The sequence below is a fragment of the Oncorhynchus mykiss genome, chromosome 6, assembly GCF_057628025.1.
Source record: "Oncorhynchus mykiss isolate SJ-2025 chromosome 6, ASM5762802v1, whole genome shotgun sequence".
Lineage (NCBI taxonomy): Eukaryota > Metazoa > Chordata > Actinopteri > Salmoniformes > Salmonidae > Oncorhynchus > Oncorhynchus mykiss.
The window spans coordinates 32,628,790-32,772,968 of NC_143027.1; the positions used below are offsets into that span (position 1 = coordinate 32,628,790).

The 144,179-nt window shown below is 43.2% G+C and overlaps 6 protein-coding genes across 12 annotated transcripts; 4 read left to right on the plus strand and 2 right to left on the minus strand.

Annotated features, from left to right (window-relative positions):
* The first annotated feature begins 3,937 nt into the window (after positions 1–3,937).
* On the plus strand, positions 3,938–10,337 carry cdk7 (cyclin dependent kinase 7). Its single transcript, XM_021606202.3, has 12 exons — positions 3,938–4,061; positions 4,472–4,531; positions 5,737–5,770; positions 6,017–6,084; positions 6,372–6,440; positions 7,198–7,308; positions 7,821–7,939; positions 8,051–8,150; positions 8,511–8,597; positions 8,752–8,901; positions 9,171–9,315; positions 9,927–10,337. Exons 1-12 carry the CDS (start codon positions 3,996–3,998, stop codon positions 9,953–9,955), a joined length of 1,038 nt encoding a protein of 345 aa, XP_021461877.1. The 5' UTR covers positions 3,938–3,995; the 3' UTR covers positions 9,956–10,337.
* Positions 10,338–14,891: 4,554 nt separating this feature from the next.
* serinc5 (serine incorporator 5) lies at positions 14,892–69,752 on the plus strand. 4 transcript variants are annotated; one of them, XM_036979923.2, is made up of 12 exons: positions 14,892–15,213; positions 38,615–38,782; positions 50,571–50,749; positions 50,925–51,007; positions 51,989–52,082; positions 57,699–57,910; positions 58,018–58,110; positions 58,322–58,448; positions 59,692–59,761; positions 61,929–61,965; positions 63,776–63,920; positions 67,058–69,752. In XM_036979923.2, exons 1-12 carry the CDS (start codon positions 15,187–15,189, stop codon positions 67,200–67,202), a joined length of 1,380 nt encoding a protein of 459 aa, XP_036835818.1. In that variant the 5' UTR covers positions 14,892–15,186; the 3' UTR covers positions 67,203–69,752. The 4 variants fall into 4 exon arrangements, with proteins under 4 accessions (XP_036835818.1, XP_036835820.1, XP_036835819.1 ...); XM_036979925.2 differs by lacking the exon at positions 61,929–61,965 and having other exon boundaries at positions 14,960–15,213; XM_036979924.2 differs by lacking the exon at positions 38,615–38,782 and having other exon boundaries at positions 14,983–15,213.
* A 149-nt stretch (positions 69,753–69,901) lies between these two features.
* thbs4a (thrombospondin 4a) lies at positions 69,902–84,089 on the minus strand. The gene is made up of 22 exons (XM_021606203.3): positions 83,235–84,089; positions 81,752–81,949; positions 81,379–81,626; positions 81,187–81,298; positions 80,890–80,975; positions 80,723–80,774; positions 78,700–78,881; positions 78,458–78,595; positions 76,903–76,983; positions 76,658–76,810; positions 76,473–76,577; positions 76,276–76,383; positions 76,013–76,172; positions 75,056–75,174; positions 74,734–74,786; positions 74,458–74,639; positions 74,011–74,189; positions 73,730–73,778; positions 72,150–72,346; positions 71,333–71,505; positions 70,708–70,847; positions 69,902–70,558 (listed from the first exon to the last, which is right to left on the minus strand). Exons 1-22 carry the CDS (start codon positions 83,311–83,313, stop codon positions 70,509–70,511), a joined length of 2,844 nt encoding a protein of 947 aa, XP_021461878.3. The 5' UTR covers positions 83,314–84,089; the 3' UTR covers positions 69,902–70,508.
* Positions 84,090–86,388: 2,299 nt separating this feature from the next.
* On the plus strand, positions 86,389–102,481 carry mtx3 (metaxin 3). 4 transcript variants are annotated; one of them, XM_090237697.1, is made up of 9 exons: positions 86,389–86,594; positions 90,491–90,560; positions 92,307–92,383; positions 92,621–92,713; positions 92,909–93,091; positions 95,978–96,054; positions 96,152–96,306; positions 96,739–96,827; positions 99,263–102,481. In XM_090237697.1, exons 1-9 carry the CDS (start codon positions 86,514–86,516, stop codon positions 99,356–99,358), a joined length of 921 nt encoding a protein of 306 aa, XP_090093823.1. In that variant the 5' UTR covers positions 86,389–86,513; the 3' UTR covers positions 99,359–102,481. The 4 variants fall into 4 exon arrangements, with proteins under 4 accessions (XP_090093823.1, XP_090093824.1, XP_090093822.1 ...); XM_090237698.1 differs by having other exon boundaries at positions 86,411–86,594; positions 92,618–92,713; positions 96,739–96,847; XM_090237696.1 differs by having other exon boundaries at positions 86,411–86,594; positions 92,618–92,713.
* Positions 102,482–105,229: 2,748 nt separating this feature from the next.
* LOC110526888 (ras-related protein Rab-3C) lies at positions 105,230–117,315 on the minus strand. The gene is made up of 5 exons (XM_036979929.2): positions 117,071–117,315; positions 115,866–116,090; positions 112,783–112,901; positions 108,383–108,507; positions 105,230–108,091 (listed from the first exon to the last, which is right to left on the minus strand). Exons 2-5 carry the CDS (start codon positions 116,088–116,090, stop codon positions 107,901–107,903), a joined length of 660 nt encoding a protein of 219 aa, XP_036835824.1. The 5' UTR covers positions 117,071–117,315; the 3' UTR covers positions 105,230–107,900.
* Positions 117,316–127,357: 10,042 nt separating this feature from the next.
* Positions 127,358–134,042, plus strand: LOC110525781 (serine/threonine-protein kinase PLK2). The gene is made up of 13 exons (XM_021606206.3): positions 127,358–129,385; positions 129,542–129,649; positions 129,755–129,871; positions 130,040–130,169; positions 130,355–130,538; positions 130,667–130,865; positions 131,043–131,190; positions 131,455–131,546; positions 131,668–131,881; positions 132,094–132,253; positions 132,503–132,632; positions 132,889–132,999; positions 133,271–134,042. The coding sequence occupies exons 1-13, from the start codon at positions 129,194–129,196 to the stop codon at positions 133,460–133,462; spliced, it is 1,977 nt and encodes a 658-aa protein (XP_021461881.3). The 5' UTR covers positions 127,358–129,193; the 3' UTR covers positions 133,463–134,042.
* Positions 134,043–144,179: the final 10,137 nt, after the last annotated feature.

Consider the following 144,179-nt stretch of genomic DNA (forward strand, 5'->3'; position numbering starts at 1 on the left):
CCCCATGTCTAATCCTCTGGGATGGGAGGGTTTATGTCGGAGAGGGAAGTTTGAGACTGGAGATGTGTTCACTGATGCATATACATCACTAAGCTGAAAGAAGCCATGGAGCTCTGTGTGTGTGTGTGTGTGTGTGTGTGTGTGTGTGTGTGTGTGTGTGTGTGTGTGTGTGTGTGTGTATGTGTGTGTGTGTGTGTGTGTGTGTGTATGTGTGTGTGTGTGTGTGTGTGTGTGTGTGTGTGTGTGTGTGTGTGTGTGTGTGTGTGTGTGTGTGTGTGTGTGTATGTGTGTGTGTGTGTGTGTATGTGTGTGTGTGTGTGTGTGTGTGTGTGTGTGTTCACTGGTGCATATATCACGCAGGCTTCCATACTGAAGGAGACAGGTCTCGGGGGATCCCTGTCAAAGATTTTGAAAGAAAAGAAACTGTCCGGGTCAGATACTGTCTTTTTTTTTTTTAAGTAATAAAGCTTTGGTTGATAACGGTGACTGGCACCAACTGTTTTAAGTCATGTACGAAATAAATAGATGAAGAAATGATCATCATAATTTGTAGTCTTCAACATAGTAATTTTGTCATAAAGCAGTATTTAGAAAATATTAATAAAACAAGGCAACTGTAAACATGTTGTCCCCCACAAATGATGCAGCAACGCCCTTGGGCCGATTAGTGACAACAATTCAAGCTCAAATGGGACAGCAGATACAGGGCCTTCAGAAAGTATTCATACAGCCTGAAAAAATGTATTCAATTCATTTATTTTCTCACCCATCTACACACAATACCCCATAATGACAAAGTGAAAACATGTTTTTTGGAATAAATGGAAATACAGAAATATCACATTTACATACACTACTGTTCAAAAGTTTGGAGTCACTTGGAAATATTTTTGAAAGAAAATCACATTTTTTTGTCCATTAAAATAACATCAAATTGATCGGAAATACAGTGTAGACATTGTTAATGTTGTAAATGACCATTGTAGCTGGAAACACAGAGGCCACACATATCCACAGAGGCCCATTATCAGCAACCATCACTCCTGTGTTCCAATGGCATGTTGTGTTAGCTAATCCAAGTTTATCATTTTAAAAGGCTAATTGATCATTAGAAAACCCTTTTGCAATTATGTTAGCACAGCTGAAAACTGTTGTGCTGATTAAGGAAGCAATAAAACTGGCCTTCTTTAGACTAGTTGAGTATCTGGAGCATCGGCATTTGTGGGTTAGATTACAGGCTCAAAATGGCCAAAAACAAAGAACTTTCTTCTGAAACTCGTCAGTCTATTCTTGTTCTGAGAAATGAAGGCTATTCCATGCGAGAAATCGCCAAGAAACTGAAGATCTCTTACAATGCCTGTGCTGTGGCTCTAACCAGAATAGAAAGAGGGGTGGGAGGCCCCGGTGCACAACTGAGCAAGAGGACAAGTACATTCATGAAGGGGCGTGACCTTTCAAAGGTTTTGTACATGCCGGATCTCTATGGCAAGATGCATCATACACCCAAGCTTTGTCAAAATCGGACCATTGATGTCTGAGGTATTGAGTGTGACTAAATAACATACAAATGACATTATGGACAGAGATGCGTGGCCTGAACATTAACACACATCGTATGTGGTATGGTTTAAGAAGCATAAGGACCTTATCTTTCACATCTGCAATAATATTTTTTCTAAAAACAAAAGGTTAAATTGATGCATTAAATTTATTGCGTTAACCCCTTATTTTTGGCACTAAACAATCTAAGCCCTGCCTAAGCCGGGGAGGGCGAATTGGCTCTGGAAGACAAAACAGCCAAATACTGAATCGAAACGTGAATCGATTCTCAATTGCGGTATGGTTCTGGAAACATAAATCCCTTTACTTTCATATCACATAAAAATATTTCCACAACAGCAAAATACATCGTTTTTAAAACAGCAGACCACTATAGTCCCTGTGCCCAAGAACACTAAGGTAACCTGCCTGAATGACTACCGAACCATAGCACTCACGTCTTTTAGCCATGAATTGCTTTGAACGGCTGGTCATGGCTCACATCAACACCATTATCCCAGAAACCCTAGACCCAATCCAATCTGCATACCGCCCTAACAGATCCACAGATGATGGAATCTCTATTGCACTCCACACTGCCCTTTCACACCTGGACAAAAGTAACACCTATGTGAGAATGCTGTTCATTAACTACAGCTCAGCATTCAACACCATAGTGCCCTCAAAGCTCATCACTAAGCTAAGGAGCCTGGGACTAAACACTTCCCTCTGCAACTGGATCCTGGACTTCCTGACGGGCCGCCCCCAAGTGGTAAGGTTAGGTAGCAACACATCCGCCACTCTGATCCTCAACACGGGGGCCCCTCAGGGGTGCATGCTCAGTCTCCTCCTGTACTCCCTGTTCATTCATGACTGCACGGCCAGGCACGACTCCAACTCCATCACCGACAACGATTAGATAGCCTATAGGGAGGAGGTCAGAGGGAGAGGACAACAACCTCTCCCTCAACGTGATCAAGACAAAGGAGATGATTGTGGACTACAGGAAAATATTCCTATTATCATCGACAGGGCTGTAGTGGAGCAGGTTGAGAGCTTTTGTTCCTTGGCGTCCACATCACCAACAAACTAATATGATCCAAGCACACCAAGACAATCGTGAAGAGGGCACGACAAAACCTATTCCGCCTCAGGAGACTGAAAAGATTTGGCATGGGTCCTCAGATCCTCAAAAGGTTCTACAGCTGCACCATCGAGAGCATCCTGGAGGGTGGCATCACTACCTGTTATGGCAACTGCTCGGCCTCAGACCGCAAGACACCACAGAGGGTAGTGCATATGGCCCAGTACATCACCGGGGCCAAGTTTCCTGCCATCCAGGACCTCTATACCAGGCGGTGTCAGATGAAGGCCCTAAAAATTGTCAGACTCCAGCCACCCTAGTCATAGACTGTTCTCTCTGCTACCGCACGGCAAGAGTACCGGAGCGACAAGTCTAGGTCCAAGAGGCTTCTAATCAGCGTCTACCCCCAAGCCATAAGACTACTGAACAGCCAATCAAATGGCTACCCAGACTATTTGCATTTCACTGTAAGGTCTACACCTGTTGTATTTGGCGCATGTGACCAATAAAATTTGATTTGAATTAAATTTTTCATTGACAACTAGTTTGTGGTGTCGGTCTTCCATTTACACACAGTTGTTCTGAGATGCAGATAGGTAATTACCACAGGTAGTCCACTCTGTCTTCCATCGGTTTTCTGTAAACAAGCGCAGTAATATGTAAATATGGCTTTGTGGGAACCTTAAATACATGTAAAAAAAAAAAAATACAAATGTATCCTGATCTTTCTTATGTGTCTCAGATATAGGACAGACACTTCAGAACAAACTTTATTTAAACACATTTGGGGCGACTATTTGTTGCTCCATGTAGTGAAACTATTACTTAATGTGTTTGTGTGGGCTAATAGCAGTAAGGCCAAATACAATGTTTAATCAAATATTTTTTGTATAGATTTTTTTGCCATACTTTAAGGGGTCTTAAAATTCAAAATCAAATAGCTAAATTATCCTTGGTGTGACCTTAAAACAATTATATATAGCTCCCCCAGCTTAGACAGGGTTTAGAACATTTCAAGTTCTTGGACTAAGTAGTAACGTTAGGCTTCATTAGTCCAATAATGGGCTAGGACAGATCCAGATCCACAGTCCCCTCCCTGATTTCATCCTGGGTGACAATAATTTGCCATATTACAAGTGCGTTTCTCTTTTTGACAAAAGGAGATAGAATATCTACACACCTATCGTTACTATTTGTTTTGTGGGTTAGATCATATAATCACGTCGATATCAGTCTTCGGGTTAATAGTAACCAACAGATGACGCTGTTGGTCAAAAATTAACACTCAAAACGATGTTCGTTTCACCCGGAAATACTTATGGACCTTTAACAAAGCCGGAAGTTGGAGAAATTGCAGTTTGAAATTGTGATCATGGCGCTTGATGTAAAGTCCCGAGCAAAAAGATATGAAAAACTAGATTTTCTGGGAGAGGGTCAGGTAATGAGAAACAGTATTCTCTTGCCAAAGTAGTGTTTTGCTTATGAGCCGCTTTGTTTAGATTAACGTCATCGCTTTATAGGTTCAGAGAAAACTAAAGCTCGATTGCTAGCTGCTACCTAATACTATCCTAGCTAGCAAGCAGCACAGTGAGCTAGCCATGGCATGAGTTGTGATACGTTGCCGATTTCTGCAAAGGCAACAGCTTCAAAATTACAGTAATTAAAAAACCGTCTGATGATAACCTGAATTAACTAGCTAGCAGTAATTCATTAGCTAACTACACTAACGTCAGCTGTGTTTGAGTAGCTAGCTACATTTATCTGCTTGTCACTTTTGAAGTTGATGGTAACGTTAGTTTCACTCTGTTTTACTTATCAACGAATGTTGTTATTCCTGCCTTCCCACAGTTTGCCACTGTTTACAAAGCCAGGGACAAGACCAACGACACAATAGTTGCCATCAAGAAGGTAAAGTCCCTAAGATCTGGGATGAATGGTTCAGGATCAACAAAATGCACCACTAAAGAATGGAAAATTAGATTTGGTTTTGTCTAACAGGATGGTCTCAATGGTGTATCTGTAGCATTTCGTGAGAGTCTTAGGGGCCTAACCAACTTACTTTATCCTCCTAAGGTTGAAGAGGTGCTGTTGCGCTTTCTTCACCACACTGTCTGTGAAAGGACCATTTCACGTCGTCAGTGATGTGCATGCCGAGGAATTTGAAGCTTTTCACCCTCTCCACTATGGCCCTGTGGATGGGGGCGTACTCTCTCTGCTGTCTCCTGAAGTCCACGTTCTGCTTCTTAGTTTTGTTGAGGGAGAGGTTATTTTCCTGGCATTTCTCCACTATGGCTCTCACCACCTCCCTGTAGGCTGTCTCGTCGTTGTTGGTACTCAGGCCTAACACTGTTGTGTCATCAGCAAACTTGATGATTGAGTTGGAGATGTGCGTTGCCATGCAACCATGGGTGAACAGGGAGTACAGGAGGGGACTGAGCATGTAGCCCTGTGGGATCCACATGTTGCGGATCAGCGTGGCAGAGGTGTTGTGCCTATCTTCACCACCTGGGGGCGGCCTGTCAGGAAGTCCAGGACCTAGTTGCACAGGGCGGGGTTCAGATCCAGGGCACCATACGGTAATCGCCCTCTCTGCCACCATGATCATAACATTTTTCAACTGGTTGTTCAGTACCGTTTCCGTTAAATTCAACGTTGCACACCGTTCTGTCGTACTGAACACACCCCTGATTCAAAGGGTGTGACATTTCAAAACATTTCCCCGATAGGATACACTTGTGCTTCCTCGGCAGGAGGAGATGGTCGAGGAGAGGAGGACACTTCTCTGTTCGGTTATCAACAAATTGACACTCCTACATAAGGCTTCCATTTTCCCGGTCGTGGAGGAGGAGAGGACTGACTTTTGCCCGGTTGAGAATCTTCCAAAGTACATTGCCAGCGGCAGCAATTTTTCTGCGTAAGGTTGTTGTGTAGGCCTTGTAGGGTATAATCTGGGGGCCGGGGAGAACAGGATGCTAAGGACAGACAATATGGAAAGGATTACACCATGCCATTCAATTCATCATGAAACTGTTGATTTCATATCCACACTTTAAAGCTATGGTGGTTTGATTATAATGTACACTATTAATAGTGTGTGCTGTTTCTCCTGACAGATCAAAGTTGGACACAGAACAGAGGCTAAAGATGGTGAGTGTGTGTCCACGCACCCCAGTACAGGAGCTTCAGAGTGGTTTAGATTCAAACTTATGTATGGGTTGGATTCCTTGATACAGATTGACTTACTCCTGGACTAAAAAGCAAACTCAGTGGAGAATCTCCATTAAAATGTTTTATTTTTTTAAAGTCAATGATTAGGCTCTTTGTCTGGGAAGCCACCCCATGAAGTATGATTCAGAATATTTGTCTCATGTTTGTTGATCATGTATCTCTCAGGCATCAACAGGACAGCCCTACGAGAGATTAAACTACTGCAGGAGTTAAGTCACCCAAACATTATTGGGGTAAGAATCAAACTAAACCACTGTTGTAATGGAAACTGTCAGTAGTAATATTAATGCTTTCCTGGTAGAGCCCTGAATCAGTTTCCTCATCAGTTGCATTTATGATCATTTAGAGCTCATTTGGATATGAATCCATAACCAAAGCATCCTTTCTAAACTATCTTCATTATCTTGCTCACCATCACCTTTACTGTGAAATGGTGTAATGTTCTCAAAGTAAGCACAATATCATGTATCAGTATATCCCTACATTTACATCACCGTGTGTCCATATCTCTGTTTCTCAGCTGCTTGATGCATTCGGGCACAAATCTAACATCAGCTTGGTGTTTGACTACATGGAGACAGATCTGGAGGTAAGACTGAGCTTTATGTTTTGTTCATATTGGGATGGTATTCTAGAAGTGGCTTTGGACACTAGAGGCAACTACAGGGATACTCCATTTCTTTCCAGAGAGAGAAGGCACTACTTGGGACTCATGGGTTAATATCCTTTTGAATATGCGAGAGGCTACCTTCACAGACTAGTACTCTGTTCATTCTGAGAGCTCTCTGGTATGTCCTCCCTGAGGCACAGATGGGTTCAGTCAAACTGAACATCAAAGACTGCCCAGAGAGAGAGCAGCCTGAGAGCTATGGTATTAGTTGGTTGCTATCTCTCTCTGAGGAGCTCTGTAGGGCCAGCTCTGGCCCTGGGGAACAAATCTCTCTCTCTCAGCCCATCCCCATTTCTCTCGCCATCTCTCCTATTAAATCTGTATTTATGGGAGTCTGTGGCTGCCCGATGGCTTCAGATGAATCTCCAGTTTCACCGCCAGTTAAACTCAGGTAGAGAGCAGGAAAACAGACCCCCTAAGAGCCGCCATACCCCGCTCTCAAGATGATCTAATGACCATTATCAGATCATTGACAGAGAAAGTGCACAGAGGTCTGACATATGAGGATTTGATAGCCTTTCTATGTATAGAGATGTTGAGCTGAAAATCTGTCAGATCAGCTTGTGCTTTCCTGAGAGGTGTTTTGTTGTCTGTGAACCTGAACCTGTAGAGTTAAAGGGGGTTGTAGACTATTGAGACTGACATCCCTGGTCTAACTCCCTTTCCTGTGTTCTAGGTGATCATCAAAGATACCAGTCTGGTTTTGACTCCAGCCAACATCAAAGCCTTCATAGTGATGACTCTACAGGGCCTGGAGTACATGCACCACCACTGGGTTCTGCACAGGGTAGGTTAACACACACCTTCTCAAAGCATGCTCATACAATACACACCTTCTGATAGGTGCCTGTGTGAGGTAATGTTAGGGGCAGTAGACTGATCTTCAGAATCTGTTTGTAACTGTAAAACTCCAAAATATATACATATACTGAACAGAAATATGGGGTGGTGTGGTTACACATGGGTTGCGGTTGTGAGGTCGGTTGGACGTACTGATAAATTCTCTGAAATGACGTTGGAGTGGACTTATGGTAGAGAAATTAACATGAAATTCTCAGGCAACAGCTCTGGTGGGCATTCCTGCAGTCAGCATGCCAATCACACGCTCCCTCAAAACTAGAGACATCAGTGGCATTGTGTTGTGACAAAACTGCACATTTTAGTGGCCTTTTATTGCCCCAGCACAAGGTGCACCTGTGTAATGTTCATGTTGCTTAATCAGCTTCTTGATATGCCACACCTGTCAGGTGGATTATCTTGGCAAAAGAGAAATTAGTAAAATACTGTGTCTGTGTGTAGGATCTGAAGCCCAATAACCTGCTGCTGGATGAGAATGGTGTGTTGAAGCTGGCTGATTTTGGTTTAGCTAAAGCCTTCGGCAGCCCTAACAGAGTCTACACTCACCAGGTAGTCACCAGGTAGGTGTCACTCTCAAACTCCTTTTCAAAGCCTTTGTCCATTTCGTTTTTAAAAAATGCATTTAATTTATGTTTCATTGTGTTTGTGATGCAATCTTTGCGCTCTCTCAGGTGGTATCGTTCTCCAGAGTTGTTGTTCGGTGCCAGGATGTATGGGGTGGGCGTCGACATGTGGGCTGTGGGCTGCATCCTTGCAGAGCTCCTCTTAAGGGTATACACACTCACACACCACATAAGCTCAGTCCAATTTAAGCATTGAGACAAGACAAAACGACTCAATTTGTCTGTATAATGGTACAAAAATGCTGCGAAACTAGACAGCTCAGATTCATCGAAATTCCAAAATTGTCTTGTCTCATGGTGACTTTTTGATCTAGACTGAGCATTAAGGTTCCAGAACTGTATTGTCAGACACATATTTCTGTACACACGAAGGCTGTGTCACTAATAGAACCCTATTCCCTATATAGTGCACTACTTTTGTCCAGGGCCCGTAGGAATATGTTGCCATTTGGGACTGAGCCCATGCTCACTGCATGTTTGTGGTGTAACACCCTCTGTCTCTCTCCAGTTACCCTTCCTAGCTGGAGACTCAGATCTGGACCAGCTAAGTAAGATCTTTGAAGCTCTGGGGACTCCTACAGATGACACCTGGCCTGTGAGTACTCGTCTGTGTTTTCTGCGTCTGCAGGTGTGGTTATTTTAAAACAAAGCATCTGCTTTAAAATACCTGGTTCCTTAATTCTAAATTGTGGATTTAAATCATGCCTTCATGTTTCCGTCTCTCTCTTTATCTCTCTCTCCATCTCTAGGGGATGAGTAGTCTACCTGACTATGTGTCGTTTAAGTTGTTTCCTGGTACTCCTCTGGAACACATCTTCAGTGCTGCAGGAGACGACCTCTTAGAGCTACTTCAGGGTCTATTCACCTTCAACCCTTCCACACGCCTTACAGCTACACAGGTATGTTGGTGTGCTGTGGCACTGCGTATCTTTCACAAGTTACTTCATTTTTTACATGGTTGTATTACCCTGCAGATTATATGCACCTCCTAATGGCATCCTGTTCCCTATATAGTGTACTACTTTTGTTTTTGACCAGAGCCCTATGGGGAATAGGGTGCCACTTGTGATGCAGCCTTAGTTCAGCTTCTCTCTGTGTATATTCATTGCTGTTTCTCCTAGCTCTAAAGCCCCCCCCCCCCCCCCCCCCCTCCACCCCCTGTCGCCAGGCTCTAAAGATGAGGTACTTCAGTAACAGACCAGGTCCGACCCCCGGGCACCAGCTGCCCCGGCCCAACTCATCAGCAGAGGCTCTCAAAGAGAAGGAGAACCTCACCATCGGAATCAAGAGGAAACGAGACGGACTGGAGACGAGTAAATAACACCCCCCCCCCTCCCCCCCTCACCACAATAGCACAGGCATCATTATTCCATCATACATGGTTGTGTTTGACCATGGTATTAATGATATTGGGAAATATTATTCTACTTGCTTATTTAAACTGACAGTTTGGCTTGTACAACGGAGTCGAGGACTGGTTTCCAGATTTGGTGGGGCCAGAAAGCGGCCATTCCAAGAATGCATACATATTTTTGTACTGTGACCAATTAAATTCAATGAAAAACACGTAATCTCACAGTCTGAGCAACGTGTTGTTACTTGCATAGAGCTGGAATCCCATTTAGATTCCAAGCCCAGTTATTAAAAGGGTGTCAGTGGTAAAAATGACTGCTAGAGCAACCCAGGACTAGAACACACACAGTTGAAAGGGTGGTGGCAGTACATTTTACTGCAACAGAAACCGTGTTACTGGGAGGTTCCAAGCAGTGGTTTGGGAACTATTATGGTCGACTGGGCTGTATATTATAATACCCTGAGCGAAGCTTTATTTTTAAGAGGCTCTGGGTGCCGAAATCTGAATTGAGTTGTTAGCAGATGGTGAGTCTATATGTTCATTAAATCAATGGTTGTTTTTCCTTTTCAGGCACCATAAAGAAGAAACTGATACTGTGAGGGGGGATTTGATTCAGTGGAGCAACATGACCACTCCTGCTGTTGAACTTGGTTCATTGGACTCGATAGAAGTTGCCCCTAACCAGTGGTCCAGGGTCATTTTTCTTTCTTTCTACATTTGGTGTTAACCACTGATCTAGGATCAGATTATTTAAGGGGCAAGTACTTCTACCTCCGGTGTGGTCTAGAACAGTGGTTCTGGATATTCTTCATTGCAACAATGATTTCTGAGCTCTGTTAGAGCATGCTAGAGTAGAACTATTTATGTGGTCGAGGAAAAAAACAGCAAGACGTGCTTTTCGTTATAATTCATTTCATAGATTTAGTTTTTTTTTTTTTGTGTGTGTGTAAGTGATTTAGGATAATAAATGATTCTGTCTGAGTTGATGCTCTTGTTCATTTGGTTGACACCTCTGAAATAACGTGACACCTCAACTCTTAGCCAACTCGCGCCACAATGAAGTATCACATTTGATACTGTTTTTTTTCATGAATTTTATGAAAATTGTTAGTGGGACATTTTTGTGGAATATAAAATATGGAACTTGTGTTTGGGAATCCTCATGTCACCTTTCCCACTCTCTGGTTTGTGTTGGCATTCACCCCACATGGAGGGCAGTGCCCTTCCTGCTCTGAATGATTACACTACTTAAACAGTGACTCTGAAACCTGATAAATGTATAAAGAATAAACCTTCTCTTGCTGTGTGAGAGGTGAGGAAAGCAAAGAAACACTAAAGCATATAACACTATATGTGGACAGCCCTCCAAATGAGTGGATTTGGATATTTCAGCCAAACTTGAGACGGGTGTATAAAATTGAGCACACAAACAAACATTGGCAGTAGAAGGGCCTTACTGAAGAGCTCAGGGACTTTCAACTTGGCAACGTCATAGGATGCCACCTTTCCAACAAGTCAGTTCGTCACATTTCTGCTCTGATCAACTGTAAGTGCTGTTATTGTGAAGTGGAAACGCCTAGAAGCTCAGAACAACAGCTCAGCTGTGAAGTGGTAGGCCACACAAGCTAACAGAACGGGATGGCCGATTGCTGAAGCGCGTATAAATCGTCTGCCCTCGATTGCAACACTACAGAGTTTCAAATTGCCTCTGGAAGCAATGTCAGCACAAGACCTGATCGTCAGGAGCTTCATGAAATAAGTTTCCATGGCCAGGCAGCCGCACACAAGCCTAAGATCACCATGCGCAATGCCAAGCGTCGGCTGAAATGGTGTAAAGTCATGCTTCATTGGACTCTGGAGCAGTGGAAACACGTTCTTTGGAGTGGTGAGTCACGCTTCACCATCTGACAGACTAATCTGGGTTTTGTGGATGCCAGGAGAACGCTACCATAGTGCCAACTGAAAAGTTTGGTGGAAAAGGAAAAATGGTTTGGGGCTGTTTTTTATGGTTTGGGATCCTTAGTTCTAAGGAAGGGAAATCTTAACACTACAGCCTACAATGACATTATAGACAGTTCTGTGCTTCTAACTTTGTGGCAACAGTTTGGGGAAGGCCCTTTCCAGTCTCAGCATGACAATGCCCCTGTGCACAAAGCAAAGTATATACAGAAGTGGTTTGTTGGGATCGATGTGGAAGAATTTGATTGGCCTGCACAGAGCCCTGACCTCAACCCAATCTAACACCTTTGGGATGAATTGGAATGCCGACTGCGAGCCAGGCCTAAACGCCCAACATCAGTGCCCGACCTCACTAATGCTCTTGTGGCTGAATGGAAGCAAGTCCCTGCAGCAATGTTCCAACATCTAGTGAAAAGCCTTCCAGAACAGTGGAGGCTGTTATAGCAGCAAAGAGGGGACCAACTCCATATTAATGCACATGATTTTGGAATGAGATGTTTGATGAGCAGGTCATGTAGTGTGTATATAATAGAAAACTAACTAAAAATACACATAGTTTAGTCTGCAATGAAAATCCAAGAAGGAAAATCTCGCAAAATAATGTGTGTGGACAGAAATATGGATACCGGCGACAGGGTTTGATTAGATTTTGAGTGTGCAAGTTCATTTTGCATGGTCCGGTTCCCCGAGTTGATAGAGATTTCACTTCAGGACCAATAGAATGGCATGAAATGAGCAGGCCCTGCCCACCCTGGGGCACCGAGCCATGCCAAACAAACTTGCCCATTGTGTTTGTGGGAGGGAGGGAGAATGTGTGCGACAAGGAGACATAATGCCTCCAGGGCAGACGGTGGCACAGTTCAGCTCCAGTATGACACCAGTGTGCCACCAGCAGTGCTGTATGTCAACAGTCTAAAGTGACCTCCTGTCCCCTAGGGCTGGGAAATTCCACGGACTTCCCAATACGATATTACGACAATACTTACAGTACCACTCAAAAGTTTGGACACACTTATTAATTCAAGGGTTTTTCTTTATTTGTACTACATTCTACATACAAAACTATGAAATTACAAATATGGAATCATGTAGTAACCTAAAAAGTATTAAATCAAAATACATTTTATATTTTATATTCTTCAAAGTAGCCATCCTTTGCCTTGATGACTGCTTTGCACACGCTTGGCATTCTCTCAACCAGTTTCACCTGGAATGCTTTTCCAACAGTCTTGAAGGACTTCCCACATATGCTGAGCACTTGTTGGCTCCTTTTCCTCAACTCTGCGGTCCAACTCATCCCAAACCATCTCAATTAGGTTAAGATCGGGTTATTGTGGAGGCCAAGTAATCTGGTGCAGCACTCCACCACTCTCCTTGGTCAAATAGCCCTTACACAGCCTGGAGGTGTGTTTTGGGTCATTGTCCAGTTGAAAAACAAATGACAGTCCCACTAAGCACAAACCGGATGGGATGGTGTATCGCTGCAGAATGCTGTGGTAGCTATTACAGTGTCACCAGCAGAGCGGCAGGTAGCCTAGTGGTTAGAGCGTTGCTGGATCGAATCCCCAAGCTGTCAAGGTATGAATCTGTCATTCTGCCCCTGAACAAGGCAGTTAACCCACTGTTCCCTGGTAGGCCATAATTGTAAATAAGAATTTGTTCTTAACTGACTTGCCTAGTTAAATAAAGGTTAAATGTAAAAAAATATATACAAAAAACCCCAAAAAACACCCCCACACCATCTCCTCCATGCTTCACGGTGGGAACCACACATGCGGAGATCATCCATTCACCTACTCTGCGTCTCACAAAGACACAGCGGTTGGAACCAAAAATCTCAAATTTGGACTCATCAGACCAAAGGGCAGATTTCCACTGGTCTAATGTCCATTGCTTGTGTTTCTTGGTCCAAGTAAGTCTCTTCTTATTATTGGTGTCCTTTAGTAGTGGTTTCTTTGAAGAAATTCGACCATGAAGGCCTGATTCACGCAGTCATCTCTTTGTCATTCCTATGGTATACAGTCTGATATACCACGGCTGTCAGCCAATCAGCATTCAGGGCTCGAACCACCCAGTTTATAATCAAAAATAATATTGTGATACTCTACTGTATATACTTTCCCCCAATCACTACTGTCCCCTCTGTCCAGACTGATCTAACACAACCTGACAAGTGAGAGCAGATCTCATGACAGACTTAGTCTCTCGCCAAACTCAGGGCAGTCAGCACTCCGTAGAGGTTGAGAGAGGAGACTACCTTTTAGCTCTTCCCTGTCCAGTTGTGTCAGAACAGAGCATGTCAAAAGCTGCCGTCCTCTACACCTGTACTGTAGTGAGGCCCTTATTGACTTTCACCCATCAAATGCTGTTGGATCAGTGATTGTTATCTCAATGAAAAGGAAGGAAGGACATCTTATTGGAGTATTGGAGCAGGACTCAGTCCAGACAGACCTCTGTCATTTGGATCATGGGGCTCAGGGTTGAGGTGAGGGCAATGATGCCCCACAATACAATACAGCACTGGAACAGCAGAGCAGGGACACAATGGCCTTGTGTGGCGGCCGAGCCTGGAGAAATGACAGGGTCCAGTGTGTGTGTGAATGGATGGTGTGTGTGTGACGGCGGCGTCAGATGACACACACAGCAGTTGTACACAAGAGGCCAGTTATCAGCTCACACTGTGATAGCAGAATCACTCCAAGAATAGTTATGAGCGCCATTGTTAAGCCCTACATCGCTCATTCTGTGAGAAAATGCGAGACAGAATGAGAGAATGCACGTTTGACTCAAGATCAAATGCCAGCTCCCTTATCTGACTTTGACTTCAATATCACATGATATTGGTTCTCGGCATCACATGATATGAAAATAAATATTAATATTATGTTAAATTAAATAAACGCCCAGGCTTCCCTGTCCCATATTACTCACAAGGACAGAGTAGGAAAAGGCTGCCTGTGTGAGTGGGCTCCGATAAGCCATTCTGTATCCATGTGAAGGTCATTTTAGTCCACACAAACACATAGACAAACACACCCACACTGAGTGAAAAAAAACAGCCCCTCTAAACATTCCTCCCTGTATCTTGTTTGCGTTTCTCTGTGGAAATGAAAGAGAGAAAAGAGAAAAGTTTGAGAAGATGAGGTCAGTGTCATCACCCAGGTTCCGGTTAATAGACAAGTTGTTGAAGCTGAGAACTGAGATTTCGTTGTCTGTCACTATGGTGACTACAGTGATAGTCCCACTATGGAACATTATGAAAAGCCAACGCCAGAATCAGTAACACTTCTGTAACAAAAACACACAACGTGACAGATACATTAATAACAGACGCGCACGCGCACACACACACGGTTTATTCAAAAGGATTTCACTGTGACTGTAGGACATTTCTAATCCCTAATATAAGAGTTTATTGACCAACTGTTATGAACGGAATCTATATGAACCTAGAACAATGTGACTAAAACGGAAGTGAGAAATAAATTAAATGAGAAAAGACAATATTATAAATGAAATGTGTCATTGTCACAGTATCTTCTTTTGTCGTATTAACTGTTTATAACGCTTCATAGTGATTTATTACACAGTGCCTCTACATCTTACTTGCTTTGAGTCACGCTCTAGTGACTCAAAGGTTAAATAGTGGCTTTTGTCTGTGCAATGAGTGGTTCAGCAGCTGCCTGTAGCAAGTAACGCCATCACGGTAAAAACAGTGGGAGGAGAGAGGGGGAGAGAACGAGAGAGACGGGGAAGACTGGGTCACACGTACTGTCCCCACGGTCTTTTTAAGTAGATCTCTACAAGAGAACGTCCGGAACTGGAAAAGTGGGCTACATTCTGAAAGGGTATTTTTGACCACCGTAACAAGATGTGTACCCCGCGCTGTATAGGGCAGGTGAGTAATAATAAGCAAGTGTGTTCACTGATGTCGGAATATTAGTTGGCACGTTTATGTAAAAATCTCCGGCACCAGCTAATATTATAGCTAGCTATCCCTGTTTTGCTAATATTTTAAACTCCAGCATAATGTGTAGTTTACATTTGATGGACAATGTCGACATGTGGTGGTTTTTGTTTTATTCTTAATTTCAATGTGTATTGAAGGTTGAAATTAATTTCTGTATTTTATTAAATGTGTGTGTGCATATGTGTCTTCCAACGGTTGGCTAAAAGCTAATTTAGCTAGCTATTCCTTGCTGATGACAACTCGAAGATAATTTAGCCACACAGCTTCCAAAAATGTATACAAAGTAACGTTAGCGCACAATGCATCTACAAAGCTCTTGTGATTCGTATCAGAAGCGAGGCTGTAACATTTGTGTAAACTGGCAAAAATGTTACTGGTGTTAGCAATGTCAGTTCGACTGTAAACAATGTACTCTAATATCGTTGCACTGTTTATCATGCGGTGACACAATTTTGGGTTCAGTGCCTAAATTTGCCGCTCAGGCTACCTCTACAAACATAGTCTAGCCTTTGTGTTCGGCTTGGTCCAATTCGTTTTTTGAATTGATCTCACAGTTTTCCAGTGACGTAATGCTGTGTGGTTCTGATGGCTTTGGCAGATCTCTTCTTTCCCATTTTAATGATATGTGTCCGCTTGACTAGCAGTACTGAGTTTAATTCAATATACAATGCGATCTTCGTATTCTGATAGCAGAAGTCGCGTCTAAGTGTCAAGTGTAGACATGACCACTGGGACGTCCCTACCCCAAATCCTAACCTTAACCCCTAACCTTAACCCTACATTTAACCGTTACCTTAACCACCATAGGAGTTACGGTTAGGGTTGGGATTTAGGGTAGAGATGTCCCAAGAATCGTGTCTACACTTGACACATACATGCAACTTCTGCTATCAGAATAAAATTCGACATACCAATTAGGATCTAAAAATACTTGAAACAGTTATTGAACCCATTGCCCTTTATGGTTGTGAGGCCTGGGGTCCGCTCACAAACCAAGAATTCACAAAATGGAACAAACACCAAATTGAGACTGGATGCAGAATTCTTCAAAAATATCCTCTGTGTACAATGTAAAACACCAAGTAATGCATGCAGAGCGGAATTAGGCCGATACACGCTAATTATGAAAATTCAGAAAAGAGACGTTAAACTCTACAACCAGCTAAAAGGAAGCGATTCCCAAACCTTCCATAACAAAGCCATCACCTACAGAGAAATTAACCTGGAGAAGAGCCCCATAAGCTAGCTGGTCCTGGGGCTCTGTTCACAAACACAAACAGACCCAGCCCCAGGACAGCAACACTTAGACCCAACCAAATCATGAGAAAAGAAAAAGATAATTACTTGACACATTGGAAATAATTTACAAAATAAACAGAGCAAACCAGAATGCTATTTGGCCCTAAACAGAGAGTACACAGTGGCAGAATACCTGACCACCGTGACTGATCCAAAATTAAGGAAATCGTTGACTATGTACAGACTCAGTGAGCATAGCCTTGCTATTGAGAAAGGCCCCCAAAGGCAGACCTGGCATGGAAAAGGAGACAGGCTATGTGCACACTGCCCACAAAATGAGATGGAAACTGAGCTGCACTTCCTAACTTCCGGCCAAATGTATGACCATATTAGAGACACATAGTTCCCTCAGATTACACAGACCCACAAAGAATTTGAAACAAATCCAATTTTGATAAACTCCCATATCTATTCGGTGAAATATCACAGTGTGCAATATTTATGACCTGTTGCCACAAGAGGAGGTCAACCAGTGAAGAACAAACAGCATTATGTTTATTTGTTATTATGTTTATTTTTTTCCCCCTTTTGTACTTTAACTATTTGCACATCATTACAACACTGTATATAGACATAATATGACATTTTAAATGTCTTTATTCATTTGGAACTTTTGTAAGTGTAATGTTTACTGTTTATTTTTTTAGCGCTTGTTTCACTTTTGTTTATGATCTATTTCACTTTCTTTGGCAATGTAAACATGTTTCCCATTCCAATTAAGGCCCTTAAATTGTAATAGAAAATTGAATTGTGTTCAGATCTGGCTGACCCCTTCAGGAGGTGGTCAGGGATGCATTGTGTGCGGGTTTCTCCTCAGTCTGGACTCTATCAGGCTACTGAAAGCACATACAGCGGGCGACGCCATCCTCACTTCGCCCACAAGTCTTCATAAAATATGTGTTTTGGGAGCGAGAGGCACCTTTTTTTCATTAAACATTGGAGGAAATGCGTTCCTAGCCGGTGAGGAACGTGTTTGCTGGCTACATAAATGCTAGCCAGCTAGCTTATTAGGAAAACTATTTTTTGTTTGGCTAGAGTTATGCTAACCTTTTTGCAATCCCTTCAGTTGGCTAGTTACAGAAGCTAGCTGGCTAGTTAGCTACAGCAGTTGGCTACTGCCATCAAGTTGTTGTTTTGTTATTATCAGATTTATACTCACATACTGGCATTTAAATATAGCGCGGGAAAAGGGAATCCAGACACTCCATGATCAGAATACAAAAGTTGCATGAGCTGCCAAGTCTAGACACGATACCCTTGAACTGCACTGTTGGTTAACGGCTTGTACCTAAGCATTTCACGGTAAAGTCTACACTTGTTGTTTTTGGCGCATGTGGCAAATAAAGTTTGATTTGATTATCCTAGGTGTAGACGCATGACGTGATCAGAATACAAAAGCTGCATGAACTGTCAAGTCTAGAGACGGCTACTTGGGGATGATATGGCCAAGCCATTAGGTGACGAGCAGAGCTTCTATGGCTGAAAAGACTACGGGGTAGTTTACTCATAGGTTTCTAGTGTCAAACCAACCAATCAAAAGTCCACTAACACATAGTTAAACATGAGTTCATGTTGAGATATTTCAGGAAAATATATCATCCAAGCAGGGATACAGAAAACGTATATTTCCCATGGAATAGACCTAGTTCTTGGCATTGTTCCATTAAGGATGAGTGGATCATGGGCCAGGGCTGATCCTAACTGCCTGCTAGTCTAACCACACGGAATAGTTTCTCCTCCAGATGAATTTAATTACAGGGACACATCCCTTATCCAGTGCAGTCAGGGCCATGCCTTCAGCCCATTCAATAGAGAAAGGAATCAAAGGAAATGAGGGGTGGTGTGTGTGTGGCTTAGATTTGCAGTAAATTAAGCACAAACACTTTAGTCAAAATTGTCCTGCTGTACAGGCCATATGCTAATCTGGTCACAGACCCCTATTAGCTTTGTCCCTGTCAACGTGTGTGTGTATTTGTGTTTGTTTTGACAGTGTGTGTATACGTTTGTGTGTGTCTGTGTGTGTGGTCTGCGGGTGGTCTGTTCATTTCCTCCTTGGTTGAATGTGGGGGGGCTGGCTGTTTTGGCTTAGATTAGTATTGGAGAGAAATGGGCCAGAGCTTGACAGAATAGGGACAGAAACGGTGGTGTAGATGGACGCGGAGAGAAGTAGTCTGGGACAGGAGAGTCTGGACCAGGGAGGTGTCTCTGATAGATGCAGCCGTAACTCTGACCTACGTTGGAAACATAACGTTATGGTGACAAACACAGCAGTGAGAGGTAGGGACACACTGTAGTCACACACTGACTCAGCATACACCTGCCTTGCAGTACTAGTCTGGCAGACACACACACCTGCAGCTGACTAACATAAACATCCAGTAGATGTCTGTCACTCCGGGCCTGCCACAGTGCCACATGGCCCCACTCTACATTCAGACACAGATCCCAGGCCTGCTGAGTAGTTTAGCCCATAATAGTAGAGGTCAGGCCTTGGGCAAAGAGATCTGACCCTGGAACAGTGACAGAAGGTTTCCTTCTGAACCAACGTGGCTAAGTAAACAAAGCCATAGTGTAGATATGCATAGTCAGTCTCATAGACTGACTGTCTTCATGTTTAGGAAACAACACGTGTAGTGATTATGATGAAGTGTCCTTTCAAAACCCCTCTGCCTGTGAGCACAGACGAATACAGGCATCCATAGGAGGAGGGGACTTGAGCTGAGCCCTCAATCAAAACCCAGGATAATGTGGTCTTTGATTGGCTTGGCCTGTACCAGGTATAGCCATTAGAAGACTAGAGTTTGGCTCAGGCTACGATGAGAGCATAGTTGTGGTTGGGAGTAGGACTATGTCTGGAGCTAGTTGCTCTGCTTTAGTTTAGTGTGTGTTTATGTTTGGATGTTTATTTAGCATGTACCCGGATGTGCTGAGGGTCTGCATGTAGAGAGGGTAGTATGATGAAACCCAGTGAAATGCCCGTCTGCTTGGTGCTAATGGAAGCGAGAGAGAAAGAAAGATGTAGACACCTGAGCTGAGCCATAAGGGAGACTAGGCATCTACCACCCCACTATCAGATCAGGGGGGTGGGGTGGGGGGGCAATGTAGCAGATTGTTTTTGTCTCCCCACTTTGGTTCTGAAATCACCATCACCCACCAATTCACTTGTCATTTTTGCAGATTAAGTATTTGAGCTGGTAATGTATCAATATTTATTGCAAAGGAATATATAGAACAACTTTGGATTTCACCCCCATCTCAAAAACGAATGGTCTTCTCCTCTTGCTTCTGACATCCTGTAAGCCTCTCTAAAAGTGACCATATACAGTACACTGATTGTTTAAAGCAAAACTACCAAAACTATTGCTGATGGTGAACCTGAACAATCTAAATAATATCTATTGTAAGCCCCGTTCAGCAGGTAGCTTACTTTTCACTTTCAACAGTGCATAGATATCAATAACCTAGCAAGTTACAAGTGACATGTAACTAGAGGTATTCCATTGTCTATAACACAGTTATTAGCTAGATGCTTTATCTGTGTGGTTGTGTCGGAGGTAAAGATAAATATGGCTGTGTAGCAGTGTGTTATGACTGGACCACATTCTTCCTCTGTGTACTGTCTGTCTGTCCGCCTGTGCCTCTGTGTACTGTCTGTCTGTCCGCCTGTGCCTCTGTGGGTCTCTTTTCTTCAGTTTGTTTCTGTCATGGATGCCTCTTGGGTTGCTCAACATTCCCTTTGTCCCTTTCTCTCTCGCTTTCTCTCTCGCTTTCTCACTTCCTTTATACGCCTGTCTTTGTTTAGCGTAACCAGGGGCTGTATTTACCCCGTTAAGGAGTTGGTAAACCTGTGTGTGTGATTGTGTGATTGTGTGTCCGTGTCAGTGTATAGGAAACAGTTCAGCGTAGAGGTCGACCGATTAATCGGAATGGCCGATTAATTAGGGCCGATTTCAAGTTTTCATAACAACCGGAAATCTGTATTTTTGGACACCGATTTGGCCAATTTTTTAAAAATGTATTATTATTATTTTTTACACCTTTATTTAATCTTTATTTAACTAGGCAAGTCAGTTCAGAACACATTCTTATTTTCAATGACGGCCTAGGAACGGTAGGTTAACTGCCTTGTTCAGGGGCAGAATGACAGATTTTTACCTTGTCAGCTCAGGGATTCAATCTTGCAACCTTACAGTTAACTAGTCCAACGCTCCAACCACCTGATTACATTGCACTCCACGAGGAGACTGCCTGTTACGTGAATGCAGTAAGCCAAGGTAAGTTGCTAGCTAGCACTAAACTTATCTTATAAAAAACAATCAATCAATCATAATCACTAGTTAACTACACATGGTTGATGATATTACTAGTTTATTTAGCGTGTGGTTATATGCATATAATCGATGCGGTGCGTATTCGCGAAAAAGGACTGTCTTTACTCCAATGTGTACCTAACCATAAACATCAATGCCTTTCTTAAAATCAATACACAAGTATATATTTTTAAACCTGCATATTTAGTTAATATTGCCTGCTAACATGACTCGTTGCGAACTGTGAAGACTATTTCTTCCTAACAAAGACAGCCAACTTCGCCAAACGGGTGATGATTTAACAGAAGTGCATTTGCGAAAAAAGCACAATCGTTGCACGAATGTACCTAACCATAAACATCAATGCCTTTCTTAAAATCAATACACAGAAGTATATATTTTTTAAACCTGCATATTGTGCTAAAAGAAATCCAGGTTAGCAGGCAATATTAACCAGGTGAAATTGTGTCACTTCTTTTGCATTCATTGCACGCAGAGTCAGTGTATATGCAACAGTATGGGCCACCTAATTTGCCAGAATTTTACGTAACTATGACATAACATTGAAGGTTGTGCAATGTAACAGGAATATTTTGACTTAGGGATGCCACCCGTTAGATCAAATAAGGAACGGTTCCGTATTTCACTGAAAGAATATACGTCTTGTTTTCGAGATGATAATTTCCGGATTCGACCATATTAATGACCTAGGCTCGTATTTCTGTGTGTTATTATGTTATAATTAAGTCTATGATTTGCTAGAGCAGACTGACTGAGCGATGGTAGGCACCAGCAGGCTTGTAAGCATTCATTCAAACAGCACTTTCATGCGTTTTGCCAGCAGCTCTTCGCTGTGCTTCAAGCATTGAGCTGTTTATGACTTCAAGCCTATCAACTCCCGAGATTAGGCTGGTGTAACCGATGTGAAATGGCTAGCTAGTTAGCAGGGTGCGCGCTAATAGCGTTTCAGACTTGGAGTGGTTGTTCCTTGCTCTGCATGGGTAACGCTGCTTCAAGGGTGGCTGTTGTCGATGTGTTCCTGGTTCGAGCCCAGGTAGAGGCGAGGAGAGGGACGGAAGCTATACTGTTACACTGGCAATACTAAAGTGCCTATAAGAACATCCAATAGTCAAAAGTATATGAAATACAAATCGTATAGAGAGAAATTGTCATGTACTGTCATGTTGTCTTGTCTCTGTCCTTTCCCTTCACCCTGTCTCCCTCTGCTGGTCGTGTTAGGTTACCTTTTCTCCCCCGCTTTCCCCCAGCTGTCCCTTGTCTCCTCTAACTACCCATTCACCCCGTTCCCCACCTGTTCCCTTTTTCCCTCTGATTAGGTCCCTATATCTCTCTCTGTTTCTGCTCCTGTCCTTGTCGGATTCTTGTTTGTTTGTGTCATTCATGCCTGAACCAGACTGTCGTCATGTTTGCTGTAACCTTGTCCTGTCCTGTCGGAATCTGCCGGTCCATCTGAGCCTACCTATGTTTGGTAATTAAAGAAGCTCTGTTTAAGTTGATTCGCTTTTGGGTCCTCATTCACGCACCATAACAGAAGAATCCGACCTAGAATGGACCCAGCGACTTCGGATCCTCTCCACTCAGCCGTCGAGATCCAGGGAGCGATGCTAGGCAGACACAAGCAGGAATTGTCTGCTGCTCGACATGCCGTTGAGACCCTGGCCACCCAAGTCTCCAACCTCACAGAACAGGTTCACCATCTCCGCCTCGATCCACCGGCCACTTCCAGGGCTTTCGAATCTCCGGAGCCCAGAATCAATAACCCGCCGTGTTACTCTGGGGAGCCCACTGAATGCCGCTCGTTCCTCACCCAGTGTGATATTGTGTTTTCTCTCCAGCCCAACACTTACTCCAGGAGCACTGCTCGTGTCGCCTACGTCATATCTCTCCTTATTGGACGGGCTCGTGAGTGGGGCACGGCAATCTGGGAGGCAAGGGCTGAGTGTACTAACCAGTATCAAGACTTTAAGGAGGAGATGATACGGGTTTTTGATCGATCTGTTTTTGGGGAGGAGGCTTCCAGGGCCCTGTCTTCCCTATGTCAAGGCAATCGATCCATAACAGACTACTCTATTGAGTTTCGCACTCTTGCTGTCTCCAGTGGCTGGAACGAGCCGGCCTTGCTCGCTCGTCTTCTGGAGGGTTTCCGCGCAGAGGTAAAGGATGAGATTCTCTCCCGGGAGGTTCCTTCCAGCGTGGATTCCTTGATTGAACTCGCTATTCGCATTGAGCGACGGGTTGATCTTCGTCACCGAGCTCGTGGAAAGGAGCTCGCGCTCTCCGTCGCCTCCCTCTCCGCATCACTACCATCTTCCTCTGCCGGCTCGGGTGCTGAGTCCATGCAGCTGGGAGGTATCCGCATCTCGACTGAGGAGAGGGAACGGAGAATCACCAACCGCCTCTGTCTCTATTGCGGTTCCGCTGGTCATTTTGTCACTTCATGTCCAGTAAAAGGCCAGAGCTCGTCAGTAAGCGGAGGGCTACTGGTGAGCGCTACTACTCCTGTCTCTCCTTCAAGATCCTGCACTACCTTGTCGGTCCATCTACGCTGGACCGGTTCGTCAGCTTCCTGCAGTGCCTTAATAGACTCTGGGGCGGAGGGCTGTTTTATGGACGAGACCTGGGCTCGGGAACATGACATTCCTCTCAGACAGTTAAAGGAGCCCACGGCCTTGTTCGCCCTGGATGGTAGTCCTCTCCCCAGGATTCAGCGTGAGACGCTACATTTAATCCTCACTGCCTCTGGTAATCATAGTGAAACCATTTCTTTTTTAATTTTTCGTTCACCTTTTACACCTGTTGTTTTGGGCCATCCCTGGCTAGTTTGTCATAATCCTTCCATTAATTGGTCTAGTAATTCTATCCTCTCCTGGAACGTCTCTTGTCATGTGAAATGTTTAATGTCTGCTATCCCTCCTGTTTCCTCTGTCTCTTCTTCACAGGAGGAGCCTGGTGATTTGACAGGGGTGCCGGAGGAATATCACGATCTGCGCACGGTGTTCAGTCGGTCCAGGGCCACCTCTCTTCCTCCACACCGGTCGTATGATTGTAGTATTGATCTCCTTCCGGGAACCACCCCCCCCCGGGGTAGACTATACTCTCTGTCGGCTCCCGAACGTAAGGCTCTCGAAGATTATTTGTCTGTAGCTCTTGACGCCGGTACCATAGTCCCCTCCTCCTCTCCCGCCGGAGCGGGGTTTTTTTTTGTCAAGAAGAAGGACGGGTCTCTGCGCCCCTGCATAGATTATCGAGGGCTGAATGACATAACAGTGAAGAATCGTTATCCGCTTCCTCTTATGTCTTCAGCCTTCGAGATCCTGCAGGGAGCCAGGTTTTTCACTAAGTTGGACCTTCGTAACGCTTACCATCTCGTGCGCATCAGGGAGGGGGACGAGTGGAAGACGGCGTTTAACACTCCGTTAGGGCACTTTGAATACCGGGTTCTTCCTTTCGGCCTCGCTAACGCTCCAGCTGTCTTTCAGGCATTAGTCAATGATGTCCTGAGAGACATGCTGAACATCTTTGTTTTCGTTTACCTTGACGATATCCTGATTTTTTCACCGTCACTCCAGATTCATGTTCAGCACGTTCGACGTGTCCTCCAGCGCCTTTTAGAGAATTGTCTTTTTGTGAAGGCTGAGAAGTGCACTTTTCATGCCTCCTCCGTCACATTTCTCGGTTCTGTTATTTCCGCTGAAGGCATTAAGATGGATCCCGCTAAGGTCCAAGCTGTCATTGATTGGCCCGTCCCTAAGTCACGCGTCGAGCTGCAGCGCTTTCTCGGCTTCGCGAACTTCTATCGTCGTTTCATCCGTAATTTCGGTCAGGTGGCAGCTCCTCTCACAGCCCTTACTTCTGTCAAGACGTGCTTTAAGTGGTCCGTTTCCGCCCAGGGAGCTTTTGATCTCCTCAAGAATCGTTTTACATCCGCTCCTATCCTTGTTACACCTGACGTCTCTAGACAGTTCGTTGTCGAGGTTGACGCGTCAGAGGTGGGAGTGGGAGCCATCCTTTCTCAGCGCTCCCTCTCTGACGACAAGGTCCACCCATGCGCGTATTTTTCTCATCGCCTGTCGCCGTCGGAACGTAACTATGATGTGGGTAACCGCGAACTGCTCGCCATCCGGTTAGCCCTAGGCGAATGGCGACAGTGGTTGGAGGGGGCGACCGTTCCTTTTGTCGTTTGGACTGACCATAGGAACCTTGAGTACATCCGTTCTGCCAAACGACTTAATGCGCGTCAGGCGCGTTGGGCGCTGTTTTTCGCTCGTTTCGAGTTTGTGATTTCTTATCGTCCGGGCTCTAAGAACACCAAGCCTGATGCTTTGTCTCGTCTCTTCAGTTCTTCAGTAGCCTCCACTGACCCCGAGGGGATTCTCCCTGAGGGGCGTGTTGTCGGGTTGACTGTCTGGGGAATTGAGAGGCAGGTAAAGCAAGCACTCACTCAAACTCCGTCGCCGCGCGCTTGTCCTAGGAACCTTCTTTTCGTTCCCGTTCCTACTCGTCTGGCCGTTCTTCAGTGGGCTCACTCTGCCAAGTTAGCCGGCCACCCTGGCGTTCGGGGTACGCTTGCTTCCATTCGCCAGCGTTTCTGGTGGCCCACCCGGGAGCATGACACGCGTCGTTTCGTGGCTGCTTGTTCGGTCTGCGCGCAGACTAAGTCCGGTAACTCTCCTCCTGCCGGCCGTCTCAGGCCGCTTCCTATTCCCTCTCGACCGTGGTCTCACATCGCCTTAGATTTTGTCACCGGACTGCCTTCGTCAGCGGGGAAGACTGTTATTCTTACGGTTGTCGATAGGTTCTCTAAGGCGGCTCATTTCATTCCCCTTGCTAAGCTTCCTTCTGCTAAAGAGACGGCACAAATCATCATCGAGAATGTTTTCAGAATTCATGGCCTTCCGTCAGACGTCGTTTCGGACAGAGGTCCGCAATTCACGTCTCAATTTTGGAGGGAGTTTTGCCGTTTGATTGGGGCTTCCGTCAGTCTCTCTTCCGGCTTTCACCCCCAGTCTAACGGTCAAGCAGAACGGGCCAATCAGACTATTGGTCGCATCTTACGCAGTCTTTCTTTTCGCAACCCTGCGTCTTGGTCAGAACAGCTCCCCTGGGCAGAATACGCCCACAACTCGCTTCCTTCGTCTGCGACCGGGCTATCTCCTTTTCAGAGTAGCCTCGGGTACCAGCCTCCGTTGTTCTCATCTCAGTTCGCCGAGTCCAGCGTCCCCTCCGCTCAGGCTTTTGTCCAACGTTGCGAGCGCACCTGGAAGAGGGTCAGGTCTGCACTTTGCCGTTATAGGGCGCAGACTGTGAGAGCTGCTAATAAGCGTAGAACTAAGAGCCCTAGATATTGTCGCGGTCAGAGAGTTTGGCTCTCCACTCAGAACCTTCCCCTTAAGACGGCTTCTCGCAAGTTGACCCCGCGGTTCATTGGTCCATTCCGTATCTCTCAGGTCATTAATCCTGTCGCAGTGCGACTTCTTCTTCCGCGATATCTTCGTCGCGTCCACCCGGTCTTCCATGTCTCCTGTGTTAAGCCCGTTCTTCGCGCCCCCGCTCGTCTCCCCCCCCCCCCCCCCATCCTTGTCGAGGGCGCACCTATCTACAGGGTCCGTAAAATCTTGGACATGCGTCCTCGGGGCCGTGGTCATCAGTACCTAGTTGACTGGGAGGGGTACGGTCCTGAGGAGAGGAGTTGGGTTCCCTCTCGGGACGTGCTGGACCGTGCGCTGATTGATGATTTCCTCCGTTGCCGCCAGGTTTCCTCCTCGAGTGCGCCAGGAGGCGCTCGGTGAGTGGGGGGGTACTGTCATGTACTGTCATGTTGTCTTGTCTCTGTCCTTTCCCTTCACCCTGTCTCCCTCTGCTGGTCGTGTTAGGTTACCTTTTCTCCCCCGCTTTCCCCCAGCTGTCCCTTGTCTCCTCTAACTACCCATTCACCCCGTTCCCCACCTGTTCCCTTTTTCCCTCTGATTAGGTCCCTATATCTCTCTCTGTTTCTGCTCCTGTCCTTGTCGGATTCTTGTTTGTTTGTGTCATTCATGCCTGAACCAGACTGTCGTCATGTTTGCTGTAACCTTGTCCTGTCCTGTCGGAATCTGCCGGTCCATCTGAGCCTACCTATGTTTGGTAATTAAAGAAGCTCTGTTTAAGTTGATTCGCTTTTGGGTCCTCATTCACGCACCATAACAGAAATAGTCCTATAATTCCTATAACAACTTCAACCTAAAACTTCTTACCTGGGAATATTGAAGACTCATGTTTAAAGGAACCACCAGCTTTCATATGTTCTCATGTTCTGAGCAAGGAACTTAAACGTTAGCTTTTTTACATGGCACATATTGCACTTTTACTTTATTTTACAACACTTTGTTTTTGCATTATTTAAACCAAATTGAACATGTTTCATTATTTATTTGAGGCTAAATTGAATTTATTGATGTATTATATTAAGTTTAAATAAGTGTTCATTCAGTAGTGTTGTAATTGTCATTATTACAAATACATTTTTTTTTAATCGTCCGATTAATCGGTATCGGCTTTTTTTTTGGTCCTCCAATAATCGGTATTGGTATTGGCGTTGAAAAATCATTATCGGTCGACCTCTAGTTCAGTGATACATTTCTGCACTGTGCATGTAGCTGCCTAGCTATAGAGAAAATGGAGCTGCTGTCAGTCAGGGGAGAAAGTGGCACAGGTCAACTCTACTCTATACTACCCCTAGCCCTGGCTCATAACTCTGTCGGCCCGTGTGTGTGTGTGTGTGTGTGTGTGTGTGTGTCTCAGCCTTCTGTCTTTGTCTTCCTGGGTTTCTGTATGTGGTCACACTGTCATGTACTGTCATGTTGTGTCTTGTTTCTGTCCTTTCCCTTCACCCTGTCTCCCTCTGCTGGTCGTTGTTAGGTTACCTTTTCTCCCCCTCTTTCCCCCAGCTGTGCCTTGTCTCCTCCTAACTACCTCGTCACCCCTTTTCCCACCTGTTCCCTTTTTCCCTCTGATTAGTCCTCTATATCTCTCTCTGTTTCTGCTCCTGTCTTTGTCGGATTCTTGTTTGTGTTGTTCATGCCTGAACCAGACTATCGTCATGTTTGCTGCAACCTTGTCCTGTCCTGTCGGAACCTGCCGGTCCATCTGAGCCTAAGTTTTGTTTTGTTATTAAAGAAGCTCTGTTTACGTTAATTCGCTTTTGGGTCCTCATTCACGCACCGTAACAGAAGAATCCGACCAAGAATGGACCCAGCGACTTCGGATCCTCTCCACTCAGCCGTCGAGATCCAGGGAGCGATGCTAGGCAGACACAAGCAGGAATTGTCTGCTGCTCGACATGCCGTTGAGACCCTGGCCACCCAAGTCTCCAACCTCACAGAACAGGTTCACCATCTCCGCCTCGATCCACCGGCCACTTCCAGGGCTTTCGAATCTCCGGAGCCCAGAATCAATAACCCGCCGTGTTACTCTGGGGAGCCCACTGAATGCCGCTCGTTCCTCACCCAGTGTGATATTGTGTTTTCTCTCCAGCCCAACACTTACTCCAGGAGCACTGCTCGTGTCGCCTACGTCATATCTCTCCTTACTGGACGGGCTCGTGAGTGGGGCACGGCAATCTGGGAGGCAAGGGCTGAGTGTACTAACCAGTATCAGGACTTTAAGGAGGAGATGATACGGGTTTTTGATCGATCTGTTTTTGGGGAGGAGGCTTCCAGGGCCCTGTCTTCCCTATGTCAGGGTAATCGATCCATAACAGACTACTCTATTGAGTTTCGCACTCTTGCTGCCTCCAGTGGCTGGAACGAGCCGGCTTTGCTCGCTCGTTTTCTGGAGGGTCTCTGCGCAGAGGTAAAGGATGAGATTCTCTCCCGGGAGGTTCCTTCCAGCGTGGATTCCTTGATTGAACTCGCTATTCGCATTGAGCGACGGGTTGATCTTCGTCACCGAGCTCGTGGAAAGGAGCTCGCGTTCTCCGTTGCCCCCCTCTCCGCATCACTACCATCTTCCTCTGCCGGCTCGGGTGCTGAGCCTATGCAGCTGGGAGGTATCCGCATCTCGACTAAGGAGAGGGAACGGAGAATCACCAACCGCCTCTGTCTCTATTGCGGTTCTGCTGGTCATTTTGTCACTTCATGTCCAGTAAAAGCCAGAGCTCATCAGTAAGCGGAGGGCTACTGGTGAGCGCTACTACTCCTGTCTCTCCTTCAAGATCCTGCACTACCTTGTCGGTCCATCTACGCTGGACCGGTTCGTCAGCTTCCTGCAGTGCCTTAATAGACTCTGGGGCGGAGGGCTGTTTTATGGACGAGACCTGGGCTCGGGAACATGACATTCCTCTCAGACAGTTAAAGGAGTCCACGGCCTTGTTCGCCCTGGATGGTAGTCCTCTCCCCAGGATTCAGCGTGAGACGCTACCTTTAACCCTCACTGTTTCTGGTAATCATAGCGAAACCATTTCTTTTTTAATTTTTCGTTCACCTTTTACACCTGTTGTTTTGGGCCATCCCTGGCTAGTTTGTCATAATCCTTCCATTAATTGGTCTAGTAATTCTATCCTCTCCTGGAACGTCTCTTGTCATGTGAAATGTTTAATGTCTGCTATCCCTCCTGTTTCCTCTGTCTCTTCTTCACAGGAGGAGCCTGGTGATTGTTTTGTTATTAAAGAAGCTCTGTTTACGTTAATTCGCTTTTGGGTCCTCATTCACGCACCGTAACACACATCCTCTCTCGTTCTCTGCAGACACAAAGCGAGGGAGGGAGAGGGTCATAGCCATGGGAAGTAGTTTAAGGGTGGGGTTGCTGCAAATGTTTTCGTAAAACGGGGATGCTGGCTGGCTTGATGTAACCATAGCATGACTTTACATGTAACTGTTGTGTTCAGATACAGTCCTATCCTGATTTGCCGGTGTTGTGTTCTGCTTATTGTTTCACGGTCTGGGTTTGACCTTTGTTTGTGTGTGTGTGTGTGTGTGTGTGTGTGCTATTTTGTTGCTATCTCAGTCCTGTAGTGGTATCTCATAGTGTTAGAGATATCCCTCGACCTGGGAACAGCTGTGGGTTTCACACACTCATCTGTCTGTTGTTGTTGTGTCAACCTGCTGATTCATTCTTTTTCAAGCCCTCAATTTTGTAATGATGTCTAAATGCAGTGTGTACACTGAGCATGCAAAACATTATGAATGCCTGCTCTTTCCAAGACACTGACTGATCAGTTGAAACCTGGTGAAAGCTATGATCCCCTATTGATGTCACTTGTTATATATATACAAAAGTATGTGGACACCACGTCAAATTAGTGGATTCGGCTATTTCAGCCACACCCATTGCCGACAAGTGTATAAAATCGAGTGCACAGCCATGCAATCTCCACAGTCAAACATTGGCAGTAGAACGACCTTACTGAAGAGCTTAGTGACTTTCAATGTGGCACCGTCATAGGATGACATCTTTCCAACAAGTCAGTTCGTCAAGTTTCTGCCCTGGTCAACTGTAAGTGCAGTTGTATATGGAAACGTCAAGGAGCAACAACGGCTCAGTTGCGAAGGGGTAGGCCACACAAGCTCACAGAACTGGACCACTGATTGCTGAAGTGTGTAGCGTGTAAAAATTGTCTGTCCTGGGTTGCAACACTCACTACCGAGTTCCAAACTGCCTCTTGAAGCAATGTCAGTGAAATAGGTTTCCATGGACAAGTAGTCGCACACAAGCCTAAGGTCACCATGCGCAATGCCAAGTGTCGGCTGAGGGACCAAACTGAACGATAATAGTGAATGTTATCTGGCTAAGGGATACTCCTTTCTCAAGAAAAAGTATTTCTTTGTGAACAGTTCCTCAGATCTGTGGTTCGTCATGTAAGTTAAGAGGGGTGTATTTTGGCTATAACAGATCTTTGTACTTTTCTGGTGGGACTTTTCAATGGTTCATTAGAGATAGCGCATCATTGAAAGTCAAAAAGGACTATTGCAAAGCTCTTAATAAACAAATATGTAGTTTAAGTGTAACTCCGACTGGTGTGTAGTTTGTAACTCTCCTCATTTGGTAAAGCAGAAAAAGGCCACCACACAAGGCACACCTGTTAATTGAAATGGATTCCAGGTGACTACCTCAAGAAGCTGGTTGAGAGAATGTGCAAGAGTGTGCAAAGCTGTCACCAAGGCAAAGGGTTGATACTTTGAAAAATCTCAAATATAAAATAAATGTCGATTTGTTTAACACTTTTTTGGTTACTACATGATTCCATATGTGTTATCTCATAGTTTGTCTTCACTATTATTCTACAATGTAAAAAATAGTAAAAATAAATAAAAACATTGAATGAGTAGGTGTTTCCAAATGTTTCACTGGTACTGTATGTTTTTAATTAATATTTTTTTTACAGTATTGAAAATCATACAGTCAGTATTTTGAAATACCCCGGTATACGGAATAAACGGTTTATCGCCCAAGCCTAGTTTTGATGTATTTTTAATACCTTTGAAGATTTTGTCTGCTAGATGTTTTTTAAGACCATCTGTTTGACCAGAAATCAAAGCATTCATCTATTCCCATTTTTTTTAACATAAAATTTGGAAAAAAATGATATATGCCTTAATTTCTAAAACATATAGACTCTTAGCTTTCATTTTACACCAAGTTTGATGTGCTTCTATGAACTTCACGTTAGTGCTCATGGGACTTTTTACATGGAATGCACTGAATGAAGTAAATCCAAGGCCAAGCATCCCATTATACTAAAGCTCTGAGTGGCCCACTGGTTTTACACAGAGGAAAATGGGAGACGGTGTGTGTGGGTTTGTGCGTGGACGTATGTATTCACGCATGTGTGGGACTGTGTGCGTCTTTGTGTGAGAACAACAGGGCAGGGTCTCTAGTTTACCGACCCCTTTAGGGAAGGGGCTATCCCATTCCACCCCTAACTCCTGGGACAGCTGAAGGATGGGAGAGGGAGTAAGAGAGGGAGAGTATAACAGAAAGGGAGAGAGAGAGTTGTCATTGTCCCTAGGGTCCAGCGATGGTTGAGTCACAGTGGGGGTTGGTGTGGTGTCATTGGAAGAGGAGTGTGGTTGTGTAGGCTTTTTGTAGAACTGGTAGCCTTGCCATGTAACCCTTTGTGGGTGTAGTGTGTGTGATTGCGTGTGAGTGTGTGGAGGGGGGTATGAGGGTGGTGTGGTTGGGATGAGGGGTGGATGGCTACAGATTGAGGGGTAATAGTTTGGCAGGCTGGCTGCTAATATTGTCTGAACGGGGGCTTCCAAACATACAGGCAGACCACCTGAAGGGCGGGGAGGGTCAGAGTTGGTTGTCATGGCATCTCCATTGTCTCTGTGTGCTGTGGAATGCCTCGGTACGGTAGCTAGCTATTCACTCAGCCCCACTTAGCTCCTCTAGCCCCCTCATTGTCTGTTCGTACCACTGTGTTAGTGTTAGAGCGTCCCCATACACTGGCTCTATTAGATTAGCTAAACGGCTAAATACACACTCACTAAAGACAGCCAACACCCACTCAACCCTTTTTCTACTCCACTTCTTGAGTCTGTGTTGCCTAATTAATTATTATCAAAGAGAGGAACTAATCCCATTTAGTCCTGTGTAGTGTAGTAGAGGATTTAGGCCCAAAATCAACTCCCTACCTCTACACAATATCCTGCACATTACCTCCAGCCCCCACTCGTTGACACTTCCTGTAATACCCCATACACTGGTAGATCTGAAAGAATTTGGTCACGTACACAGTTTAGCAGATGTTATAGCGGGTGCAGCAGTAAAATGTCAAACAGGTACACACATAATCAACTAAAAAGTAGAAAGAACAACAAGGAACGAATCCAATTAACAGTCCAAATAGCACTGTAACAGTAATCCAAATGCAATCTTTACGTATCTACACCGGATGAATTTGCACTATATGTCCTAGGAATCATATGTACAGCAGTAGATACTGTATATTAGAGTGAGCTACACAATACTGTACATATAAAGTGGGTCAACAGTATGTCAACTTTAAAGTGACCAGTGACTGTTAGGGTTGCACATTTTGGGGAATATTCAGAGGTGGAAACTTTCCGTGGGAATTAGCAAAAATATATGGAAATTTAACGGAAATATATGCAAATTAATATTACCACTATTTAAATGTTTTTTTGCATTGGATATATTTACCATATCATATGGAGACAAATATAAACCTTTTAACCTTTTAACTTATCATAAGTAGACATAATTGCAAATTATTAAAATCTTCCAATAGAAAAATTTAAATAATAATTTAGTTACGAATTGAACTTTAATTAAATGAGTTGACTCTTCACATGGGAGGATTTCACTGAACAACAAAAGAAAGGGAAGATTGACTGATCCCCAATGATCCTTCGCATCTCCCAAAAATGTTTTCAACATACATCTGTAAAATTATAGTCTAGAAACTAAAGCTTTGGTTGTTATCCTCTCAGGCTTCCATGTCTTCTCCCTGGACCTTCTCAATGTCCACCTCTTGAACATTAAATTTCACCTCGAGAGGTGTCAGAGTCAGCCTCTGAGGCCTCATCTTCACTGTCACTTTCCAACCTTGTTGAGGATGGCTCGTTGTCAGGCTCAAAGAGCCTAAAATTTGTCTGGATTGCCACCAATTTTTCAATCCTTGTATTGGTCAACCTGTTGCATGCTTTGGTGTGTGTTTTCCCAAAAAAGCACCAGTTGCGCTCTGAGGCATCTGATGTTGGTGGGATTTGGAGGATGATGGAGGCAACAGGGGAAAGAGCCTCAGATCCACAAAGTCCCTTCCACCAGGTGGCTGATGAGATATGTTTTGACGATAGATGCCATATTACATCTCCATCCCAAAGCCCTTGCTGGGAAGTGTACTTCACCAGACTGCCAAGAACCAGGCCAAGGTGGCGAGACACGGTAGTGATGACACCATAGGCCTTGTTGATCTCTGCACCAGACAGGATGCTCTTGCCAGCATGCTTGGGGTCCAACATGTACGTTGCGGCGTGTATGGGATTCAGGCAGAAGTATTCACGCTTTTTGATGTATTTCAGAAGTGCAGTTTCCTCTGCTTGGACCAACAGTGAAGTGGGCAGGGCCGAACGGATTTCTTCTCTTACATCTGCAAGCAGAGTGAACATCAGACAGGATGGCATTGTCTCCCTCAATCCGTGCAATGGCTACTGCTACAGGTTTCAGGAGTTTCAGGCTGCTTACCACTCTCTCCTAAAATACATTATACAGGAGGATCCTCTTGATGGGGCTGTCCATATCAGCAGACTGTGATATGGCCATTTCTTGGAGAGACTCTTTCTCCTCCAGGAGGCTGTGAAACCACCCCAACGGATGTTGCTGGACAGTTTCAATGTGATGCTCTTATTCTTCTCACTTTGCTTGGTGAGGTAGATTGCTGCTATAACTTGATGACCCTTCACATACCTAACCATTTCTTTGGCTCTCTTGTAGAGTGTATCCATTGTTGTGAACTCTGCATCCAGCAAATTAGTAAATATATAATGTCTGCTTGAAGGGGTGTATGCTGGGCGAAGAAAATTAAGAAATCTCTTCCAATACACATTGCCTGTGCGCATCAGAGGTGAACCAGTTGCATACACAGCTCGAGCAAGACATTCATCAGCATTTCTCTTACTACCTTCCTCCAAAACCTTCTGATTCCAGGAAGAACATGAGCTGTTGCTATCGATAAGGTATCTGATTCATCATTTTCACCTTGAATAGAAGTAGAAGTACTTTTGTCAGAGGTTGCTTGTTGTGAGCGCAGAGGGGACTTTATGCACTTGGCCAGATGATTCTGCAACTTGTTACATTCTTCACATATGATCTGGCACAGTATTTGCAAATGTACACAGCTTTTCCTTCTACATTAGCTGCAGTTAAATGTCTCCACACATCAGATAGTGCCCGTGGAATTTTCCTGTAAAGATTAGAAAGAAATTACTAAAACAAATAAAAAATACAATTCCATGTACAGATAAATAGTTAAACAGTTAGATTAAACAACTCCTTTGTAAGATACATGTTTTAAAATGAAATGTGTATGGAAACAGGTGAATTAACACTCCTCAGTTAGAAGGCTCAAGCAAGCTAAAACCCACATGGTAGCAAAACCTAACTAGCAGAAGTTGTTAACAAGTTTGAAATTATTTAAACACACTTTGCTGTAGGCTACTATTTACTAGTTAACAAACAATCATGCATGTCATATAAAATATATTCACCCCACCCAGTATTGTAATCAAAACTGGCCAGAAAGCATGTAGTCCTTGGCTCAGACAGTGTAGTAGTGTGGGCTCAATAGCATCTTATTAGTGTGCAAGATCTTGAAAATCAGCTGTACATGTGATGGAAGAATGCATTGTGCATGCAGAGGGTTGCAACTCCATTGAATTGAGGATAGTTTAACAAAATATGCCACAAGACCTAGAGTTGCCTTATGTGTATCCCACAAAAAAGGTTCACTGTTATAAGCTAACTTTTTTTGAGGAATTTAGGAAAAATTCCCCAAATTCCTGGGCTTACCTTCCCATGGAAAGTTTCCGAAAATTTCCCGGAAAGTTTCCGACCCTTTGCAAACCTAATGACTGTAGGGTATGTACTGTACATAGGGCAGCGGTCACTAAGGTACAGGGTAGACGTAGTAGCCGGCTAGTGACAGTGTCTGAAGTTCAGGTCAGGGTACTGGGCAGAGGCCGACTAGTGGTGGAAGATAGAAGCTGTTTACCAGTCTCTTGGTCCTAACTTTGATGCACCTGTACCGTCTCTGCCTTCTAGATGGTAGCGTGTGAACAGGCTGTGGCTGGGGTCCTTGATGATCATCTTGGCCTTCCTGTGACACTGAGTGCTGTAGATGTCCTGGTGGACAGGCAGTGTGCCCCTGATATTGTGTTGAGCTAACCACACCACCCTCTGGAGAGCCCTGTGGTTGCGGTGGGTGCAATTGCCGTACCAGGCGGTGATACAGCCCGACAGGATGCTCTCTGTAGAAGTTTGTGAGGGTCTTATGGCCCGGGGCCAAGCCAAATTCTTTCAGCCTCCTGATGTTGAAGAGGTTCTGTTGCGCCTTCTTCACCACACTGTCTGTGTGAAGGAACCATTTCAGGTTGTCGAACTTGACGTTTTTGACCCTCTCCTCTGCTCCCCCATCGATGTGGATGTCTCCTGAAGTCCCCGATCAGCTCGTTTTAAATTTAAGGGAGAGGTTATTTTCCTGGCACCACTCTGTGAGGGCTCTCCTCGTTGTTGGTAATCAGGCGTACATACCACTGTTGTATCGTCGGAAAACTTGAAAATTGAGTTGGAGACGTGTGGCAATGCAGTCATAGGTGAATAGGGTGTACAGGAGGGGGCTGATTCTCCTACCCATCAAACCCGTGCTGTTGAAACTGAAGCCTCTGAAGCTACCAATCACCACACAGAGATGGGCCTGTTCTGTCTAACTGCTCTCATAAAGCAGAGGCCTTGTCTTCTTTTCTGAAGGAGGGAGCTGGATAATTATACACCATACTGAGATACTCTCCTTTATTCCTCTAGTTAGAGCCCCACCCTCTTGCTGTTCCGTTCTCTAGCCTAAAGATTTCCAATAGATCCTACAGAATACACACAGATGTGATGAGGAAGTTAGGGTGGGTTTGCACTGAGCTTCAGTACTGGGGGACAAAAACAGTGTGCACAAGATCCTTTTCTGATCCCATGCCTGTCTTTTCCTCTCATGTCTCTCTTACAGAAGCCTACAGAGTTTGTGACATAGTCTATTATATGGGAGTAAACTATCCTACCATCTGAGATGCCTCTGTCTGTTGCATAATCTGTTTGTAATACAAAAGGGACACAAGCCAGTCTATCTAACCCTACGCAGTAAAACGCATGTGTTTGTAACGGTCTGATGTGTTCTGTTCCAGTGCTAATGACCAACTGGTAGATGCTTATTTATAAAACCGTCTTAGTTCCTCACTCCACCCTATCTGAGATATCAACTGCAGCAATGTCTGATTTTCAAGGTAGGCTATTCCATGATGACTGAATTGCACATTGTAAATATTCAACCAGGCCTGGCATTATGGGCAGGCCTTAGGGGCCTTGGCCCGCCTTACGGTACCTCATTGCCTTTCCAAATAAAATATTGGTCATTTATTTGACAGAGGCGCGTCCGACAGAAAAACGCATCAATCTCAGCGCCTGTCTGTCTCAGTATGTGTTGACCATGTATCTGATGCTGTCTGGACCAAAAGAATATGGCTTGTCATGCTATTCCTGGCCAGACAGCATCAGATACATTGGGCGCTGTTTTCGCTCGTTTGGATGCTTTCTCCGGTGATATAGTGTCAGCAGAGAGGAAGAGGCAAAGCGAGAGGGCTCACTTTCCACAAAATCTGTCCAATGTAAGCCCAACTAGTTTATATGGGAATAATGTGCAGACTTAAGCTTGTCACCTGCCTTCCCGCCTTTAGGACAAAGACTGCCATTGTTAGGGCGGAGACATGATGATCTCATCATTATATATAGACCCATTATATATAGATTCACTGGGTATGGTGGGGACATGCCCCCCAATTCTGAAATTGCATTTTAGAATTGGAATGTGAAGCAAAACGGTGTGTGCTTTAGGACCATGGGGACGTCTCCAAGCGATCGGGTAGGCTGTTTGCAGTGTAAAATAATAATCATAAAATGAAGAAAACAAAGTCCTCCCCACCAAAGTTGTGCCCCTGTACAGCTCTCTGGTTTCAGCCTCTTGCGAATTGGAAAGGAAAGTTGGCAGGTGCACAGTGCACCGTTAGGATGGTGGATTGCCCTAAAGTAAATTGATGTTTCATCAAAATTATCTAAATAATATCATTCAAAATACTTCACCAGCCTCTAAAATATGTGTGAAGATAATGTTTCTTGAGTATAATTTAAAACGTTGCATCAAGAAGAAGGGGAGGGGGGTTTGGCGAAGATATGGTGCGTCTCTCTCGACATAGCAAGCAAACAGCTTCGGGAATCCATCTGTTTTTGAATCAATTATATAGCCTAGATTAAAAATGACATTATTACAGTATATTCCTTCACTGGCCCAAGCTGCACACTGACGGGGATGATAGACCGGGCCAGAGGGTTTCAAATCCTCCCTATATGTCGAGCCCTTACACACACAGACAGGAGCATCCCTCTGCCTTTGTTGCCTTTTCAGAAAGTTGGTTTAATTTTGGTTAATTGCACATTACCGGTTGAATAAATCAGGAATAAAATTTTAAAAAACGGTATTTTTTTTCACTGGGACCCTCGAACCAATTTAAAATGTGTGTCGCACTGCCAAGCCAAACAGTCACAAATGCGACTGCAGTATCGAACCCTGTCGTGCTCTGTACTCTACCAGCCAGGGTTCTGCTGAAGCTGCTACTGCTCTAAACCCTGTTGCCAGGCTCAACCACTTAGCTGCATCAAGGCCCCCCTCCTCCCTCTCTCTGTGCAGTGCATTTCCCCTCCTTGAGTTGTAAGCAGAAGTTACTGGGTCTGATTACATTGTTATAGGGATGGATTCCCCCTTCACAGATGAAGCCTAGTGCTGGACATAACTTATTTTTTTTATCTCAATGGAGAATCTCCTTTGAAAATGCTTTTTAATCCAGGACGAGGTATAATCTGTGTCGGGGATACCGCCCCATAATGGTATTGAGCATAATGACATTCTACTGTATCGGTGCCTCTCCTCCTCTCTCCTGGTGTAGCTGGCGTGCTGCTGTGGCTCGGCAGGCTGCTCCTGTTGTTGTGGCTGCTGTCCTAAAATCAAGCAGTCCACATCGACACGCTTCATGTATGCCCTCTACTTCCTCCTCGTCACCGTCATCTGTGTCGTCATGATGTCACCCACCGTGGAGCAGGAGATGAGGGACCACGTGAGTATGCGGACGATCGCATGTAGACAGTCACACCCGCACGCACACACACACACACACACACCCACACACACACACACACACACACACACACACACACACACACACACACACACACACACCCGCACGCACACACACACACACACCCGCGCGCACACACACACACACACACACACACACACCCGCGCGCACACACACACACGCACGCACGCACACACACACACACACTCTGCTCTACACGCACGCACGCACACACACACACACACACACACACACACACACCCGCACACACACACACACACACACACACACACACACACACACACACACTCTGCTCTACACGCACGCACGCACACACACACACACACACACACACACACACACACACACACACACACACACACACACACACACCCGCACACACACACACACACACACATACTCTGCTCTACATGCATGCTCACACACATGAAACATGCTCACACCACCTAAATGTCTGGTCTTGTCTCGTATCCGGCCTTGATGTTGTTTTAGGCACAGAGACCCAGTAAATCTCTAGAATAGTTTTGGACGCTCTAAACTCCACATCAACCCTGTAATAAAGCCTTCCCTGGAAGAGTGGAGCGGTTCTATGGAAAAGGCTGCTGTGTGTCATTTCCTGTGTGTGTAATTGTACGGTAGTTAGGATGGCCTAGTTTAGTGCAGGCTGCCACGGGGGCTAACACAGAGTTACAGCCTCCCTCAGTGTGCTCTGTCCTGCTGCCAGTTCACTCCTGACTACAAGAGGAACGTGGCATGTACAGTAAACCCCACAGGTCAGTTACTACACCCTAGCTCAGTTATTCCAAATATATGTCCATGTACTGTAGGCTACATCTATTTATCAGGATACTCTACCAAGTTAATGCTTCATTCTCTGTCGGCCCCAGCTCAGTTAGTACAGAGGGCTCCAGTCTCCACATGGGCAGGTGAAGGCCACAGGTGTGAGGCTGCGAGGTGGTTATTATTCACAGAGGGAGGGTAGGGACTAGGGAGCTGAGTGAAAGAGGGAACGCCACGGTGCTATTCAGCGTTTCCTGGGTGTGTGCTTCTCTTTCTTCAGTATTATGGTGTTCTGTCTTTGCTGTGAGAAAGCTGCCACTTTCCGAATGGCTTTACTGCCCCAGACTGATCCTCTCTGTGGACTCTTAGCCAGTTGTTATTATGGAGAAAAGTCTTAGCAGCGCTCTGTTTGTTTGATCCACGGGAGCTGGGTCAGGAGCTTGGTCGGGAGCTGGGTCAGGAGCTGGGTCGGGAGCTGGGTCGGGAGCTAGCTCAGGAGCTGGGTCAGGAGCTGGGTCAGGAGCTTGGTCAGGAGCTGGGTCAGGAGCTGGGTCAGGAGCTGGGTCGGGAGCTGGAGATGGGCCAGGAGCTGCAGTAGGGGGTTTCCCTTCTGGATGAGATTCCCTCTAAAATGAGCCTAGCCCTTCATGAGCTAATTATGTTATCTTTCTCTGTCTCTCCGATGGGGATGTTATTATGCCTCATTGTAACAAAATACTATTACAACACTTTTCTACGTGTCATCTGGCTTGGTAAATAGGAGAGCGTGTCACTCTTCTTGACATGGTCTGTAGAGAGTGCAGCAGTGACACACAAGATCAACATGGTTTTGGATGAAAACTATAACCAGCTTTAGTTCTAGGAAATAACACTAATTGTTTATCATATTAACTATTCAATTGTATTGGGATCCCCATTAGCCGACGCCAACATTTAAAAACATGAACATAGACATTACAGACTTACATTACTACATATCTGTACATAGGCCAGACAGGCATTGTTTTGTGAGGTGTTGTTGTATTGTTTTTTTAAAGATAATTTTGCTGTTTGCTTGAGTCATTTGAGATGGAAGGGAATTCGGGTGATCAATGGCTCTATACAACACTGGCTATATAATAACTATCATATTATAAGACCAAAGTAGGGCAGAGTGAGCGTCAGTGAGATCTCTTTTCCTCTCCCTATTGTATTTCCAAGTTGACCACCACTCAGACCAATCAGACTGTTTTACTATGGCACTGATTGGGACTACTCTACCACTGATAGAGCTGTCAAAGACTCTCTCGCTCTCGCTCTCTCTATGTCTGTCTGTGTCTCTCTTTCTGGGTCTCTTTCTCTCTCTATGTCTCTCTATATGTCTCTCTCTCTCTATGTTTCTCTATATGTCTCTCTCTCTAGGTCTCTCTCTAGGTCTCTCTCTAGGTCTCTCTCTCTCTATATGTCTCTCTCTCTAGGTCTCTCTCTAGGTCTCTCTCTCTCTATATGTCTCTCTCTCTCTATGTCTCTCTCTCTCTCTGTATAGAGCATACCCCTTGCTTTGTATCTCCATATGAAACAGATGTTTCACACACACACACACACACACACACACACACTTGCACACACGAACACACCATTGGCGATTTTAGCATGTAAATCTTGGTGGGGCAAACATGCATGTCAGCAAAACCACTACACAATTATTAGGGTGAGGCACACGGGCTACTTACAGCTTACTACACAACATAGTGAACATCCTACCCTTCTGTGTCCTACTACTCTGTATCCTACTATGTATCCTACTACTCTCTATCCTATTACTCTGTATCCTACTACTCTGTATCGTACTACTCTGTATCGTACTATTCTGTATCCTACTACACTGTATCCTACTACACTGTATCCTACTACTCTGTATCCTACCACTCTGTATCCTACTACACTAAATCCTACTACGCTGTATCCTACTACTCTGTATCTTACTACTCTGTGTCCTACTACTCTGTATCCTACTATGTATCCTACTACTCTCTATCCTATTACTCTGTATCCTACTCTGTATCGTACTACTCTGTATCGTACTACTCTGTATCGTACTACTCTGTATCCTACTACACTGTATCCTACTACACTGTATCCTACTACTCTGTGTCCTACTACTCTGTATCTTACTACTCTGTATCCTACTACTCTGTATCCTACTACTCTGTATCCTCCTACTCTGTATCCTACTAGTCTGTATGCTACTCTGTATCCTACTACTCTGTATCCTACTGCTCCTGTATCCTACTACGCTTTGTCTGCAGTGGCTGTGGTGCTGCACTTTAACTTCTTAATGTATAGGGGGCAGCATTTTCACTTTTGGATAAATAGCGTGCCCAATTCCAACTTCCTGCTACTCATGCCAAGAATATAAGATATGCATATTATTAGTATATTTGGATAGAAAACACTCTGAAGTTTCTAAAACTGTTTGAATCATGTCTGTGAGTATAACAGAACTTATGTAGCAGGCAAAACCCAGAGGACTAACCGTTCAGATTCTTTTTTTTGTGGTCTCTGTCTGTTCAGTTTTTTTTCTGGATCAAACGCGCCAAATAAATTGACATTTTGGGTATATATGGACGGAATTAATTGAACAAAAGGACCAATTGTGATGTTTATGGGACATATTGGAGTGCCATCAAAAGAAGCTTGTCAAAGGTAATGCATGTTTTATATTTTATTTCTGCGTTTTGTGTAGCGCCTGCAGGGTTGAAATATGCTACCCTCTTTACTGTTGTGCGATCATCAGATAATAGCTTTTTAAAATCTGACATGTTGGCTGGATTCACAATGAGTGTAGCTTTAATTTAGTATCTTACATGTGTGATTTAATGAATGTTTGATTTTTATATCATTTTATTTGAATTTGCCGCGCTGCATTTTCCCTGGCTTTTGGCCAAGTGGGACGCAAGCGTCCCCTATACCATCAGAAGTTAACAGCTCTATCCAGTGACTGCTTGACGATATTACAGTCATGCTGGGGGTTTCAGACTCAACCAATTATCTGCCAAGATGAACAGTTAGGTGCCCTGATTGACGTAGACTGAAGGACATTTTAAGGTTTTTGTTAGTTTGTTTTGATAGAGCAGTAGTACGTAGTACTTGTGTACCAGTACGCTGCTACAGAGGTTTAACCACGCTGGTTTAAAATATTTTCTAGAGTCTCCCTCCTCCCAGCGTTGAAGCAGCTCTTTTGGTTTCCCGTAGACATTACTCAAGTGACTATTGTTCTGGCTTTCTAACTCTCATTCACTTTCTATAGGCATACTCCTTCTCTCTCGCTTTCTCTCTCTCTTTCTCGCTATCTCTCTCTCTAGCTCTCTCATTAGCTCTCTCTCTCGCGCGCGCTCTCTCAATATCTCTCGCTTTCTCTCTCTCTAGTTCTCACTCTCTCTCTAGCTCTCGCTCTCTCGCTCTAGTTCTCGCTCTCGCTCTCTCTCTCTCTCTCTCTCTCTCTCTTTCTCTCTCTCTCTCTCTCTCTCTCTCTCTCTCGCTCTCTCTCTCTCGCTCTCTCTCTCTCTCTCTCTCTCTCTCTCTCTCTCTCTCTCTCTCTCTCTCTCTCTCTCTCTCTCTCTCTCTCTCTCTCTCTCTCTCTCTCTCTCTCTCTCTCTCTCTCTCTCTCTCTCTCTCTCTCCTGCTCTTTCTGTTTCATTTGTTGTCTCTGCTGAGAGCAGGCTGGTAATTTATTCCTCTATGTCTTTGTTTGTTGTGGCTGACAGCCTCAGTAACAGGTCGGAAAGAAAGAGGGGTTGGTGTCGCTGCATGTTCCATTAGAAGTGTGACACTCAGAATGTAACCTATTAGGTCGACACTGTCTGAAGCCTGAGGGCGTCCTGCTTCCTCTAGAGCAGGGGAGTCAAAACATCTCAGTCAACATTAAAATGACTAAAACCAAACTGAAACAGTGTAGAAATGGACCTACATCTATAGTCTCTTTACTCTGTCCAGCTTGATAACAGTCATTATAGTCTCTTTACTCTGTCCAGCTTGATAACAGTCATTATAGTCTCTTTACTCTGTCCAGCTCGATAACAGTCATTATAGTATCTTTACTCTGTCCAGCTTGATAACAGTCATTATAGTCTCTTTACTCTGTCCAGCTTGTTAACAGTCATTATAGTCTCTTTACTCTGTCCAGCTTGATAACAGTCATTATAGTCTCTTTACTCTGTCCAGCTTGATAACAGTCATTATAGTCTCTTTACTCTGTCCAGCTTGATAACAGTCATTATAGTATCTTTACTCTGTCCAGCTTGATAACAGTCATTATAGTATCTTTACTCTGTCCAGCTTGATAACAGTCATTATAGTCTCTTTACTCTGTCCAGCTTGATAACAGTCATTGTAGTCTCTTTACTCTGTCCAGCTTGATAACAGTAATTATAGTCTCTTTACTCTGTCCAGCTTGATAACAGTCATTATAGTATCTTTACTCTGTCCAGCTTGATAACAGTCATTATAGTCTCTTTACTCTGTCCAGCTTGATAACAGTCATTATAGTCTCTTTACTCTGTCCAGCTTGATAACAGTCATTATAGTATCTTTACTCTGTCCAGCTTGTTAACAGTCATTATAGTCTCTTTACTCTGTCCAGCTTGTTAACAGTCATTATAGTAGCTTTACTCTGTCCAGCTTGCTAACAGTCATTATAGTCTCTTTACTCTGTCCAGCTTGCTAACAGTCATTATAGTATCTTTACTCTGTCCAGCTTGTTAACAGTCATTATAGTATCTTTACTCTGTCCAGCTTGTTAACAGTCATTATAGTCTCTTTACTCTGTCCAGCTTGTTAACAGTCATTATAGTATCTTTACTCTGTCCAGCTTGATAACAGTAATTATAGTATCTTTACTCTGTCCAGCTTGATAACAGTCATTATAGTATCTTTACTCTGTCCAGCTTGATAACAGTCATTATAGTATCTTTACTCTGTCCAGCTTCATAACAGTCATTATAGTATCTTTACTCTGTCCAGCTTGATAACAGTCATTATATTCTCTTTACTCTGTCCAGCTTGATAACAGTCATTATAGTCTCTTTACTCTGTCCAGCTTGATAACAGTCATTATAGTCTCTTTACTCTGTCCAGCTTGATAACAGTCATTATAGTATCTTTACTCTGTCCAGCTTGTTAACAGTCATTATAGTCTCTTTACTCTGTCCAGCTTGATAACAGTCATTATAGTCTCTTTACTCTGTCCAGCTTGATAACAGTCATTATAGTATCTTTACTCTGTCCAGCTTGATAACAGTCATTATAGTCTCTTTACTCTGTCCAGCTTGATAACAGTCATTATAGTCTCTTTACTCTGTCCAGCTTGATAACAGTCATTATAGTATCTTTACTCTGTCCAGCTTGATAACAGTCATTATAGTATCTTTACTCTGTCCAGCTTGATAAGTCATTATAGTCTCTTTACTCTGTCCAGCTTGATAACAGTCATTATAGTCTCTTTACTCTGTCCAGCTTGATAACAGTCATTATAGTATCTTTACTCTGTCCAGCTTGATAACAGTCATTATAGTCTCTTTACTCTGTCCAGCTTGATAACAGTAATTATAGTATCTTTACTCTGTCCAGCTTGTTAACAGTCATTATAGTCTCTTTACTCTGTCCAGCTTGTTAACAGTCATTATAGTATCTTTACTCTGTCCAGCTTGTTAACAGTCATTATAGTATCTTTACTCTGTCCAGCTTGTTAACAGTCATTATAGTATCTTTACTCTGTCCAGCTTGTTAACAGTCATTATAGTATCTTTACTTTGTCCAGCTTGTTAACAGTCATTATAGTATCTTTACTCTGTCCAGCTTGCTAACAGTCATTATAGTATCTTTACTCTGTCCAGCTTGTTAACAGTCATTATAGTATCTTTACTCTGTCCAGCTTGTTAACAGTCATTATAGTATCTTTACTCTGTCCAGCTTGTTAACAGTCATTATAGTTTCTTTACTCTGTCCAGCTTGTTAACAGTCATTATAGTATCTTTACTCTGTCCAGCTTGTTAACAGTCATTATAGTATCTTTACTCTGTCCAGCTTGTTAACAGTCATTATAGTATCTTTACTCTGTCCAGCTTGATAACAGTCATTATAGTCTCTTTACTCTGTCCAGCTTGATAACAGTCATTATAGTCTCTTTACTCTGTCCAGCTTGATAACAGTCATTATAGTCTATTTACTCTGTCCAGCTTGATAACAGTCATTATAGTCTCTTTACTCTGTCCAGCTTGATAACAGTCATTATAGTCTCTTTACTCTGTCCAGCTTGTTAACAGTCATTATAGTCTCTTTACTCTGTCCAGCTTGATAACAGTCATTATAGTATCTTTACTCTGTCCAGCTAACAGTCATTATAGTCTCTTTACTCTGTCCAGCTTGTTAACAGTCATTATAGTATCTTTACTCTGTCCAGCTTGATAACAGTCATTATAGTATCTTTACTCTGTCCAGCTTGTTAACAGTCATTATAGTATCTTTACTCTGTCCAGCTTGATAACAGTCATTATAGTATCTTTACTCTGTCCAGCTTGTTAACAGTCATTATAGTATCTTTACTCTGTCCAGCTTGTTAACAGTCATTATAGTCTCTTTACTCCGTCCAGCTTGATAACAGTCATTATAGTATCTTTACTCTGTCCAGCTTGATAACAGTCATTATAGTATCTTTACTCTGTCCAGCTTGTTAACAGTCATTATAGTATCTTTACTCTGTCCAGCTTGATAACAGTCAGTATAGTATCTTTACTCTGTCCAGCTTGTTAACAGTCATTATAGTATCTTTACTCTGTCCAGCTTGTTAACAGTCATTATAGTATCTTTACTCTGTCCAGCTTGTTAACAGTCATTATAGTATCTTTACTCTGTCCAGCTTGTTAACAGTCATTATACTATCTTTACTCTGTCCAGCTTGATAAGTCATTATAGTCTCTTTACTCTGTCCAGCTTGATAACAGTCATTATAGTCTCTTTACTCTGTCCAGCTTGATAACAGTCATTATAGTCTATTTACTCTGTCCAGCTTGATAACAGTCATTATAGTCTCTTTACTCTGTCCAGCTTGATAACAGTCATTATACTCTCTTTACTCTGTCCAGCTTGTTAACAGTCATTATAGTCTCTTTACTCTGTCCAGCTTGATAACAGTCATTATAGTCTCTTTACTCTGTCCAGCTTGATAACAGTCATTATAGTATCTTTACTCTGTCCAGCTTGATAACAGTCATTATAGTCTATTTACTCTGTCCAGCTTGATAACAGTCATTATAGTCTCTTTACTCTGTCCAGCTTGATAACAGTCATTATAGTCTCTTTACTCTGTCCAGCTTGTTAACAGTCATTATAGTCTCTTTACTCTGTCCAGCTTGTTAACAGTCATTATAGTATCTTTACTCTGTCCAGCTTGATAACAGTCATTATAGTATCTTTACTCTGTCCAGCTTGTTAACAGTCATTATAGTATCTTTACTCTGTCCAGCTTGTTAACAGTCATTATAGTATCTTTACTCTGCCCAGCTTGTTAACAGTCATTATAGTATCTTTACTCTGTCCAGCTTGTTAACAGTCATTATAGTCTCTTTACTCTGTCCAGCTTGATAACAGTCATTATTGTATCTTTACTCTGTCCAGCTTGATAACAGTCATTATAGTATCTTTACTCTGTCCAGCTTGTTAACAGTCATTATAGTATCTTTACTCTGTCCAGCTTGATAACAGTCAGTATAGTATCTTTACTCTGTCCAGCTTGATAACAGTCATTATAGTATCTTTACTCTGTCCAGCTAACAGTCATTATAGTCTCTTTACTCTGTCCAGCTTGTTAACAGTCATTATAGTATCTTTACTCTGTCCAGCTTGTTAACAGTCATTATAGTATCTTTACTCTGTCCAGCTTGTTAACAGTCATTATAGTTTCTTTACTCTGTCCAGCTTGTTAACAGTCATTATAGTATCTTTACTCTGTCCAGCTTGTTAACAGTCATTATAGTATCTTTACTCTGTCCAGCTTGTTAACAGTCATTATAGTATCTTTACTCTGTCCAGCTTGATAACAGTCATTATAGTCTCTTTACTCTGTCCAGCTTGATAACAGTCATTATAGTCTCTTTACTCTGTCCAGCTTGATAACAGTCATTATAGTCTATTTACTCTGTCCAGCTTGATAACAGTCATTATAGTCTCTTTACTCTGTCCAGCTTGATAACAGTCATTATAGTCTCTTTACTCTGTCCAGCTTGTTAACAGTCATTATAGTCTCTTTACTCTGTCCAGCTTGATAACAGTCATTATAGTATCTTTACTCTGTCCAGCTAACAGTCATTATAGTCTCTTTACTCTGTCCAGCTTGTTAACAGTCATTATAGTATCTTTACTCTGTCCAGCTTGATAACAGTCATTATAGTATCTTTACTCTGTCCAGCTTGTTAACAGTCATTATAGTATCTTTACTCTGTCCAGCTTGATAACAGTCATTATAGTATCTTTACTCTGTCCAGCTTGTTAACAGTCATTATAGTATCTTTACTCTGTCCAGCTTGTTAACAGTCATTATAGTCTCTTTACTCCGTCCAGCTTGATAACAGTCATTATAGTATCTTTACTCTGTCCAGCTTGATAACAGTCATTATAGTATCTTTACTCTGTCCAGCTTGTTAACAGTCATTATAGTATCTTTACTCTGTCCAGCTTGATAACAGTCAGTATAGTATCTTTACTCTGTCCAGCTTGTTAACAGTCATTATAGTATCTTTACTCTGTCCAGCTTGTTAACAGTCATTATAGTATCTTTACTCTGTCCAGCTTGTTAACAGTCATTATAGTATCTTTACTCTGTCCAGCTTGTTAACAGTCATTATACTATCTTTACTCTGTCCAGCTTGATAACAGTCATTATAGTCTCTTTACTCTGTCCAGCTTGATAACAGTCATTATAGTCTCTTTACTCTGTCCAGCTTGATAACAGTCATTATAGTCTATTTACTCTGTCCAGCTTGATAACAGTCATTATAGTCTCTTTACTCTGTCCAGCTTGATAACAGTCATTATACTCTCTTTACTCTGTCCAGCTTGTTAACAGTCATTATAGTCTCTTTACTCTGTCCAGCTTGATAACAGTCATTATAGTCTCTTTACTCTGTCCAGCTTGATAACAGTCATTATAGTATCTTTACTCTGTCCAGCTTGATAACAGTCATTATAGTCTATTTACTCTGTCCAGCTTGATAACAGTCATTATAGTCTCTTTACTCTGTCCAGCTTGATAACAGTCATTATAGTCTCTTTACTCTGTCCAGCTTGTTAACAGTCATTATAGTATCTTTACTCTGTCCAGCTTGTTAACAGTCATTATAGTATCTTTACTCTGCCCAGCTTGTTAACAGTCATTATAGTATCTTTACTCTGTCCAGCTTGTTAACAGTCATTATAGTCTCTTTACTCTGTCCAGCTTGATAACAGTCATTATTGTATCTTTACTCTGTCCAGCTTGATAACAGTCATTATAGTATCTTTACTCTGTCCAGCTTGTTAACAGTCATTATAGTATCTTTACTCTGTCCAGCTTGATAACAGTCAGTATAGTATCTTTACTCTGTCCAGCTTGTTAACAGTCATTATAGTATCTTTACTCTGTCCAGCTTGTTAACAGTCATTATAGTATCTTTACTCTGTCCAGCTTGTTAACAGTCATTATAGTATCTTTACTCTGTCCAGCTTGTTAACAGTCATTATAGTATCTTTACTCTGTCCAGCTTGATAACAGTCATTATAGTCTCTTTACTCTGTCCAGCTTGATAACAGTCATTATAGTCTCTTTACTCTGTCCAGCTTGATAACAGTCATTATAGTCTATTTACTCTGTCCAGCTTGATAACAGTCATTATAGTCTCTTTACTCTGTCCAGCTTGATAACAGTCATTATAGTCTCTTTACTCTGTCCAGCTTGTTAACAGTCATTATAGTCTCTTTACTTTGTCCAGCTTGATAACAGTCATTATAGTCTCTTTACTCTGTCCAGCTTGATAACAGTCATTATAGTCTCTTTACTCTGTCCAGCTTGATAACAGTCATTATAGTCTATTTACTCTGTCCAGCTTGATAACAGTCATTATAGTCTCTTTACTCTGTCCAGCTTGATAACAGTCATTATAGTCTCTTTACTCTGTCCAGCTTGTTAACAGTCATTATAGTCTCTTTACTCTGTCCAGCTTGATAACAGTCATTATAGTATCTTTACTCTGTCCAGCTAACAGTCATTATAGTCTCTTTACTCTGTCCAGCTTGTTAACAGTCATTATAGTATCTTTACTCTGTCCAGCTTGATAACAGTCATTATAGTATCTTTACTCTGTCCAGCTTGTTAACAGTCATTATAGTATCTTTACTCTGTCCAGCTTGATAACAGTCATTATAGTATCTTTACTCTGTCTAGCTTGATAACAGTCATCAAAACAAAAGCTAGTGTTACGTCCGTTATTAGAAGGAGACCAAGGGGCAGCGTGGTAGGCGTACATTATACTTTCATTTTAAATGACACCAAAAAACAACGAAATGCAAAATGAACGTAAAGCTATATGCAGTGCAGAAAGAAACTAGAAACAAACAAGATCCCACAACTGAAGGTGGGAAAATATGTATGATCCCCAATCAGAGACAACGATAGACAGCTGCCTCTGATTGGGAACCATACCCGGCCAACAAAGAAATAGACAAACTAGAATGCCCACCCAAATCACACCCTGACTGTACCAAATAGAGAAATAAAAAGGCTCTCTAAGGTCAGGGATTGGCAGCTAGACAGTCAGGGAAAATATAACACATGTTAAATGAAGCCCTCCGGATCTCTCTCTCTCTCTCTCTCTCTCTCTCTCTCTCTCTCTCTCTCTCTCTCTCTCTCTCTCTCTCTCTCTCTCTCTCTCTCTCTCTCTCTCTCTCTCTGTTGTAGATCCCATTCTACAGTGACCTGTGTGAGAAGCTGAATGCTGGTGAGAACTGCTCTATCTTGGTGGGTTACTCTGCTGTGTACAAGGTCTGCTTCGGCATGGCCTGCTTCTTCTTCTTCTTCTGTATCTTCACCCTACGAGTCAACTCTGCCACCGGCTGCCGCGCCGCCATACACAATGGGTAAGTGTGTGTGTGTGTGTGTGTGTGTGTGTGTGTGTGTGTGTGTGTGTGTGTGTGTGTGTGTGTGTGTGTGTGTGTGTGTGTGTGTGTGTGTGTGTGTGTGTGTGTGTGTGTGTGTGTGTGTGTAGTGACGTTTATGTCTCTCTCTCTCTCTCTCTCTCTCTCTCTCTGACAGGTTTTGGTTCCCGAAGTTCATAGTGTTGTTGGCCTGCTGTGTTGGAGGATTCTTCCTGCCAGAGCAGGACACCTTTCTGGAAGGTATGGACCCTTATATCCTTCTCCTGTCTATAGTCTTTGTTCTCTCAGAGGGGACAGAGACCGTAGCCCTGCTCTGCTCTATCACACTGTGGAGTCTCAAATCTCTGTCACCTATACTTACCTGTAGAGGTCAGCGTGACTGTCCTTGACTTGTAATGCCTTTCCTTAACCAGCTTTGAGAGAAGAGAGAATGGAAATAAAGAGAGAGAAAGAGAGGAGAGGGAGCCTGTTATCTGCTCCCTTCAGAGGAGAGGACCGGTGCAGCTGCAGGCTTTAGTTACCGTGTGCATGTGTGCCTGAGAATCTAGTCCCTGTGGTTGTCTATGCGATGACAACACACGAGGAGTTATGCAGCAGCTAAGTGTGCACATCCTGCAGAACATATGGAACAAGAGATTAGATATTTGATGGTTAGCTTTGCAATACTTTAAATGTGCGATCACCCTCCCTCCCTCTGTCTCTCTCCCCTGCCTCTCTCTCTCTCTACTCCTCTCTCTCTCCTGCCTCTCTCTCTCTACTCCTCTCTCTCTCCTGCCTCTCTCTCTCTACTCCTCTGTCTCTCTCCCCTGCCTCTCTCTCTCTCTACTCCTCTGTCTCTCTCCCCTGCCTCTCTCTCTCTCTACTCCTCTGTCTCTCTCCCCTGCCTCTCTCTCTCTCTACTCCTCTGTCTCTCTCCCCTGCCTCTCTCTCTACTCCTCTCTCTCTCCTGCCTCTCTCTCTCTACTCCTCTGTCTCTCTCCCCTGCCTCTCTCTCTCTCTACTCCTCTGTCTCTCTCTCCCCTGCCTCTTTCTCTCTCCTCCTCTGTCTCTCTCCCCTCTTTACCCCTGACTCTGTCTCTCTTCCCTCCTCTCTCTCTCTCTCTCTCTCTCTTTCTCTCTCTCTCATTCTCTATCAACCTCTCTCCCCCTCCTCTCTCCCTCTGTCTCCCTTCCCTCCACTCTATCTCTCTCCCTGGCCCCTCCTCTCTCTCCTCCCCTCAGTGTGGAGGTATGTGGGAGCTGTAGGGGGGTTTCTCTTCCTGCTGATCCAGCTCATGCTGCTGGTGGAGTTTGCCCACAGATGGAACACTAACTGGTGAGAACAGCAACACTTCTAATAAAGCTCTCTTTCTCCTACAGCCTTTCTTTCTGTCCTCAGCCAAAACAGTCACATGTGAATGCATGAAGACAGAGAGAGAGAAACAGGGAGGAAGAAAGAGAAACAGAGGGAGAGACAAAGAGATAGTGGGATAGAGAGAGAGAGACACAGGGAGAGGGAGAGAAACAGGGAGAGAGAGAGAGAAAGAGAGTGAGAGAGAGAAAGAGAGTGAGAGAGCGACATAGAGGGAGAGAGAGCGACACAGAGGGAGAGAGAGAGACACAGAGGGAGAGAGAGAGAAACAGAGGGAGGGAGAGAGAGAAACACCCGCCCAAACGCCATCCTGCGACCAAAGAGGTATGTATCAGATGCTCAACATGCTCTGCTCACACCTACTGTGACAATATGGAACACAACGCTTTTACTATCTCATCCTGGAATATACAAGGTCTGAGGTCATCTGCCTTTGGCGTAAAGACCCGGAACCCAGACTTCATTAAAGAAATTGGAAATATAGACATTGTCATCTTACAAGAAACATGGTATAAAGGAGATGGACCCACTAGTTGCCCTCTTGGTTACAGAGAGCTGGTAGTCCCACCCACCAAACTACCAGGTGGTAGTTTACCAGACTACCAGACTCAGGGGTTATGCTAATTTGGGGGGTATGCTAATACTAGTCTGTGGCGACCTAAATGCCAGAACTGGGCAAGAACCCTAAGCACACAGGGGGACAAACACCTACCTGGAGGTGACAGCATTCCCTCCCCCATATGCCCACCTAAACACAACTATGACAACATAACACAGCAAAATCACACTCTACTTGAGCTATGCTCAAACATGAGGCATCAAAGCCAAAGGAACTGAATAAAATTAAGAAATGTTATAGATGTGAGGATGTGTGGAAATCTAGCAAAAAACAATTAGGCAACAACAAATTCAAACCTTTCTAGACAATTTCACTGTAATAGTGAAGTTGTGAACTTGGCAGTAGAAAACATAAACACTATATTTGACCTTTCAGCTTCCCTAACAAATCTAAAAATGTCAAGCAGACAACCTAAGAAAATTAACAATGACAAATGATTTGATGAAGAATGCAAAAACCTAAGAAAGAAATTGAGAAACCTGTCCAACCTAAAACATAGAGACCCAGAAAACCTGAGCCTACACCTTCACTATGGTGAATCACTAAAACAATACAGAAATACACTATGGAAAAAGAAGAAACAGCATCTCAGAACTCAGCTCAATATATTTGAAGAATCCATAGAATCTAACCACTTCTGGGAAAATTGTAAAACTAAACAAACAACACGCAGAGTTATCTGTCCAAAACAGAGATGTGTGGAAAAACACTTCTACAATCTTTTTGGCTTTATAACAAAGAACAGCAAAAACCTATACAGTTGAAGTCAGAAGTGTACATACACCTTAGCCAAATACATTTAAACTCAGTTTTTCACAATTCCTGACATTTAATCCTGGTAAAAATTCCCTGTTTTAGGTCAGTTAGGATCACCACTTTATTTTAAGAATGTGAAATGTCAGAATAATAGTAGAGAGAATTATTTATTTCAGCTTTTATTTCTTTCATCACATTCCCAGTGGGTCAGAAGTTTACATACACTCAATTAGTATTTGGTAGCATTGCCTTTAAATGATTTAACTTTGGTTAAATGTTTCGGGTAGCCTTCCACAAGCTTCCCACAATAAGTTGAGTGAATTTTGGCCCATTCCTCCTGACAAAGCTGGTGTAACGGAGTCAGGTTTGTAGGTCTCCTTGCTCTCACACGCTTTTTCAGATCTGCCAACACATTTTCTATAGGCTGGAGGTCAGCGCTTTGTGATGGCCACTCCAATACCTTGATTTTGTTTTCCTTAAGCCATTTTGCCTCAACTTTGGAAGTATGCTTGGGGTCATTGTCCTTTTGGAAGACCCATTTGCGACCAAGCTTTAAGTTCCTGATGTCTTGAGATGTTGCTTCAATATATCCACATAATTTTCCTCCCTCATGACGCCATCTATTTTGTGAAGTGCACCAGTCCCTCCTGCAGCAAAGCACCCCCACAACATGATGCTGCCACCCCCGTGCTTCACGGTTGGGATGGTGTTCTTCGGCTTGAAAGCCTCCCCATTTTTCCTCCAAACATAACGGTGGCCATTATGGCCAAACAGTTATATTTTTGTTTCATCAGACCAGAGGACATTTCTCCAAAAAGTACGATCTTTGTCCCCATGTGCAGTTGCAAACTGCAGTCTGTCTTTTTTTATGGCGTTTTTGGAGCAGTGGCTTCTTCCTTACTGAGCGGCCTTTCATGTTATGTCGATATAGGACTTGTTTTACTGTGGATATAGATACTTTTGTACCTGTTTTCTCCAGCATCTTCACAAGGTCCTTTGCTGTTGTTCTGGGATTGATTGGCACTTTTCGCGACAAAGTACATTCATCTCTAGGAGGCAGAACGCGTCTCCTTCCTGAGCGGTATGATGGCTGCATGGTCCCATGGTGTTTATACTTGCATACTATTGTTTGTACAGATGAACGTGGTACCTTCGGGTATTTGGAAATTGCTCCCAAGGATGAACCAGACTTGTGGAGGTCTACAATTTGTTTTCTGAGGTCTTGGCTGATTTCTTCTGATTTTCCCATGATGTCATGCAAAGAGGCACTGAGTTTGAAGGTAGGCCTTGAAATACATCCACAGGTACACCTCCAATTGACTCAAATTATGCCAATTAGCTTATCAGAAGATTCTAACGTCATGACATCATTTTCTGGAATTTTCCAAGCTGTTTGAAGGCACAGTCAACTTAGCCTATCTTAGCTTAGCTGATCTTCTGACCCACTGGAATTGTGATACAGTGATTTATAAGTGAAATAATCTGTCTGTAAACAATTGTTGGGAAAATCATTTGTGTCATGCACAAAGTAGATGTCCTAACCGACTTGCCAAAACTATAGTTTGTTAACAAGAAATTTGTGGAGTGGTTGCAAAATGAGTTTTAATGACCCCAACCTAATTGTATGTTAACTTCCGACTTCAACTGTACATGATCAAATACAAATCTTAGAAACAACTATTCAAGACTACCAGAACCCACTGGATTGTCCAATTACATTGAATGAACTACAGGACAAAATACAAGCCCTCCAACCCAAAAAGGCCTGTGGTGTTGATGGTATCCTAAATTAAATTATAAAATATACAGACCACAAATTCCAATTGGCTGTACTTAAACTCTTTAACATCATCCTCAGCTCTGGCATCTTCCCCAATATTTGGAACCAAGGACTGATCACCCCAAATTTGACCCCATTAACTACCAGGGGATATGCGTCAACCGCAACCTTGGGGAAATCCTCTGCATTATCATTAACAGCAGACTTGTCACGCCCTGACCATAGAGAGTCCTCGGCGTTCTCTGTGGTGTTTTAGGTCAGGGCGTGACTCGGGGGTGTTCTAGTTGTTATATTTCTGTGTTGGTGTTTTGGTATGGTTCCCAATTAGAGGCAGCTGATTATCGTTGTCTCTAGTTAGGGATCATACTTAAGTTTATTCCCACCTGTTTTGTGGGATATTGTTTGTGTTAGTGTTTTGAGCACTACGGCTTTCACGGTCGTGTTATGTTTATTGTTTTTGTAGTTTCACTGTGTAATAAAGTATGTGGAACTCAACTCAAGCTGCGCCTTGGTCCGTTCCTATCGACAATCTTGACAAGACTGGTACATTTTCTCAGCGAAAACGATGTACTGAGCAAATGTCAAATTGGCCTTTTACGAAATTACCATACGACGCAAGCTGGTCCTGGGGCTCTGTTCACAAACACAAACAGACCCCACAGAGCCCCAGGGCAGCAACACTAGACCCAACCAAATCATAAGAAAGCAAAAAGATAATTACTTGACAGATTGGAAAGAATTTACAAAAAAACTGAGCAAACTAGAATGTTATTTGGCCCTAAACAGAGAGTACACAGTGGCAGAGTACCTGACCACTGTGACTGACCCAAAATTACGGAAATATTTGACTACGTAGACCGCCAAAGGCAGACCTGATTCTCAAGAGAAGACAGGCTATGTGCACACTGCCCACAAAATGAGATGGAAACTGAGCTGCTCTTCCTAACCTCCTGCCAAATGTATGACCATATTAGAGACACATATTTCCCTCAGATTGCGCAGACCCACAAAGATTTCGAAAACAAATCCAATTTGTGTGCAAACACAGCAGCAAGATTTGTGACCTGTTGCCACAAGAAAAGGACAACCAGTGAAGAACAAACACCATTGTAAATACAACCCATATTTGTGTTTATTTATTTCTCCTTTTGTGCTTGAACTATTTGCACATCGTTACAACACTTGACAGTATATGGATATAATATGACATTTGAAATGTCTTTATTCTTTTGGAACTTTTGTAAGTGTAATATTTACTGTTCACTTTTTATTGTTTATTTCACTTTTGTTAATTATCTATTTCACTTGCTTTGGCATATGTAAACATATGTTTCCCATGGCAATAAATTGAAATTGAATTGAGAGAAACAAAGGGAGAGAGAAACAGAGGGATAGAGAGAGGAACAGAGGGAGAGAGAGAGTCTTGTGGTATACGGGACAAGGGAGGGGTTGGTCAGTGTCCAGTTTTCAGACAGGATGCACATGGCAGAGGAGGGTATGCTCACAGTTTCCTCTCCCCTCTGAGACACGCACACACACACACACACACACAGTAGCAATTAGCATGAAAGGGGACCATTTTAAAGGTTGTTTTTATATTTTCACTAACTGGGAATGTATTTTTGTGTGTGTGCCTGGGTGGAGGGGACGCTCTGGTCGGCTTGCCTGAGTAAAAGTACTACGAATGTGGAAAATCTGCCAGCAACCCTACACCTGTCTTTTAGTATCCTCAGGAATAAAATATAGCAATCTCCTCTCTCTCTTCCTCTCATTTCCTTACCCTACCTCCCCCTCTCTCTTCCTCTATTTTCCTTACCCTACCTCCCCCTCTCTCTTCCTCTATTTTCCTTACCCTACCACCCCCTCTCTCTTCCTCTATTTTTCTTACCCTACCTCCCCCTCTCTCTTCCTCCCATCCTTCCCTCCCCCTCTCTTCCTCCCATCCTTCCCTCCCCCTCTTCCTCCAATCCTTCCCTCCTCTCTCTTCCTCCCATCCTTCCCTCCCCCTCTGTTCCTCCCATCCTTCCCTCCCCCTCTCTTCCTCCCATCCTTCCCTCCTCTCTCTTCCTCCCATCCTTCCCTCCACCTCTCTTCCTCCCATCCTTCCCTCCTCTCTCTTCCTCCCATCCTTCCCTCCTCTCTCTTCCTCCCATCGTTCCCTCCCCCTATCTTCCTCCCATCCTTCCCTCATCGCTCTTCCTCCCATCCTTCCCTCCTCTCTCTTCCTCCCATCCTTCCCTCACCCTCTCACCCTCCCTCCTCTCTCTTCCTCCCATCCTTCCCTCCCCCTCTCTTCCTCCCATCCTTCCCTCCTCTCTCTTCCTCCCATCCTTCCCTCCCCCTTTCTTCCTCCCATCCTTTCCTCCTCTCTCTTCCTCCTATCCTTCCCTCCTCGCTCTTCCTCCTATTCGTCCCCCCTCTTTAGGAGTTCAGGTGTGAAGGACAACCGTCTGTGGTATGGGGCGCTGGCTCTGGCCACCTTGGTGTTGTTCAGTGTCGCCGTAGGAGCTGTGGTGTTCATGGCTCTGTTTTACACACACTCTCAGGCCTGTCTGCTCAACAAGGTGTTCCTGGGGGTCAACGGCAGCCTCTGTTTCATAGTCACTATGCTGGCTATATCTCCCTTCATACAGAGACGTGAGTACACACACACACACACACACACACACACACACACACACACACACACACACACAAACAGGGACACACACACATACAGTAACAGTCCATCTGTTCTCCTCCAGTCCAGCCTAAGTCTGGCCTGCTCCAGCCAGGAGTGATCAGTGTGTACGTCATGTACCTCACCTTCTCAGCCTTCTCCAGCAAGCCCAAAGAGAGTAAGTATACCGGAGGCTCAGCCCATAGCGTTCTAGTGTTTCATTGCCTATATGAATTGCCTATTAACAGGTTTCATGTGTTTGCATTTTGTTAATTTACACTTTAAATGCCTCCATGAATGCTATGCTCTGTTTGGCCCAATGTGCCTCTTACAGTATTAACATCATCCTCTTATTACTCTTCTTTCTCTCTCCCTCTTTCTCTGTATAGTGTTGGAGGTTAATGGGGTGAATACGACAGTGTGTGTGTTCCCTTTCAACTCTGGTTCAGAGAGCGACAAGAGGATCGTAACAGGAGTGGGAACTGTCATCCTGTTCGGCTGTGTGCTCTACTCCTGGTAAGACACACACCCCGTGTTGCTTTCACCTATCCCCTGTTTTTAGATCTGTCCAGAGAGGAGAGGGGGCTGTGTTTTTAGACTTTTTGCAGTGAGGTAATTTGTTATTGACTGGAGGAAAAGTGAGATTGTTTCTGATTGGCTGGGGCTGTTGAGAGGGTTCTTGTGATTGGCTGAATCTGTTGAGAGGGTGTGTGTGATAGCCTGGATTTGTAGTGAGGGTGTCCACATGTGTTTCACATTAAGCTCAGGCATACAGCTTATCCTGTGTTCATCTCTATGAAAGACTTCAGCTATTCTAAACCAGAAATTTATGGAAAAATGTAGGCTTGGGCGGTATCCAGATTGTCATGCCTTCATACCGACCGTGTGCCATTCCTGGGATATTCTGTAATACCAGCACTGAACACAAGGGGCGCTGCTTTCAAACCCCACTGATACTCTGTAATCCTAAGGTTAGCGATGCTAACAAGTACATATAAAATCCCATAGAGAATGCTAAGTAAATGCAATGATAACGAGTGGATTGCAAACATTTTGTACAGTTTCTAACCTATACAAGTCACTCAAAAATGCTACTCACGGTTTGCTGCACACACAAAACAAATATTAGCCAGCAAGGCTCTTGATCCAAGAGGGGATTCTCTGCTGTTACCAAGCAAATGCTTGAATTTGGAAGAAGCTAACCACTTAGCTAGATAGCTAACAAGCTACTAAATTTGCAAACCAATACACAACTGCAGAGCATTTAGCACATTTTAGACAGTTAACTTAATAGTTGTGAGATATCTAGCTGGCAATTTAGTTGTGAAATCCATACTGTAATTAGATCACCTGACACATGTTGCACAACAGTGAGTGACTCACAAGGCTCCGGTCTCTCGTTGTTGTGTGCTTGTAAACAAACACCACGTGACATGTGACTGGGGACTACTGTAAGCTTCATAATAATGTGACAGGTGATATGAAAAAACACAATGTTATTTTTTTATAAAGTTTACAAAAGTTGACTGCAGGTATTTACTTTAAAGGTAGAATTCAAATGGAATTCAACACTTCAAAGAAATTGTTTCCATGGTATTGATGGTATTACAAAACCATTCCGTGGCTTTTTCCAAATACCTCAGTATGTGGTATATACGGTATATCGCCCAAGCCTAGAAAATGTCTTCTGACAGATTTGTAATCGGTGTGTGTGTGTGTGTGTGTGTGTGTGTGTGTGTGTGTGTGTGTGTGTGTGTAGTTTGACGTCCACCACCAGACGGAGCTCTGCAGCGATGCGTGTGATTAGGAACAGCGTGCCTGAGACTGAAGTAAGACCATCCACGAACACACACACACACACACATTACAGATCTGTCAGGATACATTTTTCCAGTTATTTGTGGTACAGCCAATCACACACATCCTTTCAACAGCTGTGTGTGTGTCTGCACCAGAGTATGTGGGCAGAGTTGAGCGGTCGGAATCCCCCTCCTCACTCACAGGGAAAAAAAATGCGGCTCCAAATTCAAATTCACTAAAATCACCATTTAACCAACACCATCTATTATTGTGACTACCTGGACCTACCATTTGGTTTTGAAGTATTGGAACCAAACCATATGATTTGAATGAAAAATATTTTAATAAACAACAAACTGTGACTGTCAGAAGTGCTCATCATTTCAAATAGGCTACATGTCTTAGCATATACAGCATATATAAGCAAGGCTCTTGATAAGCATATACAGTGCCTTTGGATAGTATTCAGACCCATTAACGTTTTCCACGTTTTGTTACTTTACAGACTTAATTTAAAATGGATTAAATAAAAAATGTTCCTCATCAATTTACACACAATAACCCATAATGACAAAGCAAACACAGGTTTTTATAAATATTTGCAAATGTATAAAAAATAAAAACAGAAAGACCTTATTTACATAAGTATTCAGACTCTTTGCTATGAGACTTGAAATTGAGCTCAGGTGCATTCTGTTTCCATTGATCATCCTTGAGATGTTTCTACAACTTGATTAGAGTCCAACTGTGGTAAATTAAATTGATTGGACATGATTTGGAAAGGCACACACCTGTCTATATAAGGTCCCACAGTTGACAGTGCATGTCAGAGCAAAAACCAAGCCTTGAGGTCAAAGCAATTGTTCGTAGAGCTCCGAGACAGGATTGTGTCAAGGCACAGATCTGGGGAACTGTATCAAAACATTTCTGCAGTGTTGAAGGTCCCCAAGAACACAGTGGCCTCCATCATTCTTAAATGGAAGAAGTTTGGAACCACCAAGACTCTTCCGAGAGCTGGCTGCCTGGCCAAACTGAGCAATTGAGGGAGAAGGGCCTTGGTCAGGGAGGTTACCAAGAACTCTATCGTCACTCTGACAGAGCTCTAGAGTTCCTATGTGGAGATGGGAGAACATTCCAGAAGGTCAACCATCTCTGCAGCACTCCACCAATCAGGCTTTTATGGTAGAGTGGCCAGAGACGGAAGCCACTCCTCAATAAAAGCACATGACAGCTCGCTTGGAGTTTGCCAAAAGGCACCTAAAGACTCTCAGACCATGAGAAACAAGATTCTCTGGTCTGATGAAACCAAGATTAAACTCTTTGGCCTGAATGCCAAGTGTCACATCTGGAGGAAACCTGGCACCATCCCTACGGTGAAGCATGATGGTGGCAGCATCATGCTGTGGGGAAGTTTTTCAGCGGCAGGGACTTGGAGACTAGTCAGGATCGAGGCAAAGATGAATGGAGCAAAGTAGGGAGAGATCCTTGATGAAAACCTGCTCCAGAGCACCGGTTCACCTTCCAACAGGACAACCACCCTAAGCACACAGCCAAGACAACGCAGGAGTGGCCTCGTGACAAGTCTCTGAATGCCCTTGAGAGGCCCAGCCAGAGCCTGGACTTGAAGCTGATCGAACATCTCTGTGTGTTTTATCAGTTTCTTTATGAAAATATTTAGTGAACTCCATGACAGTAGCTAAAGAAAGGGGCTATAGCAGCACACAAGTGGACTAGAAATGCATGCTGGGCCAGGATTATTATTATTTTTTACCTTTATTTAACTAGGCAAGTCAGTTAAGAACAATTTCTTATTTTCAATGACGGCCTAGGAACAGTGGGTTAACTGCCTGTTCAGGGGCAGAACGACAGATTTGTACCATGTCAGCTCGGGGATTTCAACTTGCGACCTTTCGGTTATTAGTCCAACACTCTAACCACTTGGCTACCCTGCCGCCCCGGAATGCCCTGAGCTCGTGAAGTGAAATGAGTGCTACTGGAGCGGGCGAAAAGGCAGACCCTCCAGCCTTTGGGAAACTCACTCTGGGCTCCAGTCGAATTTGGCACACTCCACTCCTCGCTCCGCTCCAGCTCGGCTCACATGCTCTGGTGTGCACGTGTGCGTTTAGTGTAAGGGCTATGTATAGTTGATTAGTTGATACATTCCTGTACAAGTACTAACTCACCTCAATCCGGCAGAGAGCGCGCTGCTGTTTCTGCTTTGGAGATGACACAGGTAAACACAAACATATTCGTTCTCTCCCTCTCTTTCTCCTTCTCTCACTGCTTTCTGTATATTCTCTCAGTATTCTACTGTACTACTGTAACACCACCAGAAACAGGCAGTGTTCTTGTATATTCTCTCATACACATAGTAACAGTAAAGATGCAGGAACAGCATTGGTCAGTAAACAGAAATGATGTCAGTGTTACCAGGAGGAGACTATGACTGGTTGGAGATAGACTAGTCAGATAGTAGTAGTAGTAGAACTGAGGGAAGGCTGCAGCTGCTCTCTGGTGGGGTAAAGCAGCACTGCAGCCAGGGAAATAACAGCGCAGAGCATGTCACTTCATTTATGAATGTATTATACAGATATTTGGGGGGGGGAGAATAACAAGTGTACAGTTAAGAACAATACATTTGATTTAAAAAAAAACTTAAGCCCTTCTCAGTAGACATAGTAATTTTCAGAGAGTTTCCTGTCCTGCAAAGCGGAGAGAGAGAAATATAGAGGTTAGAGACCAGGAAAAAGGAAGGAAAACAGGAATATTAGTGAGAGTTTTATTGGATAGAGCTGAGTTTATCGTGATGATAATAATGATTTTAACAACGGTTTTCTTTTCATCATAAGTGTTATATGTAATGTTTCTGTGAAGTTGTGTTTGTGTTGATTGATGTAAGGTCGTAATTAAGTTGCTGTGATCAATCAGTCAAATGCATTTATAAAGCCCTTTTAACATCAGCACTCGTCACAAAGTGCTGATACAGAAACCCAGCCTAAAACCCCAAAGAGCAAGCAATGCAGATGAAAAATTCCCTAGACAGGCATGAACCTAGGAAGAAACCTAGAGAGGAACCAGACTCTGTGTGGTGGCCAGTCCTCTTTTGGCTGTGCCGGGTGAAGATGATAAGAGTACATTGTCATTAAGGCCAGATCGTTCTTCAAGATGTACAAACGTTCCTAGATGACCAGCAGGGTCAAATAATAATCACAGTGGTTATAGAGGGTGCAACAGGTCAGTACCTCAGGAGTAAATCTCAGTTGGCTTTTCATAGCCGAGCATTCAGAAGTCGAGACAGCAGGTGCGGTATAGAGAGAGGGAGAGAGAGAGAAGGTCAAAACAGCAGGTCCGGGACAAGGTAGCACGACCGGTGAACAGGTCAGGGTTCCATAGCCACAGGCAGAACAGCAGAAATTGAATCAGCAGCACGACCAGGGGGACTGGGGACAGAGTCAGCCAGGAGTTGTCAGGCCAGGTAGTCCTGAGGCATGGTCCTAGGGCTCAGGTACTCCAGGAGGGGAGAGAGAGAAAGAGAGAGGGATGGGATGGGGAGAATTAGAGGGAGCATACCTAAGGTCACGCAGGACACCAGATTAAACAGGAGAATTACACCAGATAGGACAGACTGACCCTAGCCCCCTGGGACATATACTATTGCCACATAGAAACTGGACACCGAGACCAGGGGTGGGGTGGTTGTGATTGTGTTGTGACTATGATGTAAGGTCGTAATAACGTTGCTGTGATTTTGTGGTTGTGGTTATGATGTAAGGTCGTAATAACGTTGCTGTGATGTTGTGGTTGTGACTATGATGTAAGGTCATAATAACGTTGCTGTGATGTTGTGGTTATGAATATGATGTAAGGTTGTAATAATGACGCTGTGAAGTTGTGGTTATGATGTAAGATTGTAATAACTTCGCTGTGATGTTGTGGTTGTGACTATGATGTAAGGTTGTAATAACGTTGCTGTGTTGTTGTGGTTGTGACTATGATGTAAGGTCGTAATAACGTTGCTGTGTTGTTGTGGTTGTGTTGTCCAGATGACTATGATGAGGAGCAGACTGGAGGAGGACAAAATGTTTTATATGATGAGAGACAGGGAACCATCTACAGCTACCCCTACTTCCACTTTGTCTTCTTCCTGGGTTCACTCTACGTCATGATGACTGTCACAAACTGGTTCCAGTAAGTAGCAGAGTTACTGTGGAAACCCTTACTACTAGTAGAGTTACTGTGGAAATCCTTACTACTAGTAGAGTTACTGTGGAAACCCTTACTACTAGTAGAGTTACTGTGGAAACCCTTACTACTAGTAGAGTTACTGGGGAAACTCTTACTACTAGTAGAGTTACTGTGGAAACCCTTACTACTAGTAGAGTTACTGTGGAAACTCTTACTACTAGTAGAGTTACTGTGGAAACCCTTACTACTAGTAGAGTTACTGTGGAAACCCTTACTACTAGTAGAGTTACTGGGGAAACTCTTACTACTAGTATAGATACTGGGGAAACTCTTACTGCTAGTAGAGTTACTGTGGAAACCCTTACTACTAGTAGAGTTACTGGGGACACTCTTACTACTAGTAGAGTTACTGTGGAAACCCTTACTACTAGTAGAGTTACTGGGGAAACTCTTACTACTAGTAGAGTTACTGTGGAAACCCTTACTACTAGTAGAGTTACTGTGGAAACTCTTACTACTAGTAGAGTTACTGTGGAAACCCTTACTACTAGTAGAGTTACTGTGGAAACCCTTACTACTAGTAGAGTTACTGTGGAAACCCTTACTACTAGTAGAGTTACTGGGGAAACTCTTACTGCTAGTAGAGTTACTGTGGAAACCCTTACTACTAGTAGAGTTACTGGTGAAACTCTTACTACTAGTAGAGTTACTGTGGAAACCCTTACTACTAGTAGAGTTACTGTGGAAACCCTTACTACTAGTAGAGTTACTGTGGAAACTCTTGCTGCTAGTAGAGTTACTGTGGAAACCCTTACTACTAGTAGAGTTACTGTGGAAACCCTTACTACTAGTAGAGTTACTGTGGAAACCCTTACTACTAGTAGAGTTACTGTGGAAACCCTTACTACTAGTAGAGTTACTGGGGAAACTCTTACTGCTAGTAGAGTTACTGTGGAAACCCTTACTACTAGCGCAGTCACTGTGGAAACCCTTACTACTAGTAGAGTTACTGTGGAAACCCTTACTACTAGTAGAGTTACTGTGGAAACCCTTACTACTAGTAGAGTTACTGTGGAAACTCTTACTGCTAGTAGAGTTACTGGGGAAACTCTTGCTGCTAGTGGAGTTACTGTGGAAACCCTTACTACTAGTAGAGTTACTGTGGAAACCCTTACTACTAGTAGAGTTACTGTGGAAACTCTTACTACTAGTAGAGTTACTGGGGAAACTCTTGCTGCTAGTAGAGTTACTGTGGAAACCCTTACTACTAGTAGAGTTACTGTGGAAACCCTTACTACTAGTAGAGTTACTGTGAAAACCCTTACTACTAGTAGAGTTACTGGGGAAACTCTTACTGCTAGTAGAGTTACTGTGGAAACCCTTACTACTAGTAGAGTTACTGGGGAAACTCTTGCTGCTAGTAGAGTTACTGTGGAAACTCTTACTACTAGTAGAGTTACTGTGGAAACCCTTACTACTAGTAGAGTTACTGTGGAAACCCTTACTACTAGTAGAGTTACTGTGGAAACCCTTACTACTAGTAGAGTTACTGGGGAAACTCTTACTGCTAGTAGAGTTACTGTGGAAACCCTTACTACTAGCGCAGTCACTGTGGAAACCCTTACTACTAGTAGAGTTACTGTGGAAACCCTTACTACTAGTAGAGTTACTGTGGAAACCCTTACTACTAGTAGAGTTACTGTGGAAACTCTTACTGCTAGTAGAGTTACTGGGGAAACTCTTGCTGCTAGTAGAGTTACTGTGGAAACCCTTACTACTAGTAGAGTTACTGTGGAAACCCTTACTACTAGTAGAGTTACTGTGGAAACTCTTACTACTAGTAGAGTTACTGGGGAAACTCTTGCTGCTAGTAGAGTTACTGTGGAAACCCTTACTACTAGTAGAGTTACTGGGGAAACTCTTACTGCTAGTAGAGTTACTGTGGAAACTCGTACTACTAGTAGAGTTACTGGTGAAACTCTTACTACTAGTAGAGTTACTGTGGAAACTCTTACTACTAGTAGAGTGACTGTGGAAACTCTTGCTGCAAGTAGAGTTACTGTGGAAACTCTTACTACTAGTAGAGTTACTGTGGAAACTCTTACTACTAGTAGAGTGACTGTGGAAACTCTTGCTGCAAGTAGAGTTACTGGTAAACTCTAATTATAGCTTCAGTTCGTAGAAGAGTCACTGGAGAACTTTAATTATAGCTTCAGTTCGTAGAAGAGTCACTGGAGAACTTTAATTATAGCTTCAGTTAGTAGAATAGTCACTGGAGAACTTTAATTATAGCTTCAGTTAGTAGAATAGTCACTGGAGAACTTTAATTATAGCTTCAGTTAGTAGAATAGTCACTGGAGAACTTTAATTATAGCTTCAGTTCGTAGAAGAGTCACTGGAGAACTTTAATTATAGCTTCAGTTCGTAGAAGAGTCACTGGAGAACTTTAATTATAGCTTCAGTTCGTAGAAGAGTCACTGGAGAACTTTAATTATAGCTTCAGTTCGTAGAAGAGTCACTGGAGAACTTTAATTATAGCTTCAGTTCGTAGAATAGTCACTGGAGAACTTTAATTATAGCTTCAGTTAGTAGAAGAGTCACTGGAGAACTTTAATTATAGCTTCAGTTCGTAGAAGAGTCACTGGAGAACTTTAATTATAGCTTCAGTTCGTAGAAGAGGCACTGGAGAACTTTAATTATAGCTTCAGTTAGTAGAATAGTCACTGGAGAACTTTAATTATAGCTTCAGTTAGTAGAATAGTCACTGGAGAACTTTAATTATAGCTTCAGTTCGTAGAAGAGTCACTGGAGAACTTTAATTATAGCTTCAGTTCGTAGAAGAGTCGCTGGAGAACTTTAATTATAGCTTCAGTTCGTAGAAGAGTCACTGGAGAACTTTAATTATAGCTTCAGTTCGTAGAAGAGTCACTGGAGAACTTTAATTATAGCTTCAGTTCGTAGAAGAGTCACTGGAGAACTTTAATTATAGCTTCATTTAGTAGAAGAGTTAGCCTACTGGGGAAACTTTAACTAGGTCCCAGTTAGTAGTAGAGTTACTAGGGAAACTTTGTGTCTTTATTTATTCCACTAATTAAAATGTTGTGTAAAGCTAAGAGTATGCTATGTTTGTTTTCCCGTAGCTATGACAACCATAAGATAGAGAAGCTGCTGGATGGCAGTTGGTCTGTGTTCTGGATCAAGATGGCGTCCTGCTGGGTCTGTCTCATCCTCTACATGTGGACCCTGCTCGCCCCCATGGTCTGCCCCAAACGCTTCGAGGCCTAACACACACACATGCAGACACCGAAACACAGCCCAACATTATTTTCAGCTTTCTACATGGGTTTTTTGTGTTGCGTTTTGTTTTTAATGTTTTAGTGTTTTATATTGAATTTTTGACCAGTTATGAATACTTTAAGCTATTGTTGCCGGGAAGGCAGTTGATGTCTTTAATTTTTACTATTATTGATGTATGGGGTTACATTCAGGTTGGACTCATAGCTTGACTCTTGGGGGTGCCTAAAACAATGGGCTGGACTAATGTTCATACAATAATGTATGTGGCTCCCCATGGTCCAAGAGGTGCCCAGATTCTGTTATGGGAGTGTCCAGCACCAATATCATTTCCACCCTGTTTACATGTTTGCTTATATGTGTGATACCCATACTTGTCTCTGTTATTCTTTTATTCCCATGAAGAGAAGTTTCATTTCTCAGGCTCATACATCAGCTTGCTTGTTATTTTCTTGATTTTGTTTACCCCTTTTTCTCCCCAATTTCGTGGTATCTAATTGGTAGTTAGTCTTGTCTCATCGCTGCAACTCCCGTTCGGACTCGGGAGAGGCGAAGGTCGAGAGCCGTGCGTCCTCCGAAACACAACCCAACCAAGCTGCTTCTTGACACAATGCCCACTTAACCCAGAAGCCAGCCTCACTGATGTGTCGGAGGAAACACCATACGCATTGCGCCCGGCCCGCCACAGGAGTCGCTTGTGAGCGATGGGACAAGGACATCCCTACCGACCAAACCCTCCCCTAACCCGGACGACGCTGGGCCAATTGTGCGCCGCCCCATGGGTCTCCCAGTCGCGGCCGGCTGCGACAGAGCCTGGACTTGAACCCAGAATCTCTAGTGGCACAGCTAGCACTGCGATGCAGTGCCTTAGACCACTGCGCCACTCGAGAGGCCCAGCTTGCTTGTTATTGAACCCTTTTGTAGAATACTTTTTCTATGCAATTAAACAAGCTGTTTTGATTTGATTTGCCTGTCTTTAGGTCACACAGTCATGTGAAATGTGTTAGTTAGGAGTAAATAGGATCGATTATATCAACGCTCCTTTTGAGGCAGAACTTTAAATGCCAGTCGTTTGTACACACACATTTATTGTACAGTTGTGTTTTCCAAATAAGCCTCTCTGACTAGCAGAGCGCCGGCTAGCAGGTCAAGGACTGTGGGACCAGAGAGTCACTACTGTTGAAGGGAGCTGCAATCATGGAGGGGGAAATCAACAGTTTGATTTAAAACGTTTGCCAAAGGTAGATCTCAGAAACAAGGAACAGACACGCTCAAGTTTTTCATCCGAGTATCTTCTCCCTCTATAACTGCTGCAATCCTCCAACTCCTCGGCCCTAGAAACGTGCTTGGTGTGCTCTGTGTTGCTGATGAAGGGTTACCTACAGAGCTCCTTTCAGGTGTGTGAAAATAGAAGGGGAAGGGGATATGGGCCATGAACCGGGACCTTAGTGTGTAGTGGTGGTTACTCAACACTGGTTGTTGATGTTATTGACTGAACAAACCCAGACTAAGACTTGCCTGACAGGGAGCAAGAAACTATTCTCCAGAACTCCAAACCATTCAGCTATTATGCTTTTCTGTTTTCATACTTACAAACCTACAGTATATAACCCTTTTGATACTAATATGAAATATGTACACTTTGGTTTAATATATTGGTATTTGTTGAAGAAAAACAACTTGAAAATTGTGATATTTAAGATGTATGTCTTTTTTTCCCTTAGATTTCAGATGAGATAAATATCAGTGGACTTTGCTGAATAGAATAATCAGATAACCCTATGAGCCAGCAGTTTGTTGATGCATATTTATGCCATAACGTTTCCACTGTGACTGAAGTTTCTTCACCTCAGCCGTTGTTATGAAGGGATTAAACCCGTCTGGAGGGATAGGATGTGTACAGGGTTAGGCTCCATTCATTATCCATTCAGTGATGTCATGGAGGGTTATTGGAATTTCAATTAAACAATGAAATGCTTCCATTAAAAGAAGTACAATAATTGTGAAATAGAATTTCCCTTTACTGAATGATGCTGAATTGACTGGAACCCTGGTGTAAAACATGTTGACTGATCACTTCCTTTTTGCTATTAGCAGATTCTGTCCACATGTCATTTCAGACGAGTTGTGTTTTTTATCCTGTCTCCTGTGGAGGATCCAGATAGACAGGATGTGGTGCTCTACTGCAGCTCAGCTCTACACCAACTGGTCAACCTCATGTTAACTCATTAGGGATCAAAACCAAGCCTTCTGATTGGGCTGTGTGCTGCCATACATGACATGTTGTGGTCCATTTTATGTTCTCCATTGTTAAGATGACCAATAGGTGTGTGCACAGGAGTGTGAGTGGAATGTGAGTGTGTTTGTCTCATTTTATTTGTACAAGAGCACTTGCGTTAGTGAGTTTTGCTCTGTGAAGAAAATTGAGTGTGTGTGTGTGTGTGTGTGCGCGCGTGCATGTTTCCAAACACTGCTCGCACTAATTCTCTGTACACAATTTGATTTAGTCCTAAACACAAAAATAAAACGAACACCTTTTAATTTTGTCTTGTGTGTTTGTGTAAAGTGATCATTGATAGCCTCAGCTTGAAATACAGTGGCTTGGGGTAGATATCCCAATGCATTCTATTCAACAACAACTAGCAATATGTTCCATTTAGTAACACCAAACAAAAGACTCAGAGAGGGCGTTTTACCAAATGCTCAGAATATTTATTCATAGATTAACTGAACAAATAATGACATCTATTGAATGTAACGTATGATGGACATCGGTTGTTTTAATGTAAGAGCAGTCAATACCAGCTCCTTCATCTTTTTCCCTTGTCTTTGTTTTCCTCCAATGGCAGAAATAGGAGAGACCCTAACTACAGTTTGAACCCCTAGATACAATAACCCCCACCTCAGATAGTAGACATATACAGGTTCACTACAATCTACATCAGTCTTTTAGTTGAACCAATTCCACATGTACAGTACAGTATAGCGTGTGTAGGCACAGCATTAACAAGTCATGTCTGGAAGTCTTGCCCTGATGAGTCAGTCTTCATACCAGGCAAAAGTCTAGCAGTAATAATAATGCTTTTATAAAAGGGATGATTGCTTGTGGAAAGCCCGTTTAAAAGCCTTGCTCCTCATAATGCCCCACCGAAATGCACAATCTCCTCTCTCCTCCTTTTCCCTCTTCCTCTCTTTCTCCCCCTCTCTTCTCTGTCCCATCCTCATTTTTCTGTCCTCTAACACCCCCTCCCAATATCTCTTCTCTGTTCCTTCTCTCCTCTTCCACGCTCGGTGTGTTTATTCAGTGTTCTGGGCACTGTACTCCTGGTAATCTTCAGGGATGGTGTCTGTAGAGGGACAAACAGAACAGAGAGGTGTTGACTTAAACATCCTGTAGCAATGACAATACTTAGACAGCTTCTGTCCTATCAGAGTGCTGTGACCGGTGCTAGTCTCTGTATCTGTCTGCTAGTTGGCTGAGTGGGCTGTCACTCACCATTGCAGCGGTACTTGAGGTTGGACCAGATGATGTTTTCCTGGGAGAAACAGAAGACTCCCAGTCTTCCTCCTCGCATACTGTTGTCTATCTTCACCCCAGAGTCTGCTACCAGGTTGGGACCCTCATAGAAACGCGCCCTGAACAGAAAACACACATGGTTCAGAGTGTTTGTGTGGGTGTGTGTTAGTGGGTGTGTCGTCTCCAAACCCGACCCTAGCCTACACAGTGACTAAGGTCTGGTTTCAATTATGGACTCTAGGCATAGAGGAACTACCTCACTGGCTACATCACTACTTAATCTGCTTTAATCAAATACAAAATAGTAACTATCAAGATAGAGATCACGGAGGGTTTTTTAATGAGTGCATTTCGCAAGTGGCTACCTCAACTAAAACCACTGCAAAGATTTTTTGCCTGACGTAGTTCCTGTATGACAAAAGAGTCCATAATTTAAACCAGACCCTAGTCACTGTGTTGCCTAGTCACTATGTTGCCTAGTCACTGTGTTGCCTAGTCACTGTGCTGCCTAGTCACTGTGTTGCCTAGTCACTGTGTTGCCTAGTCACTGTGTTGCCTAGGGTCGAGTTTTCCAGACTGTAGTGTGTGGTTGTGTGTCTCTCACCTGATGTATCCAACCTGTGGTCTGTGCTGTAGATACCAGCGGTAGGACACCTTGTCCTTCCAACCCACGTTCCTCTTGTCCTTCCACAGCAGGCGTACCTGGTCGTTGGTGTCTCCTGTATGCCACAGGGAGTTCCTCAGATACTCCCCTGGACCTGTCTTAGACTTCACAGCCTGGAGGAGGGAGGGAGAGGTAGGACACGGTAAGAAAGAAAGGTCAGAAGCCTTTTGAGATTGATTAAACTTTTATTTAACTAGGCAAGTCAGTTAAGAACAAATTCTTATTTACAATGACAGTCTACACTGGCCAACCCTGGACCAATTGTGCGCCGTCCTATGGGACTCCGAATCACAGCCGGTTGTGATACAGCCTGAATTCAAACCAGGGTGTTTGTGGTGACACCTCTAACACTGAGATGCAGTGCCTTAGACCGCTGCACCACTCAGGAGCCCATGTAAACCAATCAATATTTATAAAGCCTTTTTTACATCAGCAGATGTCACAAACTGCTATGCAGAAACACAACCCAAAACTACAAACAGCAAGCAATGCAGATGTATAAGCACAGGAGCATACACACACCCCTATACCTTCCCTAGACCTATAGGGCACCAGGTACACTAGCCATTATAGCATTGGGCCAGTAAACGAAAGGTTGCTGGTTCGAATACCTGAGTCGACAAAGTGAAAAATCTGTCGATGTGTCCTTGGGCAAGGCACTTAACCCTAATTTGCTCCAGGGGCACTGTACTACCATGGCTGACCCTGTAAAACTGCACCTCTCTGGTGTATGTGACCATTTATTTGTATTTGTTACCTTGAGCTGTATGCCAGGCTCAGCCACAGCTCTGAAGGGTACAGCCTGCCAGTAGGTCTGCTCAGTCTGTTTCCACATGACCACGTAGAAGGAGGAGGAGTCCTGGTAGCCGAAGATGAAGCCTGCATAGTCATCATCAGTCATCGTGTTCACGTGGAACGTCCCCTCAAAGTCCACCCCACTGAATGCTGTGTAGCCTACACACAGACACGCACACACATACACACAACACAGGCTTATTACATCAAATCAAACTGTATTTGTCACATGCGCCAAATACAACAGATGTAGTAGACCTTACCATGAAATGCTTACTTACAAGCCCTTAACCAACAGTGCAGTTCAAGAAGAGTTAAGAAAATATTTACCTGTCACACCCTGACCATAGTTTGCTTTGTATGTTTCTATGTTTTGTTTGGTCAGGGTGTGATCTGAGTGGGCATTCTATGTTGTATGTCTAGTTTGTCTGTTTCTGTGTTTGGCCTGATGTGGTTCTCAATCAGAGGCAGGTGTTAGTCGTTGTCTCTGATTGGGAACCATATATAGGTAGCCTGTTTTGTCATTTTGGGTTGTGGGTGATTGTCTATGTTAGTTGCTTGTGTCAGCACAGTTCTTATAGGTTCACGGTCGTTTATTGGTTTGTATAGTTTATTCAAGTGGTCTCTGTTTATTAAATTCACGATGAACACATACCACGCTGCATTTTGGTCCTCTGATCCTTCCAACTAGGACGACGATTGTGACATTACCAAATAAACTAAAGTAAAACAATTATAAAAAGTAACACAATAAAATAACATTATTACGGCTATATACAGGGGGTACTGGTACCGAGTCAAAGTGCGGGGGTACAAGTTAGTTGAGGTAATTTGTACATGTAGGTAGGGGTGAAGTGACTATGCATAGATAATAAACAGCGAGTAGCAGCAGTGTAAAAACAAAGTGGGGAGTGAACATTTTATTAATTGTTCAGCAGTCTTATGGTTTGGGGGTAGAAGCTGTTAAGGAACCTTTTGGTCCAAGACTTGGCGCTCCGTTAGCGCTTGCCAGAGCAGGTGACTGGGGTCTCAGACAATTTTGGGGGCTTTTCTCTGGCACCGCCTGGTATAGAGGTCCTGGAAGGCAGGAAGCTTGGCCCCAGTGATGTACTGAGCCGTACGCACTACCCTCTGTGGCGTCTTACGCCTGAGCAGTTGCCATATCAGGCGGTGATGCAACCGGTCAGGATGCTCTCGATGGTGCAGCTGTATAACTTTTTGAGGATCTGGGGACCCATGCCAAATCTTTTCAGTCTCCTGAGGGGGAAAAGGTGTTGTCGGGCCCTCGTCACGACTGTCTTGGTGTGTTTGGACCATAATAGTTTGTTGGTGATGTGGACACCAAGGAACTTGAAGCTCTCGACCCGCTCCACTACAGCCCCAACAATGTCAACGGTGACTGTTCAGCCTGCCTTTTCCTGTAGTCCACGAACAGCTCCTTTGTCACACACACACACACTGAACAATGTGGGGCCTACACATACAGAGTGAGTGGCAGAGAGGGTGGACAGCCTGTCAAATGGGAACTAAGAGTTGTCTTACCTACAGCGAGGCCAGGGTCAGAGTTCATAGTCTGGACTATCTCCATACCCTGGGGAGAGAAGGGGAGAGAAAGTTATGATACTACAGATGACATACTAGAGAGTACTCCACTACCTACTGTACACAGCATAGATCAAACTTAATCAAATAACTCAATCGAGGATCGAATGGTGTACTTCATGCTCTTATTTTTTAATACTCTTTGACCCTACAACTGTTATTGTTGCTCAATATCTGCTAGATGACTAAAATGTTAGCATGTTTAATGACGATAAGGTCACCTGGTTGAGAACCACCCAGTTGGGATCAATCTGGGCGTCACCCTCAGGGTCCAGTACCACCGTCTGATAGGCTCTGAAGTCTGTCAGGGTGACCTCAGCATTCTCTGGACAGTTGTCTATCCTGTCAATCACCTTGTCCTGGTCAAAGTCCCCTGCACACGCATCACCCACGCCGTCATCTGGAACACACACACACACACACGCCGGGTTAGTGTACTGTACATTAATGCATCATTGAGCCAGCTAGGTCTTTGTGACAAACACACAGACACAGACACACACACACACACACACACACACACACACACACACACACACACACACACACACACACACACACACACACACACACACACACACACACACACACACACTGAAGAACAACTAGACTAGAGAGAGCATTGCTATAATACAGCGGGAAGGAAGAGGATCAGTGTTGTGACTGACTGTCCTCATCTGTCTGGTCAGGGTTGACCACCAGTCTGCAGTTGTCTGCTTGGTCCAGGATACCGTCGTTGTCATCGTCATCGTCACACTCGTCTCCCTGTCCGTCCTTATCTGTGTCCAGCTGGGAGGAGTTGATGACTGTAGGACAGTTGTCCTTAGTGTTCTGGTGACCGTCCCCATCACTGATAGAGAGGAGAGTCAAAGTCAACCCAGTACACTCACTATCAGTAAGATTCACTTCTAAAGGTGTGGATATGTTTATAGAAGGATCTCTACCTGTCTATGTTGGTGTCACATGTGTCTCCTACAAGATCATCATCAACATCTGACTGTGGGAGAAGAAACATAAATATTATTAAATAATGTCATGAGGCTGCACTACCCTGATACTGGCTACATTAACAGTGGGTTTCAGTCTGGGGTTGGGGTAAAGGTTTGATATTTGGTAGGATATTTTACCTGTAGGTTGTGGTGCCATGGTTGTGTTGTGGTTGTGTTGTGTTGTAGTTGTGTTGTGGTTGTGTTGTGCAGTGTTGTGGTTGTGCTGTAGTTGTGCTATGGTTCTGTTGTGGTTGAGTTGTTGTTGTTTTACGGTTACCTGGTTGGGGTTGACCATGTCAGGACAGCTGTCACAGGCGTCTCCCACCCCATCGTTGTCTCTGTCCCTCTGGTCTAGGTTGGCCACACGCTGGCAGTTATCCAGAATGTTCTTCAGGCCTTACCACAAAAACACAAATACAGATAAAAACACAGACACAGTTATTTTTCTAGTCTGAGTGTTTAGTGTCCTCGGGCCCCAGATGACAGTGTTTGTTCAGGGCAGAGTTGAATAGTTTCCACTGGCTGCTGGCAGGGTTTATAATGGATTTTTTTTTTTTAGCAGAGACAGACATGACCAAGTGTTAGAGGGGTAGACATGACCAAACGATCAAGAGGTTGGAGACCTGCCCCAGTGCACAGGCAGGAAACATCAAACGCACGCACGCACACACACAAACACACACACACACACACACACACACAATAAACCAGGGCACAGTTTCACTGCATCTGCCAATGGAACAAATGAGAGTTTAAAAAAAAAAGGTAATCTAGTAGCTAAAGAGCACAATTCCAAATGGATCAATTATATTGAGAAATGGGAACTCATTTAAATCAATGTTTTTACTAGTGTTTAGAACTTAATGAGGTGGAACCCTACCCCCAGCTCCTGTTTTCCCTGTAAACAGATCAGCTAATAGGTAGCAGACTGACTGAAACAGACTGAGAGGATGTGAATGGATTCAACAGATATGGCTCTGCTCTGTTGAAGACAGTGAAATGTCTGGAACCGCTGGAGACAGGAGACTGTTTTCAACCAGACAGCTAGACTGACCTCAGACTAATTGTGGTTTTGGGAAAAACGTCATGGATAAAGACGTCTCGGTGTGAAAAAGTACTGCTACGGTCACTACCTTAAAATAAATCACTAGCTGTGGTAGAATTTCCTTCCGTCTCCAACTCTCTAATGACCAAAGCCTGGGGAAGGCACGTCAAAGCACACACACACACACACCGTCTCCATCCATGTCATCGTCACAGTCATCGCCTAGCCCGTCCTTGTCCGTGTCTCGTTGATCAGGGTTCTCCGTCGTCAAGCAGTTGTCACACGCGTCGCCATGGAGATCCTTATCGCTGTTCTTCTGGTTCACGTTAGGATGCAGCCAACAGTTATCCTGAGTTACACAGAGACAGAGTTACTGCACATGTTAAAGGTGTATCCTACTTGATTGTGAATGCACTATACCCGAAAGGCGTGTAACAGTTGTGTGCTTGTACCTCTATGTTAACGATGCCGTCGCTATCAGCGTCATCATCACAGGCGTCCCCGAGCCCGTCCCTGTCTGCGTCCTCTTGGCCAGAGTTAGGAACAAACATACAGTTGTCCTGGAAACAAACATGGAGGCTGCCTTACTATGGGGGAGAGAGAGGGTAAGAGGGAGGGAGGTAAAGAAGTAGATGGAGCTGTATTTTACCTTCTTACAGTTGTTGTCCCTGCACCTTAGCTTGTCGTCTGGGTAAGCATCGATGTCTGTGTCCTTCCCACACACATAGCCATTACCTGCCCACCCTATGTCACACTGACGGACGGAAGAGGAAAGGTTTTGGATTTGATCTTGGATTGACTGCGCATTAGTGTCACGTGTGTGTGTGTTCTCACCTCGCAGCTAACACTCCCGTCTCTCTCCACTACACACTGTGCATTGCTGTCACAGGGGTTGGGCTGGCCATTCCCACAGAGCCTCCCACCACTGCAGCCGCTCACCTGGTCCCCAGAGAAGCCACTCTTACACTCCCCACAACGGAATGAACCCTGGGAGAGACAACAAATACAGGCCCAGGCTTCATCTCAGGCCTATAATCAACAGGCTTGAATGGGAATATTAAAGCTGCTGTGACTCTTACCCTGGTGTTGTGGCAGTGAGAGTTGGCGGTGCAGCCTCCGTTGTCAGGAGGACCCTGGCATTCATCTATGTCATCACACACCTACCGACACACATGGAGAGGAATACACACACACACACACACACGGTAACCAGTGGTGTAGTGGTGCTTGGAGAAGTGGGTAAAAATTACCAAAGGGCCCACCCGATGAAGGAAAGGCGCCCTGTGTGAAAAATTCTGTGACAAACAGTGACATACACTCTGAATGACCTAAAATGATAAATCCCATATTGGTCTTTCACAGTCAGGCCAACCCAAGCTGTACTGTGCAAGTAGGCTGATAAATGAGGCTGTCAACTGAGTCAGAAATTCACAGGTTTCTGATTTTCCCTTTTTGATCTTCTAAGTCCACAACAATGTTTAAACCACATCAGGAGACCACTTTTGAGGTCTGGGAAAAATCTAAGACATTTACATTTTTTGAGTGTATAGTACTGTTGTTTGGTTAGCAGTGTTTCTGTAGAGCACAAGTTGGCAAAACAAATGACCACTGGATTGATGCAAATAGTCATGATATCATATTGCCAGGTAGGCATGGGCTACATTATAGCAAGTTAACATTTAATTGAGAAGGTTTTTGAGAACGCCATTCCATCCACCAGAAGACAATTAGGCCAATCATTAGCATCACTATATATGTTTTACTTCATATTATTAGGCTTGTTTTGCGTTGCTTCAAAGGAGCCAATAGCCAAAATCCCACCATATAAACGTGGAGGTAATTCTTTTATAAAGACTTCCTCATATGCGCTCTCCTGTTCTATTGGTTTTCAAATGAACTTTATTTCATTGTCTTGCAAGCAAAGGCATTATTGTAGTCATATTAGCAACCCATGATAGTTGTTGCATTCTAAATTACTAACGGATATTTCAATCTCTGCCCATGATACCGCTCGCATGTGTGGTGCGCATTATAGAACGTTTTTTACCCGCAAATTGCATTTTGGGACATTTGGGCGAAGCCATCGGCACATTTCTGTACTTAAAATGAGAATAAATAATAGTTGATCAACATATTAAGCTAAGCATTCTTTGAATCGGTTTCATCCGCCTTATTAATTGATACAGGCTATACCTCCACCACACTACTTTGATACTCATTGTGTGTATTAAGAAGTGAATATATGCAATGGCCACAGAAAAAGTGGGACTATTGTGTATACCTGCATAATCCCTCCACTACACCATTGACAAGGCAGCAGACAGCCTAGTGGGGCGGTAGGTAGCCTAGTGGTTAGAGCGTTGGACCACCGTTTCTAGGCCTTCATTGAAAATAAGAATTTGTTCTTAACTGACTTGCCTAGTAAAAAAAACAGCAGCTCTCTTAAGTATAACACACTCCATGTGCCTATTACTGTTCATCAGCAATTTGCACGTGTGGTACCTGTTTGTGTGTGACTGTGTGGTATCAATTTGTGTGATATCAATTTGTGTGACTGTGTGGTACCTGTTTGTGTGACTGTGTGGTACCTGTTTGTCTGACTGTTTTTTACCTGTTTGAGTGACTATACGTTACCTGTTTGTGGGACTGTGCGTAGGACACTCCCACTCCGTTGATCTCAAGACCAGTGTATCCCAGAGGGCATCTCTCACAGCGGAACCCAGGAGCTGTGTTCACACACCTCACACCGGGGAAGCAGGGGTTAAACTGGCACTGCAACACACACACGCACACACACACGTTAGCGTTCACACCATACGCTGGGGAAGTAGGGGTTAAAGGTTAAACTGACCCGGTAACACACACATCCCCCCTACCTCGTTCACGTCATCACAGTGAACTCCGTCTCCAGTGTATCCGTCGGGGCAGGGGGCGCAGGTGAAGCGTCCTCCCTCGGCCGGGATACACATGTCCTGATTGAAACACATACCTGGACTACACTTGGACGGGCCTGACCGTGGACCTGTACCTGGGCCTGACGTCATGTTGCCACCCAGACCTACAGACAGAGACACACACATGTATAATATACAGTGCCTTGCGAAAGTATTCGGCCCCCTTGAACTTTGCGACCTTTTGCCACATTTCAGGCTTCAAACATAAAGATATAAAACTGTATTTTTTTGTGAAGAATCAACAAGTGGGACACAATCATGAAGTGGAACGACATTTATTGGATATTTCAAACTTTTTTAACAAATCAAAAACTGAAAAATTGGGCGTGCAAAATTATTCAGCCCCTTTACTTTCAGTGCAGCAAACTCTCTCCAGAAGTTCAGTGAGGATCTCTGAATGATCCAATGTTGACCTAAATGACTAATGATGATAAATACAATCCACCTGTGTGTAATCAAGTCTCCGTATAAATGCACCTGCACTGTGATAGTCTCAGAGGTCCGTTAAAAGCGCAGAGAGCATCATGAAGAACAAGGAACACACCAGGCAGGTCCGAGATACTGTTGTGAAGAAGTTTAAAGCCAGATTTGGATACAAAAAGATTTCCCAAGCTTTAAACATCCCAAGGAGCACTGTGCAAGCGATAATATTGAAATGGAAGGAGTATCAGACCACTGCAAATCTACCAAGACCTGGCCGTCCCTCTAAACTTTCAGCTCATACAAGGAGAAGACTGATCAGAGATGCAGCCAAGAGGCCCATGATCACTCTGGATGAACTGCAGAGATCTACAGCTGAGGTGGGAGACTCTGTCCATAGGACAACAATCAGTCGTATATTGCACAAATCTGGCCTTTATGGAAGAGTGGCAAGAAGAAAGCCATTTCTTAAAGATATCCATAAAAAGTGTTGTTTAAAGTTTGCCACAAGCCACCTGGGAGACATGTGGAAGAAGGCGCTCTGGTCAGATGAAACCAAAATTGAACTTTTTGGCAACAATGCAAAATGTTATGTTTGGCGTAAAAGCAACACAGCTCATCACCCTGAACACACCATCCCCACTGTCAAACATGGTGGTGGCAGCATCATGGTTTGGGCCTGCTTTTCTTCAGCAGGGACAGGGAAGATGGTTCAAATTGATGGGAAGATGGATGGAGCCAAATACAGGACCATTCTGGAAGAAAACCTGATGGAGTCTGCAAAAGACCTGAGACTGGGACGGAGATTTGTCTTCCAACAAGACAATGATCCAAAACATAAAGCAAAATCTACAATGGAATGGTTCAAAAATAAACATATCCAGGTGTTAGAATGGCCAAGTCAAAGTCCAGACCTGAATCCAATCGAGAATCTGTGGAAAGAACTGAAAACTGCTGTTCACAAATGCTCTCCATCCAACCTCACTGAGCTCGAGCTGTTTTGCAAGGAGGAATGGGAAAAAATGTCAGTCTCTCGATGTGCAAAACTGATAGAGGCATACCCCAAGCGACTTACAGCTGTAATCACAGCAAAAGGTGGCGCTACAAAGTATTAACTTAAGGGGGCTGAATAATTTTGCACGCCCAATTTTTCCGTTTTTGATTTGTTAAAAAAGTTTGAAATATCCAATAAATGTCGTTCCACTTCATGATTGTGTCCCACTTGTTGTTGATTCTTCACAAAAAAATACAGTTTTATATCTTTATGTTTGAAGCCTGAAATGTGGCAAAAGGTCGCAAAGTTCAAGGGGGCCGAATACTTTCGCAAGGCACTGTAACATCACACATAACCTGAGTATCCTCAATCAGAATCAATCTCATCAGTATCTTATTGATCCCGTTTCAGTTGACAGCTAAAATAAGAGCATGCACATAAGGAAGTCATTCATTATCATCAGAAAGCATTAGTCCTAAGCGGTAACAGTAGCACTGTATTAGTAGTAATAGATCTAAGAGAACAGCTTACCACATGCCAGACACTCTGAGATGGTGTTTCTGAGGAATGTGGTCTCCTTAATCTTTTACGGGGGAAAGAAAATACCAGTTTACTGTAGACACAGAGAAAAAGACAAATGGCGGTGCCTTGAAAGGTGAGGGTACAACAGCATGTCTACTGTAAGGCAGGTGATGTACCTGCTGGAGGAGCAGGTCCTTCATCTCTGACATCATCTTGTGGAGCTCTAACATCTGAGACGGATCCTGTCCGCCTGCCTGGAGGCCTGTGAGAAATGTAGTCTTTAGCTACAGTTTAGCTAAAGTGTATTTATATGTTCCATCATACAGACTACATGACTTGATGGTTTATGATAACTTATGTCAAAATGCGGGTCTCAAGTGTGTCAAATGTACAGTATGGCAGAGACCCACAATGTGACGTCAGGAACGGTCAAGTCATGTTTCAGGCAGCCTATAACAGGGTTGTGTTCTTACCCAGTAGCTGAATAGTACCCAGAGACTCGCTCTGCTGTATGCTGCAGTCCTGGAGCGTAGCGACGTTATCTAACGTGTCCTCTATCACCAGTTTCAGGTCCGTCAACTCATCCTGACAGACAGGTGGACAAGTGGTTGGTCGTACTCAAAGAAATCTTACTCATCTGTACCTATGCTAGTCTTGTGTCCTACCTGCCCGGTGGGCTGCAGGGTCCTAAGCGCCACCTTGTTGTGTCCAGGTGTCAGCGACCCGAAGGCAGCAGGCAGCTCGTCCACAGTGTGAGCCAGTCTACAGTCTACGTAGACCGCCATACGACCTGGTCCTCTCTGCAGACCGCTGGCATGGATCATCACATGATGCTCCTTGCCGTCCGCCAGAGAGGGGTGGCTAAAACTGGTGGTGCCAGCCCTACCATCAGTCTTCTGGTAACGGATCGTCACTGAGGGAAAGGTCAGTTAGTTGCTTAGGAATGATAATCGAAGAGGGAAGGAGAGAAGGAGGAAGATTTGATTTAGATGTATGATCCCATTTGTAAATTGAGACAGACAGCACGGCAGTGTTTACCCTTGTTGAGTTTGGCCTGCAGGGTGAACTCCAGGTACTTGCTGTTGTCCCTGGGGTTGATGATGCTGTAGAGATGAGAGGGGGACTTGCTATGGAGCCTGAAGGAGGAGAGGAGGAAGGCCTCATCCAGACCTTTATTCTTCAGCCCTCCCTGCGTCAGGTCAGGCAGGCAGTCTGGAGACACCAGCAGGTCGTACACTAACACAGGACACACACGAACAACACAGAGACAACGTTTATTCAGAAGTCATGTGTTTGTGCATGTGTGCATGCGTGTGTGACTGTTATTAGTGAGTTTATTAAGTGTGTGACATCATGCTTGTGGCAATTACTGATGAGCTGTAGAGCTGCTCGTGCTGAGTGTCAGGGCTTGATGAAGTGGTTGTGTGTGTGTGTGTGTGTGTGTGTGTGTGTGTGTGTGTGTGTGTGTGTGTGTGTGTGTGTGTGTGTGTGTGTGTGTGTGTGTGTGTGTGTGTGTGTGTGTGTGTGTGTGTGTGTGTGTGTTGCCACTGTTTTATGGCATGGCAGATTGACCAAAGGGCCAGCAGTAAACTCTTTCCACTGGAACAAATCCACTGCTTCTACAGCCATGACCCAAATTCTGGAATAATACTAAGAGATGTGTGTTTGTATGGAAAAATTGATGCGTTTGGACTCCAGAGAAATTAAGTTATTGCACACTTTCCTAAAGCCAATCAGTGTCATTCTATTTGGGTCACCCTATCGATAGATGTGTAAGTATGTGACCTTTTCCACAACACAATGCATTAAACCCAAACCCATTAAAGTCCATTTTTTATTTTATTTTATTTTTTATTTCACCTTTATTTAACCAGGTAGGCCAGTTGAGAACAAGTTCTCATTTACAACTGCGACCTGGCCAAGATAAAACAAAGCAATGCAACACAAACAACACAGAGTTACACATTCAATAAACAAACGTACAGTCAATAACACAATAGAAATGTCTATATACAGTGTGTGCAAATTAAGTAAGATAAAGGAGGTAAGGCAATAAATAGGCCATAGTGGCAAAATAATTACAATTTAGCAATTAAACACTGGAGTGATAGATGTGCAGAAGATGAATGTGCAAGTAGAGATACTGGGGTGCAAAGGAGCAAAAAATAAATAACAATATGGGGATGAGGTAGTTGGGTGGGCTATTTACAGATCATTTTAACTGAGGCGCTGCTAAATATATCATTATAATTCATCAGAAAATCACTGCAAAATGCATGATTTAATGAGTAATGGAGAAATGACAGATTCAGAGAAGCAAAGTTAGATATTCAGATTTAGTGTAGATTGAGTAGATTTAGAAGTTATAGATTAAGAAATTACAGACTCAGTAGATTAAGAAGGTACAGATTGAGTATATTGATAAGGTACTACAACAAATAAAGGTTACTGGTTTACTACTTAAGGAGCATTTTGATAGGTCAGAGAGGGGTATTGATAGGTGATAGGTTGAGGTACTCACCAATGCCTTGTGCTGTGACAGTCGTGGCCAGTTGTAGCATCAGCAGAGAGAGGACCACTTTTCTGATCCACACCCCCATCCTCACACTTCCTAGTCTTCAGCCTTCAGCACAAACCAGTCCTGAGAGCCCAGGCTGGGTCACCGTCACGACTAGTACACAGTACACCTGGTCCTACAGACAGGGATCAATACAGCAGCTATCTATTTAGAATACCCCTGGTGCTGACTGATTGATAGACAGACTGACAAACTGACAGACAGATGTTGAAAGCAGAGTCCCAGTAGCAGTGGGGAGATTCTCCTGTGGCTACAGACGGGCTTTTTTAAAGGGGCCAGACTTTAAAGTAGAGGGGTGTGTTCCTGCATTCCTGTAGCTGCAGAGGGGTTTTGAAAAGGGAGGGTAACGTCTCAGTGTTCCTGTAGGGACTGTGTTTTTAAAGAGTTGGTGTGTGTGTGTTTGGTCCAGGAGGGAGATGTCCAGACCTTGGACTTTGAGACAGTTTTGAACTCTGGAGGAGTTTCAAGTTGAGAGTCTGGTCCTCATCTCTGGGCTCCTTTTGGTAACCGCAAGATATTTCTACATCTTAGAGGCTTCAGAAAAACAGACCATTCCCAGATGCATTTACCACGTTCTGTGTGTCTGTCTGTCTGTTTTTCTATTTTCTCATTTTATTTGACCTTTCTTTGACCAGGAAGTCTTTTAAGAGAGAGAAATTAAATCTATCAGATAATCACATAATTTCCTATAGTTCAAGTGTCCGTAGTTCAGTTCACCCAAATACCTATTCTGGCTGTGGGCGCTGGCCCACCCTATTCCCATCAGGTGCTGTACGGATGCCATATTGGAGCCTTTGCCTATGACACAAAGGGAAAAATACAGATAAAACCAGCTGGAAGGAATAAGAGTTACTGAAAATTACACAATGCATGACCATGTCATAAATACTTCACATTCTTTCTCCTGGGCATAGCACTTATGATATTTACTATCTTGTAAAGATATAGGGCCCAGGAGACCTATATACGGTAGTAGAAAACCACCTTTAAAATAATTACTATTTTAAGACATGGAGAGTCCATTGCCATATGCATGGACATGTAGAGTTAGACCAGTCAAGTCTGACTGCCATAATTGTTCCGCTATGTAACTTCCTAGTAATGGAGTCACCCCCTCATAATCATAGGTTTTATGGTCATAGAGCTGCAGTTAATGAATACGGGCCCTGCAGGTTGCAATGTAATTGAAGGACAATCATTGAAGAACACACATCTGTAAAGTGGGTGTGGAAGAGGTGAAAAAAGTATTGTTATCTAAAAACAATGACAAGCCACCTGGGTCTGACAACTTTGATAGAACATTACTGAGGATTATTGCAGACTATATTGCCACTCCTATTTTTTGTATCTCTTCAATCTAAGCCTGCAGGAAAGTGTGTCCCCCTGGAGGGAAGCAAATGTCATTTTGACCCTGCTGGTCATCTATGAATGTTTGAACATCTTGAAGAACAAACAGGCCTTAATGACCATGTACTATTATAATCTCCACCCGGCACAGCCAGAAGAGGACTGGCCACCCCTCAGAGCCTGGTTCCTCTCTAGGTTTCTTCCTAGATTCCTGACTTTCTAGGGAGTTTTTCCTAGCCACCGCGCTTCTACATCTGCATTGCTTGCTGTTTGGGGTTTTAGGCTGGGTTTCTGTATAGCACTTTGTGACATCTGCTGATCTAAAAAAGGCTTTATAAATAGATTTGATTGATTGATTCCGCTACCCAAGAATAGCAAAGCACCCTTTACTGGCTCAAACAGCTGACCAATAAGCCTGCGACCGAACCTTAGTAAACTTTTTGGCGAAAAATTGTTGGACCAGATACAATACTATTTCACAGTAAACAAATGACTGACTTTCAGCATGCATATAGGGGAGGACACTCAACATGTGCGGCACTTACACAAATGACTTATGATTGGCTGTAAGAAATTAATAAAAAGAAGCTTGTGAGAGCTTCGTTAGTCTTCATTGCAGCTTTTGACACGATTGATCATAATCTACTACTGTAAAAACATATGTGTTACGGCTTTACACCCCCTGTTATATCGTAGATCGAGAGTTACCTATTTAACAGATCACAGAGGGTGTTTTTTAATGGAAGCCTCACCAACATAATCCAGGTAGAGTCGAGCATTACCCAGGGAAGTTGTCTAGGACCCTTACTTTTTTCCATTTTTACTGGTGTTAGGTAATAAACTAGTATTAAATAAGTGAAAAACTAAAAGCATTGTAATTGGTGACAAACCATTCAATAAAACCCTAAACCTCAACTAAATCGTGTAATGAATCATTTGGTAAGTTGAGGAGACTAAACTGCTTGGTGTAAGCCTGGATTGTAAACGGTCATGATCAAGACATAATGATGCAACGTTATGGAGAGGTCTGAGGTGGGGAGAGGTCTGTCTGTAATAAAGCGCTGCTCTGCTTTCTTGACATTGTTATCAACAGAACAAGTCCTACAGGCCCTTGTTTTGTTGCACCTTGACTACTGCCCAATCATATGGTCAAGTGTCACAAAGAGGGAGGGACATAGGAATATTACAGTTAAATGTACATGGAGAGCTGACATCAATTACATCCCTGTCAATCTCTCCTGGTTCAAAGTAGAGGAGGGATTGAATGCATTACTACTTGTCTTTGTGAGAGGTATTGATCCCACAATACATGTCACAAGGGGTCTATTCACCGTCCCTAAGTCCAGAACAGACTCCTGGAAGCGCACAGTACTACACAGAGTCATGACTATATGGAACTCTATTCCACATCAAGTAATTCATGCAAGCAGTAAAATCATATTTAAAAAACAGAACAATGCGGACTGTGAAGAGGCACACACAGGCACACACAGGCACACACACACACCCACACACACACACACACACACACCACACACACACACACACACACACACACACACACACACACACACACACACACACTACACACACACACACACACACATTGAAAAATGGTTGCATAGTGGTATTATACATTTTGTATTGTAGATATGCAGTGGTGTAATAATGTTATGTGATGCACTGTTTAAAAAAAAAAATTGTGTGATGTAAGTGAGCTAATGTGTTTGGACCCCAGGAGGAGTAAGCCAGCAGCTAATGGCCAGCAACCCAGGAGGAGTAAGCCATCAGTCCTGTTTGTCGTAGAAATATACTATTTGAATATACTTTTTTTTTTTTACATCACCCACTTCCTGATCACGGCAGAAAACAAACATGGCGGCCACCATGGAGCTGAGATGCTGGGGAGGTGATTGGGGTTTGCCTTCCGTCCACACAGAGTCTCTCATAGTGCTGGTAAATGCGTTCATAAAATACGAAATTATGATATGATCTTTGTGTCACGAATGTTGTACTGCATGGCTACATTTCTCATTGTTTTATCTGACAATCTTCACCCCTGATGATGCAAAACCATCAACAAGACTGAGCTATTTTAGCTAGCTAGCTAACATTAACAAACTGGAAAGTTAGCTAAGTATTAGTGGTAGAATCGATATTTGGTATTTTGTTTTTTCTAATCATCTAGCCTTTTAGAGGCTTTTCAATGAAAACTTGAACCAACTAACAACATGCACTGTTCAGAATTTGTCTAACTGTCTGTAGCTAACTAGCTACAGTAGCTAATAGCTGTCAGATGCCATTCTCATTGCTAACATTTCTTCAAGTTCAAGGTCAGCTCTATCTTGATTTACTACTACTGTCCTCGGTACGACCATTCTCCTGTCTTCTTATGCTTAACTGTGTAGTTATGTATCCCAGTAGTTAATTTGAACATATCCCTATTTTGCTAGGACACTTGCATGATCCCGTTCCCTATAGGCTAGTTGCAGAGACTGTATGAACAATGCAACGAATTTGCACAAGCTCTCATAACAAGGTGACACCGTTCCTGTTGAAAAAGGTGTACAGCTGCCAGATAATTTGCTGGCTGACAGTGTCAACAAAACAATTTGGCAGGATTACTATAAGCCTACATGTTCCCTGCACTTCCTCTGGACTACACTTTTCCTCATAGCTACCTTTCTGGGCTACTCTTTGCCTAGCCATATCTATTGACTAAAAAGACAAGACGTTTAACAATCTAAGTTCTTTGTATGAGATACGAAGAACTCAGATTGTTAAATGTCGTCTCTTTTTAAGTCAATAGACATGGCCTCCCGTTGCCATGTGTGTTATCACTGTCACTTGTCCACTAGGACTGCCATATCTGTATTGTTGTTATTGGTGCTTACCCACCTTGCTGATAGTCTGCTTTTAGAACTGGAGCCAATGCCAAATGATACCTAGTGATATCTTGTAGGGCCGTGACGATACCAGTATAGCCATACTCGTTAGTGCGGTGGAAACAAAACGCGAAGCTTCAGATGCACTTTATTTGGATAGAGCATCTACAGATGGACTATCAACAAACATTCTGTTGATAAGCAACTGACTATCTGTTGATAAGAAACTGCTTGCTGAGGTTAGGGTAAGGTTTATAATAAGGGTACGGGTTAAGGTTAGGGTAAGGCTTATAATAAGGGTTAGAGTTAGGGAAAGGGTTAAGGTTAGGGTAAGGCTTATAATAAGGGTTAAGGTTAGAGTTAGGGAAAGGGTTAAGGTTAATGCTAGGGTTAGTAGATAGTTAGTTGAAATGTTACTGATAGTCCATCTGTAGATGCTCTATTATAGACTATCCAAATAAAGTGTTACTTTAACTTTTGGGGGGAAAACTGCACTAATTCTGCAAACAAACATGTTTAAGTTGTCACCCAGAGTCAAATGTATTTATTTTCTAAGCTATAGCACACAATATTTTACATACAGTTTTTTAAAGGACCAACGAGTTTGGTCTGCTTCGTGGTTTAATTTTTGCCATGGAAAAAAATATTGTGATTCTGGTATCGTCACAGCACTCATATCTTACAGAGCTTAACATGCCATACCCCAGGAAGCGTACTGCTTTGACAACATTGATATGAAAGCCTACATGGTACTCTGACAACATTGATATGAAAGCCTACATGGTACTCTTACAACATTGATATGAAAGCCTACATGGTACTCTTACAACATTGATAGGAAAGCCTACATAGTACTCTGACAACATTGATATGAAAGTTCATAGTACTCTGACAACATTGATAGGAAAGCCTACATAGTACTCTGACAACATTGATAGGAAAGCCTACATAGTACTCTGACAACATTGCTATGAAAGTTCATAGTACTCTGACAGCATTGATATGAAAGCCTACATAGTACTCTGACAGCATTGATATGAAAGCCTACATAGTACTCTAACAACATTGATATGAAAGCCTACATAGTACTCTGACAACATTGATATGAAAGCCTACATAGTACTCTGACAACATTGATATGAAAGCCTACATAGTACTGTGACAACATTGATATGAAAGCCTACATAGTACTCTGATAACATTGATATGAAAGTTCATAGTACTCTGACAGCATTGATATGAAAGTTCATAGTACTCTGACAACATTGATAGGAAAGTTCATAGTACTCTGACAACATTGATAGGAAAGCCTACATAGTATTCTGACAACATTGATAGGAAAGCCTACATAGTACTCTGACAACATTGATTTGAAAGCCTACATAGTACTCTGACAACATTGATATGGAAGCCTACATAGTACTCTGACAACATTGATATGAAAGCCTACATAGTACTCTGATAACATTGATATGAAAGTTCATAGTACTCTGACAGCATTGATATGAAAGTTCATAGTACTCTGACAACATTGATAGGAAAGCCTACATAGTATTCTGACAACATTGATAGGAAAGCCTACATAGTACTCTGACAACATTGATATGAAAGTTCATATTATTCTGACAACATTGATGGAAAGCCTACATAGTACTCTGACAACATTGATATGAAAGTTCATAGTATTCTGACAACATTGATAGGAAAGCCTACATGGTACTCTGACAACATTGATTTGAAAGCCTACATAGTACTCTGACAACATTGATATGAAAGCCTACATAGTACTCTGACAACATTGATATGAAAGCCTTCATAGTACTCTGACAACATTGATATGAAAGTTCATCGTATTCTGACAACATTGATAGGAAAGCCTACATAGTACTCTGACAACATTGATATGAAAGTTCATATTATTCTGACAACATTGATAGGAAAGCCTACATAGTACTCTGACAACATTGATATGAAAGTTCATAGTATTCTGACAACATTGATAGGAAAGCCTACATGGTACTCTGACAACATTTATTGGAAAGCCTACATGGTACTCTGACAACATTGATAGGAAAGCCTACATGGTACTCTGACAACATTGATAGGAAAGCCTACATGGTACTCTGACAACATTGATAGGAAAGCCTACATAGTACTCTGACAACATTTATTGGAAAGCCTACATGGTACTCTGACAACATTTATTGGAAAGCCTACATGGTACTCTGACAACATTGATAGGAAAGCCTACATGGTACTCTGACAACATTGATAGGAAAGCCTACATGGTACTCTGACAACATTGATAGGAAAGCCTACATGGTACTCTGACAACATTTATTGGAAAGCCTACATGGTACTCTGACAACATTGATAGTAAAGCCTACATGGTACTCTGACAACATTTATTGGAAAGCCTACATGATACTCTGACAACATTGATATGAAAGTTCATAGTACTCTGACAACATTGATTGGAAAGCCTACATGGTACTCTGACAACATTGATATGAAAGTTCATAGTACTCTGACAACATTGATTGGAAAGCCTACATGGTACTCTGACAACATTGATATGAAAGTTCATAGTACTCTGACAACATTGATTGGAAAGCCTACATAGTACTCTGACAACATTGATATGAAAGTTCATAGTACTCTGACAACATTGATTGGAAAGCCTACATGGTACTCTGACAACATTGATTGGAAAGCCTACATGGTACTCTGACAACATTAATTGGAAAGCCTACATGGTACTCTGACAACATTGATATGAATTTACCTGGCTAGAGCAAGGAACAGTTCATAACAAATTACTGATAGTCTGCTTCATGTCTTCTACCATTACTCATAGTTATTATTGTTATGTTGGCTTTATAATAAAGTGTTGTTCAGTAAAGTTGTCAAATACTCTTATTTCTTGTCATTCCTCTGAACAACTAACATATCTATGCTCTCTCTCAGGCCTATGCCAAGTTCTCTGGAGCCACGATCACAGTAACTCCCATAGACTGGACGTGGAAGACTTTGACAGGTACTGCTGCTTGGTTTAAAGTCCAAAGAAACAGAATTCAGTTGTTCTTATACAAGTAATAACATGATAATTATGTCATTTCACCATGTAAAAAATATCACTAGGCTACTACAGTAGGTAGGAATAGATACATGACTATCTGATGCAAGACTATCAAATTGACTGCTTACTATACATATTGTTGTCAGTCTGAGGTGTTGTCTCTATGCCTGCTCTACTGTAGTTGTGTAGTCCATGACATATGGATTGTGCAGTAGCACAGGATGAAAGACACACTGTCAAACTCCCCTATAACCAACACTACTGGCCCACTGTTTCCCCTCTATCCAACACTACTGGCCCACTGTTTCCCCTCTATCCAACACTACTGGTCCACTGTTTCCCCTCTATCCAACACTACTGGCCCACTGTTTCCCCTCTATCCAACACTACTGGCCCACTGTTTCCCCTCTATCCAACACTACTGGCCCACTGTTTCCCCTCTATCCAACACTACTGGCACACTGTTTCCCCTCTATCCAACACTACTGGCACACTGTTTCCCCTCTATCCAACACTACTGGCACACTGTTTCCCCTCTATCCAACACTACTGGCCCACTGTTTTCCCTCTATCCAACACTACTGGCCCACTGTTTCCCCTCTATCCAACACTACTGGCACACTGTTTCCCCTCTATCCAACACTACTGGCCCACTGTTTCCCCTCTATCCAACACTACTGGCCCACTGTTTCCCCTCTATCCAACACTACTGGCACACTGTTTCTCCTCTATCCAACACTACAGGCACACTGTTTCCCCTCTATCCAACACTACTGGCCCACTGTTTCCCCTCTATCCAACACTACAGGCACAGTGTTTCCCCTCTATCCAACACTACAGGCACAGTGTTTCCCCTCCATCCAACACTACAGGCACAGTGTTTCCCCTCTATCCAACACTACAGGCACAGTGTTTCCCCTCTATCCAACACTACAGGCACACTGTTTCCCCTCTATCCAACACTACAGGCACAGTGTTTCCCCTCTATCCAACACTACAGGCACAGTGTTTCCCCTATAACCAACACTACTGGCCCACTGTTTCCCCTCTATCCAACACTACAGGCACAGTGTTTCCCCTCTATCCAACACTACAGGCACAGTGTTTCCCCTCTATCCAACACTACAGGCACAGTGTTTCCCCTCTATCCAACACTACATGCACACTGTTTCCCCTCTATCCAACACTACAGGCACAGTGTTTCCCCTCTATCCAACACTACAGGCACACTGTTTCCCCTCTATCCAACACTACAGGCACAGTGTTTCCCCTATAACCAACACTACAGGCACAGTGTTTCCCCTATAACCAACACTAGAGGCACACTGTTTCCCCTCTATCCAACACTACAGGCTCAGTGTTTCCCCTCTATCCAACTCTACAGGCACAGTGTTTCCCCTATAACCAACACTACAAGCACAGTGTTTCCCCTATAACCAACACTACAGGCACAGTGTTTCCCCTATAACCAACACTACAGGCACAGTGTTTCCCCTATAACCAACACTACAGGTACAGTGTTTCCCCTATAACCAACACTACAGGCACAGTGTTTCCCCTATAACCAACACTACAGGCACAGTGTTTCCCCTATAACCAACACTACAGGCACAGTGTTTCCCCTATAACCAACACTACAGGCACAGTGTTTCCCCTATAACCAACACTACTGGCCCGCTGTTTCCCCTCTATCCAACACTACAGGCACAGTGCCAGAGTTGGTCTACCAGGGATCCACAATAACCGAACCTGCTCAGATTCTCAACTTCCTGAGAAAACAGGTAAAGTCTCCTTTCTGCCTTCACCATAAATGACCTTTTTAAGAACTGTATTTGCAGTGCAGTGCTAACAACAAAGCCTGTGTGTTGTCTAGCAGAGGTTTAATGCAGACTATGAGTTGTATTTGCAGTGCAGTGCTAACAACAAAGCCTGTGTGTTGTCTAGCAGAGGTTTAATGCAGACTATGAGTTGTATTTGCAGTGCAGTGCTAACAACAAAGCCTGTGTGTTGTCTAGCAGAGGTTTAATGCAGACTATGAGTTGTCGGCGAGGCAGGGAGCAGACACCATGGCCTACATCGCTCTATTGGAGGAGAAACTACGACCAGCCCTGGTAGGAACAACCTGTGTGTGTAGTTGTGTTGTGTGCTGATTGTTGTGGGTGTGTATGTTGTTTTGCACTTAGACACATTTTGAAAGTCCAGCAGTTTTTTGTTTGTGTACTGAGAGTGTTATGTGCCCTGTATTGTGTACTGTATTCTAAATATGTATTCTGTGTGTGTGTGTGTGTGTGTGTGTTGTCCTGTAGCTACACACATTCTGGGTGGATGCTGAGAACTATGCTAATCTGACTCGGCCGTGGTTCGCTTCCCGCTCTCCCTTTCCCCTCAACTTCCTGGTCCCTGGTCGCCATGCCAACACAGCCCTGTCCCGGATCCTGCTGACCAAGGGAGAGTCTCCTCTACACACTATCACTGAGGTGGAGGGAAAGGTAGGACAGATCTCTCTACACACCATCACTGAGATGGAGGGAAAGGTAGGACAGATCTCTCTACACACCATCACTGAGATGGAGGGAAAGGTAGGACAGATTCCCTCTACACACCATGGAGGGAAAGGTAGGACAGATCCCTCTACACACCATCACTGAGGTGGAGGGAAAGGTGGGACAGATTCCCTCTTCACACCATCACTGAGGTAGAGGGAAATGTAGGACAGATCCCTCTACACACCATCACTGAGGTGGAGGGAAAGGTAGGACAGATCCCTCTACACACCATCACTGAGGTGGAGGGAAAGGTAGGACAGATCCCTCTACACACCATCACTGAGGTGGAGGGAAAGGTAGGACAGATCCCTCTACACACCATCACTGAGGTGGAGGGAAAGGAAGGACAGATCCCTCTACACACCATCACTGAGGTGGAGGGAAAGGTAGGACAGATCCCTCTACACACCATCACTGAGGTGGAGGGAAAGGTAGGACAGATCCCTCTACACACCATCACTGAGGTGGAGGGAAAGGTAGGACAGATCCCTCTACACACCATCACTGAGATGGAGGGAAAGGTAGGACAGATCCCCTCTACACACCATGGAGGGAAAGGTAGGACAGATCCCTCTACACACCATCACTGAGGTGGAGGGAAAGGTAGGACAGATCCCTCTACACACCATCTCTGAGGTGGAGGGAAAGGTAGGACAGATCCCTCTACACACCATCACTGAGGTGGAGGGAAAGGTAGGACAGATCCCTCTACACACCATCACTGAGGTGGAGGGAAAGGTAGGACAGATCCCTCTACACACCATCACTGAGGTGGAGGGAAAGGTAGGACAGATCCCTCTACACACCATCACTGAGGTGGAGGGAAAGGTAGGACAGATCCCCTCTACACACCATGGAGGGAAAGGTAGGACAGATCCCTCTACACACCATCACTGAGGTAGAGGGAAATGTAGGACAGATCCCTCTACACACCATCACTGAGGTGGAGGGAAAGGTAGGACAGATTCCCTCTTCACACCATCACTGAGGTAGAGGGAAAGGTAGGACAGATCCCTCTACACACCATCACTGAGGTGGAGGGAAAGGTAGGACAGATCCCCTCTACACACCATGGAGGGAAAGGTAGGACAGATCCCTCTACACACCATCACTGAGGTGGAGGGAAAGGTAGGACAGATCCCTCTACACACCATCACTGAGGTGGAGGGAAAGGTAGGACAGATCCCCTCTACACACCATGGAGGGAAAGGTAGGACAGATCCCTCTACACACCATCACTGAGGTAGAGGGAAATGTAGGACAGATCCCTCTACACACCATCACTGAGGTGGAGGGAAAGGTAGGACAGATTCCCTCTTCACACCATCACTGAGGTAGAGGGAAATGTAGGACAGATCCCTCTACACACCATCACTGAGGTGGAGGGAAAGGTAGGACAGATCCCTCTACACACCATCAGTGAGGTAGAGGGAAAGGTAGGACAGATCCCTCTACACACCATCACTGAGATGGAGGGAAAGGTAGGACAGATCCCTCTACACACCATCACTGAGGTGGAGGGAAAGGTAGGACAGATCCCTCTACACACTATCACTGAGGTGGAGGGAAAGGTAGGACAGATCCCTCTACACACCATCACTGAGGTGGAGGGTAAGGTAGGACAGATCCCTCTACACACCATCACTGAGGTGGAGGGTAAGGTAGGACAGATCCCTCTACACCATCACTGAGGTGGAGGGAAAGGTAGGACAGATCCCTCTACACACCATCACTGAGGTGGAGGGAAAGGTAGGACAGATCCCCTCTACACACCATGGAGGGAAATGTAGGACAGATCCCTCTACACACCATCACTGAGGTGGAGGGAAAGGTAGGACAGATCCCTCTACACACCATCACTGAGGTGGAGGGAAAGGTAGGACAGATCCCTCTACACACCATCACTGAGGTGGAGGGAAAGGAAGGACAGATCCCTCTACACACCATCACTGAGGTGGAGGGAAAGGTAGGACAGATCCCTCTACACACCATCACTGAGGTGGAGGGAAAGGTAGGACAGATCCCCTCTACACACCATCACTGAGGTGGAGGGAAAGGTAGGACAGATCCCTCTACACACCATCACTGAGGTGGAGGGAAAGGAAGGACAGATCCCTCTACACACCATCACTGAGGTGGAGGGAAAGGTAGGACAGATCCCTCTACACACCATCACTGAGATGGAGGGAAAGGTAGGACAGATCCCTCTACACACCATCACTGAGGTGGAGGGAAAGGTAGGACAGATCCCTCTACACACCATCACTGAGGTGGAGGGAAAGGTAGGACAGATCCCTCTACATACCATCACTGAGGTGGAGGGAAAGGTAGGACAGATCCCCTCTACACACCATGGAGGGAAAGGTAGGACAGATCCCTCTACACACCATCACTGAGGTGGAGGGAAAGGTAGGACAGATCCCTCTACACACCATCACTGAGGTGGAGGGAAAGGTAGGACAGATCCCTCTACACACCATCACTGAGATGGAGGGAAAGGTAGGACAGATCCCTCTACACACCATCACTGAGGTGGAGGAACAGGTAGGACAGATCCCCTCTACACACCATGGAGGGAAAGGTAGGACAGATCCTCTCTACACACCATGGAGGGAAAGGTAGGACAGATCCCTCTACACACCATGGAGGGAAAGGTAGGACAGATCCCCTCTACACACCATGGAGGGAAAGGTAGGACAGATCCCCTCTACACACCATGGAGGGAAAGGTAGGACAGGAACATACACTGTGGGGACTACTTGATACCAAATGATATCCCGACCCTGCATTCTAAGTAAATTCACCTTTCCCTGTCCCCTCTCTCGTCAGATTTACAGTGAAGCTAAGGAGTGTCTGAATCTGCTTTCCCACAGATTGGGGATGGCCTACTACTTCTTTGGGAACACGTGAGTTCTTGTGTAATTTGGTCAGATGCTAGATTAGGCTGGGTGTGATTATATTATGTGTGGTGTATTAATGTAGCTGTCTTTCTCTGTGGCCCAGGCCATGCAGTCTGGATGCGTTTGTGTTTGGCTTTGTAGCTCCCCTCCACAAGGCCAGCCTACCCAGCAGCCCTCTGCAGAGCCACCTCAGACAGCTGGACAACCTCCAGCGCTTCTGTGACCACATACTCAACGCTCACTTCAGCAGTCATCCCGGTGAGACCAGCGCTCTATTGTGTGTGTGTGTGTGTGTGTGTGTGTGTGTGTGTCAGTTTATACATTGATGATTACTTCAGGGTCCAGGGTATTGAGTAAGGGTTACAAAGATCCTGCTGTGTTTTTAATAGAACGTGTCAGTGAAAATCTGGTGAACTTCAGGTCCTGCAAAGCCTTTTCTAAACACAGGACGTACAACTTTTGCCAAGTTGTCATTTGCAGCAGGAGCAATACCTAACCGTCTGTGTATGTGCCTGTGTCGGTGCGAACACGGTTTATTGCTTCTTTTGTCTGGGCTGTGATGGAGAACTTCTGCTGCGTTCTGGCAATATCTCTCTCTGCTCTCTGTATCTGGGCTTTCTTAGTATAATGGGCTCTCTCTCTCCCCTTGTTCCTGTTCCTGCTCCACCCACTCTCTCTCTCTCTCTCCAGGGTCTCCCCAGCCGGTTCAGGAGACGGTGGATGCCAACCTGCAGAAACTCACTCAGCTTGTAAACAAAGAGTCCAACCTCATAGAGAAGGTCCTGCTGCTCTCGTCTCCGTGTGTATTTGCGTGTGTTGTGTTAGTCATTGGAGTATATTGTGAGCATTAGTTAGACACTTTTTTGTTGTTGTACGTACAGTGCCTTGCGAAAGTATTCGGCCACCTTGAACTTTGCGACCTTTTGCCACATTTCAGTCTTCAAACATAAAGATATACAACTGTATTTTTTGGTGCAGAATCAACAACAAGTGGGACACAATCATTTCAAACTTTTTTATCAAATCAAAAACTGAAAAATTGGGCGTGCAGAATTATTCAGCCCCCTTAAGTTAATACTTTGTAGCGCCACCTTTTGCTGCGATTACAGCTGTAAGTCGCTTGGGGTATGTCTCTATCAGTTTTGCACATCGAGCCTGAAATGTGGCAAAAGGTCGCAAAGTTCAAGGGGGCCGAATGCTTTCGCAAGGCACTGCATACCAAGATTAGTTCACTTCTTCTGTTTGTGTGTGCACGCTCGCATGTATGTGCGTCCGTGAGTGCGTGTGTGTGTTTATATTGTGGTTAGTAACTGTGTTATACAGTGCCTTCGGAAAGTATTCACACCTCTTGTTATTTTCCTCATTTTGTTGTGTTGAAAAGTTGGATGAAAAAGAGTTGAATTGTCATTTTTGGTCAACGATCTACACAAAATATTCTAATGTCAAAGTGGAGGAAAAATTGTAACATTTAATGAAAAATAAAACACTAATCTTGATTAGATAAGTATTCACCCCCCTGAGACAATACGTGTGAGATACACCTTTGGCAGCGATTACAGCTGTCTGTAAGAGTCTTTCTGGGTAAGTCTCTAAGAGCTTTGCACATCTGGATTGTACAATATTTGCCCATTACTCTTTTTCAAATTCTTCAAGTTCTGTCAAGTAGGTTGTTGATCATTGGTAGAGCGCCATTTTAAAGTCTTGCCATAGATTTCAAGACGATTTAAGTCAAAATTCTAACGTTCAATGTCGTCTTTGTAAGCAACTCCAGTGTAGATGTGGCCTTGCGTTTTAGGTTATTGTCCTGCTGAAAGGTGAATTTGTCTCCCAGTGTCTGTTGGAAAGCAGAAAACCAGGTTTCCTCTAGGATTTTGCCTGTGCTTAGCTGTATTCCGTTTCTTTTTATCCTAAAATGTTTTATCCCTAGTCCTTGCCGATGACAAGCATACCCATTACATGATGCAGCCACCTCCATGCTTGAAAATATGAAGAGTGGTACTTGGTGATGTGTTGTGTTGGATTTGCCCCAAACATATTCATGACATTATATATAATATATTTTTGGGAGTATTACTTAAGTAGGGGCGGCAGGTAGCCTAGTGGTTAGAGCGTTGGGCCAGTAACCGAAAGGTTGCTAGATCGAATCCCTGAGCTGACAGTAACCGTCGTTCTGCCCCTGAGCAAGACTGTTCCTAGGCCGTCGTTGTAAATAAGAATTTGTTCTTAACTGACTTGCCTAGTTAAATAAAGGTTCAATTTATTAAAAAAGTGGGCCTCCCGGGTGGCGCAGTGGCTAAGGGCACTGCACTGCAGCGCCAGCTCTGCCACCAGAGACCCTGGGTTCGCGCCCTGGCTAGCTTCCGGGTTGGATGCGCGCTGTGTTAAGAAGCAGTGCGGCTTGGTTGGGTTGTGTATCGGAGGATGCATGACCTTCAACCTTTGTCTCTCCTGAGCCCGTACGGGAGTTGTAGCGATGAGACAAGATAGTAGCTACTAAACAATTGGATACCACGAAATTGGTTCGTGGTATCCAATTTTAAGATTTTTTTTTTTTTTAAGTGCCTTGTTGCAAACAGGAAGTATGTTTTGGAATATTTTTATTCTGTGCAGGCAGGCTTCCTTCTTTCCACTCTGTCATTTAGGTTAGTATTTGGTGAGTAACTAAAATGTTGTTGATCCATCCTCAGTTCTCATATCACAACCATTAAACTCGGTAACTGTTTTAAAATCCTCATTGTCCTCATGGTGAAATCCCTGAGCAGTTTCCTTCCTCTCCAACAACTGAGTTAGGAAGGAGCCATCTTTGTAGTATTTGGCTGTATTGATACACCATCCGAAGCGTTGTTAATATGCTCAAAGGGATATTTAGGGTTTGCGTTTGTATTTTTACACATCTACCAGTTGGTGCCCTTCTTTGCGAGGCCTTGAGAAACCCTGGTGTAGTTGAATCTGTTCTTGAAATTCAGTACTCGACTGAGGGACCTTACAGATAATTGGGGTAGTCTTTCCAAAAAATGTATGTGATTTGTTAGCACAGTTTTACTCCTGAACATATTTAGGCTTCCCATAACAAAGGGGTTGAATACTTATTGACTCAAGACATCTCAGCTTTTCATTTTTTATTATTTTTTTTACATTATGGGGTATTATTGTGTGTAGGTCAGTGACACACAATCTCAATGTATGGTTACTGACTGTGTGTGTTCTCCTGCAGATGGATGACAACCTGAGGAGCAGCCCTCAGCACAAACCCCTCAGAGCAGACCCCAGACCCAGCTTGGGCAACGACAAGAGCTCTACCCCTGCCTAACCCCTCACCTCTAGCCCTCGACCTCTCACCCCCGACCAGCCTGGTGGATGGGAGGGGTGCTGTATTATACTAAACCTGGTTCTGTAAATGCCCTAGCCTGAGTGCCAGTCTGTTTGTACTAGCATGCCAACTCTTTCTTACTCATTGACAAGCAATGGAGTTGGCAAGAGCACAAACAGATCTGGGATCAGGCTACAAATACCCTAGGTTATCCTTTAAATTATGCATTTGATTGTTTTAGACAGTTTATGCCTTGCAAGTGTAATGAAAACTGCCCTGAATGGAAACTATCAATGAAGAAAAAGAATGGCAGAATTGTGGACTATTTAGAGATGATGATGTCTGTAAAATAGATATGGTTTCATGAAATGAGGGAGAAGTGCACGGCAAAATGGAAAGGTTTTAGTGGTTCAGAGCGGAATGCTGAGGACTGCTACCAAATAAGAAGCCTTTAAACATTGAAAGGCAAGAGGCAGGAAATGAGAAGGCCAGTTGGGTTAAAACGCTCTGAGAGAGAGGTACTGCCTTTCTACTGACCTGCTGTAAGATAGGGAAAACCTTTTCTAACAGATTCTAAAGGGTTTAAATGACTGAGGCCCCAATTCATTCCACCCTGCATTGTAGTATGTAATAAACACAGGAACATGTGAACATGTTTTCTTTCCTGTGGTCGGGTAATATCCAAATGCAAAACTCCTCCCACAGGTACATGTACTGTAGATGCTCTCAGGTTTCAGAAATAAGTTGTGTTCATGGGCAGTGGTCGTGTAAACAAGGTTACTGCATAAACACTAATATGGCAGGTTTGCTGGAATTTATTCATAGATAAGGGCTAAGTCTATGCTAAATATACAAGGCAGTTATTCTTTAGCTCTGTGGTATAATGGGAAATAAAATGTATGGGTCACTTAATCTACATGTTTGTAATGAACAGTACAGGTTGAATTGATGCATCATTTTGAGAGATTCTGGTGTAAATGAGGTCATTACTGACAGGCAGGCACTGACACTGGTCTACTTGTGTTTTGAAACGTCATAGCTACTGTAGTTGCTGTTGCACAGTTCTAAATGATCAGAATTATGCTCTTTCCTCACCTGAGGACTGACTCGACCGTTTCTCTGCTGAGACTCGACGCTCGCCCCAAATGGCACCATATTCCCTATATGGTGGGCTACTTTTGACCAGAGCGCTATGGGCCCTGGTGAAAAGCAGTGCACGATAAAGGGACTACAGTGCCTGAAACAGGTTTTCCTCTAGGATTTTGCCAGTGCAAAGCTGTATTTCTAGCTGTCTGTGGTGGTTCCATCCAGACCTGATGTATCTATGTACATAATCATTAAATGTTAGTATTACTTTATGAGGGCATGTGCTGTACAGCTGTCTAGTTTCAGTTCATTTGTGTTCATATTGAATGGGGGGGATGTTTAATGCAATGTAGATTATTTTGTTTGTTAGAATGTCACTTATTTTACCGAGGGAGATGTCTAAGCCTAAAGTTTTCCCTTTAACAAATAGATCATCTTTACAACTTGTTTAAGGTAGCTCTGTAAATAGACTTTAAGTATATATGTACAGTATGTATGCTATCATATCGCTGTCGAAGTTAGCTCGTTTAATTAGCTATAGTCCTGCCTCTTCATTAACAGATCGAGTCGTTGTGATCGTAACGCTGTATCATTGTAAATACATTTAAATACTAATCCAATGCATTTCATTCGGTATTGTGTCTTTATAACGGTGCTGCTTAGATGAATGCGGTTCAACTCTCCTCGTGTGTTTTCTTTCTTTAGCTAAGACTGAAGTGAGTTATTGATTCTACAGTTGGGCTTCATTTATAAGGCATACGTGTTTTAGATTATTGTTCAGCAGTATCAAAAAGCACTACGTTTGTATATTGCCCTACAAAACGCAGTACCTATGTTTGTTTGTTTTTTACTGCAAAATCTGACTTCAAAGTCTTTTTATGTAAAAGACAGCCATTTCTGATATATTCTGATCAAAAGATCAAAGATTTTTGACCAAATTCGTAGTTATTGCGTTTTGCCTTTGTAGGCCAGGCAGTATATTGTGAGGTATTTTACTTCTGATATCAAATCCATCAAGTCTGATCTCAAACACAAACAAAAAAGGTGTAATGGATTCTGACTCAAAAGATGTTGCATATTTTCTCTTTTGACCTCGAATTTGCCCCATGTTGTGGAGTTGTTTTTGTAAAGATGTGTTTTGTTGATCATGATTTTGTCTATATTAGTCATGCTGTGCCTACATCACCATCGCCTTGTCTGTTATGAGCAGGTCCATCTATTTGGGAACCTGCCTTGCATTAGACAATGATGGAGAACTCTGCTAACATACTGTACGCCATCTCTGCCTGCAGATGTCAGAAGTATGTCATTACTGCATGTTTGAAGTATGTCATTTGTCTCCCACTGACATCCAGAGACATATATTTGTATGACTCTGGTGACATCCAGGCATCAGCTACTGTAATAGTGGCTCTATTCACCTGAATGTTCCATGTTGTTTCCTGTGCTTTGCCTTTGATGTTGTTTACTTCCTTTGTTGACAGGATTAACAGGGACTGTTCAGTGCTTAAAGGGAATGTATCCATGTAGTGAATATTCCCTTTAAGCAATTAATATTATTCACTTCATGGATACATTCCCTTTAAGCGCTATGGAATTAGTTACAACTTTATTCATTGTTTTGGTTTGTGTAAGAAAGAGAAGAAAGGTTGAAATACATGTATAGGAGAAAGGGAGACAGTGTTAGGAAGGACTGGTACTGTGTGTCTTGATAAGACTGCAGAAGCGATTGTATAGCTGTAAACTACTGTAACCAACTTTCTCAGATTAAACTCATGTTTGGAATTGTAATAACACTATTGTCACTTTTATCCAAGTTCAGAAAGTCACAGTTAGGATTTGGCCCATTGTCCTTAGCTGGTCAATACTTGAAGTTCAAACAACTTTAGTAAATTCATTCTCCTGAGGTTTTGTGATGGGATGAAAAACAGAGTTTTAACCATGATATTGCCATTGTAATATCATATTCCTGGTTCATTCTTTGTGCATGGTTGCAAATGAATGCTTTCATTTCAATTTAATAAAAGTATAACCTAACCACCTATTTAATTTGAGTCTATTGTAAAATGAAGAACAACCTAATTTACAAAATTGCCAATTTTCTCTTCTCTTCCCTGCCTCTCCCATTCACTCTCACTCTCTCTCTCCTCTGGTTGTGTTGTGGCTGGGTAGGTAAATCTCCTCTTTGTTTTGTTTTGGCAATCAGCCTGGAAAATAAAAGTGATTAAACCAATGGGAAATGATGCAAAGCCCTGACCTCAGAAATAACCCTATTTGTCTGTCATTAAAACTGATAGACTTTACTAGCCTGCTGCCTGTGTGTTTCTGCTCTAGCCTGGTGCCTGTGTGTTTCTGCTCTAGCCTGCTGCCTGTGTGTTTCTGCTCTAGCCTGCTGCCTGTGTGTTTCTGCTCTAGCCCGGTGCCCGTGTGTTTCTGCTCTAGCCTGGTGCCTGTGTGTTTCTGCTCTAGCCTGGTGCCCGTGTGTTTCTGCTCTAGCCGGTGCCTGTGTGTTTCTGCTCTAGCCTGCTGCCCGTGTGTTTCTGCTTTAGCCCGGTGCCCGTGTGTTTCTGCTCTAGCCGGTGCCTGTGTGTTTCTGCTCTAGCCTGGTGCCCGTGTGTTTCTGCTCTAGCCGGTGCCTGTGTGTTTCTGCTCTAGCCTGCTGCCCGTGTGTTTCTGCTTTAGCCCGGTGCCCGTGTGTTTCTGCTCTAGCCCGGTGCCCGTGTGTTTCTGCTCTAGCCGGTGCCTGTGTGTTTCTGCTCTAGCCCGGTGCCTGTGTGTTTCTGCTCTAGCCCGGTGCCCGTGTGTTTCTGCTCTAGCCGGTGCCTGTGTGTTTCTGCTCTAGCCCGGTGCCTGTGTGTTTCTGCTCTAGCCGGTGCCCGTGTGTATCTGCTCTAGCCGGTGCCCGTGTGTTTCTGCTCTAGCCCGGTGCCTGTGTGTTTCTGCTCTAGCCCGGTCCCTGTGTGTTTCTGCTCTAGCCCGGTGCCTGTGTGTTTCTGCTCTAGCCCGGTGCCTGTGTGTTTCTGCTCTAGCCCGGTGCCTGTGTGTTTCTGCTCAAGCCGGTGCCTGTGTGTTTCTGCTCTAGCCGGTGCCTGTGTGTTTCTGCTCTAGCCCGGTGCCTGTGTGTTTCTGCTCTAGCCCGGTGCCTGTGTGTTTCTGCTCTAGCCCGGTCCCTGTGTGTTTCTGCTCTAGCCCGGTGCCCGTGTGTTTCTGCTCTAGCCCGGTGCCTGTGTGTTTCTGCTCTAGCCCGGTGCCTGTGTGTTTCTGCTCTAGCCCGGTGCCTGTGTGTTTCTGCTCTAGCCCGGTCCCTGTGTGTTTCTGCTCTAGCCCGGTGCCTGTGTGTTTCTGCTCTAGCCCGGTGCCTGTGTGTTTCTGCTCTAGCCCGGTGCCTGTGTGTTTCTGCTCTAGCCCGGTGCCTGTGTGTTTCTGCTCTAGCCCGGTGTCTGTGTGTTTCTGCTTTAGCCTTCCACATGGAAGCCATTAAGTGTTTTCTGACCAGCCACACGTTTCACTTCTGCACATGCACCATGAAATTTCTAATTTCTCCTTACCTCTCTCCCTTCTTTTATGAAGGGAAGTATCAAAGGACAGTCAGAGGTGGTGCGGAGCCTGGAAAAGAGTCATGTAATTATGTTGGGAGTGAGATAATATATTTCCTTTGGAAAAAGAGAAGGCCTCAGCATAGTTCTGAGATTAGGTTTTAGATCAGGCCAGCTCTGCTAATAGTTGTTTATTAGAACATTTAAAGATGTTAAATACCAAGTATCAATGCTTACAGCCTAAAGTGGATCTAAAACCTTTTCTCTAACTTTTCCAACAAGCAATAAAACTATCAGTAGCCTGGGTGTCATTTTGTGTCTGTTTTAGCCAACTATAGCCATCAAATCTGGATATTCTTGAGAAAGGCTCAAGTTGATATGTGAAGAATAAAAAATGAACTCCACTATTCTTGCCTTTTCTAAAGTACGTTCTCTGTGTGTGTGTGTCTGTCTGTTCATCCGAGCCAGAAGGTATCAGGAGGCATCAGTGTGTTTACTCTGGGCAGTGAAGAGTCTTTCACCTGTGTAGGGCCCTTGGGTCCATCAATGTAATATGTCCCAGTCCATCCATAACGTTAGGATTTAGGCTTGTGTTAGACAGTGTGTTATTAATAGATCAGCAGTGGTAAGAGGACTTTTGAAGCATTTGTCCATTTGTACATGTTTCATTCCAGACTAGAAGTGTGTGCAGAAAGGAGGCCCTCTAGTGGTGAAAATGGCCATCTACCAAAACCACAAGCGTCTCTGTCCTGCTACTTAGTAGACATGAAGCTCAACCAGAACCCTAACTGGCCTTAACCCTAGCTTTAAGTCTACCTCCCGGTTCAGCCGTGGTTGAATTTAATCTGCCACTGTGTCTTATTGACTCAGCCTTAGGCCTATATATCCCTTTGTCAAGGCATATGAACAAAGAGGGTACAGAGCAAACAATGCAATTATCACAACACATAGGTTGTGATATGGCTATTTCCTCCTGGCTTGGCTTCCTCAGTGATTTTACCCACGCACCACTACTGGATACCCTAGCCTCAACCCTTTCCTTGACCTCAACCTATGGTCATAGCCTTAACCTAATGCTGGGCACAGAAAATCATCATGTAAAACATGAACTTACCTGGTTTTTCCATTAGGAGGCATGCTTTCCCTAGAGATAGTGGGAGACCACAAAAATACACCAAGCTGAACACCTTCAATCACAAGGTGGCAGCCAATGGATCTCCACACACAAAAACACAATACACACATGACATGAATACAATTAGTTTATTTCCTATCATCTTAAACACATAGTTTGTACATTGCTTGCACTTGAAGGTACAAAACAACGTGGAATAGACGTTGAATTGACGTCTGTGCCCAGTGGGCTGAATAGTGGAGGTCATGAATATGCATAATCACAGATGAGGAAGTAGATGACAGGGAATTTGAATGTAGAGATGTTGGAGGTTTCAATCTCAGCAGGGTAATGGCTACTATTCATGTACAGGTAAATAATAATCTCACACAGACAACAAACATCCTGTTGGAGTAGTATTTCCCTTTTTTATAACATAGACTTAATATCAGTACAGCATATGGCATACCCTAATTTCTCTATCTTCCACAATACTGCATTTTCACGTATAGTACGAGTTCACCAACAGATAGCTAGCAGGAACAGTATATAGTGCATGAATACATCCGTAGAAAAGGTACACGCATACAATAAGTAATAAACACCCATTACACTACTTCACCGCACTGCAAATCCCAGATAAAGCGCACACACACACACACACACACACACACACACACACACACACACACACACACACACACACACACACACACTTAGTGTGATGCTTGCAGTGCCATACAATACAACACCAACATCAGACCAGTCACTCAACTGCAGGTATACGGTACTAGAAGGACTATGTACAGAAATAAATTCCTAAAATATTGCACTTGTTGGCCCATTGCATCACACAGCCAAAGCTATGAAGATGCACTTAATTCTATATCTATAACATAGATAACATACACCCTTAGATATATAAATATAGATAATTCAATGTCTTCATGCTACTCTTCTTTTTTGAACCTTCCATTTTCTATGCAAAGACACGATGTAAAACAAACTACAGACAGTTTTCTTTGTTGGCACAATTAGTTATCAAATGTTTTATGTCCTTATTCCCCTATTATATGGTAGATTATCTTCACTGGGAGGTACAGGACTGTCACGACATCCTATATGTAAAGGACAATTTGCTTCAGCCAAGGATGGAGACAATAACAACGTGGTTCAAGGATGTGGAAAAGGTGCACTTTCTTAGGTATATGAAATTTGGACACCATTCTCCCTAAAAATACTGTTTCGGAGGATATTGATGTTTATCCAGTCAGACAGACTCTATCATGGCTTCAGTATCCACCTGTCATAACATATCATATCTTGGCTGTGGTCATTTTTTATTTTCTTTCTCTTCGGGAAGTGGATATGAGGGAAGGGTCGGTTTGTAGTTTGGGTAAAGATAACTGTAATGGTCTGCGTAGAACAACATAACTTCGGTTATTGGTTATTTGACAGCACACTTGTCAAATTTCTTAATAAGACTAGAAAAAGAGGATCTATTCAGTTTTGCAGAAATGTGGACACACTCATCAGATGGTATATCAGGACTACTAATACAAATGCACGTGTACAGTATACAGTACTCACAGACACAATGTAGGATATTTATCAAGTATGAAATCAATGTGGCAGGTGACCATAAAGGAGAAGAGGCCATGTTGGAAATACTAAAAGGCCACATTTGTTTTTTAATCCCAAGGTAGATGATTGAAATCTATCACACTGCCACACTCAATTCACTTTTCCTAAAACACACACACACACACACACACACACACACACACACACACACACACACACACACACACACTGCAAACAGAAATCAGCTACCATCTACCAGTTTGTCTACAGTACACGGAATAGCTTTTGGCTTCGGCAGAAGACAATATGCAACACAAACATAATAAATGCATAAATAGATGGCTAAATAAATGAATGCACTGATTATAACTTTATCCCCTGCAAGTTTTAGGATGGACAATAAAAACAGTGACAAAGCTCTGGGTTCTCCTAATAGAATTTGAATCGATTACAAGTCTTTGAAGCCAGTTGGAAGGCTACTGTGCAGTGCATGGACAACACGTTGAATTCTAACAGCCTTTACAAGCATCATTTTTAATGTTGTAAGGTAAGCTAAAGAGGATAATGGATGTTTGTAGTGTCATATCATTAGCCATCCTGTAAGGCCGACACAGACATACTCATCAGACATATTCAGACCCTCTGTGTTTCTAGGTAAAGGTGTAAAGATCTGTACCTCAACACAGCTATAGAGGGACAGATTGCGTGCCTGGTCACAGATCAGTGCTCTTGCCAACTCCATGTTTGACAATTCCATAAGGAGTTGTCAAGAGAACAGAAACAGTCTGCAGCCCTGGCTGATGTACGATGATAAAAGTGGTCAGATGACACATCAGAATACTACAAGACAGGGGTGCACAACTCCAGTCCGCAATCCTGCTGAGTTTCCTTCCATCCTGGCACTTAACTGATGCACTACTGTCACTGATTGGCCAGAGAGTGCACCTACAGTATTTATACAAGTCAATCTCTGATTAAAAGGCAAGGAGGAAAATCGGCCTTTGCTGCAGCCATCCAGGACCTTAGTTGTGCACCCCTACTTTAAGACTACCGTTGAGTCACAAATGGCACCCTTTTTCCTATAAAGTACACAACCTTTGACCAGAGCCCTATGGGCCCTCGTCAAAAGTAGTGCATTATGTACGGAAAAGGGTGCCATTTAGGATGCAACCTATATCTAAGGGACTGGGTATCTTCGAAACACAGGAAGCGGGAGGAGCCACTAACAGTTACAAGCGGACTGCTGGAGCGGCGGGGCGCTGTCTGTCAGTTTGGCGCTAGGTGTTCCCGTGGTAACGGCAGGATCAGTGTCCAGGCTCTCGGACATCCTGTCACAGATGATGTCAACGAGGCGTTCAAAGGTCTGCTTGACATTGATGTTGTCCTTGGCACTCGTTTCAAAGAACTCAAAACCTGCGGAGGGATAGCGAGGGAGAAGAGAGAAATAGTATATGAACATCGTAGATGTTGTTGACAAGAAGTTAATTGTCTACATTCAGAAATCTCTTGACAATGACTAAGTGAAAATGAAAGCCTGTCAAATACTGTACGTTATGTATACAATAAGTCAATGAACTTACAAAAGCCCAGTATGAGCTAACGCATTATAATGCTTCGTATCTGACTGTTGACCATTCGATGTGTTCATTATTTTATCTCTGCCACTATAAAGTGTCCCTGATCAATCAAATGATAGCAGCTCACCGAGTTGTTCTGCCAGCTGTCTCCCGCTGTCTGCAGCCACCACCCTCTCCTCCTCCATGTCACACTTGTTCCCAGCCAGCACCACCTGGGCGTTGTCCCAAGAATAGGTCTTAATCTGGGTCGACCTGCACACACACGCACACATACATACACAGAGAAGAAAACAGAGCACTGCATCTATCTACTAGAAGCTATAGGCGACAAGCTGATACAGTAAACAACATTTCTCCTCCATCAAACCCAGGTTTACTACAGAACGGCACTGACAGACACCGTCCGCTTGCTTCTAGCTCCTAGCTAGATTTGTTTTGTGTTCTGTCCATACTGTCTATACACACCATTTATTTATATGTACAGTGCATTCAGATATTATTCAGACCCCTTCACTTTTTCCACATTTTGTTACATTACAGCCTTATTCTAATATGGATTAAATAGTTTTTTTCCTTCATCAATCTACACACAATACCCCATAATGACATCACAATGCCCCATAATGACATCACAATACCCCATAATGACATCACAATGCCCCATAATGACATCACAATGCCCCATAATGACAAAGCAAAAACAGTTTTTAATACATTTTTGCAAATTTGAGTATTTCCTTTTACGTAAATATCACATTTAAATAAGTATTCAGACCCTTTACTCAGTACTTTGTTGAAGCACCTTTGGCAGTGATTACAGCCTTGAGTCTTCTTGTGTATGACGCTACAAGCTTGGCACACCTGTATTTGGGGAGTTTCTCCCATCCTCTCAAGCTCTGTCAGGTTGGATGGGGAGTGCCGCTGCACAGCTATTTTCAGGTCTCTCCAGCGATGTTAGATTGGGTTCAAGTCCAGGCTCTGGCTAGGCCACTTAAGGACATTCAAAGACTTGTCCCAAAGCCACTCCTACGTTGTCTTGGCTGTGTGCTTAGGGTTGTTGTCCTGTCCTCTTTGCCACAGTCTGAGGTCCTGAGCGCTCTGGAGCAGGTTTTCATCAAGGATCTCTCTGTACTTTGTTTCGTTCATCTTTCCCTCGATCCTGACTCGTCTCTCTTGGTTTCATCAGACCAGATAATCTTGTTTCTCATGGTCAGAGAGTCTTTAGGTGCCTTTTAGAAAACTCCAAGAGGGCTGTCATGTGCCTTTTACTGACGAGTGGCTTCTGTCTAGCCACTCTACCATTAATGCCTGATTGGTGGAGTGCTGCAGAGATTGTTGTCTGTAATGTTATCCCATCTCCACAGAGGAACTCTAGAGCTCTGTCAGAGTGACCATCGGGTTCTTGGTAACCTCCCTGACCAATGCCTTTCTCCCTGACCAATGCCCCTTTCTAGAGCTGCCTGGTGGGCAGCTCTAGAAAGAGTCTTGGTGGTTCCAAACTTCTTCCATTTAAGAATGATGGAGGCCACTGTGTTCTTGGGGACCTTCAATGCTGCAGAGTTTTTTTGGTACCCTTCCCCAGATCTGTGCCTCAACACAATCCTGTCTCGGAGCTCTACGGACAATTCCTTCGACCTTATGGCTTGGCTTTTGCTCTGACATGCACTGTCAACTGTGGGACCTTATATAGACAGGTGTGTGCCTTTCCAAATCATGTCCAATCAATTGAATTTACCACTGGTGGACTCCAATCAAGTTGTAGAAATATCTCAAGGGTGATCAATGGGAAAAGGATGCACCTGAGCTCAATTTCAAGTCTCATAGCAAAGCATCTGAATACTTATGTAAATAAAGTATTTCAGTTTTTTTTGTTATACATTGGCAAAAATGTCTCGAAACCTGTGGAAAAAGGGAAGGGGTCTGAATACTTTACGAATGCACTGTGTAATTATATTCCAGACTCTGCCGTTGCTCGTTCTAATGTTTCTTAATTTAGTTGATTGTTTTTAACTTTTTGTATTATGTATTTAGTGTTATTGTATTTCTAAGTATTACTGCACTGTTGGAGTGTACAGTGAGGTCAGACTGGTGATATGAGTTCAGATGTAGGTCAATTCACATCTGACTATTGGTATTATTCACAGTCCCATCCTGGTCAAAAACAGCTGCTCTGAAATATGCTTTTTGTGCTGAATGTTTATAATCTATCTCTAGTCTAGCCTATATTTAATGGTGAAATGATTACCGATATCTATGTTTATCTCTCACAATTATTCGTTTTGTGTTTCAATGGCCAATAACCAAGAGAGGAGAGAAGCAGCAGTGTCTAGTGCCCAGCGTGACTCTGTCACTGTCAGGAGACAACTGCGTCACACACAGGAAATGGGTGTGAGTTAGGACAGGAGCTCATTCACACACATCCTGGCAGGGATGGAAAACATGCATCTTTACCCTCAACCTTCTAACCAGGACGAATAATGGAATAAAAGCCTACCATAAGAAGTCTGTTCAGGTCCTTAATTCAGAATAATAAATGTACATATGTTTCATGCTTTGTAACATCCCACGACCCTTACGTGGATGATGCAAAAAAAAAAAATATATATATACAGTATATCACAAAAGTGAGTACACCCCTCACATTTTTGTAAATATTTGAGTATATCTTTTTTGAAGAAATGACACTTTGCTACAATGTAAAGTAGTGAGTGTACAGCTTGTATAACAGTGTACATTTGCTGTCCCTTCAAATTAACTCAACACACTTCCTTCCATGCAATATTGCTCAAATAAAAAGCAAACCTGGTTTCAAAATAGAAATAAAGCAACACCTCACGGCACAACGCCTCTCTCCTATTTGACCTAGATAGTTTGAGTGTAGGCATTGATGCGTAAGATACCTGTGCCTTTAAAAAAAAACAATGTATGTCGTTCTGTCCTTGAGCTGTTGTTGTCTATTCATGTTCTGTATTATGTCAAGTTTCATGTTCTGTGTGGACCCCAGGAAGAGCAGCTGCTGATATTACAACAGCTAATGGGGATCCTAATCAAATACCAAATATATAGTCTCATAAGTAATTATAGCTAATGATATTTAAAACATCATAGATGGTTTCATTACCACTTATCAGTTATTATGGATGCTTATAGTCAGTTATAACACGTTATAAAGGATGCTATAAAGCATTATATGTATGTACTTCATAGAAAGTGTTAACTAATCAAGTATTTTTGTGCTCTGTCACTGCTATGGCTTTAGTGAACAAGCTCACTGATTTGAACAGCTCCAAGATAATAACAGTCATTAGCTGACTGGTATCAAGACTTCAGAATAGAGCAGTTTATGACTCTACAGTAGCTGCTGTTCAATTTGATTGCATTGCAATGTCTCATACAGAGAGCCTGTTAAATAAATGTGTTTTCTTCCTTTCTTAGCAGTTAGTCATCCGACAGTACATCAGCGCGTTGCCGTAGTGATCGCGAGCGCCCCTTTCCTCTCTGTGCTCCCATAATCCTGTTGGGCTGTGAGGGTGAGATAAGGCTATAGCAGTGAGCTGTAATCATGCTACAGAGAGGGAGGGGTCACACTGTCTGGCCACAACACCTGGATCTACACAACCAAAGGGGACAGAGATGATTAACCCGTCTACTTTCTACAAAGATGCCCTACTCAACATACCAACACTAGGGTTGATGTGACACGCTCATTCTGTACACAAAAGAGGACATGGTAGTCAAAATCACTTTCTCTCTACACAATTGAGAAAACATTTTTATTTTTGTTTCACCGTGAGACATTTAATCGTTTTGTCAAGTGCATCCATCAAAACATTATTTTTCTTAAACTATTCTGGTAGAGTTTATCCCAGAAACCTGGTAATTGTGACTGATGAAATAGACTTCTTGTTCTTATTTCTAGGAATAAATCATGTTGAATCCAGGATACAGGAAAGATACAGAACAAGGTTCCAGTAGTGTAGGTATTCAGTATTCGGATGGAAATAGATTTTGTGGCTCACAAAGACAGTGATTCGTGACTTTGCCTGGCCTACCCAGGGACCCCCCCCCCCCCCCCCCCCCCCCACACACACACACAGATGGGCCAGTGGCTCTCTGAGAACAAGCGCTCTAATCAATACGCTTAGATAAGGAGATACTGACAGAGATGAAGGTCAGCTATCTGGGTCTGTTTCTTCACAGGGAGAACTCCTCTACTCATCCTGTCTCAATACAACCCAACAACACACTGTTGTCCATAAAGATATGTAGTCTTTCTGAGAATCTTGTGTTAAGATATATAGTATGTAAACAATACTTAAAACAAAACATGTCATCTGAAGTTGCTTCCTTCCCTCCTGTATTTCATGACACAGGATATACTGACAGAATTGCAGTCCTTCCAACGTGCTGATGACAGCTGTTAATGCTGACACGTACTGGTTTTCAATGATATAATCAACTGTGCTGTTTAACACAAATGTTCCTCCTAGAGAGGATGAAAATGTGTTGTACCCCAGTAGAACTCACCAGTCCTGCACACAATGGAAGGACTCCTCGTTGGTGATGTCATACATAAGGATGAAGCCCATGGCTCCCCGGTAGTATGCAGTGGTGATTGTCCGGTACCGCTCCTGTCCCGCTGTGTCCTGGAGAGAGATACAGAACATTGTTGTTGCTGGTCACAAACACACACACACAAACACACGCACACACACACACACACACACACACACAGTCACTCACAGTAAGTCACACAGAAAATCTCCAATCCATGTGTGTATTTATTCTGGACTGGTTTGGCTAGCTGTGATGATCATGTATCCTGCATCGCCGGCTGGTTTGGCTAGCTGTGATGATCACGTATCCTGCATCGCCGGCTGGTTTGGCTAGCTGTGATGATCATGTATCCTGCATCGCCGGCTGGTTTGGCTAGCTGTGATGATCATGTATCCTGCATCGTCGGCTGGTTTGGCTAGCTGTGATGATCATGTATCCTGCATCGCCGGCTGGTTTGGCTAGCTGTGATGATCATGTATCCTGCATCGCCGGCTGGTTTGGCTAGCTGTGATGATCACGTCTCCTGCATCGCCGGCTGGTTTGGCTAGCTGTGATGATCACGTATCCTGCATCGCCGGCTGGTTTGGCTAGCTGTGATGATCACGTCTCCTGCATCGCCGGCTGGTTTGGCTAGCTGTGATGATCACGTATCCTGCATCGCCGGCTGGTTTGGCTAGCTGTGATGATCATGTATCCTGCATCGCCGGCTGGTTTGGCTAGCTGTGATGATCATGTATCCTGCATCGCCGGCTGGTTTGGCTAGCTGTGATGATCATGTATCCTGCATCGCCGGCTGGTTTGGCTAGCTGTGATGATCATGTATCCTGCATCGCCGGCTGGTTTGGCTAGCTGCGATGATCATGTATCCTGCATCGCCGGCTGGTTTGGCTAGCTGTGATTATCATGACGGTCATTATCTATTCACAAATTCTAGAGGTCCAAGTCTCCCCAGTAAATGAATAATGCACTATGATAAATAAATCAAATAATCCAAATCCCTCTCCATGCCTGCAGGGCCCATCCCAAACAGAGCAATTGATACAAGCACAACAGGGTGTCTGGTGATGTCTCCACACCCCATGGGAAGCAGACCATTGATCCCATATACCGTAGCTAACCATTGAAATAGAGAGACATTTCAAACGCCATGCTGATTAGTCACTGTGGTGGCTGAGACCTACTAGCCATATTATACTGATTATGTCATGTCTATGGGTTTTTACAATAAACCTCTTGTATAGGGGCACTCAGCAGTGTGCTATTTCCACAGCGACGCCAAACAGTGCTGGGTTACATTAGCTACAGAGAGAGGCCTGCTCTGCTCTCTCTGTGAATATGGCTATAATTGTGTCTGTGTGGTAGCCAACGGACATCTCTGACCTTCAAAAGCACACACAGCTCAGAGGCTGTCTACCTCAATCTCCCTCATACAGCAGCTGGGCTGAGCAATGGAAACCCACAAATATACACAGTAAAGCATGGACGTACGTGCACCTGCATGCAGATGTTCAGGTGTGTGTGTCTATACATTAGTGCGAACAATGAACTGTAGAATGTTTTTGTACAATACAATTCAGTAGGCCATAGCATTACCTACTTCTACATAATGTTTCTTAAGTACATTTCTTTATCGTTTTTTTTTTAAATTATTATGAAAATGGTTCTCTTTTTTTTTGCAGACTGTGACATTGCTTTACATTAAACATTCATCTTCTAGAGAATGCTTTGACTGTTGACTTTCCTCTTGGCTGAATACTGAAGACATACTGTATGCATCCACACATTTCACTACCCTATCGATTCAGGGCCAAGTGCTTGCCAATGACTCATTTCATCTTGGGGCTATTTGAGTGGGCAGCTTTGCTTGTTCTTAGCTAAAAGACACAGCGAGACAGAAAAATCCTGCTGAGTCCAATGAACAGGAGCTCCATTTGAAACGAATTGACTGAGTTTTATTTCATCATCGCCATGGCACCACAGAGCAGCTTACACTGTGAATAAGCCCAACAAATGGACAGAATCTTTAGTACAGTCCGTGAAGAGTGACAATAGGCCATCTTATTTGAATCTTACTGGTAAATTTGAATCTTACTGGTACTGTGGCTCGTCGGGAATAGTATAGTACCCAAACAGCCCAATTAGACAACCTAGAGCTATTCAATTGAATGCTCTCTCTGGCAATCCTGCGTCTGTTAGAACCCGCTTGTTTTTGCTTAACTGACAAAAACCCACTACCCTTATTACTCACTAATTAAACTGTTTACATTCAACCCTCAGCTGATTAACTGCTACAGTCCTGTCTGGGACCAATGAATTGGTGGAACAGACAGTAAATATGACAGCGAACAGCATTGCCTCTCCCGGAAAGAGAGAGAGCGGGTGTTTGGAGGAAGCATGCTTTGAATTGTCACCTTAGCAATCTCAGAGGTGCTCAGAAACAAACTCCTTCAACTCCAAATCTCCTAATAAAAAAAAGCTGTAGGCGAGGTCAGACACACACAGGAGGAGAACACAGTCTGAGAGGAGTGTTGTTCAGTGATCCATACACATCCATCTGCCTCTATTCTCTACACTGCCCTGCCTCGCGTTCCATCACGGTAGGCCTTGCTCCTACATCTTAGCAGCACAATCCAACTCAAATGTTTCATGTCAAATGCCACATTTAATGTTATTGTGACTGGATCCTAGTCTGCATGTTGGCTTTTAGAAATCTATAACAACGTAGAAAGGCAGTATCATTACAAGCTTTAAGGGACTGGGGTTGAAAGTGATTTATAAGCCCCAATCCCTTAAAGCTTGAAACGATACTGCCTTCTACATTGTTATAGACTTCTAACAGCCAACGTGCAGACTAACCTGTGACAGGTTGTGACTAGATGCACACTTGTAGTTAAACTTAACAAACATACTTTTGGGGGGATATATAAGGCAAATACTGCAATTGAATGAATAGCTCATATTTGTGCACACTGTAGTTGAATAGCTTCACTTACAGTACACTAGACATTATCTATCACAATAGTGAGTACCCCGGACTCTAGAGACAGACCTACCCAGATCTGCAGTTTGATCCTCTTGTCGTTCTTGTAGACGGTCTTGACTTTGAAGTCAATGCCCACGGTGCTGACGAAGGCTGAGGTGAAGGCGTCGTCAGCGTAGCGGAACAAGAAGGAGGTTTTACCCACGCTGCTGTTGCCAATGATCAGCAGCTTGAACATGTAGTCAAAGTTCTGGTCCCCGCCCTCCTTCCCTTGAGTGGTCCCCTGAGTGGCAGCCATCTGGAAAGACCAGGAGTCACAGTGCCAAAGGTTATGACAAACATGAAATCAACTCATTGGCATTAGAAATGTCACTCTAAGGTTTAGATATGTTGCATGGAAGGCGGATGTCACAGACGTGTAAAAGAAGAATATATTATTCAAATGATCACACGCAAACACACCAGCCTCTGAGATTGGTGTTAAAAGCATACAGACTGTGTCTGATGGCAGATGGCTGTGTTGGATAAACAAAAAGAGCACTACACACCCTAGGGTTGGTGAAGAGTCCACCTGTGTTCTACATCTTCACATATGTGTGCCTGCCAATGAACATTAGTCAGATCCTTCCCAAGCAATCTATACCATACCCAGCAGGGTGTGGAAGGTGTATGATCAATTAGGCTTGGATTTATCAATGGTTATGCCAATCCATTCAACAATCCAACAATTATTGACAAAAAAACAAATGTGGAATGTTTCATCTTTCTTGCGAAATTCGTCTGCATTTGTCAGCATTCTATATAAATAGAACTGGGCTACAGCAGACATCTTTGTTCCTAGTAGCCTAAATGTTTTCACTGTGCATCAGCAATTTGCCATGTCAAGCATGTGCCTGTTCTGTTAAACGGAGAAGGATTATTTCGGTTTTACATCAAGCAAGCCTAAACTGCACTATTAACAACCCCGTACTGTCTATGTACAATGTTTCACAAACAAAATGTCCTATTACCGATAACAATCATCTAGAAATACATGGGCACTGCATTTTAGGTGTTTTATGTGCTAATTCCATTTAGAAATGTTATGAGAACGACGAAAATACACTATTCCATTTTGCTACACAAATGTAGGCTAGTTCTCGTAAATTGGATAAAACCTTGCAGAATTTTGGAACATCGGAAATACAGCTTAGAATCAAGTTCTTTGCGGAATTCTATAACAGTCTAGCAAAAAATGACATGATGCAGAAAAAATATTTTAAATCATAGCAAACCAACCTGCGTCGAAGGCTTCGTGTCAGTCAGTGGCTTTTTCTGTTTTTATATAAATGTTTTACTGTAGAAGACGGTTCGGTTTGATGCTCGACAATTTCAGCACCTGGGAGCTGTCCCTGTGTTCCGAAGCTGAACTGTCCGGCCCAAACGCGCGCCAGTGTTCGTTCGTTGTAGAGCGTAGTAAGCGCATTCGACGTCAAAGTTCACAATATGGAGCTTGTAGTCTTTATAATTCCAAAAGGGTGACTGCATTATTCAGCATGCAACACAGTCACTTTGACAACATTCATTTTGACAACTCCAGACTATAATATTTTTCAAAAATTGATATTTTTGTGAACATTTTCATTCATCTAATAATGTATTTTGACAGTTATACAATTTCCTCCGTGGCATTACCAAAAAATATGCTTGCTCTTAGAAAAGACAATATAACATTTCAGAAATGTAAAGCACAATTACAATGTGCATTTAGCCTAAATGAATTTGTTCAATGTAGCCTAAAGATGATGTGTGTTGAGTCATTCTGAAGTCATCGGGTTTCATCTAGGTACCATATGACTATGGGAACTGCAATACTTGGAGGGGGGATATGAGAAAATGTGGGAAATATTTTGCTATTGTCATACAAGCTTGGATTCTGCACCTCTCATCTCAGCGCCACACACACAGGATGCTGAGACTGAAGCTACAGTAATAGATGCCAAACACTGGTGTAGATTAAACCCGGTCCTGACCTGGACCAAAATGTACTTCCAATGGGAATTCTCCATTAAGACAGTCCAGGCCCAGGCTGGGAAACCAGCCCTTATTAAACAGGCCCTAGAAAAGTAGATGATATTCTTTGTATAGGTCTAAAATACAACATTTTATTCAGACATTAATTGTGACAAATGCAAACATAGGGGTTATTAACCTGTTGGATCGCACCACAAATGCTTAAAAGATAGCATTTGGAGACAGTGGCCAGATAAACAAAACCAAAGCATGGATTGCTGTTTTGTGAGACTTTTTTTTCAGTTATTGGTAAGATTTCACATTTGTAGCTATTTCTGTCACTCCACCTAGTGTTACGAATAGGAATGAAGACCGTTCCGTTTTAAAATAAGCCTACATTGAAATTCAAAGTTACTGAGACATGGTATTGGGACCTGGAAATCTAAACACACACACACTATGCAATATTTAATAATAGATCATCCTAGTCAACATTTCACTCAGCCCATTATCATCTGTGACAGGCTCCCATGGCTGCTGTTCTGGACTACTGGACCACACCTGTTCTCTGTTGCTATTTCTGATCTGACTAGCCTGAGTGTCAGTCTGTTTGTGCTTTCATGCCAACTACTTGGCACTCATTGCCATGCCAAACAATGTCAGCAATGTTCGAGGACCAGTCTATCACATTATTACTGTTGTGATCAACTAGACACCACATGTCATCTGTGTTGACATTTCTTACAGTCCTGAGGGGAAAAAACATGCTGGGAGGAATCAGATTGTCAGATTAGTCTTTAAATTAAAGTCACAATAACTTTCTGTATTTTACACATGCCATTGTGAATATAAATATGACCGTTAAGTCTCGCATGTTCCCTTTGGTCTACATCTGAACAAATTGTGTTATGTAAAATAGAATTGTTTAAATCAATATATCTGATTAAAATGTTGGAATAGTTCACGCAAATTACAAAATGACATGATGGTTACCTTACCCTGTAAGCAGTCTATGGACAAGGTGTGACAGCAATCCATTATTTGGTTTAGTTTCTCTGGCACTGTTTCCAAATGCTAACGTTTTAGCATTCGTGGCACAAATCCCAGTCAAGTCATGGGACCGATATTAGCATTTTGCACGCGTCATGCTCAAATAATTTGTAAATTACTTTGTTGAGCTTCACCATCAATTTGCGATACTTGCGGGTGATGTGGACATGATGCACAAAAAATTATAATATCGGTACCATGACTTGAATGGGATTTGTGCCACGAATGCTAAAACATACAGTGCCTTGCGAAAGTATTCGGCCCCCTTGAACTTTGCGACCTTTTGCCACATTTCAGGCTTCAAACATAAAGATATAAAACTGTATTTTTTTGTGAAGAATCAACAACAAGTGGGACACAATCATGAAGTGGAACGACATTTATTGGATATTTCAAACTTTTTTAACATATCAAAAACTGAAAAATTGGGCGTGCAAAATTATTCAGCCCCTTTACTTTCAGTGCAGCAAACTCTCTCCAGAAGTTCAGTGAGGATCTCTGAATGATCCAATGTTGACCTAAATGACTAATGATGATAAATACAATCCACCTGTGTGTAATCAAGTCTCCGTATAAATGCACCTGCACTGTGATAGTCTCAGAGGTCCGTTAAAAGCGCAGAGAGCATCATGAAGAACAAGGAACACACCAGGCAGGTCCGAAATACTGTTGTGAAGAAGTTTAAAGCCGGATTTGGATACAAAAATATTTCCCAAGCTTTAAACATCCCAAGGAGCACTGTGCAAGCGATAATATTGAAATGGAAGGAGTATCAGACCACTGCAAATCTACCAAGACCTGGCCGTCCCTCTAAACTTTCAGCTCATACAAGGAGAAGACTGATCAGAGATGCAGCCAAGAGGCCCATGATCACTCTGGATGAACTGCAGAGATCTACAGCTGAGGTGGGAGACTCTGTCCATAGGACAACAATCAGTCGTATATTGCACAAATCTGGCCTTTATGGAAGAGTGGCAAGAAGAAAGCCATTTCTTAAAGATATCCATAAAAAGTGTTGTTTAAAGTTTGCCACAAGCCACCTGGGAGACACACCAAACATGTGGAAGAAGGTGCTCTGGTCAGATGAAACCAAAATTGAACTTTTTGGCAACAATGCAAAACGTTATGTTTGGCGTAAAAGCAACACAGCTCATCACACTGAACACACCATCCCCACTGTCAAACATGGTGGTGGCAGCATCATGGTTTGGGCCTGCTTTTCTTCAGCAGGGACAGGGAAGATGGTTAAAATTGATGGGAAGATGGATGGAGCCAAATACAGGACCATTCTGGAAGAAAACCTGATGGAGTCTGCAAAAGACCTGAGACTGGGAAGGAGATTTGTCTTCCAACAAGACAATGATCCAAAACATAAAGCAAAATCTACAATGGAATGGTTCAAAAATAAACATATCCAGGTGTTAGAATGGCCAAGTCAAAGTCCAGACCTGAATCCAATCGAGAATCTGTGGAAAGAACTGAAAACTGCTGTTCACAAATGCTCTCCATCCAACCTCACTGAGCTCGAGCTGTTTTGCAAGGAGGAATGGGAAAAAATGTCAGTCTCTCGATGTGCAAAACTGATAGAGACATACCCCAAGCGACTTACAGCTGTAATCGCAGCAAAAGGTGTCGCTACAAAGTATCAATTTAAGGGGGCTGAATAATTTTGCACGCCCAATTTTTCAGTTTTTGATTTGTTAAAAAAGTTTGAAATATCCAATAAATGTCATTCCACTTCATGATTGTGTCCCACTTGTTGTTGATTCTTCACAAAAAAATACAGTTTTATATCTTTATGTTTGAAGCCTGAAATGTGGCAAAAGGTCGCAAAGTTCAAGGGGGCCGAATACTTTCGCAAGGCACTGTATCAGGCCTTGTGAATAGACTGCTTACAGGGTAAGGAAACCAATGTGTAATTTTGAAATTTGGGTCAACTATCCCTTCAACGACTTCCAGACACACCAAAAAGTTATATAATCGGACAGACAGTTGTTGTCCACCTCAGTTATGGAAAGTACATTACCTATCCATGTACCGGGAAACGGATTTGATTGGGTATGTTAATGATTCATCTCCTGGCAGGAATTAAGCCTTTGGCCGTTTTGTTTATAGTGCATAATTAATGAGAGACTGGGTTGTTTGATTGGTGTCCACTGACCGTTTGGATTGCTGCTTGAAAGGGGGCGACTGAAGTAGGTCACAGTTGCAAAGCCTCATGTGCTCGTTTTACTAAATTCTAGGATATTTGTACTTACTGTGCAACATTTATGCAAATATCTTATAAAGTAACCGATCGGATCAACTTGCATGTTGTTTAATATTACAGCACATGTTTTCTCGTCTCCAAATATTTCTGCAAATGTGTATGTTCTATAGAACATACGGCTTACAGAATCAAAGTGCATAAAACGATGTGGGAAATATCTTGCGTAATATCCACTCACCAAAATGAATAGAGGCATTGATATAGTAGCACGTTCTCTTTGCACAATTCTTTGAAAAGGTTTTGATGACGGAAGTTTCATAAATATAACTTTTTTATTTAGTACGCTGCACGATAATAGTGCCATGGCACCCTCTGCTGGGTGCTTGAGTTCTTGCATGTCTAGATATTGAATTACAGTATTACATTTCGATGCCTATGACAAAAATGTCATTATTAGAGGAGCTCCATTTGCAATGCTTCACAAATATTTGGAATACCTGTAAAAAAAAATGTTCAGGTATTTTTTCATGATTGTGTCAAAATAAAAAAATAGCAAGACATTAAGCCTATCCCTGTCTACCTTACTGTTGCCTCTGCTGTTTTGGTTGGCCTAAAGTACTAATATGGATGCTAACCACTGTTTTATGTAGCCTAATAGAGAGTTTATCATGGAGGACTCCACAGAATTCATCCTCCAGGACCAAGGCTCCAGAACGGTCCACGGCAGTAAGGACAACCCCATCCTGACAGCCTCCACTGGGGCTTTGCTCGCTGGCCTCTACGGGATATGGACTATGTTTTCCCTTCCTGACTTCTGCAAAGTACCAAGAAGACTCAAGGTATGTCTCATTCACACGAATGTGCTCAGGCCCCTATAACTGTACAGTGAAATCAATAAACAATGCTTTGCTGCTTGTCTTGGGAGTGCTTTATCTGTGTTCCACGATGCCTTCAAAAGGAAAATGGGGCTTATGTGGTAAGTCAAATATTTGTAGAACACACAATTGGTAAGTCAAATACACTGAGTGTACAAAACATTAGGAACACCTTCCTAATAATGAGTTGCACCCCCTGTTGCCCTCAGAACAGCTTCAATTCGTCGGGGCATGGACTCTGTAAGGTGTCGAAATCGTTCCACAGAGATGCTGGCCCATGTTGACTTCAATGCTTTCCACAGTTGTGTCAAGATTGTTTAATGTCCTTTGGGTGGTGGACCATTCTTGATATGCACAGGAAACTGTTGAGCGTGAAAAACCCAGAAGCGTTGCAGTTCTTGACTCACTCAAACCAGTGCGCCTGGCACCTACTACTATACCCGTTCAAAGGCTTAAATATTTTGTCTTGCCCATTCACGCTCTGAATCGCACACATACACAATCCGTCTCAATTGTCTCAAGGCTTAAAAATCCTTATTTCACCTGTCTCCTTCCCTTCATCTACACTGATTGAAGTGGATGTAACAGGTGACATCAATAAGGGATCATAGCTTTCACCTGGATTCCCCTGGTCAGTCTGTCATAGAAAGAGCAGGTGTTCCTAATGCTTTGTTCATTCAGTGTATATAAATAATCAACGAGGGGCTATGCGTTCTATGGAAAATAATGACGCGCTTGCCGAGTGGAACAAACCTTCCACGGAGTTGCATTCTTTTTCAGAGAAAGCATAGAGCCCCGAATTGAATATCCCTTTTATACCATCGCTATAATTCAACACATTTTCCCCTAGAAATGTGTTCACTTGCACATCCACAGAAGCTACAGTAGTTGCCTTGGTTACCAAAAAAACTTGCTAGTTTAGCTAACCAAGCCATCAGTCTTAGCTTGCTAAGGTGACCAGGTTTCTGAAATGAAAACCGGGGACATTTCCAGTTCGGCGGTCAATATATATATCCCATGTTATTATCTATGAAACAAAAAAGGGGGACAATTCCGGTTTCTTGTATTTAGTCTAACAGGCACATTGTGATAGAGAAAACAACTGTTACAGAAACACTACAGACGAGACAGAACTGTCCAATCTGAACAGTGGTCCTGGCAGTCTGGGTAGAATAGGAGCAGAATAGAACATGAGCAAAATGGGAAAAAAACAGACAATTGTATATGTGAAATAATTAACAACTTAATAAAGAAATAAGACGATGATGAGATTGGTAACTACATAATATACTTATACCAACCTAATCTGTATATTTCTCAGGATTGCTCTGTCTTTTGCCAGCTTCTCCATTAACTCCTGGCAGGGGAGGATGAAGTTTGTCTTCACAATAAGCATGGCCTTGATGTTAGGAACAGTGAACCTATTTCTTGCTGCTGTCCATATATCATTCATTTGGGAGAACACTCTCTCGACTGGTGCATTACTTCCAGGTAAGCACATGACAACAGACGCTAATCTAGCCACCTTAGTGTGTGGGATGTCGTTCTCTTTGAAGTGGGTAACCACCGTGCTCCATCTCTGACTGAGCAGTGTCTCAGATGTTTTCCATTCTTCAAGCGATCCCCCTTTAGGAACTCTTGCAGGCCAGTAACCTCGTCAAACAATGCATCCTCATTGATGGTCACATTGGGGCATTTTTCCTGCAGTGTGCCTGCTGCCTTCTGGATCTCTTCACGCTGAAGTTGCCTTTTTAAAAGGAGACCATGTAAATATTTTAGATTATCTGTGTGCTTTCCCCATGCTTGCAAGTAGTTCACAGCTGTAGTGAAGAATGATTGGGATGTTTTGAGAAAGCTCTTTTTAGACATTGCTCCATTTCCCTCTAGCTCTCTCAGAAGTCCTCTGACCAAAACTGGAATGAAGTTGTCATCACATCTTGCAGTCAATTTTGCCTCAATGTTTCTCAGAATTGCAGTTGACTCCACAGCACAGCAGTCCTGGTCAAGTTTCCATGGACAAAGGCCAGCCAAAGTTCAGTCAGTGGATCTTCGAACATTGCTCGCAGGACAACAGGGCATTTGTCTTCAGAAAGAAAAAAGGATTTCAATGGCACATACCTTTTCAGCACTCTTTCTAGAGCAGGGAGCATGGACAGCCAGCGAACATTTCTGTGTCCTAAAATGTTATGGTACTCCTGGCCAACAAACTCACAAAAGCTCTTCAGTCTTTCTACTCTGACGGTGAAAATATCCAAATATCTTTGTGAGCAGGTACTCAACATCAAGGGGAATCATATCCAAGGCTGTTCTGGCTGTGTTATGAATGATGTGAGCAGGACAACCGAAGCCAATCACCTCCCGCTGCAGGGCATTTTTAACTTTGGTATGGACATTAACCCTCCCCAGCCTATTCAGTCCTCCAAAGTTGGTTTTTGTGTTGTCGGCAGACAATGCCACGACTTTGTTTTGCAGGTTACATTTTTGGATGACCACCAGGACCTCAGCAGCAATCTCCTCTGCTGTTTCTCCTTTCAATTCAATAAAATCATGCAGTTTTGTTTCCACAGATGTGTTGCCGCCATATATCTTACAATATCTGACTACTACTGGCAGCAGCTTTACATGTCCATGATTGGACACATCAATGGACAGGGACACAAATTCAACCAGATCTAGGTCCTGTGTTACCAAAATAGTTGCCCATGGTGCTAACACGTTACTCACTATGGCTTCACATTTTGTCCTAGCACATGTAAACTTTGGGCTCATAAAGCTTTCGTGTCAGTTGTGCTGTGCAGTCCATAGATCTGTAACTATGATTGTGTCGCATAGTGTGGTATGCAAAGACACCCTCCTGCACAGCTAAACCATATTCTTCTTGGGAAGGCTCTACCTTCTTGAAGAATGTGGTGACAGAGGGCATACCAACACGGCCAATCAGAGAGGCTTTATGCTTTTTCGTCTGTTGATGTTCTACCACTGCCGTTCTTCCCCCGCTGCCAATTGAAAACGAGGAATTACAAAGGGTGCAGTTAACCATTCTATCGTCTTGACCTGAACGTATAAATGGAAATTCTCTCATCATGTTGTCATTAAAATGGCATTTCCGTTTCTGGGAAACCTCCTGTCTGCTCTTCTTCACTCTCCTTGTTTCACTCTTCTTACTCTCTTAACCTTTTCTTCTCCTCCAATCTTTCTCCACTCGTCTTCCTGATCTTTCTTCCTTTCCTTCTCTTCACCTTTCCACCTCACTCTTCCACACTCTCCTCGCTTCACTCTTTTTACTCCCTTCACTTTTCCTTCTCCAATATTTAATAATAAATAGTACACTATTAGATAAAATACTTTGGTTAACAGATTCCCATTGCTTGCCTCATTTTTGTATTTTATCTAAAAAAAAATGGTTTGCAATAATAAATTGGCAGGCTCTATAATCATATCTTTACCTTTCCTCCTCTATCTCTTTCACTCTTCTTCCTCTCCTTCCTCTCCACTCTCTCACAGAACACATTATGCTAATGTTATCCATTAAAATGTATAAATATATTTTCACACTACTTATAATGCCAAACCATTAAAATTGTAATCTACAAATAAATATTATCATAATTAATTGTGCATGAATTGAATATAATCATATTTTCATAATCGCCCGTCCACTGCATGTTTACATGTGAACGTTTTTTTTTACCTAGTTACCATGACAGTAGCTGGCTAACCTAGCTAGATAACTTAGTCGACATAGCTAATGTTAGCTAGCATAACCTATTTAAAACCGTATAAAGCAGAGCATCTATCTATATAATAAATTGTGACATTATAACATCATTAGCTAGTATCTCAAACAAGTGTAACTTTGTTTGTTTGTGGTGATGTTGTGGATTCACTTGACACTTGCTAGCTTCTGGCCGAGTTTTCCACAGCAGTTTTCTGTAAAACTAGCGTGAGCAAGTAGTTAGTAGAAGAAGAGGGAGTGAAGCCACTATAGCGAGCAGCCCCCTCTGCTGGACGAAAGCACAACGCAAGCACAACGCGATTGAGACGTCAACCGGTAGGCTCTGCTGCCCGGTCTTGACACGTATAATATTATTTCACTTTGCAGTCTGTTTTTAATGCATAGTTAAAAACGGGGACATTTCCGGGGACAGCTCCAGCCGGGGACAAGCCACCAAAAACGGGGACTGTCCCCGGAAAACGGGGACGTCTGGTCACCCTATAATTATGAAAATCGAATTCAGCAATGCCAATAATGCCAATAACCCCGTTTCCTAGACTGAGGGCCAGTCTGTTTGTGCTATCCTGCCAACTCCTTGTCAATCATTGTCCTGTTTGACAGCAATGGAGTTGGCAAGAGCAGAAACAGATCTAGGACCAGGCTACCCATCTCTGCCTCTTGTATACATTTCATTTGTTGATCTATTGAACAATCAGTAGCGACCCATCATTCAGGGCAGGTGGGGCAGAGCCCCCCACCTGTTTAGCTTCTCTTTTTGGGGGGTGCCTGTTTTGCATGTTATTTCGGCATTAATACGTGTCACATATCAGTTTGCAAACAATGTAAAAAAAACATTTTTAAAATTAAATCTTTGAGTTAATAAAGGCGCATACTTGGTCTCTTTTTTGTTTTGCTTTCTTGAGTAAGGCAGCTCCAAAATGCAGGTGTTTCAGCCTAGCTCAGTGCTTTCTGTGATGGTGGAGCAGCCAGCGGAAAATACGGAGCTTAAGTGTTTGGTAATGTTCTCTAGTTGCACCGTGATTGGCTCAGTGTTCTGTCACCGCAAAATCTACGGATAGAGCTCGAAAAGTCCAGCCCCTTGGGTGCTACCATAGAGTTACATTAGAAGTACCCATCCAAGAATGCTCAAGGTCATTGGCCACAGATAAAATGACGTCAAATCACGTTATATCTATCATAGCTTTGATTGGACTGTTCATGTCAACATCATACTTTCAAAATCTTAGCGAGCAAGCTATCATCATGAATCGACTCAACAATCTACTGAGAAATCCTTTTCAATCATTGTCATATGAAGATAAATAATGAAGAGAATGAAAATAAAAATGTATCTGTGCTCATTGGCCATTGGACATAAACATTACACAACACTAAGTGGTTTGGAAGCCTGCTATTCAGTGGTGTGGGTGTGTGGTCCAAGTCTGGGTTTAAGGGTCTCTTTTCCAAGCTTAAAAGGATAAACATTCAACATTGGCCATGCTGTCAATCCATGACTTCTGTTTCGCTCAAACAACTGGAAATTCGGAACTGACAAATCTCAGACTTCAGTGAGTTCAAGACAACTGGGAACTCTGAAAAAACTAGCTCCGACAGGAAAATACATTTTGAACAGTCATCCAACTCGGAACCGCAAGTCGGGAACTCGGGCCTCTTTCTAAAGCTCCGACGTGAAGATCATTGATGATTCAACCTTGTTTTTTTAGAGTTCCCAGTTGTCTTGAATGCACCATAAATCCAGAGAATTCCAGACTTTGATGACAAGATTGTCCCACGAAGGACCGCCACGCCACCATCCTGTTCAAGTGAGCACAGCACAACAAGGTGAGTCCAAAAATGTGCTACGGCATAAATTATGTGATATGCCAGGTAGATATGTATACTGTAGCTAAGAAAGTAATACTAAGTGTATGTTGTGTAGTAAGATGTTAGTAGCCCATGTCCCTCACCCTAATCATTTGGGTTCTTATCCCCTCATCATTTAACCTACTGTTCTGACTTGGTTGTGCACATGTTGAATATTGAATATTGTAATAGCTTTCATTGTCTGCTTATATGCCCCCTTTATTTATCCTACGGTTCTGACTTGGTGTACCGGGCGAATACTGTAAAAACGGCCCATGTTTTGAATTCTGTTGCTGTACATTTCAAAAGTGCTGAACAAATAGTTATATGGACTACGTCCATCCTAGCTCGCTCATTAATGTCTTCATCGAAATTACGGATTACATCTTATCCACATGTCGTCCTCTTATGCCATAGTTTGTACATTTCAATTGTCAGTAGAAACCACATTTGTATAAGCAAGTCAGCCTTATCAGCTGTTTTTTTTAAAGGCAGTAAATGTGGCTGAATGAACTGTTTCGCCGCCAGAGAAGGCTCCGCTGATATCCAGGTGTAGCAGTGGTAAGGTGTTGGGACTGCTGTTGGGACTCTGCTGTTGGGCAGCTTTATGTAGGCCCTAACAGTTTGTGGGCACTGTTTGTCACCATTATAGTGCAATTCATGTATTGGTTAGTATTGTGTTGTGTAGTAGCTTTGCTGGCATGCATCTAAAAAAATGTTTTGCCTCACCAAGATGTACATACCATCCCTACTCGAACTAAAAAGGCACGTTAATTGAATTGTGTTTCCACGTGTCACACAGGCAGGAGAGAGCAGAGGAACAGTAGTAGGCCAGTGAGGGAAGCATGGATACATGGTGTGTAGCTGAGCCCCCTGCTGGCTTTAGATCTGTGGGTTATATGATCACATTGACCCAGGCTCCCTGTAGTGGGTTGTGTGTCTTCTCAGAAAAGTCACCTTCTGGTTTCCAAATGGAATTTCCTCCATAGTGCACTACTTTTGGCCTGTAATGCATTATATAGAACATAGGGGGTCATTTGGGACGCACTAACCTTTCCACCCCCTGTGACTGCTTCTGTCTCCTGACTAACAGGGGGTAGACAAGCACGTAGGACGTGCAAAGCCCCCATCTCCTCCCCATCCAAAGACCAGGAGATGGCTAAAGCATCCAAGCAAGGACTATGGTAATCTGCTCTGAAATTCTGTCAGATCCTAATACTGTATTTCAACCCAGAGGACTGTAAAACCACCAGATGGTGCTAGAGATTCTAATTAAGATTAGAGTGGCAGAGAGCCATAGATGTCTTCATTTTTTTAAATACATTTTTATTTTACAGTTTTTGATCCATAGTTGTTTTCATTTACACTCACAGCTTTGTAGCATTTCTATAAGATGTAGCAATGCATCTGTTTTCACAACACATGTATTACTGCACATACTTTACAAAGCACATGATTTAATCATTCGTTTTTATGACTAATTCACCATATACTAGGTTAGCCCCCCCACCCCCAACCATGTATTGCTAGGGCAATAAGCAGCTGTGTGGGGGGGGCAGGACCGAGTTTGGGAACCCCTGATATAGAAGATTTTCACGCGTGACGTCAGAGAGCTAGGGCATGTGCTTCCATATAAACCCAAACACCCAGCCTCTCCAGACTGCATTCAGAGTACGCGAAGTGAAGACAGCCTCGCAATGGAATTACTTAGGAATATCGCTGAACAGCCGACGAATATCAACAGGATGTGCGAGCCCAAACTGCAGGGGTCCTGTGAACTGCGGAGAAAGAGGACGGAGGATCACGGTCTGGCACCTGCGGAGATGGCGAGGATTGTCACGGATCACGCCAGCGGGAAATGTTACTGCCGTGGGAAAGTTCTGGGAAAGGTAGCCATCAGTGAATTATAGCACAACGCAAATTACGCCAAGACAATATGATTATTTTTAGGTGTCCACTTCGGGAATTGTTATTCCAAAGCATGCACAATTTGAATTAGGTTGGTAAATAAGCTTATCAATATGATTGTGATATTTTCTTTTCAGGGAGGTTTCGCCAAGTGCTATGAGATGACCGACCTGTCCACGAGTAAAGTTTACGCAGCGAAAATTATTCCCCACACGCGCGTATCCAAACCGCACCAACGGGAAAAGGTAAGAGCGCTCGCCACGCTTCATCTCGTGTTGTTATAAAGCGATATAGACTGATACTACATCTAATTAATTCCTTTTAATCATCACTATATCTCTTCTCCATAGATTGACAGGGAAATCGAGCTACATAGAGTTCTCCACCATAAACACATCGTGCACTTTTACCATCATTTCGAGGACAAAGATAACATCTACATTCTCCTGGAATACTGCAGTAGAAGAGTGAGTGTTAATGTTCTACTTAAATAGTGAGCCTTTATTTCTAAACCACAGCCCTCAACGGGCGGCCATGTCTCTGGCTAATGTGAAAGCTATGTTCTTACTTTCCATAGTTGGCTGACTGCCTTGACTGATCTAATATGTATTCTCCCCCATGTTCTCTTTGCGCAGTCTTTGGCACACATCCTGAAGGCACGCAAAGTGCTCACTGAGCCTGAAGTGCGATACTACCTCCGTCAGATCGTCTCAGGGCTGAAGTACCTACATGAGCAAGAGATCCTGCACAGAGACCTCAAACTGGGTAAGCATCTAGCAAGACACACAATAGAAGCCAGAGTCTTTATCGTTAAATCGGCCAACCACCATATGCATAGATATCCAAACCTGCAACCTTTACTTGTCATGACCAGCAAACCAACCACCTTGTGTTATTGATCACTCACATACAGTAAATGGTTTAATATTTGTAATATTCTCCACTCCTAGGTAACTTCTTTGTGAGTGAGTCGATGGAGCTGAAGGTGGGAGACTTTGGGCTGGCTGCCAAGTTGGAGTCTGCTGGGAACAGGAAGAAGACCATCTGTGGGACGCCCAACTACCTGTCCCCTGAGGTTCTCAACAAGCAGGGCCATGGCTGTGAGTCGGACGTCTGGGCCCTGGGCTGTGTCATGTGAGTGCACTACTATATTTATACATTTCTTGTCAATAGAAGGCTCTGGAAAATGACATTCTCTATGTAAATGCACTGTAATGACAACCAGTCTCTAACTAAGTCTCTCCCGCTCCTCTGTTCTGCAGGTATACCATGCTCCTGGGCAGACCCCCGTTTGAGACCACCAATCTGAAGGAGACGTACAGATGTATTCGGGAGGCGCGTTACTCCCTGCCCTCCTCCCTGTCGCCCCAGGCCAAACAGCTCATCTCCAGCCTCCTGGCCAAGACCCCAGAGGACAGACCTCACCTGGACCACATACTGCGCCATGAATTCTTCACACAGGTGAGTTAGCTTAGCCCCTTTTTCTAACTCTCTCTGTACCATATGGAGCATGAGACTGCAAACCTAGTTTATTTTTAACATCCTTTTTAACACCCTGCTTATATATTGTGAAATGTTTTTATTCAAGTATATGTTGTCCATTATTCTCTTAACATCTCTCGCTCTCCCTCCTTTCAGGGTTTTGTGCCAGAGCGTCTCCCTGCTAGTTGTTGCCACTCTGCTCCAGACTTCCACGTCTCCAGCCCTGCCAAGAGCTTCTTCAAGAAGGCAGCGGCCGCCCTCTTCGGCGGGAAAAGAGACAAGGTCAAATACTACGAGACTCTGAGTGAGTATATCAATCATTCACTTCGCCAGACAGCTTTAGCCAATGTCGCCAATTCATAAATCAGTATTTGTTTACTGCATGAAAGGAAATCCAACATTTTTGCTAATTAACAAGTGGTGGTAAAAGCTGTGGTGTCATAAATCCACAGATTTAACCATGATAGTTTTTGGCAAATTTCCTAGCTAATCACACATCCGGTTTGAATGAGAGGCTGCAGGGTGAGGCCATCCAGAATGAATGCTGACTGTGTGTTGTCTCTGGTAGATAAACTCACCAAAGAGGAAGAAGAGATCTACAAGCTTCGACATGACCTGAAGAAGACCGTCATCAGCCAGCAGACCAAACAGATTACTGAGGTGAGGTGATCATCATGATCAAAAGAAAATAGAAAGTCATTTTATGAGGAAATGCTGAGTCATGAGAAAGGAAAGTGTGAGGCTATGTTATTTAACCCCTCTCTCTTTCGCCTCCTCTCAGGACGGAAGGCCACTGTCACCATCTGCTGGGAGGCCGGTCGCCCCGTCAACCGAGGTCCTGCCCCCGACGACACGAGACCCCATACGGCTTATTGTCAGGGGCAGTCTGGGTAGCTGCAGCAGCAGTAGTGAATGTCTTGAGGACAGCACCACCGGTAGTGTGGCTGAGACAGTTGCCAGCGTTCTCAGAGGATGCCTGGAAAACATGCCCAAAGGTGAGCCTAATGCATTTATAATCCTGAGGATGAGAGTTGCGTTTGTTGACATTAGGCAGGTACAGTGTAATTACACTGTAGTACTTACTACCATGTAGAGACATGATTCCAACACCAATGGAACTTATATGATAATTGGGACTCCCTTTGTTATTGCATATGGTTGAATTGTGTTTTAATCACAACTACCTTTCCTCTCCCTCTCTCTCTAGCGGGTGACCTCCCTAAAGGGATAGAGGGCAGTAACCTGCAGTGGGTCACTAAGTGGGTGGACTACTCCAACAAGTATGGCTTTGGCTACCAGCTCTCCGACCACATAGTGGGAGTTTTGTTCAACAACGGGACACACATGAGCCTCCTCGCAGACAAGAAGTACGTACTCTGTTCTCTTTATCACACAATATATCACTCATACCTTAGTTGGAGATAGTTTGGGCTGTACTGGAAAGTAGTCCCGGCTTCAGATGTAAAAGTAAACAAAGTCAGAGAAGGTATTTTTGTCCTTTAGGCTTTCATACTCTGATAAATAAATAAAATCAATCTGTTTCGCATGCGTCTTGTCCTTCAGAAGCCCAACAGGTGTTTTCGGTTGTTAACTCTCTCTTCTCTCTCTGTCTGTAGGACTGTCCACTACTATGCTGAGTTGGGTCAGTGCTCTGTGTTCTCCACCTCGGACATCCCTGAGCGCTTTGTAGGTCAGGTGACCGTCCTCAAGTACTTCGCCCACTACATGGAAGAGAACCTGATGGATGTAAGTCTTCACCATATAGCTTCTATAGCCTCTCCTCTCATCCTCTACTCCTCTCTTTTCCTTTCCTGTTCCTATATTCAGCAACCTCTCTATTCTATCTTTCCTCTCAATTTCTTCCTACTGTTACCATCTCCTCATTTTTTCACTGCTCTGCTCTGCTCCACCCTCCTATACTTTCCTGTCCTCCGTCCACCTCTTTTCTTTCCTAGTCTTCTCTCAGTCTAATGATGAACCTGTTCCTGTGTTTGCTGTGTAGGGTGGGGACCTGGTGAGCCAGGCAGACACACACATGCCCAGACTCTACCTGCTGCAGTGGCTCAAGTCTGACCGTGCCCTCATGATGCTCTTCAACGACGGCACATTTCAGGTAAACACACTCATCATCATCATCATCATCATCACAGCCAAAATAGACATTACTCAGCCAAGAAAATGCATGACACCGTGCAGCTACGGTAAACCAGCAGAACAACTAAAATGAGCTTATCCTAACACATGGCACATTTCAGGCACACTTGTCATTAGTATCCCGAAAGGGGTCTAATGTCTCCAGACATGTTGGTACTATGCTATTTGTTCCATGTCCTATCCTGTCAAGACGTTGTTAAACCATTCATATCCATATATTTCTCTAACAGGTCAACTTCTACCATGACCACACTAAGATCATCCTGTGCACCCAGAGGGAGGAGTACTTGCTGACATACATCAACGAGGAGCGTGTGTCCTCCACCTTCAGACTGAGCTCCCTGCTCACCTCCGGCTGCCCCGCAGACCTGCGCCAACGCATGGAGTACTCACTCAACATGCTGCTGCAGCGCTTCAACTGAACCAGAAAGAAGTGCAAGGCGAAAGGACAGTGTATGGGGTCAGACCTGTGTAAAGCGATGGACTACTGATTGGTAACCTTTTGCAAATCTATCAGCAGAGGTGCAGCTGAATCTTGATGGACAGACTCTGGAAAGGGCTGATCTGTATGTTGATAATTGGAAGATAAGAAGACTGGATGTTATGATGAGGGGATGGAGGTACGAATGTGAAACCCATCCGATTTTGAGGAAGATGGAAGTGTGGAAGTGGAAAGGGAACTGGGCTGGGACCAGATAAAGTTGATGTTTTTCTAATCAAAGTAGAACCCTAAGGGCTGATGGATGCTCCAAGTGTAAGTGGAGCTGGACTAGACGACTAATGTACACAGCACTTCTGCATAGCAGAGGCAGGGGTGCCTGTGTTTGTGAAGATACATTAACTTAGACTGTGATTCATTCTCTGAGGATAGATGGACATGGCTGTGTTAGGCTGGGAAGGATGACGTTGATCATACAAGAAGAACCATTACTCTGATAATTAACTTATTGTGTACAAAAGTGCATTATTTATTTAATAAATAAATAAACTTTTACAAATAAATACGTACTATGATATGACTGGCTTATTGAGGTTCTCACACACCTCATCGGTTTTAAGTGCTTAATTTCAAGCATTTACTGTCAAAGATTGCTATTCATAGAGAGACAAACCACCTGTCTGAGTAAAACTCTCCCCAGGTGAAATGTTTTCCTGGTGTTTTGATGAAGTCCTTTTTAAATACTGACAGAACCAATTCCACAAAGCTTCAGGCGATACATTTATTTTCTCCACTCACATTTACATTCCTTCATTTCACAAATGTCCCATCATGTCAGCGGTTTCCAGCTCCCCCCTGTCAGGGAACAGAGAATTGAGTCGGGTCTGGTAAAGCGTTTTGTTGCACTGAGGAAGCTTGAAGAAGATTCAGACTGCAACATTTGTCACATTGGCATTGCAAGTGGAAAATAACACACTACTTCTATTTCCTCGCATGAAACGGCTGCTTGAATCGGTTGTTGAGATGGTGGACAGAAGTAATGCTTGAATTTTTATACAGAATTTATATAGTCAGATTGTTTAATCTTTTACTCTCTCAATTGACAGCCATTTAAACGAAAAGTTGTTTTGTAAGGACAACCCCCCCGTGGTTGACCAGGTTATGATTACATCAACGTGTGATGTTCCTGTTTGACTCCTCTTTCCCGTAGAGATCCTACCAAATTCATTTAACCTGGCTTAACTCTGTGTCCATAGAAATGGGTGTAGCTCGAGTAATGGAAGCACCGTAAAACTAGAATTCTATTTCTACGGGAAGCACTTTGGTTACGTAAGAGCGAGAGACATACAGTGTTTGTGGCAGCATGGTCCTTGTCTTGGTTCTTCTCGTCTTCTCCTGACCTCAGCTCTGTCTGCCTCTTCATAACGTGGCTCATTCTGTTTATAACGGAGCTCACCGTCCATTTACAAGATCATTCACAGATGTCCGGCATAGCTTAGCATTAATGATAATGATAACCAAAATAATAGCTTTCACTGTCATTGCGTTTTAACATTGACATTTACCACCACTAATTCCCTTTCTGAAACGTGACTTTTCTTTTGTTGACAGGATCTATTATTAAGTGCAGAGAGCACTTAATTAAGAGCCCGAGATCGTCAGTGAACCGTGAGATATTTACAGCTGAAAGGGGATGTCTTTAAAATGGTTGTCCTGTCATCCTGGATATCCATCTTTAATGACTGTCCTGAAGGTAAATTATACATGCTCCTCATGCATAAACAGGAACACACAACGAGACAAGGCAGGAAGTGCAAGTACAGCAATTATTTATGACATTTCCAGGTCTCAGATCATGTAGTTTGACATCGACAGCCTCTGGAGTCAGTGGATCCTTCGGTCAGAGTCACAGAAATAAACCCTGTCAAATGAGAGATGCATGCCATGCATGCCAAGACCAATATACCCCCTCTTCTCCACGTCCAAACACATTTCAGGCAAACCTCATCCTTCTTAGAAGGAAAAGTACGTTGAAGTTGCATGTTGAAACCTCATTGTTTGGCACAGATCTAAGATCAGATGCCCCCTCCCCTTCATCCTTTTAGGCTGGGTTTCTGTGCAGCACTTTGATATATCAGCTGATGTAAGAAGGGCTATATAAATACATTTGATTTGATTTGATCCTAACCTCAACCATTAGAGGGTCAAATACCAAACTGACCTTAGATCAGCTTCCAGGGGCAACTTCATCCAACTCCCATTGAGTCAGCATAAGAGACAGGTCCAGTGTCACGATCTTAGAGGATTTCTTAACTAACTTTTATCATTTACATCAGAGCAGAGCTAATTTAAAAAAACAATTTAGACAATGGTGTTCAGTCATCGCATAAAGAGCGAGTTCAGAAGATGTTCTGGGGAGTCGCAGTGTTTGACAAAAAAAAAGTGTTTTACTTCAGATTCTGCAACATTTTTAGCTTCTAGACCCAAGCTGTTTTCTGCTGCTTCCTGTCATGTTGTCAGCAGAGAACTCCTAACCAGTGCAGACAAGCTTAGCATGAGCGAGACCTAAGCTGGGGGTGTCAAAAGGGATCCTTTTCCCTCAACAATCGTCACAAGTTCTCTATGGGCGAAAGTGTGACTCACGGCTTCTTTAAAAGTCAACTGTTTTCAGCTCTAAAAAAAATATTGCTCTATGTTCTCTCACAGCAATACATGGTGGATATCAGGGGATTAAAAGGCCCTTTCAAATCAAATGTCAGGGAACCTTGTAGTTTGTGCCTCCCACCACATTGGCACAAACATACTGAGAAAGCTATGATGAGTATTACTCACGTTGCTGAGCTGTTATGCACATTCATCGACCGCCAGATGAAGAAAACACAGTAGTCAAAGCAAAACTTGTCAGGACAAACTCTGTGAAACTTGAAGGGCCATGAAACTGGCCCGCTAGCTTCTCCGTGTGGGTGTTAGCGTGTGTTGCTCTGTGTGAGTGCATGAGTGTATATGAGCCCAGCTGTGAGTGTTTTTTCTCCCATTGTCTTAAATGTTCTCTTCTACTCTCCCGTGTGTTCCAGCATCTCTATAATTTTGAAGGTGAGTCATGGTAATAGGTGCATTAACTGCCGTTTATGGCCAACGTTGTGACGTTAACAATCCACTGATTGCTGCTATGCCCAACAATAGTCTTTAAAGGTTTAAATCAACCTGTGCTGCATATCCACAGGCTGATACCCTGACTCCAGGAAGAAAGCTGCCTTTGACAATGTTTAATTCATTCAAGTTCTGAGTATTAGATATCATACGGTAGTATTATTGTTCCAAACCAAACAGTAAGTAGGGAAATAGGGAACCTTTCTTCCCCCACCGCAGTACACTCCCTTTTGTAAACTGGTGCACACTGAGGGAAGGAAACAATTACTAAGTTCCTCTCTGCTGTATGTAATTGGGTATTCTTTGAACCAGAGCCGTATACCTATGTAGGATCTTAATAGTGTGTCAGTTTGCTTACAACAGGAAAATGATCCTGCAGAAACAGGAAATGTGAATTGTATGTGGATTTGTATGGGCATTTTTGACGGGGTTAATACACTTTTCAAGTCTGAAAATTCAGAAGGTGGAAATTACAAACTTCAGAAGCCTTTTTAAACCTTGAATACACTGCATTTAAAATGGTTCGTTTTGACCTAATCCATTGTGTGTGGAATAAAGACGAGACAAATGATTCTCAAAATCACATTCTGATCATATTGGATGAACCTCGAAGGTAACTACTCCAGGATGACATACAATGCAAGCCATTCACATTCCACTCATAATAAGAGTGAAAGAGTGAATAGGCTTTAATCTAGATTATGCATATTGTAAACTATTCAAGCAAGCTTCTGCATGTCAGAGAGCAGATGTGAGAATTCAGCTGTGCCATCTCCTGGTATTTGACAGGGTACACAGGACTAATTGATGTAGCTAGTCTTGCCCATTCATGCAGCTTGGAACAGCAGCATGGAGGACTGTTCGGCCTGGCTCTACCCTGTGGGCCTGTTTGGGCAAGAGAACCAGGGCTGGTAAAATGGGTACAAGTATGCAGGACGCACACTGCCATGACAGTCTGCCAATACTCATCTGTTTGAGGAACCATTGGTCAATTCCTGCTTAATCCAGCCAGCAAGATGGTATCATCCCTAAAGCCAAACTGAGTTGGACACTAATTTAAGGTCAGTTTTAGAATCGAGTAGGGTAAGATGATCCGAGAACTGTACCTATGCCAACTTCAGCCCAACAGACGTGTCCTCTGAGCTCCACTGACTGACACTTCAGACAGATAAATATGATGATTGACAGCTCATCTGCTGTAGATGAAAAATCTATTACAGTTGAATGAATTGAAGAGATTTAGTACACAACCTGCCATAGGAGTGTCATAACAGCTATCATGGTTCATGGGTATTTACGGCAAGAAGATCAATGTCTTTGAAGGCTGTCTGACTGATGATGGGTGTTACTGATATCTAACATGTTGTGGTATAAGTTCAGTGAACAACACTGTGGACATGACTGAATATGCATAATGTAGTATAGTGAGAACTACTGTATAGTGTGAAGGCTAACCTTGGCTACATCTGACCATCACTCTCCAGAGGTGGGTGATTAATGTTAATGGTGGATTCATTTACTGGTGTTGAACAAGCTTGTTGTATACATTGTGGAGGTGATTTGTGAACACTGTACTGTAGTTGTGTTTCAGCAGCACATTGATTTGCAACTTGCCTGAAATGTCCTCTCCTCTCAGTCCTCCCAAGTAATGATTCTGTTGCCGTCCCAGGATCTCAACAATCAATGACCTTCATTAGATGTGGTAACAAACAAACAAAAAAACAGCCTGGCACGTGCTACTGACTGCCAGAGAAGTCACTGATCACAGCGGTGAATGAAGCCATCTTCTATCCCTCAGGAGAGACCTGCGGTTACACTGTGTACTGGGCTGAGAGAGACACAAACAGAAAGGAATAAATCAAACCGGTAGAAAGACCATTACTGTTGTTACACAGCGGTGTGTTACAAGCCTGGCCTAAAGACCATTACTGTTGTTACACAGCGGTGTGTTAAAAGCCTGGCCTAAAGCCCATTACTGTTGTTACACAGCGATGTGTTACAAGCCTGGCCTGTTCTTCCAACATAATCATGTAGTAGCTTCACTGCATTTGAACATAATACAGCCTCTGCCAATAGGTCTGGGCAAACTTAGGCTGTCTCTACAATAGCATTAGAACACACACACACACACACATACGGACACACGCCACAGCAGCAATAGCAGGGAAACAGTTTGAGGTCAGATTCCCAGGGAGACAAAATCGTGCCTAAAAGCAGTATTTATCTAAAAACCAGCATCTATTTATCTTGTGTCACGCTTCCAGAAGCTTTTAAATGAGGGCCAGGTTGTCAGGATGAGTAGTGTACTGTATAAGTACACATTAATTCTAAGTAAATACCCCTCAAGAAACACTTCATTTTAACTAGCTAAATCCTGTGTAACAACTAGTAATTACGTTGTACTTAGGCAAACAATACATGTAATAACCTTTGAAATAGTGTTTCTCCCAGATAGTACACTTCATTTTGGTGGCAAGTGCGAGCAATAACATCGAGTGGAGATATATTTTCAAAAGTGCACATTCATGAGTAAGTAATTAAAGCCCATTGAGCATAATCTCTCGGACACACAGCACATCCACGAGGGGTCACAACCTTTGTGACAGTTGTTACTGAGTCGAAAGCAGCTGAGAAGAAACAAAACACTACATTTGTGAATTTAATGGAAACTTGCCCATTTGTAAGAAGCATGGTATCAAGTATTAATTGTTACACCTCTGTAATTAAAGACTGTAATTACTACCAGTTACATGTTGTTATCACTATGTAACTACTGATTGTTACAGTTAAATATAATACTTGTTACAGTGTAATTGCACATGTAATTACACTGTAATAAGGACCCTTTACAAAAGTGCAAACTGTAGTAATCTGTAGTATACTGCAGAATCCTATACTCCACACTGTAGTACCCCTCGATCATGTAGTGCTTACTTTAGAATGTGGTAGTATACTGTAGAACGATATAGACTGTAGTGTCCTCCCGATTGTGTAGTGCTTACTATATCATTCTTGGTGAAACTTTACTTGACACCTAGCGTCATAACACGTTATTTACATGTACATTGATCGTTGGACTAGTAACCGGAAGGTTGCAAGTTCAAATCCCCGAGCTGACAAGGTACAAATCTGTTGTTCTGCCCCTGAACAGGCAGTTAACCCACTGTTCCTAGGCCGTCATTGAAAATAAGAATTTGTTCTTAATGGACTTGCCTGGTTAAATAAAGGTTAAAAAAAACTATGTTTAAAAAAAAGGGGACATCGACAGATAGTTCGCCTAATGGTCTCTTGGATTTGAACCAGCAACCTTTTGGTTACTGGTCAAATGCTCTAAACCTCGAGGTTACCTGCCGGCATGTCTTAATATGTCATAACAGCTGACATAACTTGTCATAACATGGTCATAACACTGTCATGACCATTACAGTGCACTTGGAAAGTATTCAGACCCTGTTAAATACAACATTTTCCTCATCAATCTACACACAATACCCCATGATGACAAAGTGAAAGCTTATTTTAAATGTTATATATTTGCAAATGTATACATTTATAAAACATAAATACCTTATTAATATTAATACCTCAGACGCTTTGCTATGATACTTGAAATTGAGTTCAGGTGCATCCTGTTGATCATCCTTGAGATGTTTCTACAACTTGATTGGAGTCCACCTGTGGTAAATTCAAATTATTGGACATGATTTGGAAAGTCACACACCTGTCTATATAAGGTCCCACAATTGACAGTTGACCCTTTACTCAGTACTTTGTTGAATCACCTTTGGCAGCGATTACAGCCTCAAGTCTTCTTCGTTATATGATGCAATACGCTTGGCACACCTGTATTTGGGGAGTTTACTTATGTAAATAATGTATTTATTTTTCTTCATTCTTTCCATTTGCAACCAAATAAATAAACCTGTCTTCACTTTGTCATTATGGGGTAGGGTGTGTAGGTTGATGAGGGGGACAAAGTATTAAATCCATTTTAGAATAAGGCTGTAATGTAACAAAATGTGGAAAAAGTCAAGCGGTCTGAAACTTTCCGAATGCACTGCATATATACAGTACCAGTCAAAAGTCTGGACACACCTACTCTCATTCAAGGGTTTTTCTTTGTTTGTACTATTTTCTACATTGTAGAATAATAGTGAAGACATCAAACTATGAGATAACACATATGGAATCATGTAGTAACCAAAAAAGTGTTTAAACCTCCTGTTGTGTTCGTTTCATGTTAATTAATTCTGTGTTCCTGGTCCAAAATGACTGCCCCATTATAACTGATTATAAATCCATAATAATACATATATTATCACCTAATGTTGTGTTAGATCTTTTTATCAACTTAAGTTCTTGTGAACATTACAAGTTTTGAACTTCCATTTGCTATTTATGGCCTGTAGGCCTCATTGACCTGAGCTCATACAATCGTTTTTTGAGTAAAAAAAGTATAATATATGGATTATTTTGACTGTAACAAATACTCAGATGAAACATATTGTGCTATTTATCACAGACTACTTTGTGTCAAAATTTAACAAGGACGTTTGTTTTGAAACCATTTCAAATGTTTAAATAGTGGCACAAAATAACGTGTTATGTTCTCGGTCGTTATGATTTTATTAGTAAAGAAAGGCCCAAAACTACACATGAAAACTTTACCATATTACAAAATTAATGTCTGAACACATTAAAGAACAACAGTAACAATAACAGTATTACTAACAATAACAAAAACATTCAAATGTTCACAATCTGGCAATCAATGGTGGTTACAATTTGTGTGTTCTCATGCACATGTTGGACAATACGTGGTGGTTGTTGCATGTGCCTTGCAAATATATGCACTGCATTTATGGCACTTAATGCTCATTTTGACATCTCCTGGTGCACACAGATTGCACCTCTTCCTTTTGTCTCTTCTGTCTCTGGCGGCCATAGATCTCGCTTCTGGTCCTTGTATATCTCTCACCAATCCAGCAGAGGATGGTGTTCGAGGAAGGTGTAGGCGCCTTTAAATGAGGGGTGCCACCATGGCTTTCCCCAATTCTTCTAGGAATAGTCTCCTCTTGAAGAATTTCCCATGCTTTTTTACATGTATTTTCTTATTTCACCTTTATTTAACCAGGTAGGCTAGTTGAGAATGAGTTCTCATTTGCAACTGCGACTTGGCCAAGATAAAGCAAAGCAGTTCGACACATACAACAACACAGAGTTACACTTGGAATAAACAAAGTTACAATCAATAATACAGTAGAAAAGTATATATACAGCATGTGCAAATGAGGTAGGATAAGAGAGGTAAGGCAATAAATAGGCCATGGTGGCGAAGTAATTACAATATAGCAATTAAACACTGTAATGGTAGAATGTGCAGAAGATGAATGTGCAAGAAGAGATACTGGGGTGCAAAGATAAATAAATAAATACAGTATGGGGATAAGGTAGATTGGATGGGCTATTTACAGATGGGCTATTTACAGGTGCAGTGATCTGTGAGCTGCTCTGACAGCTGGTGCTTAAAGCTAGTGACGGTGGGTTTGGCGACGAGTATGAAACGAGGGCCAGCCAACGAGAGCGTACAGGTCGCAGTGGTGGTAGTGTATGGGGCTTTGGTGACAAAACGGATGGCACTGTGATAGACTGAATCCAATTTGGATTCACCTCCATCCACACCACAAACCTGTTGTAGGTCGACACATCTAGGATGTTGAAGAACACCACCATGGGCCAACGTGCCATCAACCTCTTACAAGAGTATGTGCCAGTAACCTGCAAAAGTGCAACAATCAGTAAATAAAATAATGAGTACATAGTACAAGTGATACTTCATGTCTTGCATAGTAATGTGAAAAATTGCATCAAAACGTATATTTACATATTCAAATGAATAGAATTGACTCCATATTGTTCAATAATTCAATGAGCATTTCCCCTAACAACAACATGTCTTATTTTTATGGTGCAGATAAAACAATCTAGTAATAGAAAAGAAAGTATATGAGACTTGAAAGATTAAAAGTAGCATACCTTATCAAGGTATCAACTCCCCCTTTGTTCCTGTTGTAATCCAGGACAGCGTTGGGCTTCTTGTCCTCCCTGGTACTCACCGCGGCATCCCTGTGCAGAGTTGTTATCAGGAGCACATTCTTCTTTTTCTTCGGGAAGTAGGACACAAGAGTGTGTGTATCGGTGAAAGCAAATTTAGAGGAAAAGCGATCCTTGGTCCTTGGTCCTTGGTAGTGAGTAAGGCCAGAGGAAACTCAGGCTTGTTCCTTCTGACCGTCCACACCATGGTCCTTTTTTTTTAGAGCAGCTCCTGACCAAGAGCATACGAGGAGAAGAAATTGTCACATGTTATGTTGTGCCTCTGGAGACCTGCAGTCATTTCCAGGACCACCCGCTCTCCCTGGTTCCTTTCGGGAACACTGTCAGCAGGTTCCAGGCATAACTTGTCCTGGCATCACATGCTGTCCATATCTTTATTCCATATGTAGACGGTTTGCTTGGCATGTACTGTTTGAATGGGCAGCGTCCCCTAAAAGCGACCAGACGCTCATCCACTGTGACGTCTGGACTTGGGTTATACATGAGTGGCAGGCGCTCCACCCACTTGTGCCAAACCTCTCTGATCGCTGCCACCTTGTCTTGTTGACGGCGGCCTGGTCTTGTATTACAGTTGTCAAAGCGAATCACTCGTGACAACACGTGAAATGTCTGAATTGATATAGTGGCACTAAAAATTGCCCGACCGGACTCTGCATCCCACCAGCCAAAATAAATAGACCCACATTTGCTTGGACGTCAGTCCAGTCTACCTCCTTCCAGTTGTCTTTGTAAACGCAACTCCCCTCCAAATTGGTCATGTTTATCACCATAGTTTCGATTGATTCTGTCAGGAACAGTTCGAAGCAGGATTTTATGTCATCAACTCGGGATATGGCGTATCTCGTTGGCCCTGGTGTCATCCTGATAACATTTTCAGCCGACAGCTGACCTCTCCTCTCAGGTGGGTATGAAGACCAGGACAAATTCCCATTCTTTGACTGGAATTTAACAACAACCTCAGCAGGTCCCTCTTCCTCATCACTGGATTGTTCCACATCGGTTGTTTCTTGGTCTGGATCATATTCTGTGTTGTCTTCAACTTCTGACACTTCCTCCTCTAATGCATCTTCACCGTCAGTTTCCTGGCCTCTCTCCTCCTCACCAGTGTCATGATCAAAGATATGATCAAGAGCCTCACATACAGCATATCGTTTGGTCATTGTGCTACCACAGAATGAATTGTGAGCAAGGCCTCAAAAAAGCTTTAAATACCAGAGCTGCGAGAAAAGTTCTACAAGTTCTACACAATGTTGTGATTGTTTGGGAGAATGCCAACAGGTGTGGTTCCCGTTGGGGAAAGATTCTATTGGGGAAAGGTTCCTGTGTGGGTTGCCATGGAAGCCAAGAAGGGGAGTGAGGTGTGTGTGTGTGTGTGTGTGTGTGTGTGTGTGTGTGTGTGTGTGTGTGTGTGTGTGTGTGTGTGTGTGTGTGTGTGT

Bases quoted from the DNA above. Each gene is read 5' to 3' on its own strand.
- cdk7 (XM_021606202.3), top strand. From the start codon at position 3,996: ATGGCGCTTGATGTAAAGTCCCGAGCAAAAAGATATGAAAAACTAGAT. The intron at 6,085-6,371 runs GTAAGAATCAAA...TCTGTTTCTCAG, and splicing joins GTCACCCAAACATTATTGGG to CTGCTTGATGCATTCGGGCA. The intron at 7,940-8,050 runs GTAGGTGTCACT...GCGCTCTCTCAG, and splicing joins ACTCACCAGGTAGTCACCAG to GTGGTATCGTTCTCCAGAGT.
- serinc5 (XM_036979923.2), top strand. From the start codon at position 15,187: ATGTGTACCCCGCGCTGTATAGGGCAG. The intron at 57,911-58,017 runs GTGAGTACACAC...GTTCTCCTCCAG, and splicing joins ATCTCCCTTCATACAGAGAC to TCCAGCCTAAGTCTGGCCTG. The intron at 59,762-61,928 runs GTAAGACCATCC...TCAATCCGGCAG, and splicing joins ACAGCGTGCCTGAGACTGAA to AGAGCGCGCTGCTGTTTCTG.
- thbs4a (XM_021606203.3), bottom strand. From the start codon at position 83,313: ATGGGGGTGTGGATCAGAAAAGTGGTCCTCTCTCTGCTGATGCTACAA. The intron at 80,775-80,889 runs GTACATCACCTG...CCCCCGTAAAAG, and splicing joins AGGACCTGCTCCTCCAGCAG to ATTAAGGAGACCACATTCCT. The intron at 73,779-74,010 runs GTGACCTTATCG...TTCTCTCCCCAG, and splicing joins ACTGGGTGGTTCTCAACCAG to GGTATGGAGATAGTCCAGAC.
- mtx3 (XM_090237696.1), top strand. From the start codon at position 86,514: ATGGCGGCCACCATGGAGCTGAGATGCTGGGGAGGTGATTGGGGTTTG. The intron at 96,307-96,738 runs GTGAGACCAGCG...CTCTCTCTCCAG, and splicing joins TCACTTCAGCAGTCATCCCG to GGTCTCCCCAGCCGGTTCAG. The intron at 96,828-99,262 runs GTCCTGCTGCTC...GTTCTCCTGCAG, and splicing joins AGTCCAACCTCATAGAGAAG to ATGGATGACAACCTGAGGAG.
- LOC110526888 (XM_036979929.2), bottom strand. From the start codon at position 116,090: ATGGCTGCCACTCAGGGGACCACTCAAGGGAAGGAGGGCGGGGACCAG. The intron at 108,508-112,782 runs GTGAGTTCTACT...GTGTGTGTGCAG, and splicing joins TTCCATTGTGTGCAGGACTG to GTCGACCCAGATTAAGACCT. The intron at 108,092-108,382 runs GTGAGCTGCTAT...ATCCCTCCGCAG, and splicing joins ACAGCTGGCAGAACAACTCG to GTTTTGAGTTCTTTGAAACG.
- LOC110525781 (XM_021606206.3), top strand. From the start codon at position 129,194: ATGGAATTACTTAGGAATATCGCTGAACAGCCGACGAATATCAACAGG. The intron at 132,254-132,502 runs GTACGTACTCTG...CTCTGTCTGTAG, and splicing joins AGCCTCCTCGCAGACAAGAA to GACTGTCCACTACTATGCTG. The intron at 133,000-133,270 runs GTAAACACACTC...TTTCTCTAACAG, and splicing joins TCAACGACGGCACATTTCAG to GTCAACTTCTACCATGACCA.